The sequence below is a fragment of the Mustela putorius genome, unplaced genomic scaffold (genome assembly GCF_011764305.1).
Source record: "Mustela putorius furo isolate JIRA1106 unplaced genomic scaffold, ASM1176430v1.1 tig00000765_pilon_pilon_pilon, whole genome shotgun sequence".
Classification (NCBI taxonomy): Eukaryota; Metazoa; Chordata; class Mammalia; order Carnivora; family Mustelidae; genus Mustela; species Mustela putorius.
In genome coordinates, this window is record NW_025421470.1 from 10,642,357 (window position 1) to 10,786,535 (window position 144,179).

General features: G+C 42.4%; 2 protein-coding genes across 2 annotated transcripts; both read right to left on the reverse strand.

Annotated features, from left to right (window-relative positions):
* Window positions 1-31,329: 31,329 nt before the first annotated feature.
* On the reverse strand, window positions 31,330-98,083 carry MRPS6 (mitochondrial ribosomal protein S6). Its single transcript, XM_045084553.1, is given in 5 exon segments — window positions 31,330-31,602; window positions 47,223-47,362; window positions 97,215-97,275; window positions 97,277-97,656; window positions 97,829-98,083. Coding segments are annotated over 5 exon segments (1,026 nt in total). The 3' UTR covers window positions 31,330-31,412.
* SLC5A3 (solute carrier family 5 member 3) lies at window positions 63,599-97,346 on the reverse strand. Its single transcript, XM_004757529.3, has 2 exons — window positions 97,215-97,346; window positions 63,599-75,189 (listed from the first exon to the last, which is right to left on the reverse strand). Exon 2 carries the CDS (start codon window positions 74,849-74,851, stop codon window positions 72,695-72,697), a length of 2,157 nt encoding a protein of 718 aa, XP_004757586.1. The 5' UTR covers window positions 74,852-75,189; window positions 97,215-97,346; the 3' UTR covers window positions 63,599-72,694.
* Window positions 98,084-144,179: the final 46,096 nt, after the last annotated feature.

Here is a 144,179-nt window from a genome sequence, read left to right on the forward strand (position 1 = left end):
CATCCCTGCCACGCATGGGTACATGATACCCACTCAGGGGTTCTGGAATCATTCTGGGATGAGAGATAGAAACATTTAAATGCTTTCTAAAAAGAACTTCCTATCATTGAAATGTTGAAAAACATGCTAAAGTACAGAAACAAGAATAATGAGCCTTCAAATACTTCTCCAGCTCAGTTATCATGGCCAAACTTAAATTCGTTAAAAAAAACAAAATAAATTTTTTTTTTTAATCTAAACACGCATCAGTTTTGCTCTTAAAGGCAAGAAACCTGGGAAGATTTTCATGACCCCCTGAGGTTTGTGACCTGCTGGTTCTTTGGTTCACTGACCTTGTTCAATCCTCTCTTTATACAAGGGAATGCTATGCTTCTCCATTCTCTCTGGCTCTCTCTCATGCTTGCAGCAAATTAAGTGAACTCTGTCTATCATTTCAGCAACGGTGACATACAATCCCAGTGTTAAAGGACGGAATTTTCCAGTGTAAGAAGCAGCAGAAAACGAACAGAGGATACGTTGCCATGAGCAAAGGCTCCTCAACACAGTATCTCCAACTATGCTACAAAGCAGCCCAGCGTTTGGATGAAAAGTGGGGGAAAAAAATCTGACAATGGAGTGATTGTTCTCCCTCCACAAGCAATGCTACTATTTCTAACCCCTCGATGGGCTGTGCTGGCACCAGATGCACATCGTCTAGGTCTTCCTCCCAGTGGCGGGCAAGCCTAAAGGCAAAGGGGAAAGGTCCCGTTGTTTTCCAAGAGACTAAGAGCCACACACCAGGGCTGCAGCCACCAGAACCTTTCTTCACGGAGCAAGGGAAGGAAGATCAGAGCAGTCACTCACCTTGTCTCATTTGTTCACGAAGAACCCAAAGCCAGCGGCGTAGATCGGCTTCTTGCTTTTTGTCCAACTACTTGCCTACTACTCTAGAAAAACAACCAAGGTCTGCCAAGAATCTGCAATCTCCTAAATCTTAAAATAATGACTAGCCTATCCAGAGTTTCCATCCAAGGCATTGTTGGTTCCTATACAAGAAAACCCTCTGGGGTGAGAGTCAGGAGGCCAAGAAAGGCATGTGGTTATTTTTGCCACACTTTGGAAAGAATGGGAAGTCTATTTTTGACACCAGCTGTTCAGCTTTCAAATAACTTCAACCCGTAAAACACATCTCATTTAAAAACTGATTATCAATCTTACTTAACTTTATGCCTTTTCGGTTTTGTACTATTTCAGGTGCGTGCACACACGCGCACGTGAGCGTGCCCAACCACACATGTTCTCATACCTACATTCTATTTCCTGGCCATGTGTGAGCTAAATAAAGTTTTGACATAGGTTCAAGAGTCAAGGCCCCCATTTTCATATGACAACCTCCATCTTTAAAAAAATAATAATAATAAACAACAGTGATCAGGTAGAGAGTTGGTGGCTTGGTTCAGAGGACAGTGCTTCTAAGACTGACCACAGTGTTCAGAGCAATGAGCCATTAAAGAAGGAACTAATCGTTTAAGAGATCGAGGAGGGATATGGAATGGAGAGGGGCAAGGGGCAAGAAAAGGAATCACACAGTAGTTGTTGACTGTTGCCGCAGACGGGCAAGTCATTACCGGTCAACCCTGAGCTGAAGGCAGAGATGGGACACCATGTTCCCTGAGGGCTCGTGAACTCTAATAAGGTCGGCAATGTCACTGAGCCCCAACCACGGCATTTGCTCACAGAAGCGGAAATGGCTTCTCCACGCGGGGGCCCCTTCCTTGAAGGAAAAGCCAAGAATACACGTTCCATTGGTTTAAGGAGAAAAATGTATGTATTTCATATAGTCATGAAAGCGTTTGCAGTCCAGAGTTGAGCCAGTCTTTTAGTTACATAACAGAGCCACGCCGTGTGACCAAAATGATTCCTAACATGAAAGCATGACGTTGTTTTTGCTCTTACCTCATTTCAAAGGCAAAGAAAATTGCTGTTCTTTGAAGCCTGTGATTCGTATTGTTCATCTAAAGTGAAAAAAAATTACAAACAGAAGGCAGCTTCCCCTGCCTTCCTCACCTCCGCATCATCAGACGCCCACTCCTGGCAACTCCTGGAGTACTTGGTGGACGGTCCCTGTCTTCCTCCAGCCTCTGAGACAGGCGCCCCTCCTCCTCGGGGCCACCTGGCCCCCCCACTGCAGCGCCCCCCCACCCCCAGGACGTGACCTAGGAGCTTAATCAGTGCTGTTCACCGACTGAATGCATTTGGGGATTATAAGATTTTACTCCTATCTATCAAATTAACCTCTTTTTATGCAAATAGAAGAGATGGAAGTGGAAGAAATTAAGTCACAGTTTTAAGGTTAGCATCAAACTTTACTCCATACGGCGGGAGTAATGCAAATATTAAACCAAAAGGAAACCGAGCTGAAACGCTGCAGGGAGACCAAGTGTGCCGGGGGGCTGGGACTGCCCGTCTCTGGACTGCCATTCCCACGCCCAGGAAACCCCTCCGTCCTGGGCAAACCTTGGCAGGCGATCACCCTGCAGGCCCTCAGTGACTCTCAGAGACTGAAATCGAAATGTCCACTCAGTTGGAAATCAGCAAGATTGGAGAGGACTTAGCATAAATGTTTGACACACCCTGACCCTCCTCTCTGTGAGGCTCTATCTCAGCCCCATTGACTTCTTTCACTGCACTCAAAACCACGTGATGACTTCTCTGGTTATTTATTGATCCTGTGTTCTCCCTACTCAGTGTGAGTGAGTTCCACGTGGTCAGGGAAATCATGGAGCTGGATTCCCACCGTAGGTCTAGAACATTCCCCAGCAAACAGAGGACGTTCAAGAAACACGTCTTAGGTGCAGAACTCTCTCCCAGATCATGGAATCTGACAGAATCATTGTATTCTACCAATTCCAAGATGCAGTTTTTCACAACGTAAACAGCTCTAGAATCCAGATTTATCCCAGTCAGCCGTGCCTTAGCCGTTGGTCTAAGTGGTGGGGGTTATGACAACACTGCCTTTGCCTGTCTGTGTAGCCACTTGGCTTCTCACACAGTCCCCACTTCGGTTGTGAGGCATGTGCATCTGTTAGTTCAACCCGAGAGCTTAACTGCCATTTAGAAATGTTCTCAAAAAAAAAAAAAAAAAAAAATTCCACCATGATTCAGCATTGAAATGACAAGCTATTTTGTACTCAGAAAGGCACAGAAGCCAAACAGTAGGATGTAAATGTGGTATTAGTAACGAATATTTGTCACAGAGGAATGATCATTAAGTCCATGTTTTCTTGCAAAGGAACAACCAAGTGCCTCAGAAACCTCCGAAAGGGAGAGACCAACAAGGACAGACAAGCTGTGTTACTTTCTGTCATCGAGATAGCTGTTTCATTGCTCAATTTCTCAGAAGACATGAAAATTAATTTCAAGAAACTCTGCTGTGATTGTTTCCTAGGTCAGTCAGGACTGTTGTTAAAGGCACCCCTCAGTCTACTGACAGTGTTTTTCCCTTCTTATATAAAATAATGGTGGGTCTTACATCCAAGGGTATCTTAGACTTGACTTAATGAAGTAAGGTAATAGCCTTTTCCAGTCTTTTATTCAGGTCTGGAACAGCCCTGCCAGGGACCATCAAGGAGACTGCCGGTACATGACAGGGCCAGGAAAGTGTAGCCGCTCATTAGGTTTGTGCAACTCTTCCAGAACCATCTGGTGATTGTTCTCACCGGCCCTTACTACTAGCTGGGCATGTGGAGGGCTCTCTGGTTCTAACACCGACTTTGATTTCCGGGTACCCATCAATGTCCCAAGGGTGCCTCTCTCATGCAGAGTGCCCTCCTGCGCCTGCCCACTTCTGCTTCTCACCCCGGACTCCTTGCTAAGCTTGAATGATGCCCATTGACAGAATCTCGTTATAGCCTCAGCATTGCACCTACCAAGTCCTGACCTGCAGGGCCTGAGAAATCTCAAACACTAATTGCAATGTGTACCTTGAGGACAGTTATCGACCATCTTTGGTGACAGCAAGCTGAATAATTCTGAGAAAAGATTTAATTGTGTTCCCTCTATGAGATGGAAACAAGAGATGCTCAGGAACAGTGCAGGTACTACAACACCAGACAAAACTTGATCAGTGATCCAACCAGAAAAGTACCGTTAGAGGAGTTATCAGAGACAGTCCAATTCATAATTATGAACAGTGATCATTCGTTGGGTTAAACATTTTTCTAAAAGCCTCTAGAGTCTCTCAATATATTGTTATATGTTTGTCCTTAAGTAGTTTGTTCATTCATTTATCCTCTTTTATTAAAGACTTAATTTATTTGAGAGATGGAGGGAGAGCACAGAGGGAGAGTGAGAGGGAGAAGCAGACTCCCTGCTGAGCAGAGAACCCAAAGTGGGGCTCGATCCCAGGACCCTAAGATCATGACCCGAGCCAAAGGCAGATGCTTAACTGACTGAGCCACCCAGGCACCCACCCTCATTTATTCTTCTATTAACCAGACAAGTGAGTGCCTGCCATATGTCAGTCCACTCCTCTAGGCACAGGACATAGAAGAACAAACAAAAAAGACAATTTCTATATAATATATAGCATAGAATGAGTTTTTAACCTGGGGTCCACAGACCCTCTCCCCAGGTGGTGTGTGAACTTGGGAGAGGAAAAAAACAAAACATTGTCTCCACTAACCTCTCACCCCTGGAAAAGACTGATTTGTCTGTCATTATCATTTCATTTTTTCCAAAAAGTTCATATAAATGGAATTATGCAGTATATAGAATTTCCAAGATTGACATGTCTTACATGGCATAACCCTTTGGGATTCATCCAAGTTGTTATGTGTATCAATAGTTCATCCCTTTTATTGCTAAACAGCTATATTCCACTGTAGGGATGCACCCCTGTTTACTTACACATTCTGCTCCCAAAAGACATTTGGATTGTCTCTAGATATTGATGAGTAGCAACAGAGCTGTTCTAAACATTCAGGTAGATTTTTGTGGAACCTAAGTTTTCAGTTCACTTATGAAAATACCCAGCAGTAGGACTGCTGGATCCTAGGCAAGTCTTTGTTTGGCTTTATAAGAAACCACCAAGTGGTTTTCCAGAGGGACTGTGCCATTTGGCATTCCCACTGGGAATGTATGAATTCCAATTGCTCTGCATTGTCTTGAGTGCTCAGTATGATCAGTATTTTTTTTTATTTTCAGTATCCTGTTCTGCCATTCTGGGCATGTAGTTATATCTCATCAGGGTTTAACTTATATTGCTTTTAATGGTCATTGATTTTGAACAGTTCTTCATGTGCTTATGTATTCTAGATATTTGCCAATATTTTGTTGAGAATTTTTGCAACTGTGCTCCTGGCGGGTATTGTTCTGTACTCTGCTTTTGTTGTACCATCTTTGTTTGGCTTCAGTATCAGGCTAATGCTGCCCTTATTATTTGAGAAGTGTTCCTCTTATATGAGAAGTGTTACCTCCCCTTCTACGTTCTGGAAAAGACTGTGCAGAATTTGTTGTATTTTTTCTGTAACTATTTGGTAGAATTTGCTAGTGTGAACCAGCACTCCCAGTATTTTGTAGAACCTGCTAGAATGATCTGAGCCTGGAGATTTCAGAAAATAGGTTTCTAACTACAAATTCCTTTTTAAAAACAGTGATAGGGCTACTCAACTTACCTATATTTAATCTCAGGGGAATTTGGGTAGTTTGTGTTTTTTTCAGAATTCATCCATTTTATCTCAATTGTTGACTTTATGAACAGAGTTTGTAGTGATAACCCATTTCTTATCTTTGATATTGGTTATTTGTGTTCTCTCCTTCCTAGAATTCTCATTTGAGATTTATCAATTTCATTAATCTTCTCAAAGAACCAAGTTTTGCTTTCACTGCTTTTCTCTGTTGGTTTTGAAATTGTTTTCAATTTGATTAGTTTGTGTTCTTATTTCTATTATTCCTTTTCTTTTGCTTGTTTTGGGATTATTTTGCCCTTCTTTTTCTAATTTCTTAAGATAGCATCTTGGATTATTGGTTTGATAGCTTTCCCATTCCAAATATGAGCATTTTAATTGTGTAAATTTTCCTTTAAGCTCTGCTTTACCTGCATCCCTAGGAATTCCTTTTTGACTCATGGATCATTTAGGTACTGTTTAATTTCCAAGGGTCTGGAATTTTTCCTGTTATTATCCTGTTATTGACTTCCAGTCTAATTCCATTATAGTCAGAGAACATACTTTGCATGATTTCAATTCTCTAAATTTGTTAAAACATTTTTATTATGACACAGGATATGATTTATCTGGTGACAGTTCCATGTATACTTGAGAAGAACATGTACTGTGCTGTTTGGGGGTGTAGTATTTTATAGGTGTCAGTTCAAACCAGTAATTTATAGTATATGTCCTTTTTAGCTTTCTATCCCCTAGTTCTACTTATGACCAAGAGAGGACTATTGAGGTATCTAGCTATTATTGTGGATTTGTCTATCTCTTCTTTTGGTTGTTAGTTTTTGCTTCGTGTATTTCCAAGCTCTTTTATTTGGTAAACAAATTTAGGATTATGCATCTTCTTGATAAATTACTCCTTTTATCATTATGTATTGCCCTTTTTATTCTTTGTTCTAAAGTCTTTATCTGATACTACTGCAGCCACTACAGCTTTCTTTCGGTTAGTGATATGCACTTTCCATCTTTTGTGTTTATATTACATAGATCATTATATTTGAAGTGAGTTTTTCTTATAGACAATATAATTGAGTCATTTTAAAAATCTGTTCTGGCAACCTGTGCTTTAATTAGTGTGTTTAGTCCATTTACATTTAATGTAATTACTTATATCTTTGGATTTAAGTCTACCATTTTATTATTTGTTTTCTGCTTGTCTATTTTTAGTTTCTAGCTTTCCCCTTTCCTTGTAGTTTCTTTTCTCTTTTAGTTTAAACATTTTTTTTTAGTTTCTATTTTATCTATTGCATCTTTACTGTGTATCTCTTTGTGTAATGTTTAAGTTGTTCTAGGGATTAAAATAGACATATTTAACTTTTCATAGTCTATATAGAATTGGTACCATTTCAAGCGATATATTAACACTACATACATTCCCTTACCCTCCCTCCTTCTTGCTGGGTTGTCACATTTGTCACATCAACATACACTAAAAATCCCACTAAACAATGTTACAATTTTTGTTTTTAACCAAACTATATCTTTAAAAACTTAAAAGATGAAGAGTATTACATTTACCCAGGTATTCAACATTTCTGTTGTTTTTTCTTAATTCTTCTGGTCTCAGCTTGCCTTCTGGTGTCATTTACCATCTGTCTGAAGAAATTCCTTTAGTAATACAGCTGGTGATACCAAAGTCTCTTAGTTTCCCTTCACCTGAGAATGTCTTTATTCCATCTTCATTCATGAAGAGAATTTCTATGGGATATAGAATTATGAGTTGACAGTTCTTTTAAAATGTTCTTCAAAAATATTTCATTTCTTTCTGGAGAAATCTGTGGCTATTTATATTACACTCACCTGTAAGTTAATGTGTAATTTTTCTCTGGGTGCTTTAAGGAGGGTGCCTGGGTGGCTTAGTCAGTTAAGCAGCTGCCTTTGGCTCCGGTCATGAACCCAGAGTCCTAGTTTCAAGTCCCACATCACGCTCCCAGCTCGGTGGAGAGTCTGCCTCTCCCTCCCAACTCATGCTTACTCTCTCTCACAAAAATAAAGAAATAAATAAAAATCTTTAAATTTATTTTTTCTTTAGTTTTCAGCAGTTTGTGTCTGGGCATGGATTTCTTTGGTTTATCTTGTTTGGAGCTTCCTAGACTTCTTGAGTCTGTAGGTTTATGTCTTTCTCCAAATTTGGCAAGTTTCCAGCCATTGTATCTTCAAACATTTTCTGTACACACATCTTTTATTTCTAGGACTCCCATGAAAAGATACATTTTGGTGTTTTCTGCTAATGAGCCTATCCAGTGAGAGTTTTATTTTAGTTATAGTGTTTTTCCATTCTAAAGTCTCCTTTCAGCTCTTCTTTATATCTTACATTTCTTTTTTGAGACTTTTTGTCTTTATTCATGTTATAGTATTTTAGAATAGCTGCTTTAAATTCCGTGTCATCTAAGCATTGGCTTCTGTTGACTGTCTTTTCCCATGCAAACTGAGATTCCTCCCAATTCTTCATATGTGCTGAGTAATTTTTAACTGTATCCTGGATATTTGATGATTATGTTACAAGATTAAAGGACTCTAGACTATGACCAAATCCTGTAGAGAGTGTTGATTTTTTTTTTTTTTTAAACAAAGAATCTTCCAGGTTCAATTCAGGTCACAAGTTCCAACCAGTCTTCTATGGGCTGTAGTTCTAATATATGTTCTGTTTTCCATGACTTCAGATCTGTCCCTGGGTGCATAATTAGGTGGCAGTCAAAAACCTGGGCAATGATATTATTTGTATTTCAGTTCTCAAAAACAATAGTATGCTATTTAGGGTCAGTCTATTCTTGTGAATCTCAAGAGTGAGCCCAGAAGTTCATTAATAACTTCATGAGGTTGCTTCCTCTAGCTCTTCCCTCTCTCTGGTACTTTCCAGTTTCCAAGGGCTCAACTTTTTGGTCCTCTGGCCAGAGATCTGGGGCTTTACTTAGCCTGCTCTTCTATGCACTTTCCCTAACTGTATCTGCATCCAGGGATAAATGGTGGGAAGACAAAGAAAAAGAAGCTCTGGGGGTTTACTCCCCATCCTCTTGGGGCCACAACTCCTCTGATCAGAGGGAAGACCTTCCTCCTTCAGTTTTAGGCTTCTGAGGGCTCTCATGCTCCTGAGTCCACAGGATTGCTTAGAAGGCTGAGGCAAAAGAGAATAGAGAACAAACAAAACTCTACAGGAGATTTCTCCACTCCTTCTAAATATTAGGAGACCTCCTTTCTGCTCACTGTAGTGCTTCTCCTGGGGTTCTCTCTATTGGCACCAGTGCCTACTTTTGGGATTTGGGCTGTACTGAATCCAGGCTGGATGGTTTTAGAATGGGAAAATGATATCTTGCAACTAGTTCAGGGGTACTTCAGATTCTGTCTTCACCATGCTACCAACTCCTAGAGCAGCATGTGCTTGGAGGCAGGATGGGTTGTGCTTATTGCATCTCGCCCTGAGGCAGAACTCAATGTGTTTTATTTTATACATTAAAAAAAAAGATTCTAAGATACAATTCATAGGCTTCATTAGCTTCCAAAGACATCCATGGCACAGAAAGGACCTTTAGACAAGAAGGAGGGACAGACACTTGCAAATCAGCATATACATGCTCAGCAGGAACAGCTAGGATCTACGAAAGCCTTGACAGAACACCTAGGCTAGTTTGAAATCAGGGATGGCTTCCCAGTGGTCAAGAGAGGAAGAGTATTCTCAGCAGATGGAAAGTCATCCTCATGAGCCAGAAAAGAGCCAGTGTGGAAAGTGTAGGTCATAGCAAATGTTCAGAGTAGCTAAGACATGAACTTCTCTTGCTCTTGAGACCATGCACAGAAGAGAATCAATTGTTTTATTGATAGCATTGATGAATTACTAAATTCAATGAAATCCTAAGTCCACTGGAAGCTGTCATCCTGATGATATCCATTGTGGAATCCAATTCCAGATCTTGATCTCAGTTCTATACATAGACTCTGTATGTAGGCATTTAACATTTGAATAAGGAACCCATTCATTTTGTATGCTTGGCAACAAACTCTGTTGTGGATACATATACCATTGGATAGCTATTTTAAATTGCTATTTTGGAGATCAAAAATTCAATGAGAGACTGAAAGCAAAATATAAAAATGAAGACAGCAAAAGAGTAAAATAGCCAAATGAATAAAAATTTAATTCCAGCTTTTCATTATTATAAACTAGAAAGACCACAAATAACATACATAATCAGTATAATGCATATCTCGGTGCTTTTTGAAAAATTCAAATTTGTCAGAGCTTGGGGCAGAGTGTGGAACTAAATATAATGAAACAGAGAAAGTGTGCTAAGAAAGAAAAAAAGAACTGAATTCCCAAGGCAGGTAAATCCAGAACATAGTAACAGATTCAAATCCCCACAAACACATGTAGGCCAGTTGCAAGAAATCCAGTGGCTCTGACACAGAGATTGTGAATTGAATCTGCCCTAAGGCACTGAACTCATTTCTTTACCAAGCAATAGAAGAATATTTTGGAAGGGGAAAAAAAGAAGGACCATTTATTTTCACTACTGAGAGTTACTTACACAAAATATTACTGGCTAAGTATAAAAAAAAAAGACAATAAAGAGCTAGTTCACTTATTTATCTTAAAAGAGCATATGACACCATCCCATTCAACATAACTTGCTTGAAAGTCAAAATGATTGCAGAACAAATTAGGGGACTTCCACTCAGCCTCTCAACTAACCTTTCTACCAACAACAAAGCCTGCACCAAGGTAGTGTGTTACAGACTAAACTGTGTTCCCCCAATTCATCTGTTGAACCCTTAATCTTCAATACCTCGGAATGTGACTAAATTTGAAGATAAGACCTTAAAAAGTTAACTGAGGTTAAATGAGGTCATTAGGGTGGGCCCTGATCCAGTCTGATGTGTGTCCTTAGAAGAAGAGAAAATTTGGACATACAGAAAGACACCAGGAATGTGTACACACAAGGGAAAGACCACGTGGGGACACAGCAAAGAGATGGCTACCTGCAAGCCAAGGAGAGAGGCCTCAAAAGAAACCAAACCTAATGACATCTTGTTCTTGGAATTCCTGCTTCCAGAATGGAGACAAAAATTTCTGTTGTTCCAGCTTCCCAGCATGTGGTCCTCTATTATAGCAGCCTGAACTGACTGAGGGCGGAAGGTAAATGGAACTCCCAGGCTCGTGAGGAAGCTGACCTAGGGACAAATGATAACAATACCCAGGACCCACGTCAGGGTGATGAAAGCAAGCGGGTGGGCCCATAAACAGGGCACAAAGGGAAAAAAGAAGTGATTCCAGTAAATACCCAATTCGGTCAAAGAATAAACTCAACTTCAAAAACTATCAGCACTGGTACTTCCTCTAGACGCTAGAATCATCCCGGGATCTGGCAGACTGAACGCCATCTGGGATCAGCCTGGAAATCTGAAACTGACTCCTGACTGAGGTAGTCTCCCCATCAAGAGGTTTGGAATCCTATTACTTTAGAGATGTAAACCAGCCCCAAGCAAACCAGCATAAAAAGTTTAGCGTGCTAACAGTATACATCCATTCCTCCCTCCCGAACTTTCTCATGATGGTGCCCAGGTTTATCTGAATGACCAATGAACTGGATTGATCTCAGGGCATAGCTCAAAAACTCAGTGAAATGAAAATCATAAAGAAAACAGAAGAGGTAGGGAGTACATATTCAAGAATACTGCATACTGGGCAAATATTGGCTATTGAATATTGAGAAAAATGACATGGAGATGAAAACTTGAAAAACAAGTAGAATACTCCTTACTCCTTAAAGAATAATTTGGGGACCAGAAATAAACTCAAATACCAAGCAGGATTAATAACAACAATTTGAAAAGCAAAAAAAGAATCATGCCTAGACGTAATCTGGTGAATTCCCAAATGCCAGCTATCAGGGAATGAAAACAAATTATTTACACAGGGAAGAGAATTCTAATATCACCAGATTCCTCACTGGGAGCACCTGGAACACTGAGGCAGTATAGCCAGGCTTAAGGCTTTTGAGAGGTAAGGTCTCTGATCCAAGATCCCCCTGACTGGTCAATACCATGCATTTAAAAAAAAAAATGAAAAAGAAAAAAGAAGATCAAGACATCAGACATCTCAATAAATAGGACTCGATTAAATTCCTCCACTAAATGACACACAATCTGAAATAGAGTTTTAAAGAACTATTTGTTCCATGCTATTTATGAAAAACAGCCAAGTGAAATGACAAAGAAAGCTTGGAAAGAAAGAGATGGAAAAATATATCAGGCAAGAATAAACAAAATGAGAGTGGGGGCAGGGCCAAGATCAGACAAAGTGGAATTTAAGACCAATAGCTTTAAATAGCATGAAGGAGATTAGGAGAAGGCTCCACCTTAATGGACCCCACCCCAAAGCCACCCCCAAAGCTCCACCTCCTCACACCACCACCTTGGGGATGAGGCTTCCACATCTGCATTTGGGTGTTGGCGAGGAGGGAAGCAAACATTCAGTCCATAACAATTAGGCCACAAAAGAAACAGTAAAAGTATAGACATCCTGGTCAACATGGAAGAGTGAACGATGAGGAAAGATGCCCTGCTCTGAACAAACGGAAATATTGAATAAAATACAACAGAAATTTGTTGCGCAGCTGAGCTCAAAAGCCAACAGACCGGGAAAAAAAACGTGGCACAGAACACTCGGGTTATTGCTAAAGTGTCTATACCAGTGCAAAGCCTGGCAGTGTACGACAAGAACAAATCCTTTGAACAGGCTGGGGACATCGGGACCAGGACTGGGGTCCGTACAGGCAGAGGAGCGCAGGTCGCTGCGCCAGGAGAGGCTGGCACTGGCATGAACCCAGGACCTGCCAGGAGCAACTTGGCTCCTGAAACCGAACTAGAAAAACTCTACCCAGGGACCCGGGAAGCTTGCTTCCGACCCAGACCAAGCCACAGAGGGGAAAAGAATTACCATGCATAAGGGAATGACCGAACTAATACATTACAAAGTTTCCTCTTATCCATGAATTCAGAGTTGCCCCCACAGTTAATACTGATTACTGATCGGGCCACGGGTGCAAAATGACTGAACCTTTTCTCCCACTGCCGACTACGCGTACTATGAAGAACCACAGACAACTGGACATGTCTATACAGTCTGCTTCTTCACCTGAAGAAATAGGTGTTGGGACACACAAAACCACACTGCAGTGGGTTCTTTCCACCCTGAACCCCAACTGACTCTGCCAGGCTGAGGTCAAAGGCATCACACATTTTAGAAACTGCAAGAAGGTCAGAGACAGAATGACTCGAGGCTTCAGAAAGGATCACATTTCTTTGACCCTCAGTTTCCTTGTCTGAAAATGGGAATGATAATAACTATTTTGGGAAGATTATCATGACAATCAAATGAGAGATGCAGGATGGTAACTATAATTTAAAAAATGGGCATTATTATGGTTATTATTATTACTATTATTACATGTTTAGATATTATTACTATTACTACATATTTAGATATAAAGCCTTCCTTGGTGTGAAGTTAAAAAATGGCCTTAATGATTTATTTTTATTTTTGGTTGCTAGAATTCCTCTCTACTGCCGAATAATATTCCAGTATCCCACCGTATGGCTATTATCACGTTACTTATCCAGTCATCGGTTGAATGACATTTGGGTTGTTTCTATGTTTTGACTATTAGGAATAGCGCTACAATGGACCGTCACATGTAAGTTTTGTGTGGACAAACATTCTTCAGTTTTCCTGGGTTTACATACATATAAAGGATTGGGAATCCTGGGTCCCATATAACTCTATGTCTAAATTTTTGAAGAACGGCCAGACAGACGCACCATTTCACATCCTCACCAGCAGCATATGAAGGTTCTGATTTCCCTATTGGTAGGATGCTTTTCAGAGCAACTGAGGGGCCACTGAAAACAGAAAATTGGGATATTCGGCATCGCCACCTCTTTCTTGGAGAGCAACACACATTGTTAAAAATTCACTTCCCTTTCATTGGTACAAACCGAGACAGAACAATAGGGTTTGATCAGTCTTTCTCCTAATTTGTGGGGATTTCCAGCACAGCAAACACCTCCCCCTCTGTTCTCTCCAGGAAGGAAACAACAGAGGCAGAAGCATCTCATTCAAGTACCTACTCGGTCCAACATACTAGAAAACACAGTTGGAGAACCTGGTGAAAAATGGGGAGAAATGTGGATTCAAACCCATGACTTTAGAACATGTGAAAAGCTTCACGTGAAATACAACCATAGCTTTCACAGGCCTATTTGAGCAATTAAGAAACCTCCTTGGTTCCAAAGAGAGAGATTTTCCTTGTCCTGTTTCCAGGCTGAAGAGAGCAGAGACCAGAGTGACAAAGAAATAAGCCGAGGGGCCCCGGGGGGTGTAACTGAATGCTGTCCCCAAGTGCCTAGAGTTCCGTGATCTTTTCAAATGGTCTGAACAGAAAGATGGAAGGACAAAATAAATACCATGCTCAAACTTCTCACCGGAAGCCCAAACCATCGTGCTGGGCAGCAGTGGCATTCCCGGAGAGAACCATCCCCCACGGCCGAAATGGACTTCAGGTATGATGCGTAGGGTTGGCCATCTTACTCTTACTCCACATACGTTGCACAGAAGGGTTCATTCAGAGAGTTCCTTCAAGTGTAAAATGTAATTTTGTTGGTCACAGGCAAAAAAAGTCATCATGGTACAGAATGACTAAGAGGATGCTACATCCTTTTTTCCACGATCAACTACACGAGGGGGGAAAAAAAACACAACGGAATATTCTTTTATGTGTTGCTTCCCCTATGTAATTCAAAGCACAAGGCGGTAGGGTAATAAAATTAAATATGCCATAATGGAAAAAAACAGTTCCACTATAAATAAGCTTTATGACTCCATCTGAGAAAGAAAACAGGGAGCTGGATGGTGTGCGACTCTTCCCTTTCAAAACCAAACCACAATCAAAAGCAAAACAGGTTCAAAAACACAAGAGAGATCTATCTGGGATTTGCAGCTGTGACAGAGACCCACGGAGTGAGAACCGCGCCACACAAGTGTGCCCGAGTGTGGTGCTGGGTTTTATTTGGGAGATGCCTCTGAGGCATCTCTGAGTTGGGGGACACCCCCGAGCTGGGACAAACAGCGTGAGGTGGCATTTGAGCCTTGAACAGAAGCACAAGAGCAGCCCCAGGGTAGGGGGTGGGGAGTGAGTTTAAGAATCTGCAGACTGCCGTCCGAGATTGACACAGCCCTGCACGTCCAAAGGCTCCCGGGGCTGGGTATTGCTCTCTGTGGTTTGGGAAGGCATCCTCAACCTTCCCCAACAGCAGACCCTTTTGAGACAGAAGGGGATACTTTCCGAGAAAGGCCTTGAAGGCGGTGTCAACACCAGACAGGCTTGGCATCTGAGGTTTACCTGTGTCTCTGCTCTTAGGTCAGGGTAGCCACCGACCTCAGGCTGACACTGCCCATGTGTCACCCAATTAATTTTTATGACGATTGGACCTCCAATGGCCAATACCTCCCCCTTTGTGCTTCTTACTCCCAAAACGGTCTAAACCATTGGCTCCTCTGGTCACCCACTAGGCATCGCTGCTTAGGTAGCACTGCTGCCACAGAGTCTGTCACCATGAGAAAGGGGTTCCACGTTCCCACCCGTGACTCCTTTGGCTCCCAGCCACTCTCTGCCTTTACTCCTGTGCTCTGGGGAGTTTCAGCCACCTTCTCCCATGACGGTGTCAGGGCCTAGGCTTCCCCCTGACTCCCTCTGCCTCTGAACTCTTGCTCTCCAGTGTGACAGGTGCATCCATCAGAGTCCTAAACATTCTGTCACTCGGAATCCCCTCCTTTCCATTCTGGCCACACTGGCTTCACCCACAGCTCTCAGCAAAACCAAAACCAAAACCCAAACCAAACAAACAAAAACTAAAAAACCACAAACAAAAAGCAAAACAAAACAAAACAAAAAAACCCAACACCTCCTTAAGGTTAGGAAAAAATTCCATTACCTTTTGCTCACCAAGGGGCTGGTTACTCATGGATTACACGAGAATTAATGAATCCTTCTCTTTCAAAGAATGACCAAAAATCCTCTATCCAGAGGAGAATCAATGTCATGCTCTTTCAAGCTATTGTCCTCATGTTACCTCATCTCCTTCCCGTCAAAGCACAATTTCCAATAAGTCAAACTCATGATGACTCACATACAAATATATACCTGTGTCGAAAATGTATTTCACTTATGAGCAAACCAGTACGATAGCAAAGATGTTTCCAAGAGCATTTGCAGAACCTACGACCTTTAAACACAAAACAGAATGGTAGAATCACTGCTCAGTGAGGTACAAAACTGATTAACGCCTTACATGGGAATAAAACCATAACCCTTGTGGTTATTTTTCTAAGGGACAGAAATCGACAAGTTAACATGTAACTCTACTGTGTCTGGGCTTATCAACCAGTAAACGGTGAAGTCAAATGCAAGTATATTCTCCTGAAGAATTAAATAATCCTTGGGTGAGCATGTCAAACAGTGTCTCAGTATGACATTGAGAGGACATGCCCTTTGCCTTATTTCTAAGTTTTGGATACTTTTTCTTAACAATCCCTAAAGAGAGAAAATTCTAAACTAGTTATCTCAAAATCTCCACACATATTCCCTCCTGAACTTAAGAAAAGAAAGAAAAAAAGAAAACCATAAGGGCATCACTTACACTCCATTGGGCTCTTGATGACCAAAGAATGATTGCCACCTGGTAGGATCTCAGACAGTATGACTCAGCGATACGAACGGTATTTTGGCAGGTGGCCCTCCCATCACACAGATGGCCACCAGCTCTCCCAAGACCAGTCCTGGCCAAGAATACAGACACTTCGAGTTCCAGGATAGCTCATTCAGGAATGGATTAGGTGTTTGTACCTTCATCGAGACATCACAGGATTGGAACTTCAAGGAACCTTCTGGAAAGTCTCCCTGGATCTTCTAGAACAGATGGTATTTCTTCTATTCAGTCCTCCCAGCACTGAGCAAGCCCACCATCAGCCCATGCCAAGCTATCATCAGCCTCCCTGGCAAGGATCCCTTCTTCAAGCTCTCTTAATCAATTTAAGGCCATTTCTTCTATTCTCTGTGAAAATGGTTTGCAATTGATCAGTGTTTTCATCTAGAACCTCTTGATTAAAGCCAATTTTTAAACCCTAATTTCTTTTAGGCTTAATAATCCAAATGGCTATCATCTTTTTCATTCTATTATTATTTCATTCTATTATCATCTATTTCATTCTATTATTATTTTTCATTCTATTACTTCGCTGAGCCCTCTTGGGTCTCTCCTAAGACTAGGAAGAGCATGACAAAGGCCCTGGGGATGATTTCACAAACCAGGTCTGCTGTCTTCCACACCATTGGAGCTCTCTCTACTCAAAAGCCTGGCCTTACTCACACCTTTGCTATGATGACCCATTAGGCTGTCTCCTCTGTTGTTTTGCAAACTCCCTCCTTCCTCCCTCTCTCCTTTTCTCTTTCCTTCTTTCCCTCTTCCCTCCCTCTCTCATTCTTTCCTTCTCTGTCTTTTTCCTTCTTTTTTCTTCCCAATACTTCAATTTTTCCAATACTTTAGCTTTAAGGCTTTTTTCTTTTTTTAATTGAGTACCATTAACATACAGTGTTATATTAGTTTCAGATACTGCTCAGTCTCTCTTATTGGTCTTAGAAATATTTCTACTATGTTCTTCAGCACATGGCCATTGTTGTTTTGTTTTTAATTAGCCATTACAGTTAACAAAAAGAAGAAAATAAAAGTTACCCATTATTGCACTCCTCAGAGACAGCGTCTGCTCAGAAGTTGGTGTTTCACATCTCAGGGTTTCTTTCTGATGTATGTATTTTTAAGAAGCAACCAGACTGCACTGTACTGTTCTTCAGCTCCAGGACCGGGGTCCCACCCTGTCCCCTGCTCAGGGCCGCCTCCCCCGTCAGGCTGCTGGGTCATTGCATTAAACCGTCCCCATTGCTACAACCCAATTCAATGCAAGGCAGCTCCTGGTCTCAGAAGCAGTCCTAGCAGCAGCTCAGATCGGTTTAGGTAGCAAAATAAAATGAACCCACCAACACTGATGCATTTAACCAGAGAAAGCAGTAGGTAGGTAGAACACACTGGAAAGCCCTTGGGAGGTGCTCAGAAGGAAGGCAAAGCCGATGTTCATTCAAATCAAAACCTCTCCTTTTTTCCGTCTTCTGAGTCTACCCAGGTTTCCACTAGGGACCTTCTCCAGGGTGCCCTGGGGCCCCTACAACGGCCTTACCAGGCTGCCTCCATCAGGGCCCTAGCATAATCACGGGCACACCAGTGCAGCTAAAGCAGGCCTTGTGATGATAAGTGAGTTTGCTTAGTGTCTAACCCAGTCCCTGGCAATGACCCTTCTCAACTGGTGCCTACCTAATGATATTTTTGTTTCAAGATTATGCTAACATACAATCACTGATTTTCTGATGTATTTTATCAACTCCCACTGATACTACTAATCGGACCCATCTGATTTCTTTTTACTGTTTTATAAAACTAGTTCTCTTTTTTTGATGCATGTTCTGTTTTATTTTCATATTAAGTTTATTATCTAAAATGCCATTAGGCATGTTTAAATTTCATTTTACTCCCATCGATAGGTCATAAATATTTTCTCACACTCTTCCACGTGGATTTTTACAGGAGGCATAGTAAATCCATTCACAATTTATTTCAGTGATCTCCTATTATAGAACTTTTAGGTGGTTTTCAACGTTTTGGTTTTAATAAAGAACAATCTGGTGAACATCCCAGTACTGTATGCAGAGCTCTGCACATCACCATGACTCAAGGTGAAGGCCCAGAAGTAGAACTTGAGTCACAGGACACGCATGCGTTTTTTTGACTTTTGCTACTTATAGTCAACTCGGCCTTGGTAATTCATGTTTTATACCTGCAGGTGTTTTGCTGTCCTTTTCCTTACTGGTCTTTATCCAGTTTTTCACCCATCCATTCTCCACCTGGGATGTCTTGAAGGGCTGTTGGAACGGGCTCTCTTGGAAGGAGAGGTTTCACCGCCCAGGGCAACTCTCTAATCCAAGATACACGGCTTCAGCTTGACGGATTCCTCTTCGTTCATCCCATCCAGCATCCAACCTGCTGCAATGGGTCAGGCACCATTCCAGGCAGAGTAAGTGCAGTGGGGAACAATCCGGCCCGGGAAGCAAGGGGCAAAGCAGGGGTGCGGGCCTGGTAGATAATAAATTGCTCTGTGTGTGTCTGGCCAATGCGAAGATTCCATGAAGTGTTCAGGAAGACAGCACTGCCAGCACCCAAGGGGTGAGAGCCAGAGGTGGGGAGGCGCTAGGGTGGGAGAGAAGATGGGGGGTGGTGAGAGGACCAGATAGAGTTAGGTTGCCCGGGCCATTAGGGCCTTGGCCTTCACTCTGAGTGAAACAGAAGCCTTCACAAGGTTTACACAGATAACTGCTATGCTCAAGCTGCTAGGTTGAAGTCACACCAGAGGGTGCCAGGACCAAATCAGGGAGCCCCGTGAGGAGAGATGGGTGGGTTGAAAAGTGTCCCCCAAAATCACATCCCCCACAGAACCTTAGAATGTGACCTTAATTGGCAATAGAGTCTTTGCAGATTGAAGCAGCTAGGGATGTGGAGGTGAAATCATCCTGGACGTATGGTGGACTCGAGATCAAAATCTGTAAGGCCAACAAGTGGAGAGAAGACAGAGAGACACAGGCAGAAGCCATGTGAAGACAGATGCAGTGACCGGAACAACATGGCCACAAGCAAAGGAAATGTCAGAAGCCACTTGAAGCTGGAGGAACAAGGAAGGATCCCACTCAAGAGCCGTGGGAAGGAATGCAGGCCTGTGGACACCTTGATTTCATACTTCTGGCCTCCAAAACTGGGAGAGAGTAAATTTGTTGTTTGAAATGTCCTCATCCATCATACTTTGTTAGGACAGCCCCAGGAAACTCACCCAGGAGGTTCTTGTTGTGCTCTAGATGTTGTGGTTGGGGCCCCAGTGGTAAACAGTGCAGGAGATGAGAATCTGATAGATTTCAGGTACGTTCCGAAGCTCAGAAAATGGGACCTGCTGAGGGGACAGAACTGGGATGTGAAGGGAAGCGAGGAGTCCAGGGTGATTCTAGGATCTGGGGCTTGAGGCAGTGGAAGGTGAGAGACTCAGAAGATTGGGCCTAGGGGTTGGGGAGCGAAGCAGGAGCTCAGTGTTGATGCGTGAAGCCTGAGGTGCCTGTCAGCTTCCAAAGATGGGGTGTAGGCCACTGGAAATACCAGTGTGGTGCCCAGGACAGAGATCCATGTGGCAGACACAAACTAGGGGTATACATATATATGCAAAACCAGAACAGGGGATGTGACAGGAGACACAGAGAAGGTGGGGCCTGGAGCACCCCAACACTAAGAGTCTGGGAAATGAGAAGGAACCATCCCAGAAGCCCACGGAGGACACTGGTGGGATGAGCAGAGCCATAATGCCCTAAAAACTGAGTGAAATGCCATTTCTAGCAACTGTGGCTGGGCTAGTAGGAGAGTGAAGTGAGCACCAAGTGGGCTTGGGCTTGGAGACCTTGACCTGAGATATGAGCAAGCCCAAGGAGGTGTGTGGGGAATGCACCTCAGAACAAGGGTTCTTTTGTTTCTTTCACCACTACGTTCATGAAAGAGACTAGAGGAGAGGAAATGATGACCACAGATAATTCCTGAAAAGTTTTTCTCTGCAAGAAATCATAGCCTATGTCTTGGCTGATGGGAATGCCCAGAAGACAGGGGAAGTTTGGTGAGGCAGGAGGAAGGGGGTAGATTTGCTGGAGTGATGCCCCCAGCAGGTGTGAGGGGACAGGTGCCCAGGCCCAGGGGAGACCTGACCCCTCCAGCATCATGGGCAGCGCATCCAGGAGGCAAGGTAGGATGCAGTTACATGAAGGAGAACAGGAGGTGCGGTCGGTCTGAGCATTTGTGGAACTTTTTTCTGATTGCCTTCATTTTTTTGGTAAAAAAGGGAGCAAGATCATGTATCAGCTGAGAGTGAAATGGGAGCAAAGATGTACTAGAAGACTGAGGAGAAAGGAAGGAAGGAAATATCTACCTGGGAAAGATGGGAGTCAACACACCAGAGAAGTCTTGCTGTGCCCACAAGCACCAAAGGCCCACGTGTGGTCTCTTGAAGAGACCAGTCAATAGAAACTTGTTCTTCTGGTGAAACACACACAGGCCAGAACAATGAAAATGGTTCCCTACTTCACATGGTTCACAAAAATTAACTTGAAATGCAACAAAGACTTAAACATAAGACCTGATATGATAAAACTCCTTGAAAAAAATATAGGGAATTAACATCGATCTTGGTCATGGCAATCAATTTTGGGGACATGATACCAAAAGCATAAACAACAAAAGGAAAAAGGTCAACAAATGGAACATCACACTCAAAAGCTTCTGCCCAGGAAAAGAAACAATTAAAAAAAGACAACCTATAGAAAGGGACAAAATTTTTGCAAACCCATATACCAGATAAGGGGTTAATATCCAGTATCTATAAAGAGCTCAGTCAACTCAACAAAACAAGTGATTTGATTTAAAAATGGGCAAAAGAACTAAATAGACTTTTCTCCAACAAGGACATGAAAATGGCCAACAGGTACATGCAAACATGCTCAACTTCGCTCATCAGCAGGGAACTGCCAATCAAAACCACAATGGGATATCATCTCACACTTGTTAGAGCGGCTATCACCAAGAAGAGACAACAGGAGCCAGCAAGGAAATGGCGAAAAGAAAATCTTTATACACCGTTCATGGGAATTGGTCCAACCACGAAGGAAAACAACATGGAGGTTGCTCAAAAAAATAAAAATAGATCTACTATACAATCCTGCAATTCCAAGGGTGATCCCAGTTGCACAGTCAAAAAATGGAATAGACTGAGCAAAATGGAGATTGGGTTGCTGAGGGTGAGCAATGACCCAGAAATCCCAGCCTTCTTGTGGTGACTCTCACAATGAGAATGAAGGGCCTCACTGTATTAGTCCCGAAGTTCTCGAGGGAAGATAGCAGAGCCTGATTCTGTGTGTGTGACAGGTGTGCATGTGTAGTGAACGTCAAGTGGGGGAAAGCAAAAATGAGAGGGGGTATCTCCAGAAGCACACAGAATCTGGGCCCCCCTCTTCACTCCTGACAGTGGCAGGGTGAGACCAGAGTGGTGGTCTTAGACCTTCACGAACCACGCTTGTATAGAAAGCATTGCCTTCCTGTTTCCTCAGGTTAGAAAAAGATGACAATCCAGGAAGGAAATTAGCAAAGTATATATAGAGACAATTAATGGGCAAAAAAGCCCAAATGACCATCACCATAAAAATAAACTCACGCCTGGGGGCCCTGGGTGGCTCAGTCGGTTGGGCATCTGCCTTCAGCTCAGGTTTAGGATCCCAGGGTCCTGGGGTCGAGTCCTGTATCAGGTTTCCTGCTCAGCAGGGCATCTGCTTCTCCCTCTCCCTCTACCCCTCCTTCCAGCTCATGTCCTGTCTCTCTCTCACACAAATAAAATCTTTTTAAAAAAGATAAGCTCATGCCTATTAATAATAGAGAAAACACAAGTTTAAATAAGAGGTAGCTCTTGACACTCATTAGACTGGCAAAGTTTGTTCTTTTAATTTTTTAACATAATACCACATACTGGGAGGTGTTTGAAACAGGAAACCTCAAATCTTGCCGTTGGGTATGTAAGTAGGTATGATGACTTTGAGAGAAATCTGACAGTAACCAATAAAAGTGAAAATGAAAATACCCAATGAGCCAGCAATTCAATGTTTAGTGAAATACCCATATACCCCACGAGTAATCTGCCAGTGGCCAGAGTGATGGAGTCACATGCGGCATCTTATGGAACAAGGGGATCCACGATCTAGATCCAGATCTCAAAACGATAGTGTTTAATGGAAATAAAAATGGTGCTGAAGAGCTGCAGCTTCCATACCATGAATCCATTTAGTTTGTTGAAGTCCACGAAGCGGTATTATAAATTGTTAACTCCATATATATGTAGCGGGACGTACATATAAATGGGACAAATGATGCACACTGACTTCAGAATGATGGTCACCTCTTGGAAGAAGAGATACATGAAAGGATTTCAACCATATCTAATATTTTATTTCTTTAAGAGATCTGAAATAGAGCAAAAATACAGTATCAGTTCAAGCTAAGTGGTAAGTTCCTCACATCTGTTCTAGTATCTTCTGTACTTTTATGTATGTTTAAATATTTTTTTTTAAAGGAGAATGTTTCTATGCATGTTTTAAGAAAGCAAGCAGAGTATGAAGAGTGCTGTCAGGTGAGCACAATCACTGTTAGGGCATCACATTCGCCCAGAATAGAGACGGAACCCAAAACCATTTAATTATGATTAGGAGGGATGAGGGATTAATTTCCTTAATATTTGACTGAACCACATTAAATATCTTATGCCATATTATTATATTTTGATCTGGTAAGAGGTATATGGAAGAAACATAAGCCTTCAAAGCACTAGTTAAAACTATTAACTATCAAATCAGTACCCTAAAAATTTCTTGTGATTTTGCCTTGTGACCAAACGTTTGCTCTTGTTTTAAAGGCAATTAAAATGTATTGGATTTGGAGAATGCTGTGAAAATCACTAAGCTATCATGGAGCCGTGCCATGCTAGACTACTTCCCGAATTACCCCTTTCCATGGCCTTAACTAAACCCCATAGGAATCTGCTCGCTCCTAAAGCTGGGATGTAAATGGAGTGTTGTGTCCAGGCTCTTGTCTTCTTACAGTCTTGGCTCTTTCTGGCCACATCACCAAACCCCTCTGCTGAGATACTTTCTAAAAGAAGGGTTCATGTAGACAGAAAGCTCTCTAGTGGACGGGACTGTGGAGAATGAAAATATGGCAGACGAGAAGGGGAGGCAGGATGGCGGAAGACAGCCAGTCAAGCAAAGTCAAGAATGATGCTGGGAATAAAAGTGCTTTATTGCAGATAAAAGAGAATTATAGAAATATGCCAAAGGAGTCCTCAGCAGAAAAACAAAGGATGAACCCCAGGGTCTCATTACTGGAGAGACTGTGTCCTATAAAGGTGGGGCTGCAAACACTCTAGAGAATACGGACCCACTGCTCCTAGGAGAAACGCAGGGCTGGGTTCCTGCAAGCCTCTGATCACCTCTAGGACGCCCCATCAACACACAGTCTTGCTTCACGCGTGTTTCTTTTTAAAGATACCTATTATATATTGATTTGTTAACACCGAACAAGGCTGACAGCACGGTAACTCGTGCCTCAACGAAACTAATCTAACACTCATATTTTCTCCTTAAGGCACATCACAGCCTTCTCGTGCTTAGGAACACCAGACAGCCCTTCAGTGCTATGCTTGGGCCATTTTAAACACTGGGACCACCAACGAAGAGCACACAGAGGCAAACAACAAGACACTAGACAATATGATGGCACACATGACAATAGATCGCAAAACAAACAAACAAACAAACAAAATACTTGTTCTTGATAGGAGAGCTGAAACAAGGCAGACGTCACCTTATACAACCCCAGCTGGGAAAGGATCCACGGAGGCTCACGTGTTTGCCTCCCCACCCAGGAATGACTGTGAAAATACCATATTGATTCGGGGGGCTTACAAATGAGTTTTTGCAAGTAGGCAATTTAGAAATACAGAATCTTTGAATAATGGGAACTGACAGATAACAGAGCCAGACATCTAACAAAAGAAGAGCAGGGGTGTCTGGGGGACTCAGTCGGTTAAGTATCTGCCTTCAGCTCAGGTCATGAGCTCGGGGTCCTGGGATGGAGCCCCAAGTTGGGCTCCCTGTTCTGGGGAGAGCCTGCTTCTCCCTCTCCCTCTGCCTCCTCCCCTTGTGCCTGTGTGCTCTCTCTCAAATAAATAAAATCTTTAAAACAAAACTAAACAAAACCAAAAAAACCAGCAGTTTCTAGTACTCCATAAAAGAGGTACTTACATTTGGGGATTCTTTGGACAAAGAACGTTACATTCAAGTCATTTAGCTCAATAGGAGCTTTATGGAAACAATGGTCTCCCACTTACTGGGAATGGGGAGCTTTATGGAAACAATGGTCTCCCACTTACTGGGAATGGAGAGGTCCAGTCCATTTTGCATATTCTGTGCTTCTGCCATTGTCCGCTCAACAATGCATCCTTATCTTTTCCAGTCACAATGGAATCGTCTCCGGCAAATCTTCATCCGATTTCCTTCCCCAGAGAAGGCAGAGCTCAGCTTGTTCTGAGGGGAAAGGGTGCCGATAGAACACGCAGACGCCAATTTGGCAGCACTAGACGTCACCAGCAATAACCCCGAAGTCCCCAGCACTGTGGAGACACGGTCTGGTTTCAGGCATCTTTTGCTGATTGCCCTGCTGGGTTTGGGGGATCTGGGAAGGCGCAAGGTTATTTAGGAACTGCTGCTGTCACTATACTTAGGGGTTGACTTTTGGGGATCGTGGTGCGCCCCTCCAAAAACAAGACTTAGCCACTATCCGGGGAATTCTTGGCCACCACACTGTGTCTTCCTCCTGTGGAATCACAGAGTGTCTCGGGCCAGTATTTGGTTTTAACTCCATGTGCCTTAACACTGGGTTTCCAGAGTAAAAATTATGTTGACAATTCGAGCCCAGCAAATGCTTGCGCTGGCCCCCGGGGTCTCTTTGCTGTTTTCTCATGATCAGGTACGGCACCTGTTCTGTTTAGAGTAACAGCCCCACGGAACTCACTGGCAGGCCATGGAAACAACAGCTAGACTAAAAGAAGTGTGCAAAGAATAAGCCTCTGAGAAAGAATTTTAACCCCTCCCTGTCTCCCTGCCAGGTTCCCAAATCACTGATAACCCGTCAGTAAACCAGGCAGTGGGACCTGATCTAGGGCCTTGTAGGCTTGGAAGGCTCTTTAAATCCCACTGGTTCACTGGCCACATTTTCCATTGGAAGGCCGATGCCCCAGCCTGAGGAAGAGCCGAGCAAGACCCTGTGGCTGGAGGACGGCAACGCAGGGCCACTGAGCAGGTCTCTGACCCAGAGTTCTAGGTCCGTCACACCACATTCTTTTCTAGGTGACCAAGGATCCCATAAATTGCTCTGCGAACTTCCCACCACCGACACCATCCTGGCCTGCTCCCAGGAACAGAAGACAGGGCACTCGAGGTCAACCTCAGGTGCATCACCTCCCCCACCTCCCCCCCCCCCGCCCAGCCCTCCCAACGAGAAGTGGGCACAGCCCAGACCACAAAAAGGAGCGTGAGTTCTACTTTCAAGATGCTTCCACACGCAGCATTTCCGAGCACACCCGGTTCAGCCAGGGGTCACTGGGCACGCACTGTCTCGGCAGCCCACTGTCCGTCGGCTGGTGGGCATCTGGAAACGGCATTCAACCACCCCCCTTTCCTGTCCTTCTCCACGGTGAATTCGTATCATCCTTTCTTTCTGACAAATACGCAGGCCGGGTAGAGAGTTGGTCCGTCAGGATGCCAGGTGCTCCAAAAACCCACGGCATGGCTTCGCCGCCTCTCATCGCCTGCCACCCACGCTCCCACACACGTTCCCATGCCTGTTCACACACTCTCTCTGCTGGAAAACTCCCCCCACCCTGTTCCAAGTGCTCACGAATCCAGTTCTGTTTCCACAACACTTAGTTTGAATCCTAATTATTATTTCTATCATAGCCTGTTTTCAGATAGCGGAGTATTTCCACCTCCCCTATCTACGAGGGCCCCAAGGTCAGGGTCACTGCCCATTCATCTTTGCATCCTGCCCCAGGGCACCACTTGCCATGTGTGTGCTTTATAAACATACCCCTGGAGTATGGAGGGGAAAAAAAAAAAGTTCTGCGGGAAATTACAGGGCAGAGGAAAATACGTGCGGAAAGAGTCCTGGTCTCCAGGGTCCGCGAACATTTTTATTCTGTCATTCTCATGACTTCTCTTTGAAGACCTGAGATTAAAAACACTCCCAGGAAGTCCCAGATACGCGCTCTCCCCTCCTTCCATGATAAAGCCCAGGTCCTCGGACCAGGTGCGCGATAGGAAGGGCCCAGGCAGGACCTTCCTTGGAAGCAGCTCCTGGGAGAACGGCCTACGAGGCGCCCACCCAAGGAAGGATGCTGAGCCCAAAATGGGCTTTCAAATCGTCAATCCAGCTCCTCCCTTTATAGCCTTGGACAAGCCGCTTATTTTCTCTAAGCCGCAGGTGCCCCATCTGCAGAATGGGTATAATACTCACGGCGTTGTAAAGAAAGTAAAGGAATACTGTTCACATCGAGCTCTTGCTGAAAAGTATCCGCCAGCGGTGTTGGGGCAGACAATGACCTTCCTGGACTCGACCAGAAGGAGGGGGGCCCGGCTCATGCTTTCAATCCTTCCTCGATCAAGAGTTTCACCTCCATCGACACACATGTGGTCTTTCAGCAAAGACCCTGAGAGGCTCACCTGGGCCTCCTGGGCCTTTCCTTATTGACATTCCCTGGTACGGGACGTAGGCATCTCCCATTCAGACGCCTGCTGAATGCTTCCACGACTTAGCGTCTCCAAGAAGCAGCCTCCGAGACACACCTGAGACTGGCTTCTCGGGGCCGCGACTTCCATCGCACTCTCCACCTCCCCTCTTGAGCCCACCCCATGCGAGCAACAAAGCACTTCCAGAAGCTCGCTCCTGTCCACAGTGAGCCACAAGTAGTCAAGGTAACAAATCCGAGGAAGAAGTGTCTTTTCGAGGAAAGGAGCCCAAAGGGAATGCTCTGGAATTCTTGCTTCACCCTTGGCACCTGGCCTCCTGGGCTTCTACGGCTCAGTGCACTTGGGCAGACTCCGACTCTCTGGCTTTAGCCCTGGGGGGTCTTGTCTCCCAGTTCTGCCCGGATTCTTCGTCAGGGCCCCACCCCTCTCTCCAGCTCCGGCTTTCAGGGCCCCCGCGTGCGCAGGGCAGGCTCACCCTCCAGGCTTCAGCTCACTGGCACTTCCTCTGCAGGACTCCCCTCCCTGGGCACCACAAGCACTTGCCTGCCTTCTCCCCTACTAGCCCACGAGACAGGGGCTCGCTCTGCTTCCAGCACCTCACCCCAAGACGCCCGCTGCAGGCGCTGACCAGCAGAACGGTGCTGCAGGCCACTGGCAGCCAGGAGCCGCCGAAACTCTGGCCTCGGACAGCAAATTCGCAGCCTGAAAAAGACCTCCACACCTGCCCTGATCCAAGACCAGCTGTTGTGCAAGGGGGGTAGGCGGGGTGGGGGGGCGCAACTAAGTGGCTGAGGATCCAGCTGTGAATCAGCAGCTCGGAGGGAGGGACCGTGGCTTCGCGTTGTAGCTTCCAAGGCAGGCAAGCGGCACACTGCAAGACTGCCCTACTTAGCCAGCCTCCTTCCTAGCGCTCCCTAAACTGTGCCACAGGATGCTGAACGCCAGCATGACCTGGAATGCTCAAGAACATCCATCGACTTCCCAGGGACTAGCAAGTGCAGGAAGAGAATGTGCCAGCACCACACTCGGGCCATGAGGACACCTGCTCCTAGCTGAGAGGTAAGAACTCGCCCCGGACATCCAGGGGCCTCGTGCAGCCTGAGAGGACAAGGACAAGCTCACCGTTACTGTAGGGAAAGGACCAGGGTCCCCACTTCAGGATCCCAGCTGTCATTTGGCAGTTGCGGGGTCAAGGCCAAATCACTCTGTTTCCTCATCTGAACACGAGCGATGACACAGTGCTTCCTCACAAGGTACCTGAAAGGGCTAGAGAAGGTCCTGGAAACATGTGCGGCACAGGACACGGCACGCAGACAGCACAACCGCAGCCTTAAGGAGATGGGAAACGTACCTCAGGTAGCGCCTGAGTCCAAGTGCACTGGACCCGGCCGGGACAAGTTCACTCTCCTAGGCCCTGGCTGCAAACCCACGCTTTCAGGAAATTCCTAATGAAGCCGGAAATAGCCTATTTTCCCAGATAACCTCCACTTCATCCCTTTTATTTCCAGCCTACAGTTTTTAATGACCCTCTTTACCGAACGACTGCTCTTCAAAGAGAGTTTATTTTATAGTATTTTGCCTCTGGAGGAAGTTGAACCCCCGTGCTCTCTGGGCTCTTAAGAAAAAGAATGCAATCGGGCCATCTGCACCGACGTGGATGGCCCCGGGGATATGGGGCAAAGTGAAGCAACTCAGACAGAGAAAGACAATTACCGTGCGATGTCCCATCTCTGTGTAATCTAGAAAGCAAAACAAAACAGAAACAGACTCATAAACACAGAGACCAAAGCAGTGGTTGTCAGACAGGAGGAGGAGGATGGGCACGGGACGGGCAATGTAGGAGATGAAATACAACCCCGGGTCTGCACTCGGTCAGTCACAGCAATGTCACGGTGCTGCGGAGGGAAGAGAGTCACTCACTAACACTGCGAGAACCGAGGATGGTGACAGCGGGTAACTAGACCTATCAGAGTGATCATTCTGTACATTTGTAATGTACAAAAATATCAGAACCCTCTGCTGTATGCCGGAAACTAATGTTACATTACAGGTCAGTTATATGACAATTAAAAATAAACAAAAAAGAATTCAGGAGCGTGACAAGGCAGAGATGGGCAGCTCGACAGAGGGAGGAAGCCCGAGGTTAGTCAGGAGCCGGGCTCCTCCCGGTGCTTGGGGCCCCTGTCTCGCACATCTGTGTCTCAGTCTTGTCGTGGTTTAAAAGAGGCAGAGACCAAACCAGATCTCTGGGCCCCTCCCTGCTCTAACATGATCTAACTGTATGAATTACCATAACTGGAGGTTCTGCTTAACAGTCGGCAGCTGCCCCAACGATGTGTGTAGCAGCTCTGTCACTGGGCTGCCGAGGGACACCCTGGGCGCAGCACCTCTTCTGGAAGGCGGAGAGGCTCGTCAACTTCTTCCATTTCACCGGCTCGGAGGAGCCCGAAGAGGGGATGCCACTGACCGTGCCAGGAGAAAGCCTCCTCACATGCCTCAGAAGCCATCTGGCTGCCAGAGAGGCTGGGTCCTCAGCCTGGGGCAGAGCCCACAGGTGGACGTCTTTTAAAGGAGAATTTTTTTTTAAGGCCGGTAGCACTTACAGATTCTAAGACTGCTGTGTAAATCAAGGCTCACAGAACAGATTATCTGGAACTGACCAGGAATGAAATTTCAGTCAGTTTCTCGATCAGTTCTCTGGCAGGCCGAGGGAAGAGCTCGCCAGCCGCAGTCTCTTCTATTAACTCTCCAAGCTCTTCAAACCCGCCTCAGTGCGATGCAGTCCCCTGAAAAGTCAGGATGCAGACGGATGCTGGCTTCTCTTCCCTGCAGCTTTGGGGAGCAGAGCACACCCTGTCTCCGGCTTAGGTATTACACCAAGGTTACCAGAAAATACGGAATACCCAGGTCCATTTGAATTTCAAATAAACACATCGTTTTTTGCTCTATGTTCCATGCAATATTTGGAGCATACTTATGGGAAAAATAAATGCCTCGTTGTTTATCTGAAATTCCAATTTAACTGGGCACCCTGCATTTCTATTTGCTAAATATGGTAACCTTAATTACACCCATTTCAAGCAAAGACTAGTTGGTTCTTAGTCTCCAAAGTATAACAACATCCCCAAACCAACCTCTCGCCCTGCCAAAACAACAACAACAAAAAACCCCTCAAAACAAAACTTGTCTTTTTACTTCCAGGACATGTTTTTAAAAAGTACGTCCATAAGTATCTAATAAAAAAAACAAAAACAAAAAAAGGAGATGTACCTTCTTGTAAGTTTCCCTATTTAAGAGCTCAGGCTGCCTGTGGCCACAGGTTCTGGCACCAGCAGAACTGGCTTCCAACCCGTCAGGGCAGGGGCAGGGGGTGGGGGAAGTAAGAGCAGGAATCAAAGGTGGCTACTTTCTCAAAGAAGCCCACTGGGGCAGAGGGACAGGGGAGGAGGCAGGTGCTGGGGCAGGAGAATGAGAGGAAGTGGCTCCAGTGCTCTGGCCACGGAACATCTGTGTCCCTCTACAGGGACCACCATCCACCCGTGACAAGTTAACTGTGAGATGCAAGAGAAAGTTACTGCTCTTACAAAAGGCCTCATAGTTGGGAGAGAGACCTGTCCCTGCCCCCCACCCCCGCCACCAGACTTCTCCCTGGTCTCTACATCTGGGCTGGGTGCCCAGGGTTAGCTTGTGGGGTGGACACGAGCTGCAGGTCCACGAGCAGTTTGCTGCTGGGGTAGGTGAAGACACAAAGCACCTCCCTGAGGTTTTTTTGAAATTATGTTTATTATTCTGGTCAAAAGTTACTCATATAATGCAGTGGTCTTAAATTTTTATTCTGTAGGGTTATACAGTCTGAACGGACTAGCTTGCAATCTGAGGCCGTTTTTATAAGCTTTGCTCTGCAAAATGGTGGCAGCATTGTGAGAGGGCAAAGCCCTCCTCGATAAAGAAATTACACTTAACGAAAGTAAATCAAGAATAGTGTCCTGCACCTCAGATGACAAAGTGGCTCTAAGCAAGCCATTCCCCCAACTTCACACTGTAAGGGCGTTCGAGAGCTAGAAATTCCTTGGAAAAATCAACTGGCACCCATGACACTCAGATAAGCATCAAGTTTGTAAATTTTTAATCCATGGCACTCAAAAGTGAGAGAATTAAATACAAAGCTAAGATGTGGTAAATCTTCTCACTTCCTCTTCTTTGTGGAATACAGTTTTTCTTCAAGTGGGACAGGGACAATCCCCTCACACTCTTTCACTTCCTGGGTCAGAGGGTGTTTTACAACATTCGGTCTAATCACATCAATGTCTCGGGACAAATGTTCCATTATGCTCTGGACAGCTGTGGCTGGTGCGTAAAAGTCCACCAAGAAATACCTGCAACAAAACAGAGGCCTGTGAGTTCCTGCGCGCTGCAGTGCAACACCCCCGCTGCTGGGTCAGTGCTTGTCCTCTACTGCTCGCCAGATAAAACCAGCTCCGTGCAAACACATGCATGCCCCCGTCGAAACAGAAACGACCAGCTGACCGGCTGACCAGAAGTGCTTGCCCAGCTTCCCTCTTCCCTATGTCCGGTCCCCTTCCAATCCTGGGAGAATCTGAATCCGAACAAACTCCACGGTACCTGGAAGTGTGTGACATTAGAGTGCGGAGAACAGAAGGGACAGTAAGGTTATGTGTCTAAGGAACAAGAGTGCTCCAGCCAACCAGGCTGAATTTCTCAAACCATTTTTGAGAAAACATTAGGTTAGTCTTCTCGTTTCCTAAAGGATTTTGCAAGTAACTTAATGCACCTGAGAGGCACAGAACCTACCAACAGCCACATTTCACAAACAAGGGAAAAGGTTCTGAAAGGCCTGGGATTGGTCTAAGACTGTCCTGCGCGTTCGAGAGCTGACAACAGAAGCAAAGTCACGGGAATCCTGGGTAAGGCGAAGAACCGAGCATTCCTCCACTCGCACGCAGCAGACTGATCTAGAAGGCCGTCTCATCCAGCCCACCGTTCTCACCACATGGACAACTTCATCGGCTCGGTTGGATGGTGTCAGAAAGGAAGAAACAGCCTTCCTCCCTGGCCGCGCCCGCCTCTCAATTCTAAAGTCGAAGCCTTCCTTGCACTGTTGGGCTCGAACCACAGGGCTGCGAAAGGGCAGTTTTCGGTGCTGTAGTTCAGAATTCTGCAACGTTCCAGCTGGCTGCGGGGACCTCTGACATCGCGTACTTTGCTCTAGCCACACTCTCCTCCCCAAGCATGTTCCCTTCCTAGGTCTTTGCACTCACTGTTCCTTCTGCCGGAAATGTTCTTCACCCGAGTTCCACAGAGCTCAGGCCTCACTTCCATCACGTCTGTGTCCGAACGGCCCTTTGTCAGAGAGGTCCTCTCTGATCACATCTCCTGAAGCAGCCCCCCTGGCCTGCCCGTCCAGCCGCCTTACTCCCTCCGCCCGACTCAGTGCCTCACTGCGTCCCACGGCGCTCAGCACCAGGCTGCAGGACACAGCTGTTCACTGGCTGTCTCATCCACTAACACGTAACTGCCCTAGGACGGACTGTGCTGCCCCATGCCTGCACCCTGAACAGAGGCTAACACACACCAGGTCCCCAGTAAACCCCGACAGGGGTACTGTTAGCATGGAAGGTGGGAAGCAGAAGAGACCAAAGTGAAAATGGACAGATTCGACAAGGGACTTAGGAGAAATGGGATGACATTTTGTATAATTCCGTAACAAAGAGAGTTCAAAACATATAAAACCACTTCCCAGGTGAACATTCACCCTTAGCTGAGCCTAGTGGGAAATTTATTCAAGTAAACAATTATTACAACTGAAAGGACAGAGAACCATACACCGTACAAAAACACTAATCCAAAGAAAGCTCGAGTGGCTACAGTAATACCAATGCAGATTGCAGATCAAAGAAAATTACCAGGAATAAAAACACAATATTTAATGATCAGCTCACCAAGACACAACAACCCTAAACGTGCAAGTAGCGGACAACAGAGCTTCATCATACAGGAAGTAAAAACAAACAGAACTGAAAAGAGAAATAAACAAGTCCATAATTATGGTTGGAGACTTCATATTTCTCAGTAATCGATAAAAGCAGTATACCGAAAATCAGCCAGGATATCGAAAAAGTGGGCAGCACCATCCACCAATCAGATCTCACATTTATAAAACCCTCCAAACAAGGAGAGCAGGAGGCGCACTGTTCACTGTGGCAAACAGAACAGTTACCAAAGTCAACCATAATCTGGGCCACAAAATGAGTCTCCATAAATCAAAAGGGATTCGAATCTCACAGAAGACACTTGGGGAAATCCCCAAATACTCGGAAACTACACATAAATCTAAACAGCCTACGGGTCAAAGAAAACAAAAGGGAACGTCAACTGAATGAAAACGAAAACAACAAATCAAAGTTTGGGGAATGCCACTAAAGCAGGAAATTTATAGCACTAAACACCTATGTAAGAAAGGAAAAGCCTCAAAACTTCCACCTTAAGAAACTACAAGAAAGAACAGAGCCCCTGGGGGCTCAGTCCTTAAAGCCTCTGCCTTCAGCTGAGGTCATGATCCCAAGGTCCTGGGATCTGAGCCCAGAGCCCTGCATCAGGCTCCCTGCTCAGTGGGAAGCCTGATTCTCCCTCTCCCACTCCCCCCACCCATGTTCCCTTTCTTGCTGTCTCTGTCACATAAATAAATAAAATCTTAAAAAAAAAAAAAAGAACAAATCACAAACACAAATAAGACCAAGGCGGCGGGGGGGGGGCGGGGGAATGAAGATCAGAGCAGAAATCTCTGAAGCGGAAAACAGAAAAACAAATAGAGACCATCAATGAAACCAAACACTAGTTCACTAAAACCAGTAAAACTGATCCACCTCTAGTCAGACCAATCAGTAGAAAAGGGTAAGAGACAAATTACTAATATTCAGGAAAGACAGAGGTGAAATGGATACAAATTTTACAGATAATAAAAGAATGGAAAAGACTATTATAAACAAATTTTGCAGTAAATTGGACAACTTAAATTCCTTGAAAAATGTAAACTACCAAAACTTCTTCCAAAAAGTAGGTAACTTGAATAGCCCTGTATCTATTAAAGAAATCAAATGTGTAATTATTTTTTTATTTTTTATTTTATTTTTTTAAAAGATTTTATTTATTTGTCAGAGACAGAGGGAGAGAGAGCGAGCGAGCACAGGCAGACAAAGAGGCAGGCAGAGGCAGAGGGAGAAGCAGGCTCCCTGCCGAGCAAGGAGCCCGATGTAGGACTCGATCCCAGGACCCTGGGATCATGACCTGATCCGAAGGCAGCTGCTCCTTTCCACAGAGGCGCCTGGGTGGCTCAGTGGGTTAAGTCTCTGCCTTTGGTCATGATCCCAGGGTCCTGGGATCGAGTCCCACAGCATCATGGAATCATTGGGCTCTCTGCTCAGCAGGGAGCCTGCTTCCCCCCCTCTCTTTGCCTGCTGCTCTGACTACTTGTGCTCTCTCTCTGTCAAATAAATAAATAAAATCTTTAAAAGAAAAAACAACAACAACAACAAAAAACTTTCCATAAAGAAAACCAAAGCCCTAAATGGCTTCACCAGTGAATTCTGCCAAACGTTTGAGGAAAAACACACCAATTTTTATATAAATTGGTCCAGAAAACAGGACAACACTTCCCAATTTGTTCTATGAGGCCAGCATTACCCTGATGCCAAAATCAGACAAAGACATTACAAGAAAAGAAAAGATCTGATCAATAGCTCTCACAAACATAAATGGAAAAAAAAAGAAATTAGCAAACGGACTACTGAAATATATGCAAAGAATAATACATCATGGTCAAGCAGAGTTTATCATAGAAAACAAGACTGGTTTAACACCTGAAATCAATCCATGTAAATTACCATATTAACAAACTAAAGAAGAAAAACCTTAATATGGGTATTAAGGAGGGCACATATTATGATGAGCACTGGGTGTTATACACAACTAATGAATCACTGAACATTACATCAGAAACTAATGACGTACTATATGCTGGCTAACAGAACATAATACAAAGAAAAGAAAACTCTATCATGTGATCATTCCAATAGAAGCCAAAAAAAAAAAAAAAAAAAAAAACAAACTTTAACAAAATTCCACATCCAATTCCTGATAAACTCTCAGCAAAGTAGGGATACAGGGGAACTTCTTCAACCTTTTGTTACAAAGGATATCTTCGCAAAACATGTAACTAACATCATACCAACTGGTCAAAGTCCTAATGCTTTTCCAAGACTGAGGATAAACAACGGTGTCTACTCTCATCATTTCTAGTCCACATTTTACTGGAGGCTTTTGCCAGTGCAATAAGGCAAGTAAAAAGTAAAGGCATCCAGATTGATAAGGAAGTAGCTAAAATGATCTGTATTTACAAATGAAATGACTGTGTATATAGAAGAGCCTAAGAAATTTACAAAAAAGATCCTAGAAATAATATGTGAGTTAGCAAGGTTGCAGTCTACACAAATCAACTGCATTTCCTACATACTAGCAACAAATAATCACACCTTGAAATTAAATATGAAATACTTAAGGATAAATCTGACAAAAGGTGTGCAAGACCTGTACACTAAAAACCATAAAACATTACTAAAAGAAATTAAAGAAAAATGACATAAATGGAGATACACCTTGTTCATGGGTAGGAAGATTCAAATTTATTTAGATGCCAGTTCTCCAAAATTGATCTATAAATTCCCAGGGATCCCAATCAAAATCCTAAGACATTTTTGTTAGAAATTGATGAACTGATTCTAAGCTACACAGGGAAATTCAAAGGACCTACAACAACCAAAACAACTTTGATATCAAGAATAAAGTTGAAGGATTAACACTACCTGATTTTAAGACTTTATAAGGAAAGTTATGGTAATCAAGGCAGTATGGTATTTGTATAAAGATACACAAACAGCTCAACAGAACAGAGTCCAGAAATAGATCCATACATATATGCACAAAATACATACATGCACAACTGATTTTTGACAAAGGCGTAAGGGCAACTCAAAGAGAAAGAGGGCAGTCTTTTCAACAAATGGTGCTGAATAATTCCATATCTGTATGCAAAAAAAATGAACTTTGATCCATACTTGTATCATATACAAAAATTGACTCAAACTTTAACACGGGTCTAAATATAAAATATAAAGCTGTAAAACTAGAAAAAAAACACAGGAGAAAACTTTTATGACCTTCAGTTAAGCAAAGAAACTTTAGGCAGCACTAAAAGCAAAATCCATAAACAAAAATTCAATAAACTAGACTTCATCAAAACTAAACACTGTTCTCTGAAAGATATTATTAAGATAATAAAAAGACAAGCCACAGACTGGGATTTGCAAATCACATGCCCGATAAAGGACTTGTTTCTAGAATATAAAAAACTAAAAATTTACTTTAAAAATCCCCAATTTTTAAAAAATGCGCATAAAATTTGAACAGGCATTTCACCAAAGATATATTATGGCAAAGAAGCACCTGCCAAAGATGCTTAATACATTAGAGACACTCAAATTAAAACCACAAGGAGATACCTACTAGAACAGCTAAAATCAAAAAACGACTGACCTTACCAAGTGTTAGTGAGGATACAGAGCAACTGGCATTCTCATAGGCTGCTAGTGGGAATGCAGAATGATACAATTGTTTCAGTATTTTCTTAAAAGTTCATACACTTGCTGTTGTGATCAAGCCCTTCTACTCCTAGGTATTCATCCAAGAAAATTAAAGCATTAGTCCCCACAACTTGTATGTGAATGTTCACTATGGCTCTACTTACAACCCCAAACTGGAAATGACACATATATTCATCAACACGTCAACTGGGGTCACCTGGGAGGTTCAGTGGGTTAAGGCTCTCCCTTTGGCTCATGTCATAATCTCAGGGTCCTGGGGATCTAGTCCCAAATCAGGCTCTTTGCTCAGCAGGGAGCCTGCTTTCCCCACTCTCTCTGCCTGCCTCTCTGCCTACCTGTGATCTCTGTCTGTCAAATAAATAAATAAAGTCTTTAAAAGAAACCAAACATGTCAACTGATAAACTGTGCTATGTCCATACAACGGCATACTACTCAGCCATAAAAAGGAATAAGCTACCGATACAAATGAATCTCCTAATACTTTTGCTGGTGCAAAGAAACCGGTATAAAAAAGGGCACATGCTATCTGATTTTATTTCAGTAAGATTTTATGAAATATAAACTAATCTACAAGGAAAGCAAGCAGACCTCTGGTAGTTAGAGACGGGAACAAGTGGAGGGAATCGTCACAGGACACAGGACGGAAATTACAGGGTGACCAAATTATTTATTATCTTGATTGTGGTGACTTCACAGTGATATGTATGTGTGTGTCAAGCCTTATTAAAGTATACGCTTCATGTGCAGTTTATTGTGTCATTAATTATATCTATATAAATCAAAGCTGTTGATTTAATAATGGCGCATAAAAAGCTGAATGGGCAGGACTTGGTGAATGATTTGATTTGGGTAATGGTGGTGAGAAAACAACCACAGATAACAAAGACTCCCAGATTTTCTCAAGAAAATAAATAAAAATAGCATAAACTGGGGTGCCTGGGTGGCTCAGTCGGTTAAGCATCCAACTCTCGGTTTGAGCTCAGGTCATGATCTCAGGGTCGTGGGAACAAGGGGAGTCCGCATGAGGACTCTCTCTCTCCCTCAGCCTTCTGCCCCTTCCCTGCCCACACTCTCTCTAAAATAAATAAATTAATCTTATTTTCAAAATAGTGTAGGGGTGCCTAGGTGTCTCAGCTGGCTAAGCAATTGTCTTCGGCTTAGGTCACGGTCCCAGAGACCCGGAATCGAGCCCCACGCTGGGCTCCCTCCTCAGTGGGGAGTCTGCTTCTCCCTCTGCCTCTGCCCCTCCCCCTGCTCCTTCTCGCTCTCTCTCTCAAATAAATAAAATCTTTTTTTTAAAAAAATGGTATGAACTCTTCCCCATCATCAGGCAAACTTCTTGAGGAAGTAACTCGTAACGTTTGCTCACTGATGAGATTACCATTTGGGCTTACTCTGAAAATTATACACCAAATGGCCAAATTTTCCAAAACACAATTCCACTTGTTTATTTCTACTCCATATGAAAGGGACTAGGTTTGCAATCACCCAACTTAAGAACTGCTCATTTGTTCAACATTTAATTACTGATTACTTACCTTTAGTAAGGCTCTGCAAAAGAACCTAAAAAGTCAGTGTGATCAATCTTAAATTTCTCTTTGCCAGTCCGCAGCCCCCCATCTACCGGCCAGCCTGCAGTAACTATGGCCGCCTGGTGGCCAGGGCAGGGAACTCTCGCACTCAGCACAGCCCTGGCATTTCTTTCTTCGATTTTATTCATTTGTTCTTTCATTTCGTATTCATCAAAGCGTCCCTCCAAACTACCACCGACAAGTTATGACCTCCACCCCTGTTCACCAACATTCCCACCATAGCTGACTCTATAGCTCCTTCCTCTTCCCATGCCCTTTGTCTAGGTTCCCTAAAATACTCTTCCTCTTTTATTACACTAAAGCCCAGCACCAACGGCCTGAGGCAGTGCACTGGTGAAATGCCACGTGTTACAACGAGGTAATATGCAGGCAAGTGCTTAGCAAGGGCCTGACATGCCCTGGACACTCAATAACCCGGGCAATCACCACTGTCAGTCCTGGGAAGTACCCGCCTCCTTCCAGAAAGTCCGCAGGGGGCTCCTGCTCTCCAGTTAAGTCTGCCCCAGCAGTCAAGTCTTCAAGTTATTTGATACCCTACCTGGGGTTCAGCAATCATTGTTTTCTCCCATTTTCCATTCAACTGTACCAGAGGCATTTTTGTGAGCTAGCGTCAATGTCTAAACATGTTTTTAAGAGAAAGAGTGGGTGTGCAGTTGCCAACCACCACTCGACTGCCCACAAATCAAGTCTCACGCAGTCTTCCTGAACAACAATGTCCACACACGAGCACTCACCAAGTCATCCTAAGAAAGACCCCCAAAGCTTTTGGATACCATTTCGTGATAAGGGTAAAAAGACTACCCAAGGATGGAAGCTGGAGGCCAGCTACTATCAGAAACCTCTTATTTCTGGGGTGCCTGGGTGGCTCAGTGGATTAAGCCTCTGCCTTCGGCTCAGGTCATGATCCCAGGGTCCTGGGATTGAGTCCCATTTCGGGCTCGCTGCTCAGCGGGGAGCCTGCTTCTCTCTCTCTCTCTCTGCCTACTTGTGATCTCTGTCTGTCAAATAAATAAATAATTAAAAATCTTAAAGAAAAAAAAGAAGAAACTTCTTATTTCAGGAATTAAAAGGAAAGTGTCTTACATAGAGAGAGTTTTCTAGTTTTCAGAGTGCTTTCACATCTTTTAAACAGCTTCTGAGGAAGACGACGAACAGGAAGTAGATGCTCCACTCCGTGTGGCAATTCAGAAAATGGAAGAGGAGGAAATGGTGCTGCATGCGGTTTCGGTCCAGGAGCCCTCTCCTAGCAACACTACTGCTCTAGTAGTTTTTAAAGTGGTCCTCCCACACATGGCCTCCTTTGAGTTTTATAACGATTAAGTCATTAGCTCAAGGTCACTCAGCTACTAAGTGGCAGCAGCCTGGATTCTAACAAAGCAGGTCTTTTCACTCCAGGAAAGTAGCCACACACAGCTTTGGGACCAGTGGGTTACAGAATCGCAGAATATAAGTGGCAGAGAGGACCAGAGACAATGCGGTCCAACCCGACTGTGCTTAGAAGGGAACGGGGGAACAGATCTGCTCCAGGACACAGGATAAAAAGCAGACCCGACAGTTCCCCACTCTGTCAATCACATCTCTTGGTACCTGCAGCCTCTAGAGGCTTCTCAAGGATAAGAAATCCTACCCAGAAAAAGGCCTAAACATCCTAAGATTAGGCTATAACTGGGCTTCTAGAAGATCCCTGTTACTACAAAAATGTTTCCGGCCTTTACCTTCTACGCAGTGTGCCTTCCCTCCCCCAGGCATGATACTCCCGCTAGCAACCAAACCTAAACAAGAGCAAGGCCAAAATGCAGATGGGTTTGTGCCCACAACTACAGCAGTGACAGTCATTTCATGCTTATCACCCCGCTGATCTGTGCCTAGGGCTCGTGTGGGCAAAAACTGCTTCTACTCCCATGCTCCTTTTTATACTGTGGAAATTTCCACAAAAATGAACCACCAGCAAAATAGAGAAGAGGGCAAGTAGCTTCAGAGATGGGCAGATCTTACTGTATTCACCACTCCTGGTTGAAAGCTGAAGCTCTTAGCCTCCAGCTAAGCCCCATCCAGAGCATGAAGTGGTCTGTCCCCACCACGGGGGAGCCAAGCAGAAATCGAGGACAAACTCAATCTCCGCCTGGCTTAGTGGCCCAAGCACACAGGTCAACAGCCCATGATGGCTTTCCCATACAGAAAAGGCCATGACTGATTCCTGGGCGTTGCCAATATATATACATTTATATATGTGTATATTTTGTTTTCAGGTAAGCAGACAAACTTAACTGGCCCGTGAACACCTATTACAGGCAGACCTCAAAAAGAGGCTAAAAAGGAGGTATGTATGGCCCTGACCTCCCAAAACATTTAGTCCCACTGGAGAGAGTGGTCACAGGCCTACTGTGCTGTCAGACCAGGGTCCCACTATTTATACAAGTCCCCCAGTCCTGTAGGAGGCTCTGGAAATGACAGTAATGGACATCTGACTCCCGACTGCTGGGCTTTTCTAACTACAGAAGGATGACCCGAGGAATGACGGTGACCTGACCGCATATAGAGCGCAGCCCTGCCTTTTTCCATTTTGGCATCTGAAGAAAGTGAGCCTACAAACAATCTGTTTAGAGTAGTGGGTTCGGCAGTTTCTGATGCCTGCAAGGATCCCCATCCTGTGACCACACAGGTCCACAACTATTAAGTTGAAAAAAATGACCGTGAATTCCCCTGACCCCTACTCTTTACATCCTGAGGGCTACCACGGAGAAGCCATTCTGAAACCCACACGAGCGGCTGTTCAGGGAAGGGAGCAAAAGAGGAATGTCTCAGTGTCCAGGGGAATCCGAGAGCCCTCTGCCCCACCGTCAGCCTGGCCCTAAGAGGGGAGGATCAAGAGGATTCAAGAACCACAATTAAATACCCACCTTTACTTCTACCCTAACCAAGCTAGGCAGAACCAAAACCAAGACTAAACTCACAACACATGCGGACTCTTTCTTATTTCTTACCTCCATCCTCACAATTTAGAGAATAGTTGAGAATTTTGACTACAATTGCATGTGCCTTGACATACCTCAAAGCTGGCTTTCTGAAAAAGGAAAAAAGTTCTCCAAACAGTTTTCCATTCTCTAATCAACAATTAAATCAGTGCGTGGACAAATCATTCTGGAAAGCCCCGTTTAGCCATCTACGGTCTAATCAGATCATTCGATCGGCTGCTCCGTGGCACTGTGAAGTGGTCCTGCACAACGGGCCGCCCAGGCTGATGTCAGTATCACCCTTGCCTTAAACACAAAGCCCGGCAGTGTTTACATTGAAAGGTGTGGTTTCCCATGTGTGGTTCTAATTATAGAATCACACTTCATCTACGAGGTAGAAATCAGCTTTACCCAAGCCTCTCTTTCGCCTACAGAAAAGCACTTAACATTTACGCACACCAACTCCGCCGAACTGGAAGTAGAGAGATGGCAGCTAGGGTCAAGCAGACAAAGTACAAACAGAGGTTCCATGCACTGATGCAACCCCCAGCGCAGAGTCTCGTGTTCTAAAGGTGGAGGGAACGGTTTCCCAGCTAGAACCTGCCCACGTGGTGTTCGAGGTGCTAACTGACCCTCCTTTTTATTTCTTAAGACACTGAACATTCCCAGTCTCTCCGACACCGTGACTGAAACCCCAGGGATCGAAGAAGACCCTGAGAATGGCCCCCCAGGACAGACGGTCCAATCCCGGAAAATGACGCCGCCAAGAACGCTGCATGCACAGCACGGGCTTGCCGAGGGCGCCGCAGCTCTGCCTGGCCTTTCACTCCTCCTCTCTGGGGTCCCAGGCCCAGTCTCTCTCAGTCACCTTCTGCCTAAGCTGTCAACACCCACCCCCCTGGCTGGCCCCAGGTTGTTGAGGGAAGATATGTGTCTCCGTGCAGTGTTCCTACACTTAAAGGTCATTATTTGTTTTTTATTTCACTTTTGTCTTAACCCTGTTATTTACAAGTTTGGCGTAAAAGCGCCTGCCTGAATTTGAGTGATAGCCTTTGTTTCTGTTTCTCTCAGACACAGTCACACACTCACAGCCTCCCCTTCCCCCTAGCAGACAAGTGGAAATTTCCACTGAAGCGCTCAGTGGCTCACGGGGGTTGGGGGGTGGAGGAGGGGGATGGGAGGGATTTGACGCCATGAAGCATCTTCCAGCATCTTCCAGCCTTTCGGAGGGGAGGAAACAGATCCGTCTGAATGCCAGTTTCCAGACCGTATCAGTTAAACCTTGCTGGCTTCAGACTTCACTGAGACAGTGAATTCTTCACCTTAAAACCAAGGAACCATCTGCATGGAAAAGCCCTATTTCTTTTTATATCTATTGGGTCTCATACATTTTTAAAACCACTAAACCTACTGGAGAACTCTTACAAATCTCGAGACGCTGCCACTAAAAAGGAACCCTGCCAAGGCCACAACAGCTCTGCCTTGAAACCCAGCTGTGGAGCACCTTTGCACACAGGAACGGGGTCAGGAGGCTGGCCTGGGCCTACTGCTGGCAGGAAAGCACGAGAACATGGAAACGTCAGCTAACAGGAAAACTACAGAGAAGCCTCAATCCCCTCTAGAGTGGGTGCCAGAAGCTCTCTTGGAGTAAAGCTGCAGACACGTTTGGGGAGCGAGTCAGTAAAATTCCATGATTCACCACAGAGCCGGTTATTTTTACTGTTCTGCTTACCCGTAAATAGAAGGGCATCTTATATGTAGGCCAGCAGATCTTATAAGCACCTATTCACGTTTCAAAACAGACGAGAATGGAGAAAGGGGCAAAACAGGCAAGAAAAACCTCCTTCAGCACGTAAGAGTTCCTTTACCCACGGCTTCTGCACCAAGTTCCATCTCCACGCAGTAAAATCGGACCTGCTAGGAACGGCCAAAGCCCGTCGGGGGCATCCTTTTCCAAACAAGCACAAGCCCAGCACGGAACTATGGACCACAGTGCGTACTACGGCTGTCTCTCTACCAGAAAGCCCGCTGAGTCTCAGCCCAGCCCCATCTAGTGGAGAGAGAGCCTTACGCTAGTCAGGGCAGCCCTGAAGTCGGACACCGGAGCACTTCGGCAGCCGGCGCCTCACACCATGACTCAGAAAATGCCTGTCCCTCTTTAGCCAGCCCACCACTGCTCCCCTCTGCACGTGTCACATCGTCACCTTCCAGACTCTGAGGTCTACAGTAAGCATCTTCCACGCCAACCCTCCCTTGCTCCGAGTTGATAAAGGTGAGCATCTGAAGGTACCAAGTAGGGAAAACCAACGGGTCCCCAGGAGACCAAAGCAAATCCAGAGCTGAGAATGAATCTCAGAATGTGTAAGACCCACCCCCCACTTGCCTCCCCGCAACCTGCGTCAGGCTCCAATCATTTCCAGATACTGCCTAGAGACAACAGGTGTTTTAGTAAGGCCAAATCCTCCATCTAGAATTTGGTCCAGAAGACCCAAACCTCCCAACCACCCCAACGTGCCCAAAGAGCAAAGGGGACATCTGGTTAACTCCTTCCTGGTCTAATTCACATCACCTGGGGCACAACTTAACTAATATGTGGAACACCACACGCATACTTGATTTTTTGGCATATACTGGTCAGAGACCTGATACAGCAATAAACACCTCCTCCCCTGGGGAGACCCCCCCCATAACCCTGAGGCAGCAGTATCTCTCCTACCTACGCACTTTTCTACCCACCCGGGCAAGGATGGAGGACGACAGAGGCAATCCCCCAACAACACGGGAAGTAACGTGGCGGAGACGGGCTGTCAGCCAGGCCGGGTGGTCACTGCTGTGCCAGGCCCCAGACCGGGTATCTCTTTGGCCAGTGCCTAGGTCAGCAATGTGCAAGCATGTCCCTGACTCAACGGAAAACCACTTGTGACCAGGAACCACACCGGATCCCAAGAACCATCCAGAGACCTAGGAATACCACCAGGATAGACATTTCCTCCCATAAAATGTAAGAACAACAAACACATAATACCAACAGTACCACGGGTGATGTGCATTCTCGGAGGACATCTAGGCTCACTCGTTAGCTAAAAAAAAAAAACTGGCTCTCAAATACCAACCCCAGGACTCAAACCAGTGCCTCACCGAAATTATAGATATATGTCAGGTCTCCAGGGATGTTCCAAGAGTTAAAAACTTTGGAATGCTAAATTTACAACAAACAAGTATGCTGTTTCTTCTTAATCACTTCGAAAAATTGAGCCTTTCCAGCACTCAGCACAGAATCCTGGCATATAATCCACTTAATACATGTTTGTGACCCCTGATGTGGCTGTGTGCAAGGGACACACAGACCTTACCAAATGCACAAAAAACCTGGTACAAACATCACTGCAGGGAGTGACGTGAGGGGAGGGCTGGCTGAAGTCAGGAGAGAGTAAGGAGAGAGTATCAGACTACCCTTAAGCTCCACACTACAGACATCTGACACACCACTCAAGTTTAAATTTTTACCCCCCGGTAACTCCAAAATACATTAGCCTCTCATCTCCTCTTTAATCCAAAGTCACTGTGAAGAACAGTAATGAGTGTTATAAAAATAAAAGGTAACAGTCAAAGTTGATAAATGAAAGCAACTTACTGAAGGGCTTCTCACAATTACTACACTCACATACGCTGCGCATCTCCGGAAGGGATCAGACTCTCCAAAGGATCCCACACCTAATTGCTTACGCTCGCTCGCTCACGCTCTCTCTCTCTCTCTCTCTCTCTCTCACACACACACACACACACACACACCCCATTTTTTGGTAGAGTGTATCTGTCTAACTAGTATTTCAGAGACCACACTTTGGAAAATGCTACCTTAAACAAATACATACCAGACACTGATTAATACCAGAAAACCAAGCTTACATCATGAACCTCCCCAACTAGGAGGGAGGTCCTGTGTCTATATACAATACACATATATATTACCCTTTATGAATGTTACTCCTCCTTTGCTGAGGAGTGTGAGAGTAAAAGGGCCAGAGATAAAATTGTTAAATGTGAATGAACAAAGTGACAGCAAGAGTCCTTGGTGGGGCACATGCCCCTTGTCAGGAATCCAGAACGTGGGGCTTAGTGTTTCAGCAGTTCGGGCTTAGTTCTGGGGGGTGGGGGGGGGGTTCTTCCAGGATCTGAATTTATTCCATCCACTAAAGAAAAACAGCACCACCCAACCCAGCACTGTACACAGAGGCCTGACAACTAATGAGTCAACACAGCAGTTCTCAAAGTGTGGTCCTCAGACAGCAGCAGCAGCACTAAGCACTAAGTGCACTTGCAAGAAGTGCAAATTCTGGAATGCTGGTCACACCAACCCTCAACAAATTCTCCTTGGAAAAGGGACAGAAGAAAGCACTCCTAGTGCACATCCCTGAAAGCACATGAATGAGGGAAGGGGCTTCTCCTCCTGTTCCGTGCTTTCTAACCAAGAACCTGGCTAATAATCCTTAGCTAAATTTTACATGCTCCTCTCTGAACAAAAAGGCAAAAGGATTCATGGCTTTGCTGTTAAAATGAAACCCTTTTGTGGTTAAGTTAAAAAAAAACACATTACACACGCCATCTCCATCCTCTTTCTACCAGTCGTGGAAGAGGAACGGCCACTGTGCATTTCAAGTTGCCTAGCAACGGCGCAGGCGCTCTCTTCAGAGGTGTTCTCAAGCAGCTGAACGCTAGCACAGAGCAAGGTGAAGCAATCAGAAGAGGTCTGCGGTATGCGCCACACGCTGACAGAGGCTCAACCGCAGCGTGAGGCGGGCCCGCACGCAGGCCTCTCCCGCAGCCGCACCGGCACAGACCCCCAGCTCTGCGGGGACAAGAGCGGCACTAGCCCTCCAGCACATGGAGCAATGATCTCACTGGATCCCCACGACAAGGATGGGAGAATGACCACCTGAGTTCAGTATCCAAGGGAACAGGAATCAGAGAAGCTGAAGACTTGGTGAAGGCCACACAGCTGGCAAGCACCAGTGTGAGAACGGAGTCTTCAGCTCCTGGACTTTCCCACCACTAAGCACTGATTTCCATCTTCTCTATCAGTACTTCTGGGAAACTCAACAGTATCAGAAGGTTTCTCCTCCAAACCAGAAATTATGTGTGTAAAAATAACATCATGAGGAGTCAGAGAAGCTTCAGATCAACTCAACAAGCAAACTGGTATCAAAGAATTTCTACCAGGACCGTTACTGCTACAGAGTCAAATCTTCGACATGTTTGAGGAAGGTGCTATACACTTTTGGGAGAAAAAAATTTCGAAACAGAGAATTGTGATTATTGTTCGGCATACATAAAACCATTTCTCTACTGCGGGTCAGGTGCTGATTAAACGCATTACTCCCAGTACCTCGTGCTTGTCACCTGCAACCCGCATTATTGACAAAGGATGCACCGAGTGTGTGGACAGCACATTGTCACTGAGGCACTGTAAAGGCAAAGCTGAAGAAATGTCAGGAGGAAACAGTGCATAGGTTGACAAGAAAAGTTTCCCACCATCAAAAGCTTATACACCTGTTGCTCCTCGCATGACCTGTTTCTGTACTCTGGTTATGGTTTATTATGGACCAGCTATACTGGCACCCATTTAAATCACAACACCTCTAGAGTACGAACCCACAGGCCACCTGGTGCAACAGAGATCTCCTGAGAAATTATCATCATTTCCAACAAGAACGAAACAGCATTGTTAACAGCTGACCAAAGCCATTTGTTGAGATTCATGAAGACACTTACCCTCCTCTACTGTGCTGCTGGCTGTGGGCGGAAATCTTATAAGGCAGCGCTCGGTCACCCAGATTTTCCAAGTTTCTCACTATCGCCCCTCTGTCCATCAGGGCTTCTAGCGTACGTTTCAAAGCAGCAGCAGTCTCTGGCTGTTTTTTTGTTTTCATTTTTAAAGAGAAGAAAAAAACGTATCAGAATCAATATATGAACTAGAATGATTAAGTCTGGTCAGTTCCAATCATAACAGCTCTATTGGCAGGGAAAAAAGCAACAGAAACTGTCTAGCTATCTTAAAATTTAAAGAGAGAGACATTTAGTGTAAGGATACGAGATAGCTCACAGATACGAAGGAAAATCTGAAGAACCAGGCCTCGGAGAGTTCTGGAACCAGGGCAGCTGCAGGGATCTGGGAAGCAGGAACTAAGAAATGGCTTCTTCAGAGCACCTTGGCCAGGATGAATCCACGCCAATCATTGTCAGTCCTTGTATCCCATGACTCAAAATCCAAATTCCAGGGGAAGAACATCCCATCCTCTTGGCAGGACGCTTTGACCGGCCATCCCACCAGAACCAGAGCCAGTGGGAAAAGGGGTTGTCCCCAAAGAAAAACAGGGAGATTATAACCAAACATGGAAAAGGATGAGTAAGACCCACTCTCTGCTCTCTTGGAGCTTACAATCTAATAAAGGAATTAACACAAAAAGCCACCGCAAAGAGAGCTTGTGAAAGGCGGCACATTCGGTTGGGAAAATGAATGCACTAAAGCAAAGCTTATTCGGGAGAAACCCTGAAAAGTGACACTGGGAGATGCGAAGAACCAACAGAACAGGCTCTGAGTACAGGAGCAAAGGCAAGAAAGTGTGAGTGTAACTAGGATGAGTCCCGCCGGCTGATGATCGGGACGCAGGAGGGCTGAGAGGGAGAAGCCAGCGCGCGAGCACGGAAATCCTGATGCCCGTTAAAAACACCAAAATCCAAACAGTATAAAACCCCCACCACCCAGAGATCAAAGACTTGTAACACTCGGGTGAACTTCTTTCCAGATCTCTCTCTTTACGTACGTATATACAGAAGAACTCTGAAAGCAAAGACACTTTACAGGATGCAGCTGAGAAGACGCGGCTATGGCAATGGGGGAGCGAGACAGAGACGTGGCAGAGGAGGAGCCCCAAAATACGGAGGCTGGGGATGGTATTGTTACTAACAGCTAGAGGGAAACCTGCGGCCGCTCGCTGGGCACAATACAAAGATGGATTGATGTGCTGAGTCTGAGTTGCCCTCAGCTCCTCCAAGCTGACCTCTCAAGATGTAAACCTTAAGCTCGAAACACCAGGGCGGGTTAGAATCACCCATTTCAGCTCATCTGCATGGGAGGGCTCCTGGAGCCCCAGGAGTAGGGGACATCGTGGAGGGAGGGTACAGGGGGAGAAGGGAGCAGCAGACCCTTGGGGAACACAACCGTGTGGCCTGCCAAGGGAACCCGAAGTCAGAGAAGCAAACAGACAAGGTAGTCCAACAGTCTGGGAAAATCAGGCCCGCCTTGTGACAGACTCCAGAATGACAGGGTAGAGGATGACAAGGAAGCAAAGGCCACGGTGTGGTGGCTGCGCCGTCACACGGAATGGGGCCAAGAGCCAGACGGCAAGTTTCTGTGGTGTCGTGTGACAGCAGTGAAGGGCAAGAGAAAGCACAGGAGGCTGAGTGTGAGCCGCATGTCCGAGGGGGCAGAGAACAGGAGCAAGTTCGTAGTTACAGGGGAACGAAGCAGTCAGGGCGATAGAACGGAAGAGGTTTTAAGGAAGAACAACGGCAGAGCTGATGCACCGCGCACCTGCTGTGAGCCCGCGCGGGCTAGTGTGTTACTGTGACATACTGAATCTTCACCGAAATAAAGGAAAAAAAAAAAAAAAGAGCAAAGACAGTTTACCAATGTGGAAGTTGGGGTCTCAGAGAGATGCCATGACTCTGAGAGGACACGGCAGCTGGTAAGCGGAAGAGCCTGGTGCAAGGGAAGGAACACCCGCGAAAGAAATTGGGGGACGGGCAGAGGATGCCAGAGGGGCGCCTCGTCAAGGAAAAGGGATGCTTCTCCTCAAAGACATAATTGAAGGGATCCAGGTAGAGAGATCACAAAGTACAGGAGTGAACTTAAGACTACTTTCCAGGGGCTCATTTCAGATCAAGTGAAAAGAATAATGGAGAATCATTTTAAGTGTGCACTCCGGCAACCAAAGGAAATCCACCATTCCTGTACATTTTCATTCGACAAATTCTGCTAAAATGCTATGAATGCACAAAGTACTAGTTTAAGGTTGAGAAATTAAATTTTTACTTTCATCTCATACTGCAGCCCACCAGGAATTTTTTTAGATTCCTACTAAAAATTATATTTATGTATTTAACCAGCTTTATGATAAAACAAATTTCCTACCAACAATAAAAACAGGGGCCCAAATCACTTCACATTAACACTAAACAGGTAGCAAGTCTATGGCAATTTCTCCTCACAATTGTACACAAACGTGTTTTTATACAGTTCTAATCAACAGGGAGACTAAATTCTCACATTTCATTAGTTAGGCATTTCCACATTTCTGCGGAAGCCCCGTTAGTAACAGCAGGGTAATGTTTCATTTCATTAACAATGCCACTTCTTGACCTGGTGCTGCACCTATTAACTTATGACTAGGCAGACAAATAGTCTTCCCAAATAAAGATGTGAGTTAAGTTTTTTAAAAAAACAACAACAACAAAAAGCCCCAAACTTTGATGGCTTACAGTCTTCTGATTATCTACCCAAATCGTAAATTTTAATTTCAGCTTTGCTTGACTAAAAAAAGAATGTATCTCAATAACTCGTCTTGTTTCAATCTCAACTGAAGTGCTTAGAGTATGAAACATGGAGCAACCCCTCTGAAGAACTTCTGAAATAAGAAATTTTCTTCTGTCCTCAAACAGGGTAAAGCTACCTAACAAGAATATAACTCTAGGGAAATATCAAAATACATTTTGTTTGACTTTAGTATGTCAAGGTCAAATTGCAGACTGAGGCAACGGTCACATTCGTTTCATGGTAATTTCACAGAACCCAAAAGTTTTAAAAGAAAGATGGAGGAACAAAAATATTTCTTGTTGAGGCATCGGAGTGGCTCAGTCGTCTAAGTGTCTGCCTTCGACTGGGGTCATGATCTCAGGGTCCTGGGAGGCTCTTCTTGGGCTCTCTGCTCAGCAGGGGGTCTGCTTCTCCCTCTCTCCCTCTGCCCCCACCTTGCTTGTGCGCCTGTACATGCACACTCTCTCCCTCTCTTTCTCTCTGATAAATAAAATCTTTAACAACAACAAAACAACAAATTTCTTTTTTATTAGAGGAGTTCAACTCGTCCCTCCTACCTTACCTCATCATTCTACAGCAGGGGTCTAGCATACAAGGGCTCCGGAGCCATCTGCCTCATTACCTGTTTGTGCAAGTAAAGTTTTATTGGAACACAGCCAGCCCATGCACGGGCATAGTGCCCATGGCTGCTTTCGTGCCACAGGTAGATCTGAAATTACATCAGAAACTGTATGTCCTGCAAAGACTAAGTTATTTACTAACTGTCCAACCTCTGCTCTCCATTGCAGTAGACTGGGGGATACAGGCAAGGCCTCAATCCACTAACCCTAAAATGTATCACAAATAAAAACCATGAGCCTGGGCCATTGAGGTATGCAGACAGAGAATGCCCCCTGGGATGGTCCTCAGGTGGACACACATGGCACCAATCTAAGGGAACACCACCAGCCCGGATGTTCCGGACATCGCGGGTCTCACAGAAGTGACTACAGATTCACCACTCCAACCACCAAGCTCACCTCCTCACCAACCCAAGATGCCAACTGCACCTTTCCTCATCCAGTGAAACCTACAGCTCTATTAAAATAAAATTCTTAGGCTTCAAAACCAAACCAAACCAAACCAAAAGTTCTCCTCAATCCAACCCAGCACAATGTTCGATTTGTAAGAACATATGGTCTACAGGAAAGGAAATGATCTTGCTGCCATAATTCTCATTCACAAGGTCTCTGAACCATTTCATTCCAACTATTCTAAGAAAGGTTGTATGTGCTTCTCATAGGCTTCTCCCAACCCATCTGAAAGCAGCTCCTTAAGACTTTCCTCCAATCCACCATATGGCAATGAAACACAATTTTGGCAAAGCACAGACTGAGGGGCTAAAAACGTTCACTTGAAAAAAACTATGGAAAAGAAACAATGAATGAATGTGAATGGGAACTAGGAAAACTGGATTCCAGTCCCGGCTCATTCACAAATGAGTTACAACCTTGCATGACTTGTTAAAATTTATCCATTTTTAAACCTGTGCCTCAGTTTTCTCCTGTGAAAATCAGCAGGTCCCAACAAATTTTCTGCCTCTACAAGCTTCACACAAACAACATTTATACTGTAATTCTCAAAATATCCCAGGGGCATACAAAGTTTGAAAGTCATCTCCCTCTCTTTTCTTCTGTGCCCCTCATCCTGATATCCTCCTCACCCCAACTGCCCTGCCTCCCCCAGGGAGTCTGTCATTCCTGTTTCTTCCTACACAGCACTTGTGGCAACCTGTAAATACCCTTTCATTGCTAGAAAGAAGCTGCAAGAGAGCAAGGACTTTTGCCCATCATGGACTCCTCTGTACTCTCAAAGTCTAAAGCACTTCACGTTGTCAGGGGGCAGGCACTAGAAAATGGTGGTTAAATAAGCAAATGAATGTATCAATTCCATCCTCTGCTTGCTTACTCTTTTTTCCTGGAGGAACCCTAACTAAGTTTCCTCCAATCTCTACTACAATTTGAAGCTGCTTTTCATATATACAAGGTAGCTCATTGTCCCTTAGTAACTGCAATATTCAAGCAAGCAAAATGGCAATACTAGTTTCTATTTATTTCATATAGTGCCAAAATGCTGTTAATACTAATATTGTAATTTAAAAGAACCCAGAATTCATCTAATAGGAGTGAAACTAAATATTCATGTATTTTAGATAACAAGGCCTAGTATATATACAAATATAAATATTAAACTTAGTTCTAATTATCTGCTGTTAAGATAAAGTACTGTCCAAAAAATTTACAATAAACAATACTTTAAAAAAATCACACTGGAGGGGCGCCTGGGTAGCTCAGTGGGTTAAAGCCTCTGCCTTCGGCTCAGGTCATGATCCCAGGGTCCTGGGATCGAGCCCCGCATTGGGCTCTCAGCTCAGCGGGGAACATGCTTTCCCCTCTCTCTCTGCCTGCCTCTCTGCCTGCCTCTCTGCCTGCTTGTGATCTCTCTCTCTCTCTGTCAAATAAATAAATAAAATCTTTTAAAAAAAAATTCACATTGGACAAAATGACCAGTTTTGGTCTTATTATTATGAATTACTAAAACTACTGATATTCAGGCTGCAAATACAACTCAGGGAAAATCCAAAACTTCATATATTTGCATGGCTACTCTGAAAAAAACATAGGTATGTCATACACTGATCAGACCCTAAGGTTTAGACAGGAACCAAAGGGTAAACACTATAGAGAAACAGTGTGTAAACCACACATTTCTGAAAATTCCAGCCACGTGAACGAGATGGGCTGCCGTGTGAAGCAGCGAGCCTCCCCCCGTCACTGGATACAGGAGGACCACCGAGTCAGTCTTTGCATTGGGTGGGAAGCTGGACTGGCTCACTTCTAAAGCCCCTGCCAAGATTAAATTCCAGCACTATTCTGGCACCAGCCCTGATTCTGCAGGACATTCCGAAGTGAAAATGGGTTTTTAAAAAGCTACAAGCGCAGAAGTGAGGAACACGCCGACGACTAGTAAGGCCTGGTGCTGTGCCTGGACTCGCATCAAGGTACGAGCTCTTTTACCCGCTACCGCTTTTGTAACGGTGTCCTGCGGGCGTCCCTGGAAGGCCAGGCAGCTCAGGCTATATTTTGAAAACCTCTAGAGAGTCTAATGGACAAAGTTTCTATGATAAAGACGAGAGCAAACAGGAAAAATAAAAAGAAGGACATCTCTACTTGCAGCAAAATAAAATCCCCCTTCAGTAAGGTTACTTAAGCAAAGAAGTTAAGGGAGTACTAGGAATACCACCGGTCCACAGCCAGTAAGTTTTCTCTCATTAAATGAAGATTAAAGAAGAGAGGCCTGTCAACAAAATCCTCTTGTAAATTAGGCTCCCTGGCCCTCGGATGTACTCGGCTTTCACCACAACACCCTCAGAGGCCAGCACACCCTCACAGTGTGCAGAATGCACACCGACCCGCAGGCAGTGCCCACCGACCCATCGCCGTCCTCACGTACAACACGGTGTGCAGCTGCCAGGAGCGGAGGATTTACGGAAGGCGGAGCCAGGTCAGAAAACCATCAAAACCTGGGAAAATGTATATGTGAAAGCCTCTCTCGTTCTCCGCTGCATCTTAATTCTGGGATTTATCTCCTCAAAAGAAATTTCCTTGAAATTCTGTATTGAGATGCTGACAGCGATGGAAAAAGAAAATCTGTGAGCACCTTTCAACAGCAGAACAGGCTTTAAGGGAAGTTCTGTCACTAACAGACCTGGACGAACCATCTATCTTAAAATGTGTAAAGTGTCAGCCCGGCCTCACAACATCTGCAAAGGCCAACCCTGAAAATGGTTCCAGGGGAACTGTTTTTCAGAATATTTTTATGTTCAGAGAACCCCGTTTTTGCCCCACAATTTGAATCAACAGTTGCAACACTCCAGGTAATTAGGATTAAAAATTACTAAGCACAGAAGCTATTCTAAAAATCAGTGTAGATTCAGTAAGGACAAATCTAGAACACTAAAAAAAAAAAAAAAAAAAAAAAGTAAAGCTACATAAATGCATGTTCAAACATGACTACACATTGTGTACTGTTATACACTGCATAACTTAGGGGTTAAGTGACCAGAATAGTACATTTTATAGGCTTTTTCCAGGGTCAAAGATAGACAATGCTTCTAGAAAGTAGAACTGCACCGCTCTACTACTCTGCCCGTGAATCATATTTACAAGACAATTTATAACAAACACGGACTAACTACTGAACAAAGACTTAACAGGCTTTCAAAAATGGGGAAGGATGGGAAACGAGACGAGGACCAACAACCATATAGTGAAAGTAACAAAAGTAAAATGCACTGAAAAACTTCTTTTTATAAGCAACTGTCATGTCCTCTGCATAAAGTACCTCAAATTCTAAAAATAATTTTAAATTAGAAACTACATTCACAGTTCAGACATATCACACGACCATTTAACAAGGTTACAGAGCCCTAAAAGTGGCTAAAATGTAGAGCAAGTGAAAAGCACCTATGAATATGGTATTTAATTTACATGATCATCTTTGTGAGGCCACCTAGCAATCTTCACCAAGGAACAATTTTTAAAATAATCTTAACAACACAAATCAGTTGTAAAGAGGAAGCATACTCCTTATGTCTGGAAAAGGAAGGAGAAAAAACCGAATGTGCATACCACATTCTGTGGGTGTCAGAAACACAGGTTGAACCTGATGAAACTGCCAGTTGGGGGGATCAATTATAGTTATGGACACTGACCATTTCTTAAGGCTCTACCTAATTTTTTTAAAATCTGGAAACCATCCTCTCAAAGGCCTCTTCCAGCCAGGTACTTCTGGGTTGCCCACAGTGAAATCCACCTCCCAAAGGGCAGAGACACAGGGATGTGAAAGGCAAAAATCCCAGCCCTTTAAAAGTTTGCGATGCGGACATGAAGACAGACACATGTAGGCAAACTAATTAAAAAGGAAGTTAAACACAGACAACACCGAAGCAAAACCCATCAAAGTTCCAAGAACTCCAAGGGAGCAGCTACTTGTGACTGGTGGGCTGGAGAGGACAGCAGCCTGACCCCAACAACAGAACGCCTCTTCTAGAAGCAGAAGGAGGGTCAGTCAGAGCTCTCTCAAAGCAGGTCTGGACGAACAGTGGGACAGAGGAATGGGAAGATGCAGGGGGCATTTCTATTTGGGGCAGAATCAACATGGGCACTGTGCTGGTACTCACACAAGCCATCGCTTTTTTTCCAAGGCAAGTTTTTTCCTTAGTACATTCAGTTTCCTCAAACCTTCACCTACACTACTGGTAAAAATGTAAACTTTCTGGAGGGCAAATGGCAGGATATATGAGTTTCAAATGTGTATCCCTTCAATCCCACAGCCACTTCTAAGAATTTACTCAGAAAACTACCATATCCCTGCACAAGAACTTAGCTATGAAAATCTCTCCATAAAGTTATTAGGACAGTGAACAGAAATGTAGTTGTCCATTAATAAAAGACTGGTTCACTGAATTATTTTCACTGAATCAATCAGTATGATACAAACATTTAGTAAAAGGATGTTGATTCCTACATAAAACATAAAAATATTTTAACAAAACTAAAAACCGGCATGTAAGGTTAATCCATGTGTACTTACGTATACATATATGGAGAAAAGGTCTGGATGAATATACAGCTAAATGTTAAACTCTTTTCCCCTAGCAGTGAAGATAAGAGGACTATTCTGTTTTTTCCTTTTTTATACTTTGCTTTATTATCTGGTTTTTTTTTTACAATGAGCAATAAAAGGTGTTTTAGAAACAAACTTCTGTTGGGAAAAATTCATTTTGTTTTGTTTTGATTTTAAAAGTATTTCTTCCGAGGGAAAAAATAAAACAAGACCAAAATAGAGAGGGGAAACAAACCGTAAGAGACTCTTGATGACAGGATACAAACTGAGGGTTGCTAGAGGAGAGATGGTGGGGGATGGGGTAACTGGGTGCTGGACATTAAGGAGGGCATGCGAGGATATGAACATTGGGTATCATATAAGAATGATGAATCACTGACCTCTACCTGTGAACTTAATAATGCATTATATGCTAATTAACTGAATTTAAAAAACAAACAAACAAATGGATTTCCTCCCCTAAATCTATGCCAACTGTTTGCTATCTTACTATGGATGCCAAAATTTGCTAATACTGTGTTGAAGAAATAAACCTATGCCTCATCTGGAACTCATTTGCTGACTCCACATCCACAGATTCTTAATGATGTAATAAACCAGAGAGTTATCATTGGGTCGCTCAGTGGTTAACTGAAGAGCCTTGCAAGCTATACTTTCAGCACCACGAGCTGTTACACTGGCTGCTTCATTTCTTGGTAATCAAAGAAATACCAGAAATCTCTAAGTCAGGGGCCTCAGCATCACTGGGTCTAGAATCAGAGTTAACCAAGGAGATGTGACAGGACAAGGCTGAGTCTGGCCCTGAGAACACAGCTGCCAATGAAATGAAGGGGATGAGGAACATCAGGGGAACCTGACCGTATTCTACAGCCACGTAGCTCTGACTGAGATTCTTGAGACATGGGAAATCAGGCATAAAAATGTATTCTTTGGGGTGCCTGGGTGGCTCAGTGGGTTAGGGCCTGTGCCTTCGGCTCAGGTCATGATCCCAGGGTCCTGGGATCGAGCCCCGCATTGGGCTCTCTGCTCCACAGGGAGCCTGCTTCCTCCTGCTTCTCTGCCTAGTTGTGATTTCTCTCTGTCAAATAAATTTAAAAAAAAAATTAATCTTTGGGGAATGTGATGAAAATAAAAAGAACCCCGGGAAGAATGGAAGAAAAAAAAAATCGGAGGAGCAAAACTCTTGAGTTCAGCACAGATTAATGAGTGCCAGTAACAAAGCACAAATAAGAAAACAGAGAGTCACACGTCATGGCACTGCTGAATCCGCCAATGTGAAGGTACCAGGATGACAAGTAAAGTAACTTCAGCTGCAAAATGCAGCAGGCATCCACGGGACACCTGCAGCGAGCCCACAGGGAGACACTGATATAAGCCTTGGTATCAAAAAGTTAGAGATGAATAAATTTAAATATATTTAAATATATAATAAATTTAAGTAGTATATATATTATAATTATATGTAAATATATTTAACTCGCAAGGCAAGAAGAAAGTCATGACTACCTGAGATCTAATTTCATATGAATTTACGAGCTGTCAGTTTCTTATGGGCCTAGGTTAACCACAATTCTGTGTAGTTCAACTACAATACAGTTTTGTTCCTTAAATATAATCCACTTATTTCCTAGGTCTGAAGTCAAAAAGTATCAATCACATGTTATTTAGGGCCAAATTTGGAGGCTTAACTGCATACAATCAACTACCCCTTTCACGATTTGGGTAAACCGAAGGAAAAGGGCAGCGTCACCAAGGCATTCCTCTGCCGCATGCTGGAAATCACCTGAGGAACTTCAAAAATTATAGAGGCCTATGTCTCACCGCAGACACTTCGATTCAAGTGGCCTGGGAATTTAAGAATCCTGGGCACTAGCCCTCCAGGCGCAGACAAAGGTAAGAACCACATTCTAGTACAAAGCTGGCTGGCTTCTCATTATCTCAAAAATGAGTAATTTGGCTGAACTCTAGTTTAGAAAGGTTTTCCGGCGATGATCTCCTACAACTCTAATCAACATAAAAGCTCCGCTTCTTCCACAGTAATAATGGAGCTCTCCCTGAACGTGAAATGGAGAAATGACAAGCCCAACAGGCGACTACTTGTGGTTAATACTACTTCAACAGCTGGCACCTGCCAAAATGAAGATATCCATACTCGCGGTTCTTCAGAGCTTCCGAAACCCACACCCTTTTACTGGGAGATTTCCGCTTCTATCTTCCCCATCCCCCCTCCAGATGCACCTACAGATGAATAAAAGATGGGAAACAGGAAGATTGGCAGGAGTCCTGGTTACTATGGCAGCCAGTAAATGAAATGCCAAAGCTCCTGAAACTGATAGTGAGAGCAGGAACCAGGTATACGGCATCGAGCTACCTGTCTTGATTGCGCTCCTTCATGCGCAGTCCTGTTCCCTGCCTTCGCCTCCCGGCGGCCTCTTGAGAAAGGAGGAGGAGGGCAGCACCACAATGGCCTGGGCACTCGGGGAGGGAAGAACCGGCAGAAGATTTAGTGAGCGGAGAGAAAAGGGTTGTAAAAAAATCATATTTATATCCCATGAATCTACTAAACATCAGTGCACAGTTTTAGCAAAAATGTGTTCGTTGACTGGGTTAAAAGAAACGTTTTTTAAAATATGTACTGGTCGACTCAGAAATTGGGCTTGGCAGGAGTCAGATTTGCACACCCTACGGAACAACAGACCAACAGCGTGTCCACCAACCAGGCCTCTGCGGCGATGCTTAATTCAAGTGGTGAGAGGAAGGCTCTTGAGGGATCCTGCAGGGAGGAGCAGGGTATAAAAGCACAGTGGAATCAAAGGAACAGAAACATCCTTCAAGATGCAGCCGCCTCCTAGAAGTGTGCATTTCCTCTGCGAGCCCATGTGTCATCCCTCTCACTCCACACACATCTTGCAAGTGTAATTATGTAGGAGGGTGTCCCCTTCCTTAACTAAACTTCTTCAAGGCTGCATCCTACTCATCTTTACTAGATGCTGGAGATGCAAAGAACCTGGCACGCAGAACGTGTTCAATAAAGGTGTGACGAACACGTAAGTCAAAGAATAAATGGAAAGATGAGGGGTGAAAGTCGCTAACTGCACTTATTTCACTGAAAAGGAAGAAAAGGTTAAGTAAGCCTTTAAGTCGTAAAATTCAGGGGGAAGTAAGATCTTCAGCTGCAAAGAGGAAAACAGCACCATTTTGTTTTCAAAAGACAGAAATGCATTAATAAAGCTAAAGCACATCCTGTGGGTTAAAAACAGGTGCACAGTCAAGGAACGAGGAATAACCAGGTGAGAGATGGAAACGAACAATGACACAGCCAGGCTCATAAAGGTGCCTCCAAACTTCTCAAGATTCTTGGATGTAATCAAGAATCAGTGGACATTCTACTGCTAGAGTGTACAGTGAATATTATACATCCAAACTCAGACTTCGAAAAGCTTTGAAAATTTCTGGAAACTGAGTCAGCAAGTCATGCTGTCTCTATACACTATGTAGCCACAACAGGGATTATACAGAGTCTGCCAGAGGATGTAACAATGACATTTCTTATTACAGCTGGAAGGAGACTGAAGGCAAGGAAATGGTAGAGGAAATGGTAGCCTCATTTTGTTGTGTTTGCTTCCCACCCCTACAGCCTAATAACCTCAGTGGAGTACCGGATTAAACCCTGGAGTACCGGATTAAACGTGGAGGCCACATATAGAAAGGGATATCAACGGCCTCGAAGTTGTCCAGAAAAAAATAAAGACTGACAGGTAAAGAGTCTGAAGCCCGGTCCTGTGCTGTACACCCAAGAGAATGGAGAAGATGAAGCCCGATTTTGAGACTTAAGGGTATATGTATCTTGAATATTTATTTGCAAGTATTCCAAGTGAAGAAAAAATAACACTTCAGAGGCAGGACTTGAATTATCAAATTAAAGAGGCAAACTGGAGATAGGAAACCTCTTTAAATTCAGAACTTTCTGAAAGCAAAATGCACATTCTGGGAGAGGGGACAGATCAAGTTCTAGTGTCTGTGGGTGGTGGTTACACAGGTGTTTGCTTCACACGTACAGCTGATCCCCATCATTTGTGGAACACAGATATGCCAGTTCACCTACTAGCTCAAGTTTGTTTGTCACCCCCAGATCAACACTCCCACCACTTTCACAGTCATTTGAGGACATGCGTGTGTGGAGACTGGTGGAAAATCTGCCACCCAATGCACACATTCCCAGCTGAGGTCCAACAACTGAGGCTTTGCCTTGTTTCAGACCTCCCATGGTAAAGCAGGTGCCTTTTCTGTGGCCTATGTAGTGCCATGTTTTTCACAATTTTGTGCTTTTTATTGGTGCTACTTACAATGCCCCTGAGCTAGGCGGCTGCCTTCGGCTCAGGTCATGATCCCAGGGTCCTGAGATCAAGCCCTGCATCGGGCTCCAAGATCAGCGAGGAGTCTGTTTCTCCCTCTGTCTCTGTCTACTGCGCTCTACTTGTGCTCTCTGTCAATTAAATAAATAAAATTTTTTTAAAAAGCCCCTGGGTGAGGTGAAATGCTGACTTAGTGTCCCTAAGTGCAAGAAGGATATGTGTTGTGCCTTATGGAAAAAATGTATTAGATAAGCTTCATTCAGGGCATAAGTTAGGATGTTATTATAGGCTTTGAGCTCAACGATTACAAATCAAAAATACATATTAAACATGAGGCCTTTATGAGAAACACTTAAAATGACATTATGTATCGATCAGTTAATTAAATGTGGTGACCAGCCATTGGCTCACAGGAACCTAACCATGTACTTCCTCAAGGGGCAGGGACTCAGTATTGACTAATTCAGTGTCAGAGGCAACTTTACAAAATGTAACTACTGCAAGTAACAGTAACTAGCTATGTTCACTAAGCTGTTACACCTGTTCATATATGCTCAATTTCACACACACACACACAAAATGTTTAGATGTTAATGTTAAATGTTTATGCATTATACACAAGAATCAAATAAGCAATCTCTCAGGCCCCTGCAAAATGTAATCATTAGCTTTGCACTTACAGAGATAAGCAGAATTTTAAGATTCCAACTGTGCTTCTTATCTGGTTGTCAACATGTCCTTTTTGGGAAGGGAGGAAATGGGCTATGAGGCTCTGAAATTTCAACTTTCAAATGCTAAGTGAGGAGGACCACGACTTCCCAGGATGTTGGAAGATTCAACACAAGCATTTAATGATGCTCCCTCCTGAAAACCTACTAGAACTATAGTAAAGGGTTTTTTTTTTTTTAAAGGTATAGTTCTGCAAGAACGAGGAAAACAGCAATTCAATTTTAAGAGAAAGCAAGCGGATGGAAGAGAGCAGCAATGTGGAAAACGAAATCAACCACACTTACACTGGAGAATTCCTGGAAAGATCCGAGAACGGGCAACAATGGGCACACCTCTGAAATTGGGGGTGAAGAGAGAGACTAAAATAAGGTTTGTCAAAAGTATAAGAAAATTGGATCCTTAGGTGCATGTTTGGAAGTCTACTACTGTCTGGAGTAGACAAAACAGAAACCTGTGGACCAGAAGACACACGCACAGATGGAAGTGGGGGTTCCACACCAAGAAGAGATTGAGAAAAAAAAATGCATGCTGAATGAGATGAGACCCTGGTGCTCTTTCCCCACTTAGCTCCCAGAATAATGGCCCAAGGTCTTTTATCCTTCAGGCAAAACCTCAAATATTTTTGGGGGAATCTAATCCATTCAAAAACTACCTCAGGAGCATCCAACAGATGGCAGGCCACAAGGCCAAACAACAAAGCTGACGAGCTCCGCCCACATGGTGGGTAGTGGTAGTCCGTCCTGCTTGATACAAGCCCATGACCAAAGATGAGCATACATTTGAGAAAAGCCTTTTCCATGAGAACTCAGCACGGGAAAAGCTGGAGTAAACAAACAGCAGAGGAGGAGAAAACAGCATCTTCAGAGAGAAGTCCACGAAACAAGCATCCACGAAACAAGAGACGATAAAAGAGAAAGATTCAGGGAACAAAGGAGCACTGAAAAATTAAGCAACTGAGAAAATGACAGCAGGGTCGGAAGATAAAGTTTAGGAACACCCTTAGAAAGAGCAAAAAGACAAAGACAATTAGGAAAATTCAATAACAAAAGACTGTAAGAAATTAAGTGGACCCATACACGTGGTCCAAGAGTTGAACAAAACAGGTTCCAGAAAGGAGAGAACAGGGAGAATCATCATCCTGGAAATGAGACACAGGACTGTCGGACCGGGAGAGCCTACTGCAGGCCAGGGCAATGAATGGAAAACTTTCAAGGCATATAATAATGAAACTTCAGAGCACTGAGACTAGAAGCTAGGGGGAAAAAATGGTCTTATGCTTACAAATCTCTAAAGAAAAATATTCAGCACAACTTCTAAAGATATTTATTGACATGCAAAAACTTTAATTCTAAGGACTTATAGAATTGAAAAAAAATGAGTTAATGTGTCAATATTACTTGATTTCTTGCAGTTGGAAAAGGGAGATAAATAGAATGGGGGTAAGCTAAAAAGAATCCTCTAGTGCTCATTTGGAACTGGGAGGTATCAGTAGGTATGTATGAATTTCCCACCTCGATATACTGAAAAGAGCCAGGAAGAATGACCATGTTTACGCTTGTAAGAATGAGCACACCCAGACCTTGGTTTCTAAATCCCATTCTCTACTAAATGCCTGATCCTGATGGGGGCAAGGAAAGCACAAGGTAACCATGAAAACACCTGTATGGGGCAAGAAGTAAGTGTGTGTGATGGAAATGTGTCATGAGGACACAGAAACTGGCCTGCAGAGAGTCACAGGCTACATCTGGAGACATCTGAACAAAATAATGACAGTAATGTATTATAACCCAGTAAACAGGTTCATACTGATAAATAAATGGGGAAAGAGGGAAACTCTTCATTTTAGTATAGCATAACCAAACAAAAACAAAAAAAAATTAACTGTTTTGCATCATCATAGTGATAACTTCGCTCAGGCAAGAACTACATCTGGATGCTGAAATCAGGGGTTCAAGCTCGATGAGGAATAAGTTATTTACATAATCTCCAATTATCTCCCCACAAATTACTTACTGGCAAAAGGAAAATCAGTAACTTGACAGTAGAGAAACCTGGCAGACACCATCTTAATCAAGTGTCAGGGTTAGTGTCAATAATAATGGGACAATACATCACACACCTCCCGCTGTGAAGTTCTGAGGGCATAGTACTGCTTATGCCGTATACCTGCCAAAAATGCACAGAGTGAATCTCATCATAAGGAAACATCAGATCGGGTGGGGGCGTTCTCAAAATGGGCTCTAAACTTCAGTAATGTCAATACCATGAAAGAAAAAAAAAAACTGAGGAACTGTGGCTAATTGAAGGGGAGAGACAGAAAAGCTTCTAAACTTAAAAAAAAAAAAAAATGTTATGAAAGGACATTATTGGAATAGCAACACTTGAATCAAGACTTCCGATTAAAATATTGTATCACTGTTACTTTCCAGATTTTGATAATTATATTGTGATTTTATGAGTGACTTGTCTGTCTCTATCTTAAATATACTTTAAGTACTTAAGAGGTAGAGGGGAACTGTGTCTGCAACTTGACACTCAAATGGTTCAGAAAAGTGTGTATGATTAAGAGAGAATGACAAAGCGAATGTGGCAAAATGTGAACTACCGGCGAATCTGGATGAAAATGATTCTGGAATTCTTCATACTATGCCCCATAGTTTTCATGTAATCTGAAATTACTTCCAAACAGAAGCAGTAAGAGAAAAGGCAGTGAAGGACCACCTCTTCAACTCCAGCACAGAACCCTGTACATTTTTGAGGGCAGACGTGTTCACACTGAAAATACTCAAGTCACAGAAATGTAAATTTTTCATTTTATTCAAAGTTGGTACAGAAGTGCTAATAACATTTCCATAAAATAATTACTATACTTCAGTTACAGGACAAGATACCACAGAAAGGAATATACTTTGCAAGAAATGTAGGTTCATCTGAAGTTTCCAAATACTTTTGAAGGCTAATGCAGCAGCTGGCAAAATAACACACAGTACACAAAGAACAGTGTATTTTACAGAGTCAGTAATGAAAACTGACAGCTCCTTAGCAGATTTGCTTCATTATTTTTCCATTTTTTTCAACAATAACACTTTTAAAAAAACACATTAAACCAAGATCATATATGTCTACAATTTAAAAAATCAGTTGTATACAGTAGGTTAGAATAATAGTCAAGTTAGAATTGTCATGTTATGGTTAACAATCCTAAATCTACAATTTCAATTGTATTCCTTTCGATACGGAAATAACCTGGTTAATACCAAATTCTACTTTCTGCTTGCAACTAAAACATTGTACAATGTGAAGATGGACCCTATCAATAAAACCTTAAAAACAAAACAAAAAAAAAAAAAAACCTGTGGACAATAAAGGGTACACTGGAAATCAGTTTACAATTCCAAAAACTCACCAATAACTCAACAGCTTCATTTATAATCACATTTGGTCTACAATGCATAATTGACGAAATGATACATGTACACGATACACACCCCCAGTGCACAGACTGGTCTCTAACAGAAAATATGAACAAAAGCATAATAGGGAGGACACTGGGAAAAACAATTTTCAACGAAGACATCTTTTCAAAATGCAATACTTACATATCAAAAGTACTAGATAAAAGCAGCAGTACTCTGCTGACGTTTGGCTTAAAAATAAAGGAATGAAGCGATTTCACAGGATATTAGAAAAGGAATTGGTTTTCTTCTTGAAGAAGACTACTAACTTTTGCACAGCAACTATTTTTGATATCCACCTTATCAAAAAAAAAAAAAAAAAAGCACTGAGAAGCATAACGTAGTTCATATGTGATTGCCAACATAGGTCTGGGCAACAGAAAATGGGATGTCCAAGCAAAGAATGGGTAGATCCCTGCTGTATCTCTGAACTCTGTTGGCAATCTATAAACCAAAGCAGTATTGGTGGGGAAAAGCAGGGAACAGATTCCATATCATCATCTGACACTAATGTAATATGTCATTATTAACAAAAATAAAGCTTTTGCATTTTAACAACGCCACAGAAAAGTCCATGAGCAAAAGACCTGTTGATCTGTTTTTGCCACTCAAAAGTTAGAGATCTCAAAGTGAAATTAGAAAATTCTAATTATACATATTTACACTGCTAGGACGACTTTCACCTAGACTAATTAAAGCAACTTTCCATGGAATTATAAATGAAAGATATTCTGCCAAAGGGATCTTCAAAAGCAGTAAGTTCTTACAAAGGATTTTAAATTTAAAAACAATACTTAAAGGTACAGACACATACTATATAGGACTAACAGGTTGTTAACTGCTTTGCCTTATCACACATTGCTAAGCCAAAGACCTTCCTCAAACCTTTCTCCTTTTTTCCTGCATTTCTGGCACTCCTCTGCCCTCATTCCCCCCAAACCTGAGGTTTTACATTCTAAAATACTGAGGGAACACACCTGTCTTTTGCTAGAGGAGCAATCTCTCCCGAAAGGTGTTCCGGTTAACCCTTCTAAAACATGTGACATTAGTCTACACCAGCTTTAATCTTCAGCCATGTATTACCAAAAGTGACTAACTCTTTCCTTAAGAAGATAAATACACAAAATAGAGGAGAGTGGGAACAAATATAGTCACTTCTCTCCCATTCACAGAGAGTCACAGCTTTTGACCTATGGGTCATTCTTGATAAACTGGGACTATTCAGGTAAAGAAAGCAAGGGGTAAGACCAGGGCAATACGGAGTGCGAGAAAACACATTTTCTTCTGCACGCACATTCTGATTTCACGTAATCTAACCATGAAGCAGGGAATGGGACAGGTACAAGAATCCTTCGGACTCTCATAACTGCTGTGACAAGCAAAGTAGCTCCTTTGGCAGATGTGTGTCAGATTTAGGTTGATGCTAGGAACACTCGGATCGAATTCTGCTCTACTGAAATGAAGTGCAGTAAAGCACATGAAAAAATAAAGATACATTCACCTCTTACAAACCTACACAACGATTAAAGACAAGTAGTATTTGCCCTGTTAAAATGTGAAATTTCTCCATGTTTTCAGGGAACTACTCATAGCAGGTAAAATCTAAAGATTTAAGATAAAATAATAATAACACCAATGGCTCTACAGCTTAAAGCAAAAGTTGGTCAAACTCTTCACCCACCACAAGCCTAGAAGTCTGTCCCTGTTTTAGTTCCAGATTATAAGAAAGAACCCATAGACCCCATCTTTGCTAGTAACCCCGAAATACAATTGCAACATTCTTGATATTTGTTTTCTCTCCCTCTACCAAAGTAGCACAAACTTACTCAGATTATTATATTTTAAATCACTTATCATTTACGACCACAACTCAGGATACCTCATTGTCTAGGGCTTTCAATACTGTGGTCCTCCACAACTCCCGAGACAAACACCTGGTGGGCTGTACAACTGGCACTTGCGGGATACTGAGAAATACTGTTAGTCTTGTGCTTTCTACATGTGGAGATACACACCTGCATGAACATGATTTGTGCTTTCTATGGACTTTTACTTTAAGCTTTCACCTATCATGGAATGTGAAACTGCTGTCACATGTATGTTCTCAGATATGCCTATCAAACCTACACTGGAAAAACAATAGTTAAAATATATTCAGAGAATTAATAAGTAACCTTATAGTTTCAATTAAGGATATAAAACAAATATAGATGAATAAATAACATTTAAACTGTAACAGGAATTAGAGCTACCTGGTTTCCTTGAACCTAAACAAAGGCTGCATATAAAGTATGTAAATATAAATGTATTTTTCTGTATTTCCTCAACTAGTTGTAACAAAATTTAAAAAGAGGAATTGTAACAAATAAGTATATTCTATCAAGAAAGGGAAATGTGTAAACTAGCAGAGTCAATATTGGCAACCAGAAGGCACTAATCAAAACACTAAATTTCAGAAGCTGATTATACGAAATACCCTATATATTGGCCTTCGCCAGCTTGGGATTTCAATAAGAGCAATGAGCTTAATTTCAGTTTCCAACTATTATAACCAAAAAATGAGTTATTAAGGAACATTCATTCCACTTACAGAAGTCTAAGCTACAATGATATATTGAAAAATTATCCAGACTAGTTTATCCAAAGGCAATTTTTTAAAAAAAGTAAACGTTCCTTCCTCCAGCAGTACAAGGTGAATTTACCAAGATAAAGATAAGTCTCCAATAAGGTCGTGATTATCTACTGTCGATTTGTGCTGTTGCGGAAATCACTGAAATAATGGATTTTCCTTATTGACAGAGTTCACAGACTGTAAACTATCTTAAACTTGGGACAGGGGTCGGAGAGGATGGAGTGGCTTCATTATCATGGGCAACAACTGTGATACAGTGCTTTTCTGAGAGCAAAGCCACTGCTCCTACACTAGGAAAAATCTGAGACCACTGTGCTTTTGTCCTGACTTACTCTTCATTTGCTTATGTATTCTAGCATCCCTCTCTTCAAACATAGTGCGAATCCAGGTTAACCAAACCACACTGGAAAGTCATTACATAAAGTAAGGTTATTGGTTTAAAATCAAAAGCTTCAGATTATGGTCCTCCCCTAAAAAGTAAAGTATATGAAATAAGTAACAATGCGGACATATCAAACCTTTTTTATTTCTGAGAAAGACAATATATCCATGGTTAAGGCTGTTAGTTACTGGAACAACTCAAAACAAAAAAACTAAATCCAATCTGTTATAAAGGATCTGAGATGGAAAACAGAAACATAAATTATATCAATTTTCACAACATTCCTTTAAAGGTGAATCAGTAGTTTAAAGCCTTATTCCCAGCACTGGAAAGAAGTTTAAATAAACACATTTATAGGACTCCGTGAATAACGGTGTGGGTCTCAGCGCTGCCAAAGCCTGTAAGTAGTTTGTATCTTAGCTAAATTCAATTCTAAGAGTAAAAGAAGTTGAATACCTAGTCTTCCAACAGAGGGTAAAAGTTTGATAAAAAGCATTCCAATTAAGAGAAATGACTTAATGGAGGAAAAGGGGTCTGCAGCCCTGAGTTAAGCCAACCAAGTCTAACCAAGTGTAGTAATCAAAGCTTCTTATATAATCCAGCTTCCTACCTAACGAGCACAAAAGGGCTTCTCTATACGCCAACTGAGTAGTTCCAATTTTTTACCCTTAAGCACTGCGAGAACAAGGCTTTCTGGCCATCGAGACAAACTCCACTCCTCTCTGTATTGAAATAACACCCTTTCAAAGGGACTGGTATGAATTTTAACTATTGCTGCCTCCCTCATTTTTGAAGAAAGGAATTTTCAGAATACAATAATGATGCATTACCAGGGCTTTTAGGATTAGTGAACACTAGTGAACATGAGTCTGAGAAAATCATTCTTAAGAATTTAACAGTTTAAGCTAATAGAAATTCAGTATATTTAAACACAACTATAGTTAATGAATCATTATTTGGATCCAAGTCTTCAAAACTGGGGCAAAGCAGCACTTTTGCACATTATCGCAATAAGCCTGAACGTGAATTAAGCTGAGAAAAGATCAAAATAGGAATCTGAGTAGTGTTAAAAGAAAGAACAGATGAAGAATCACAGCAAGGTGAGGAAGACAAACGGGGGAAAGACCAGTCTCTCGAAATGGTAGGTGGGTACACCACGAAGAGGAATCTACCCTATTTGTGGTCTGCTCAAGCTAAGGTCAACATCAAGATGTCTTAATGCAACTCAACACTTCGTTAATGAGAAATCTTACGAATACGAGCCTAAAAGCATTTTTTCTACTAAAGTATCACTATCAAGTATTGGCCTTTTAATTTCAAATATGTTTTAAAAACTCCTATATCACAATAGTTAACATCAAACCAGGGTTTAAAGGCTGGATCTTGTTACTGGTATCCTAATCTACATGGGGAAAGGTTTAAACTAGCCAAGATGCTTCAAGTTCTAGAATTCACTGAATAGAATTCTAGGCCTGCACATTTTAAGCTCATGTTTGTCCTTTGCCTAACTTGTTAAGTTTGTATCACCCAGGTATTTTTCAGCACCTCATTTAATAGGGTTGTTTTTTGTTTTTTACTTCTTCGGAAAACTCTGTCCTGAAAAGTCTCTGTGGTCACATAACGTAACAGGAATGGTCTACACATATCTCTCAACCCAATACAGGGGAATGGCAGTGAGGCGGTCACTACTCCATACCCATATGGTCCCTTCTAACCATCACACCGCAGATGAAAACGACACAGCAGAGTAAAAACCGTAAGGAGAGTAAGTAAGCCAAATACTGCCCAGTGGGAACACTGAAGGGTCTAACCTTTTAACAGCCAATGATATCGCCAGTCTGGAGGATGGTAAAGAATGAGAATAACCCATAAGCTGCACTAAATGATATTTGAAGAGGAAGGGGAAGATCCACGCACCTTGTAAGTACAGGGAAGAAAAAGCAATGGGCTGAGAAATGGAGACACTGAGACGAGACTTTTCAGTACCCCCACTCCCAATCGGCCTCGGGTTAAAGAACTGAATGACAGCCTCCCAATCAATTCTTAAAATGTGAAGTTTCCCATGTAGGTCCCTGCGAATTACCTGACATGCTAAGAACTATGGCCCTGGCCAGGCTCTTTGTGCAAAAAGACAACGGATGCTCTGAGCCAAGTGAAGAGGAAGCCTTGCAAGAGGAGATCTGCGGAATGTAGGTCACAGGACACAGGACTGCCCTACTGCTTGCTGCCTCCCTAACCTAAAGAGAAGAGTGATTACCTCACCAGGAAAAGAATGGCCCTGGAAAAAGACTGACCCAGCTATTTCCAAACCCACTTACTACCTTGGGGCAAAGAACATAATATTTTTGGACCCAATAATTCTTCTGCATGCCAGACTACTAAGCTCTGCTCATCAAATCTCAAGACTGAGACTGCATGAAAGGACAAAACTCTAAGGAATGGGGATACTACTAAGAGCAGATCAGAGAGTATTTTTTCTCTACCTTTGAAGACCAATGTCCTCACTTCATTTTGACTCTGAGTAACTATTTTAGTCAATTTCATGCTTATTCAATTCTGAACCTTAGCTTGAGCCAGTATAAAAATATATACATATTAATGTCTACAGATGAAATGTCATCATTTAGGACCCATTTAGTGTAAAGTATGAACATTTTGCTAGCTTAACACAGACCAGGTATCACTCCATGAACAATCATTCTAACGAAACAAACTGAACAATGGTCCCTGAATGAAGCTGCAACCAGCAATTCACATACTTATTCAAGCACATTATCTACTACTGGAGAGCAATAATAAGGGCAAGCTTCAGGGACTTCAGTCTCAACAGAATGATGTTTATACTGCCAAGAATAAACATCCTAATGGATATGCTAATAGTCATTCCTTATTTACAGACATTAGTACTCTAAACTTGACCTACTGCTATATATACACAAACAGACACAAGATGATGTAGTTCATGTATCGTACTAAGACAGCAGCAAAGAGAAGGTTGGGGGGATCCTAATACTTCAAACTATTAGGGCTTAACATTAAATAAAGGGGGCGGGGAGACTCACATAAACACCACCTAGTAATTTATGCTCTAAGAAGGGATAAGAAGGCTGCCCAGCCAGTGTGTCAATCCTCTTTGCTGAGTTACACAGCAATATGTTCAAAGTCAAAGAAAATTTTAATTCCTGCGACTTAATACCAATTTAAAAAATCTAAGGTCCTATTATTTTCCCAAATACCAAAGTGTTGTCTCAAAGGGAAAAATAGTTCCTCTGAGAAGAGGACAGACCAGGAGTCCAGCTTTGGCTACATGGTTTTTCTGTTCTTCCCAATAGACTTTTTGTAATCTTGGACATGTCAGAGCCACAGCCTCCTCCATACAAGAAAAGGATGGTCCCTATTTATTTGGCCCCCAGCTTATAAACTGTAAGAATGAAATTGAGAAAAAAAAAAAAAAAAAAACTCTACAAGGCACTCTAAGCTCTCAGAAATCATGCTATTCATACATGAATTATTTTTTCATCTACAGACTCAGTCCATCAGAAAGCCTCCTGGAGACGGGAAGACATTATGCTACCTGATAAATTTCTAAAATCAACTTTGGACTAAACAAGTCCATCATAATGAAACTCGTTTATAGAATACAAAAAATTTAAAGTCATTAGGACTGAGTTTTGATTCAAAATCTACAAAAGTATCTAAAAAAGTAATACTTTTCTCTAAAGAATACGAGCTTAATAAAATCATGCAATTTAAAAAGTATCAGATTACAGGAAAGTCAAAGAAAGTAGATACACAATTGGTTTCCTTCATAGGTCATGGAGGAAAAAGGACCATGTTGAGAGCACAGACACAGAATTTCGTAATCTGTAGAGCTTTTCTCTAACATCTTTTGTATCCTGTCCTCAAAGAAGGGGAATCAGCCTGTGAAAAAGATTCCCATCCATGAAGGCTGCAAGGGAGTGCCATGCCACGTGAAGACAGAGGGTCCTATAAGTACACAGGTCATAGCATATCCTCCACAAGACATAATACTACATCCAGAAGTTCTTATTCGTGACACCTCTTTAACATGCTATCCACGCTACAGAAAGACTACACTGACAATCTACCAATGGCAAAGCATGCACTCAGTTTTCTGTTACTGATGCCGAGTTTGCACTGGAACCTCCTCATGCTCTAAGTCAAGGTAACTTTTTAAAAATGTTGAGGCTGTGTACAGATGGCAAGTCTTTCAAAGAAAAAAAAAAAGTAAATTAGGGGGAAAAAAAAAACTTATCAAGGATACAATATGATCTCAGAATTATATTTTCCCTCCAAAAGCTCAGCTTCACTATATCATGATCCAATCAAGCAGGGCAACCCAGCACAAACACAGTGACAGTTTTCTTCAAATTTCTGGACATATCTTCCAACTGAATCCACTTGGGAAAGTGTGTGGCTAAGAAAAAAATGTTACCAAATGACAAGAACAAAGAACAAAGCTGGAGAAGTAGGGGAGTATGAATAGTCAGTCGCCTGTTGAGCGTAAGTTGCTCAAACACTGCTTGAGGACTGCTAATTCCCAAACTATATAAACATCTTTAACTTGGTCCATAAATTTGGGGATCATCAGCAATGTTTACTTCATTTTCTCCCCTTATCATCTGACAATACAATCATGACATATCTTTTTATCAAGACAGAGTTGGTGGTCATTTGAGTACGGTTCACTTAAACTTCGGTCGAAGTAGAAAAAGAAAAAAAAACAAAACAGGAACTAGAACAAACTTTTTACCAACATTCCAAATGCTGGTGGTACAAAAACAGCTACAGGCAAACATTCTTCCTCCTTTCTTCTGGCAATCAAAATCCACAGGCTCCTGCTAGCAAAATGAACCTGGCAAACAAACTAACCTGTCCTGATACAAGGACCCCCCCCCCCAAGCACATCAGTTAGGTTTTCAGTACACAACTGATTACACAATGTCCACGAATTAGTTTTAAATGGTAGTAGGGATTACAGAGACAGAGAAAAAACTCTGAAATGAGCAAGTCTACTTCAGGATAAGAAGGCCTACCAAGATTTGGCAGTGCAGAAAGTATACCTTATTCATAATAACCTTAGCATCTATTCTGCTCTATGTGTTCTAGGAGAATAATTGGTCTCTCCTTACTTTGGTATGGAAAATTTTAAACCACATTTGCACAATTCAGTCTGTCAAACAAGTTTCACTTCATTTAGGTTGAAAATTTACTTTCATCCATCTCTGGGAAAATAAAGTCTTGCAAATAGATGATTTTCTGCTAAGTAAAATTTGGCTAAAACCTATAGCGTAAACAATGCCTGAGAGATGCAACAGTTACATAAGTTTTGTTTTTGTTTTGTTTTTTTGTTTTTCCAAAGACCAGTATTTTCTTAAGTTAGTGTCTCATCATATCCTTAAAAAGTTCATAAGGAGAAATAAACAAACATGAAAATTCCAAGTGAACACACAGCAAAAAGTCCGATATTTAGTATTAGTTTAACTTGTGGAGGCTCTTCCAACATTTGTAAACAAACAGCCTCCTCCTCCATCAGGTCTCTGAGACTCCTCTTGCTGAGGCTCTTACTTTTAAAGCCACAGAACCAATCTATGAACTTCCAGTACCGGCCTGCATCCTCCGTCTCCTTCTTTCTCTCTTTCTCACCCATAAGAGCTGCTTGCCCATTGGAATAAGCATCTACTGGCGTTTCTGCCTCTGAATGTCCTAACGAAGCCACTGGATTGCCCTCTTCTCTGCAGGTCACCAAGAGATTAACATCTTCCGGCTGAAGGCCCTTGATGCTGTCTTCGGACTTCCCATTGGGAATGATGTGGTTGACGGCCTCACTGTTCTCCCTGCACCTCAGAATGCTCTTCTCTTGCATTTTGTACGGCTCATCTTTTGGGGAGCAGCTTTCCTTCACCACCAAGCTCTTCTTAGACCAAAAGGTGGTGGTACGAATCTGTTCCTTTGTGGGCGGTGGTGTGAGGAGGCTAACAATGACAGTAATGAGTCCTGTGACCCAGAACAGGGCGGTGGCCACGTACATGTAATGGATGTCTTTGATGAAGCCTGGCCTGTTATCAGGTTGGTCACATTCGGGGGCACGGTATGCAAAGGCCAGTGTCAAACGGACCGCTCCAAGAACAAAGCCAGCCATTCCACCATAGAAAGCCCCTTGCTCGTTGCAGCGCTTCCAGAAGATTGCCAGAAGGAACAGGGCCGCAACTGGGGGTGTCAGGTAGTCCGCCACCTCCTGGATGTAAAGGTACATCTGGCCTCCTTGCATCTCCACGATGATGGGCACCCACGCGATGCTGATCACCACCATAAAAGCCACAAATATCCTCCCCACAATCATTAGTTCCCGGGAGCTCGCACTCCTGCGCATGAGTTTGTACACATCGAGGGTGAATATGGTACTGGCACTGTTAAAGATAGAGTCCAAGTCGCTCATCAGAGCGGCAATCATCACCGCCATCATTAGGCCGCGGAGTCCCACGGGAACCAGCTTCATCACCAGGCGTGGGTAAGCAATGTTAGAGCACCCAGCTCGACTTCCACACACTTGCATGCAGTGCTCTGGGTTGATGCAAGCTATATCATCGGCAAACAGTATTCTGGATATCATTCCTGGGACAACTATGATAAACATGGGCAGAAGCTTCAGGAAGCCAGCCATAAGCGTAGAGCCTTTGGCATGAGCAATGTTTTTAGCCGCTAAGACTCTCTGCACGATGACTTGGTCAGCGCACCAGTACCACACGGAAGCCGGGGTCTGCCCAAGCACGAATCCAGGCCAGGGAACGTCTTCATCTGTCGGATTCCGTAACATTTTCAGTGCGTCTTTCTTAGGGTGGACATTACAAGAATTTGTGTTGGAAAGGTTGTATGTCAACAAGATGGAAGTAACATTGGGTGAGGCCAACATGTACCTTCTCTTAACTTCCTCAAACCCGCCAATCTCCATCATGCTAATAATCATAAGCGTGAGCGCCCCAACGATCATAAGCAGAGCCTGTAGCGTGTCTGTGTAGATCACTGCAACAAGGCCTCCGGTGACAGTCAGCAAAGCAGTCATGCCAATGAGCAGGATGACAGACACATAGAGGTTCCAACCCAAAGACTCCTGGATAAAGAGGGCACCCGAATACAGATCCACTGAGAGCTTGGTGAAGATATAGAGAATCAGAGACAAGGCTGCAAAATAGACCTGAATCCTATGGCCACCAAATCGCTTGGACAAGTATTCAGGCATGGTGTATACCCCTGACCGGATGTAAATCGGGATGAAAACCCATCCCAGAAGTTGCAAAAGCAGCAAGGCATTGAACTCCCATGCGCCCACTGCAAATCCGCTTGCAGCTCCAGATCCTGCCAGCCCAATGAAGTGCTCACTGCCAATATTGCTCACAAACAGAGAGGCACCAATCGCTACCCAGGTCATAGAGCGCCCCGCCAGGAAGTATCCACTCACGGTGCTTCTATTAGATTTCCACATGGCAAAAAAACCAATGCACATGACCAGGATAAAATACAGGGCCACTATGGCAATGTCTGCTGTCTCCAGTACAGCCCTCATTTTGGTACCTTTGTGAATCAAAGTGTCCAATAACAGAAGTGTCCAGCTTTTTATTTACTCATTAGTAACCCCAGCCAAGTCTGTAAACCATACGTGAACTGGACTACACAGAGCAACACAGCAGGTCAAAGTCTTTGTCCTTTGGTTTGCTGTCTTGATGGTGGTGGTTGTGATAAACTTTGAAGGAGACAGTTTAAATTTTCCTCCGCTTCTTAATTGGGATTGAGAACTTAGCTCGTACTCTTAATCCACTCTCCACAAGACCATCAGCATTTACTCAGGTGCTGGAGGAGAAATTCTGAGTTGCAGCTAAGTTAGTGAAGCCTACTGTACCAACCCTGCAAGGCAGCAAAGACAAAAGACAAAGATTGAATTAGAGGAGGGTCTCACCAAGTGATGAGGAAACTTTCAGTCTAGCAAAAACGGCGCAATAAGACATTCTTTATAAAAAGAAAAAAAAATTGTAATATACTTCAGTTCCACAGGAAAGAGCAATCTAAACTAGCACATCGAGTACTTAAAGTCATGAGAATACTTATCGTTTTGAACTAAGAACAAAAATGCGTTGACCTCATAACTAAGTGACCTAACTTCTCTAGCAACTAAGAACTGGCTACCATGACACTGCCCTTTCTTTCTTGCTGTGGTCGGCGGCTCAGATTGGAACAGACACCAAAATCTTAAAGCACCTTAAGGGAAAAGGGTGGGGAAAAAAACACTAATTATTCAAAAGGGCACCATAATGGATATTCAAATGCTATGAATCTGAATAATGCACTTTACAGCCGGTTGCGGTCCTGGATGGAATCGGCTCAGTTCAGTGTTATCGCCTACCCCCAAACACAAAATCAAGTATCACTTAGTCTATGCAAATTTATTAATATAAAATTTTCCTCAATTCCGACTACAAATGTGTATGTGGTAGTTATCATACAGTAACATAGAAACTGAAATGACTCCTGCCCTAAAGGAAAACAAAACATGCCACAGACAAAAAACAAAACAAAAACAAAAAACTAGGAAATTCTAGTTTTATAAAACCCTAAAATGTTTTTATTTCTTCTAGCTAGAGGAAGACCTCAGAAGATTTTTGAAAAATGTTCAAGGTAATTCCCTTCCCTTCCTTTTCATCAGGCAATAATTCCAAGAGAATCTCTGAGAGGATCTCTGAGAGGATAAAGGCACAATGACACGAAGTTTGATTTTGTTGCGCAGTTCTTCCTTTGAGTCATGCTTTCTTATTAAAGGGTCTAGAAAGCAAGGACAGTAAGGAGGAGAACAAAATTTCTGAAAGACCGAAAAATAATGTATTGTATCTTCCAAACCTCAATGAAACAAACATTTATCAACCATGAGATAACAAGTTATCTTTAATTAGGTCAGTCAGACATTTTTCAGTCCTGGATTAAGGGGAAAAAAATCATTCTGCAAAACAGACATTTAAAATCCATCTAAAATCAAGTTTGTGAATCTGATGGTTTTTCTCCTGAAAAAGAGACAAATTCTAAATCTACAAAGTTAATTATAATTGTTGCTGACAGATCAATACGAAGAACATCTTGTTATTCATCCTAATGCCTGCCACACATCGACTTCGAATGTGAGTTTTCCTTCTGTGATAAAGCTACCTCAAAGTGAAATGTTTTCCTATACCTGACAAAGTAGATGCTTTTCAATGAATCTACATATTTTCCTTTAAAAATCAGAACCAAGCTTAAGACCTATTAATGATACTAAAGCCACTGCTTTCCAAAACTGTTCAAAATAGACCACGGTATTAAAAAAAAACTTAAAACACACACCTCTCACTGACCAGGAAAGGAGCTGGAAAGAATGGCTAAAGATAAACGTTCTACTGAATTAGGTTATTAGGTCTAATTCATAATGCTGCCTAGATGGAAATGTCTTAAACCCATCTTTAGGCCTTTTTTAAGCATACAGCCCTATAATAATTATACTAAGAAAACGAATTACTATCCTTCCTCCTGAGAACCTGGGTCAATAATGACTGACATGAATAAAACCCCCACACATAAAAGCATCAAATATACTAACAGTTGGGATTTGTATCACTTCAGACTTGCCAAATCTTGAAAGCTGGTCATATTTCTGTGACCACTTTCCTCATGCCAAAAACTTTCTAAAGAAACACGTGGACATTATCTAGGATCATCTCAATTTTTAATAAAATGTAATCAGATGACTAATAAACATTAACTACTTAAACGTGCCTTTAATGGTTCAGTATAAGCGGCAGGTCCTTGATTACAAAGAAAACAGCGGATGGCAGTCGTGAAATCCTGCCTTGGACAAAGCTCCCTGAAATTCATCGTCGAAGCCACTTGTTCCAACTCACACAGAAAAGCCCAACTCCCCGAGAGGAGAGTTCAGGTGCTGCTTTTCTCCGCGGCAGCAGCTCACCGACCCTGTCTGTGTTTCCCTCAAGAAGGGGCAGCAAAACCCTCTGTGTTTCTCCTGGAAGGGGAGGAGGGGAAGGGCCCCACTGCAGCAGCCCCCACCAGTGGCTTGTGTGTTCAGAGAACCAAGTGCTTAGAAACCGAGCAAGCACCTTCTTCCTCCACCACTGGTAAGCACTGCTAACATCAGGAACATTGTTCTTGTCAAATACGATCGATGCAAGTCAAATCTCTTAGCCATATTCTATCCCGTCACAAACCAAATCCACACTGGTCTAACCCCTAACTTCTCTAGAACAGCAGGTAAGATAGAGAGAAAAAGACATTGTGCCCTCACTCCCTGGACTAGCAGGCGGTGGCCAAACACAAGCTCAAGGCTGACTTTTCTCAATTCCGTCTGCCTATGCTTCTCTGACCGTTCGGAAGCCATTGCTGGCAGTCCCCATGTTACTGGATACCATACCAGTCTGTGGGCAGGTTTAAGATTTTCCAATTTAAACAAAAAACATCCAGAGACCAGCACCTGGTAAAGACTGGAAAAAGAAAAACAAAACCAAAAATAGGTCAATTTAGTTTAGAGAAAGAGAGACTATATTACAATGCAGCTAAATTTCACATTCTAGTCATAAACAGATTGCCACAGCCTCCAACTTTACTTTGTTAGGAAATAAAGTATGCATTCCTTAAAAACGATTCCAAATAAAATATAAAATGTGAGTTCTGCATAATTTTTTCTTTCCTTTAAATAAGTATTTCTAGAACAAAAATACAATGAACACTAACCAGAAGTCCTTTATTTTCAGGAAAAACATACATGGAAAAATTTTTTCATCAGCTAAAATGAAACTTTTTAATTTATGTTTTTACATTACTAGGACTAAGCTGCTACACAAGTCAGGTAAATCCTGTTAAGGGAGAAATATGAGACAAGTAATAAAATAGGTACAGGAATGATAAAATATACGGGTTGGTTCCCTGGTAGTACATTTTTAAGAAAACAAGTATTTCCATAATAAGAGTATTATGTGTGGAATATATAAAGTGGTCCCCTAGTGGTGATGGACAGTATAATCAATTTTTTTGCCAAATCAAAAAACACAAGGGCATTCACTGTGAAACAGAGCAGAAGTCCCCCCCCCCCGCCACCAAAAGGAGAGGGCTTTCTTCTCAGAGAGCGTTCTCTTGACAGTTTTGCACAAAATTAGAATAACATTTTGGTACTGTTTCATGTAGCTGGATAAATTAAATTACAACTGAAGAATTAATCTGAATAGAAAAGTATACCTAAGAATTTGCTGTGTTTGAACTAGAAAGAGGGAAATAGGTAACACCAAATTAAATCAGCTATTAACCCCCTTTAGGTAATATAATCAAAATATAATTAGTTATAATAACCAAATCCAACATCTCTTTTCTATTATCTAGGGTGACCATATAATTTATCTTCCAAACTAGGAAATTATTCTGGGACAATCTGTAAAATCCAGGACATATATGGTCACTCCAGAAAGTCACCGTCATAAAAATCCAACCGAGAACAAGAAACACAATCCGTAAAGCCATCAGTCTTCCAAGTCACAACAAATTCAGTGAGGCAAGGAGACTAACAAAGGGCAGAAAAGTGACATGAAAAGTAACCAAACAATAATCTTTTTGGCTTTGGAGTCACTTTAAAAACCACATACTCCACGGACAATCTGAACGGTAGGCTTGCCAGGTCTTGCTTCTATTCTGATCCAGTGAAAAATGCTCACTGTACCAGCTAGTAAGAATTAAAGAATCGTGAAACATGCAGACACCTGAGAAAACGCACATGTATGGATGGCATGATCAAGAAAGCAGACAAGCTCTGAAGGGCCAGAACCCAAGCTGTTACTTCCTAAATGCAGGATCTAAGCAAGTAACAATCTATGAGCCCCCACTGTCTCATCTGTAAAATGAAATCATCATCTGGCTACTACTGGCTTAGTAAGGAACAAATGACATACAAAAAACACCTAAAATTGTCCAGGGCAACAAGCAGGTACTCAACAAAATGCTGCTTTACCTTCTACAACTTGTACAGACTAAAAGTTATAAGACCAGCTCCTTTAAAATTAATTTGTCAACTATATGCCAGACATATTAGGTTCCTTACCAAAGTTATTTAGAGATAAAGTATTAAATATTCAAATACTTTTAAAGAGGCTCTCAACCACCTCAGGAACAATTAGCTCCTACTGACGTCACTTCGAGTTAAATTTAAAAAAAAAAAACAAAACCCTAAATTTATACAAAATTCTACTTATGGACTTTTCATACACATTTTCACTTTTGTCATCTTGATTCAAGGTTCAGTAAAGCAAATTCCACTATCAGAGTAGACTGATGGTGCATGGTAGAGAGTACACATGTATATATACATACAAGACCTTCCTCAACCCATTGTTACTCTAAAAACGTAAAAATGGATATTGGTAGCAGTTTATCAGTGACACTTAAAAGTGAAATGAGGGTTTCTAATACAACTCATATGAATTTCAGCCACTTTTAAATTATAAATGGAGCTAAAGTAACACTGTATACAACAGTCCCTGAAACATAGAAGGAGCTTGCCCTTAATCCTTTTCAGCTAAACATTTCTATTAAATCTACAACCTCAGCTATTCAAATTTTTGAAAGTATGTAAGCGATGCATGAAACCCTGGTTGAACTCAGAGGGCATTTAAACCATATTCCGGGGGTCTCTAGCCCCCGTATTTTCACAAGGGTGGGAAGCAAGGCAGAGTGGGCACAGATCTGAGCCTCCCTCCCTCAACCCTCTACCAACCAGACCAGCTCTACTTTCAGCCAAGTACTGAGGAGAGAAGGGGTTTAGGAGGATGGTTTTCCATGTAAGTAAACCATGTCTTCAAATACAATGTTATTCACCTAGGAAAAATCATGAACTACCAGATTTATCGTTTCATCCACATACACACATTCCCTGAGATAATCCATTTTAACCCGCTTCTGTAGTTACAAAGTTCTGTGGTTGGTTTGTTTTTTTAAGTCTCAGAGAATGAAAACCTTTTGGGTATCGGGACAACTTTCAAACTACCACTGGTTTCAACTTCCACGTGGATTACACCAGATCATGCACATGGAACAAACTCCAGTAACGTTTCTGAGAAATGAAGATATGAGCAGAGCAGAGAGAGCGGCCGTGCCTAAGTCTGCTCACAGGGGCCTGGTTGTCAAAGATAAGTGAATTATAAATAATGGAAATAAAAAAGACCTGACACTTCATAACCTAAGTCCTAACACCTTACAGACACTGTACCTAGAGTGCTGTGTACACTACTGTTCTCCTCACAGCAATCATGGGATAAGTCCAATTACTACGGTCATTTTATAGATGAGAAAAAAGAAACCAATGAAGCAGTATAACTTGCCCCAAGACAGTTATTTGTATTTACATCAGGATCTACACTCGCATCTATGGGTCTAAATGGTTTCTGCCCTTGTAATCGCTAGACAACACTACCTCCAATGACAGGAACACACCTTTACTAATAGAAAAAAAACAAAATAGAATACAATAATCCGTCAATTAATAAAAGATCATTTGGTATCATCCACATTTAAAAATTGGTGCTTGTAGAGAAAATACCTGAGATGTATACATAACAAACGCTTACAAAATAGACTACAACAGCACATAGGACAAAATTCAACTGAAGTACTTATGTATGAGCACATATAAATGGATGTATGTTAGGAGAAACTGAAGAGAATCAAAACAAAAAGAAGTCCCAGGCACAGGATTCTTAGGTAAGTAAACAAATAGAGCAGAAAAACCTTGAAGAGTCAGCTCTAAGACCAGGGCTTATCCTGGTTCTCACCATCCAAACCCAAGGCTTGTGCCTTCATTCTCTGATGAGTCAGTTCTTTCACCAGAGAATGAACAATTAAATCTAGTGCCTTCTACACCTGACTTTGTTACCACAGGCTAAATGAATCCACCCAAGCCAGTCTTCCTTCACTTGCTAACTCCTCCATCCTTAAGATACTATGTTACAAGAATCAGCAATGTATGATCTTCAGATCAAAGAGTTCTTACAGCAAAATCTATGGACCATGGTTCTTATTGTTTGTGACCACCTACCATTGCTTGGGAGTGTGAATAACTTGGCTCATATCCCTTCAACCTGTCTCACTCTCAGTCTTCCCCATCTCAAGGAAAGGCAACTCTGTCCTCACTATTGCTCAATGCCTAGCATATCGGTAATATCAGTCATCCTTGACCGCTTGCTCATGGTTTCTCTTAAGCCACACACAACCCGTCAGTCTGCTGGATCTACCTCAAAAAATCTACCTGGAATCGGACCACTTGTCATTTCAACCACTAGAACTCTGGTCCCAATCACCATCCCATCCCATCTAGTTAACCGACTGCCCTCACCTCTTAACCTGTCTGCAAACTTTGGCCCTTGGCCCACTGCAGGGCACTTACCAATCCAGGAAGCAGTCGCCCTTTTATTTATTCACAATGCACCAAACACACCTCTGGGCCTCGACATTTGCTGTTCCTAATGCAAGGTACACTGAGCACTCCCAGATTTTCACAGAACTGGCTCTTCTCTCATGTACAGTTTTGCTCAAAAGTAACTCCCCGTACCATCTCAGTCCTTCATCCTGCTTTATTTTTTTTTTAATTTATTTTAAAAAGTAATCTCTACACCCTACATGGGGCTTGAACTCACAACCCCAAGATCAAGAGTTGGATGCTCTATCAACTGAGTCAGCTAGGAGCCCCATTCTGCTTTATTTTTTCCCCATAGCACTCAATACCTTCTAACCTACTACAGGACTTATTTATGTTTATTCTTCCCTCACTACCAGAATATAACCTCCATAAAGGCAGAGACTCTTGTCTGCGCTGTTCAGTGATATGATCTGTGTCTCAAACAGTGTGGCACACAGTGTAGGCAAATGTTTGTTAAATAAAATGTTAATGATAAAGTACCCAACTAAGAGTGTTAAGCTTTCAATATCCTACACAATCCTCAAGAGCGGGGTTTTGTTTTTTGTTTTTGTTTTTTTAAAGCAATAAATGATCCGGAGTAAAAGGCCAAAGGGGAGTACAGCATTTCCTCCCCCTACCAAAGTGATCAGCTATCGCAAACGGTTTGGAGGGGGTGTGTGTGGAATGACAAGGCAAAGCAAACTAGGCAAGAAGCCCTTTGTTCAGATAAAAATCTCGATAGGCCAAGACGTAGTGAAAATTTGTTACTTGGAGCCACTATCTCATCTGACCCACCCACCGTTAGAGTGACCTACTGACTTCACTGCACTAACTCCCTATCAGAGCATGCTCTAGATATTACCCCTGCAATTATCCACACCCCTCCCAGCGTGCCAGGATAGCCAAGCACTTCTTGTATTATAGTTGTTTCCATATAAATGGCAGGTCAGGGTGGGCAAGTAGCCCATTCTATACAAGCCCAGCCCTCTTGATGATCTCAGCTTATGAAGACTCTCTTCCTCCTCCTCCTCTCCATTACACCTGAAGTATTAGATGTTTCCACAAAACTGATCAAGTTACTTTAAGAACTACCATTTACCAACACTAGTGCAGGGCACCATTTCCACACTACATGAACTAGCTCATGCAACTTCCGCAAAAACTTCAAGAGGTAAGCCTGATAATTATTCCCAATTTATCCATCAGAAAACTGAGGACATATCAGATAATCATTAAGAAGTCCAGAAACATCCTCTGTGAAGATGAAGAATGTATTCTTTAAAAAAAATACTCCCCAGGGAGATACACATAAAAAAGGAGGAATGAACACAAGTCCAAAAAAAAAACCTCATTGATAAAGCAGTAATAACATGATTAGAAAAATCACTCTTTGCAGTCCCTAATGGATTAACAAAGTTTAACCTTATCTCTAATTATGAGAAAGCAACTACACAAATCCTAGGCAATGATTACAATGGATGCGAGCATCCTTCGGTGAAAGGCTGATGGGGAACTTGAAAATGGATGGATGAGGCTGCGGGTACCTGCACCCACCAAGAATGAATCTTCTCTAAAAGACAGACGTGCAACCTGATAGCACACTACACCCAGAATACCTATGTGCTCTTGCAAAACAAGATCTGAGAACGACTCAAATTTCTACCTGCTAGTTGACAGAAAATACCTGGGTTAGACGAACATACAAAACACTAGGGAATGATCAACCAAATTTGGAAAGGAAGAAAGAGTGGGGAATCAGTTACAGTAGAGACTCAAGGGGCCATCGAGTAAATGGAACTTGTGGACCTTGTCTAGATTCAGATTCAAGCAAACCAACTGGGGAGAAACTTCTAAGACAATTTAGGGATTTGAGCATGGAGATGTTACGGAATTCATGTGGTGTCACAGAGGCACCATGGCTGGGTTTTGTTTTTCTTATCTTCTGTTTTGTTTAACTTACCTTTATCTTTTGGTTACATACTAACTATTCACAGATAAAATTTTTTATCTGCACACTTTGCTTTAAAGACCTCCAGGAATAACTGATTCAAAATCATCAACAGATGCTAAAGACAATTGAAGACTGAAGAAAAGTATACTCAGCCTCAACTTTGTCACTCTATAAATCACTGATTACAAAAGGAAAAAAGGCACTTTACAATAATCTGGTAGATCTCACCTGAACCAAATGACTGCTTAACATCAATAGCGAGACAAACTGATGTGCCTCCTGATACAATACACGGACATCTCTATCTAATAATTATGGCAACCGTGTTTAACCTATCTTTATTCACAAGAAAATCAAGCAAACAAATCCAAATTGAGGGATTCTGCAGACTACTGGGCCTGGACTCTTCAAAGTGCTACTATCATTAATCATAAAGACCAGAGAATTGTTCTAGATCAAGGAGACTGAACAACTACATGCATGATCCTTGACTGATTTCTGGATTATGAAGCTGAAGATTATTAATGGAGTAACAGGATAAATTTGAACATGTATGTATTGAACATTTTATAATAGCACTGTATCAATATCAGAACTGGGTAATGGTTATGTTGTGGTTAGGAAGAAAACCACCCTTAATCCTAAAAAAGACATGTCAAGATGTCTGCATCTCTCAAACAGTGCAGATTACAAAAACAAAAACAAAAAAGAGCAAATACAGCAAAGTCTACCAATCGGTGATCTAGGTGAAAAGCACAAAGGTGTTAACTGACTGGTCTTATAACTTTTCTAAAGAAAGTACAAAATACTCCAGGAAGAACATCAAAGGCAGGAGTGGAAGTGGGGATGAAGCAAGCTTGGTAAACGTCAACTGTTTGTTGAAGCTGGGTGACAGGCACAATATGTAGATTCATTAAACTATTTCCTTTTACCTGTGCCCAAGTCTGCTCCAAATTCTCACTTCTAGAAAATGGGAAAAACAGGTATCTCAAGGCAACAACTAGATTACTAAATAAAAAAGCCCTGTGGGAAAAAAAATGAAGCATTCAACAATTGTTATGCATTGCCAATTCTTTCAGGGAAGGCTCAAAGATGACCTACAAAACAAAAGCCAGCTGAACTGCATTCAAGCTAACCTAACTCCAAGGTCTCTGCACTTGTCTTCTGCTCTTCTGCCCCAAGTTCATGGCAATGGCCTCCCTTTAAGTCTTGGCCTCACCTAATCACTCTAACAAAAATGAAATTTGCTACATTTGTCTCTCATGACATCTTCTCCAGCATTTTTTAGTTTGTCTCCCTTACTAGAATGGAAGCTCCGGGAAAACTGGAACTTTGTCTTAGAGTTTACCACTACATTCCCCTCAAACATGGTAATGCTGGTGGTATCTGGAGGCACTCAAAATAGATGCAAAATACTTCCCTCAATCTAAAGGGCCTTTAACTCTACTATACCATTATGCTGGACACTCTTTACAGATAGAGTGATGAAAAGTAGAGCTGCTAGGTGGAGACTGTCCTTGGAATGCTGGCCCAGCCATTTACTGAGTTGTGTGACACTGGACACCTTTCTGCTTCAGATTTTTCGCTTGTAAAATGGAGATCACGCTACTTAATCCTTAAAGTGGCTGAGTATTCAAGGGGAAAATACATACACACACACCCTGCTTCAACTACCCACTAAGCATTAGAGTATACCTTCCAACCATGTCAATTTTGTGGTTCACCTTCATGTTTTCTATACTCCTCCTACTTGGTTCCAGTCTTATGTTCCTGGAGAAATCATTCCTAGAAGAACAGATGCCAAAAAGTTTCTTGTTTTTCCATGTGACTGGGGCCAGAAATTGTAAACACAAGACTTTTTGTAGACCAGATTCTAATTCTCCCAGGAGGCCAAGTCATAAATAGAAGATCCTGAAAGTGGGATGTTTCCTCAGATATATTTGGTTGGAAAGTTTTTAAACTTTCTGATTTTCCTCAATGTTTAGAGAATGGAAGATTTTTAAGAAGTAAAAAATAAGACCAAACAGGATAACTTGACCAGTATTCAGAAAGACTGGTAGAAATATGGCCTAAACTAAACATAAAAAATAAACATAAAACTGAGGTATGACGTTACAGATTATGAATGCAACGAGATTCTCATCTCGCATTTCAACAAAAGGACAAATAGACTGGCCTAAAAATACAGAGGAACAGAATCATAATTGCTTTCCATGAATGTAAGATAGGAAGATCCTGACGTTACAGGTTCCAATTATTTCATCCAAATCAGATAAAATATTTAATGTAGAAAATTTTGTTAGGACTCTTTCTACGCCTCAACTTTCTTCTGGATTTGCAAAAGCTCCTGGCCCTCAGGCCACACCTGATAATGCTTTCCTGAGACCAACAGTGCTACTACGGACTCAAGATCCTCACTGGTGGAAACTTGGTATCTCAGGTTTTTAGAATAGTATGCTTCACCCAACTGCTTTCTCATTTAATTGCTAACAAAACAGAAGGCAAACAGTACGCCAGTAAGAATGAAAACCAGAACAACATACTCCTGGGTCATATATTTACTTAATAGATTCAACCTAATTTTTTTTTAAAGGACACTTAAATACATCTTTTCTATATGTAACATCTGGCTGGCAAAGACCCTACCCTCAAATTTAGCTTTTCATTCAGCAAGAGAAGCTCACCTTGTGTTTGAATCTAACCTGGAACTGAATATTTTATATTCCTAATTTATCCATCTAACCAAAGCGAAGACTGCACATGGGTTTCCACACAAGTACCTTCCCAGTTCCTGAAATCCAAGTGCAGCCAAGGTCTTGAACACACGTTCCCATACTGGACTACATTCACAACAATCGGACTATGATAACTGCACTTGGGTTTCTTCACTTGACAAAATTCAAGCATTTTAACAGTAAGGGTAGCTGTCCACAAGAATGTTATAAAAACTAAAATCTAAACAAAGACAATACCAGCATTTCTTGATTCTGGAGCAGAAGCAAGCAAATACCAGTTTACAAGCACTGAGGGCTTCGGGTTAAGGTTTAAGGTTTTGTTAAGTCTGAACTTTCACTTGCAATTCCATTTTTAAGCTCTCACCCACACCAGCCACTCCTGAAGTGTTCCCAAAGCGGGTAGGGATTCCCTTAAGTAGGATACAGGAATCATAGTAAAGATGCTGGGGGGGGGGAGGGGGCACAATCAATTATAACTTGGACCTGAAAGGCAGGAAAGAACTGAGCCTAAGTTTGTTTTTCTCATTGCAGTTGCTGTTACATATATCAAGTGAGAATGGGGACATGAGAAAGAAAAAAAGAAAAGTCAATCAAGGCAACAGCTTGGTTTCCACTATGGAAACACGAAGCCTAGTCAAAAATAAAAATATTCTATCACCCCCTTGTTCAACACTCTGACTCGAGGAACACCTACTTTTTTTTCATGGTAACACTATGTTCTTCAAGGATCATGGGTCATATAAGATAATGTGAACTTCAAAAAATGTCATTTTCTGTGGGGCGCCTGGGTGGCTCAGTGGGTTAAGCCCCTGCCTTCAGCTCAGGTCATGATCTCGGGATCCTGGGATCAAACCTCCCATAGGGTCTCTGCTCAGCAGGGAGCCTGCTTCCTCCTCTCTCTCTGCTTGCCTCTCTGCCTACTTGTGATCTGTCAAATGAATAAATAAAATTTTTTTTTAAAATTTCATTTTCTAGACAAGCAATCTGCTCAGAACAGTATTTCAAACCCCTAAGAGGTTAGTACAACGGGTATGAACCAAATTGCACTAATGCATGCTTAAAGTAAGCACTCACTCAGACATCAAAAAAAAAAAAAAAAGTGGACTACGAATACCAATTTTTGATAGGTTATACTAAGTCATGCTTCAGTCCTTGCACTATTCTCTGAGTCTGTACATACACTTTAGCCAATATGGACATATGTTATCCAATAGTCCATAAATAGAAACCAGTATTACTTTTAAGAATGGAACATGTTTGCCATTTACTAATTAACTATCAGTCCTATTGTAAATCAATGACCAATTAACAACAAAGTGGGTTTTATCAACATGTGAGCAGCAATTTCTGAAACCTAAATGCTAAAGGAGTCCAAAAGCAGTCACGGACATCTTTAAAAAATGTCTAAAGCCAATTATCTGCATCAGAAATTATAAGATGATAGCATATCTGACCAACAGATATATTTTACTTGGTCCATGATGTTTAAGTATTTTTGAGTTAGTTGCCATCATTTTAAAAATCAATTTCCTGAAAAATCTGAATTTCAGGCTACAAAGCAGGAGAGTGAAGGACAAGCTGGTGAACCAGGCCCCCAGTCCCAGGGAGCAGACTGGGCTGGCCAGCACCAGCGCCACCAGCACACGTGTGCTCCCCTCCAACTCGCCCCTGGCCCACCCACCCCCTCACAGTAAAGGAATTAAAACACTCCAAACTGTGACAAGGTATAATCAAAACTGAGGACAACCCTTCATACTTACCCAGTTTTTAGAACACAGTAGTTAAAAGAATTCAACACACATCCTGGCTATTTCTCAAGCAACTTTGTTAAATCACTTTTATTAACTCATGAATACATTTACAATTCACATTGCCATCTCCCAAACAGAATGAAAAGGACTTAAGTTACCAGCATTACTACTCCTCTTGGTCACATTCTTGTTTCTTCCTTTATACACTCAAACACACACATCTCAAGTCTGCTCCAAGGGATGCCCAACACCTTATACCATCCCCAAGCCCATCATGCAACTTCAGGTGAAATAAAATCAGCAGGTATCAAGTCACAAATTAAGCCTGAAATAAAGTTGGATTTAGAAGACTGGCAAGGCAACATTTAAAAAAAAAAAAAGTATATTCTCTTGCAGAAGGTCTTATCTTGGACTTGTTAGATCATAAGTATTTCTGGCTTACAAAACAATTACTAAAAAAATTAAGCGTATTAATGAAATATATACACTCCAGCAACATGTGCCATAAAACACTGTTTTAATTCCTTCATAAAAATAAAATGTAAAATGAATGGAACAAGTTCTTAAAACCACCAATTAAAATAAAATATGTAGTTTTATAATACACTGCTGTATTAAATGAAAAGTAGACTAACTGAAAATACTATATAGTGGCAGAAATCAATAGGCTACCAACTATCTGCTACAACTGTTTTTCCTACTGAAGAGAGGTCCTCCTTACAGCTTTAGCAATTTGCCCATTAGCAATCAAACATTTGCTAAATAAAATACTAACTATTAAATACTAACTATATACTATACAATACTAAATACTAACTACACTTGCCTCGAATCACCTTACTAATTAACAGCCTATCTTAAGTAATTCTTCTCTTTAGATTTTCCCTATTCTTTACTTTTCCCGATTTCTCACCTAAAACATACATTAAGTCTTACTGAAGTACTAGTTATAATCAAGTTGGATGGGAGAGAGAAACACAAAGACCAGACGCAAACAGTTTAGCTCTTGATGAGGAGTCCCAGTGCACAGCGCCTGGCAAAGGCCAGCAGCTGTTACTAAATGATAGACATCAGTCTAACAAAGAGGTTGTTCTAAGCTGGTGGAGCCCACGGGAACCCTCATACACACACTCTACATCTTCCAGATGCAAAAGTTTGCCTTGCTTCATTAGCACGCAAGCTATTATGTAGTATGACTCATGTTCACGGCGTCAGATACTTACTGAGCAACTACTCTACTCCAGGCTTGACTAACCCTCAGATTCTGATAAAACTTACACACAAAAAAATTTACCTTTTGTAGTCTCTTCATCATTAAGGTGGTAATAATGGAAAACTAGGCAATTAAAGTTCCATAACTTGCCCGATATCACAAAGCTACTTCAGTGACACACTGAACACCTATTACATCCAAGGTCATGTTACCACTTTATCTTCAGACTCTCCATCTTAGAGATCACTCCCATTTTACAGTGAGGAAATGAAGATCCAAAACAGTTAAGATCCCTAGGAGGCAGGTGCCAGGAAGCAAAACCAGTCGATCTGTCTCTAGCTCTTTCTAGTTTCCCAGTGCCAGTTCTTTGGTTTATTCCGACATAACATAACCAGTATCTTCATTTGAGGATCTTACGTTCTTCTATTCATTTAGAAAACAAAAATCAGAGTACTTACTAAAGAAGCTTTCATAACCAAAACAATCATACCCAAAAATAACAAGCAAAAAAAATGGATTAAAGCTAAAGTAGGAAATCAAAATATCATACATACGTACCTTAAACATTTTATTTAAGTTTAACCCATAAATGTACATGTATTTGCCAATCTTAACATGGGGTGAAAGCACCTGGAGAATGAGACCGATGAGGAGGAGCTCCTTGCTGATTGAAGTTCCTTCTGCTTGAGCTAAACCACACCTATAGATGCATCATCTACAAATTTTCCATTTTCAGTTTCATTAAAGTGGAAAGCTTTCAGAAATCCTTGTAAAGCAGTCTACATACAAAATCCTTTGGGACTAGGCTCTTCTTCCTCCCAAACTTTTAGATATTGCAGCCATGTCTAATTCTACAAGCATTATTTTAGTAACTCACCTTTATCAAGTCTTTCCAAAGAATCCAACTTGGTTTTCAGGGGGAAAAAAAAAAGGTCTATGCACTCATTTCATCAGTTCACGTGATATTTAAAATTATTTACATATTACCTGCCATGAAATATTCTTGGAAACCAGCAAAACTGCAGATAAACATACACCTTGCCCAGTGCAAGCCAAGTGTACAGACTTGAAAACAACTTACTAACACGAGAGGTCAGCATGCTATCACCCACAACGTTTCAGAGATGAGAGCAGGAATCCTGCTAAGGTAGCTAAGTGAACATGGACATGTGCAATGCAGAGCAGAGGACAGAAATGAAACAGGCTGAACCCTCAAGAATTTGTCATCTGGCAAAGGAGATGAACATTCACCGATTAACTACAATAAGAAAGTGATCCATGTGATAAGACACAGGAAAACACCATGCAAATCCAAAGGAAAGGTTATAGTCTATACTGCTAACAGTGTAGGGCCTCAATATATATATATTTTTTAATGTACGAAATGAGATAAAATGGACTTCAGGCAAGTATTCACGTGGACCATGGGTAATTTCGAGAGGAAGGGCATTCTAAGAAAAGCAGTATGACACAGGCACCGAAGAAAATGAAAGGTAATGGTATTTATGGGGATTTGCAACAGGTTGTTTACTTGATATACAGAAAGGAGAATGAAAGAAACAGAGAGATGAAGTTTAAAAAAAAGAGGGGGGTCCCATCAGAGGTGGCCTTTTATGCCAGACTTCAGTTTGAAGGTCATTGTAAAAACCAAGGGTGCTGGTATTTGGCAACAGTGCTGACACACTGAACTGTTACGGAAGGGTATTAAAGTAATCAGAAAGCCACCACTACACAATGCTTTGTATTATTTCCTTGCTAAAAATGAATCTCAAATGAAATCTCAATTGTCTTAAAGTGTCTCCACAACAGCTATTTTTTGCACTCCAAGAAGCGCATTCAAGACAGGCATTAACCATCCTCTCTCGGCTCTGCGTTAAATAGACCGGCTAAGAAACTGCAAGAATCAAACTAGAAATATTAGTGCTTCAACTAGAGCAGAGAAGACTACGTGGGATTGGGATTACAGGAATATAAGGAGTTGAATTTGTTCAGCCACAGGTGACGGAAGACAGAGAAGTCATGAACCGTTAAGACAAGTTTTAGGGCAGGCAACTCAATTTTGAACTATACTGAGTTTGCAGTGCCAAGGGAACATCCAGGAGGTTATGACCAGCACACAAGAGAGTACAAAATGCCAGGGTTCTTAGCTTGTTACGAAAAAAAAAAAAAAGAAAGAAAGAAACAAAGAAAAGGCAAATCATCCATACGAAGGTGAAAGGTATAGAAATACAAGGAAGGAAAGGAAGGAATCAAAGCAGAAATGTCAGAAAATAGCACCATAAGAAGCTTCGAGAAATACTGAACCTATGAAATTATTTGTATATTCCTAATCGAGGGTCAGCAAATTCTTCTGTAAAGGACAAGAGGAAAAATATAAACAAATGAACAGGGTTATGTTCCAATACGCCTACATTTATGGACTCTGAAACTTGAATCTCCTAAGAGTTTTCATGTCATAAATTATCCTTTTGAATTTTTTTCTCCTACAACTTAAAACTGAAAAATCCTTGCTTAGCTCACGAGCCATAAAATACAGGTGGCAGGTTTAAATCGGCCTGTGAGCCACCATTTGCCAGCTCCTCCTCTGACAGAACAACGAAGATAAGAGAACTGGATTAACTGTCCTCTTCTAAACTTCTGAGGGTAGTTTTTCCTTTAAATATATTAATAACTTACCAGATGTTCATTAAATTTGAATGATTTCCTTCAATTTGACTAATTCCTTAAATTTGATTCCGCTGAGAGATAACTACATGTGTTGACAATAATCCCTGTTGGTTAAGAATACTGTCTTCCACTAAAAAGAGGTAATCTTTATCTTGAACAGAAAAATTACACTTGTACTACAACACAGCAAAGGCGCTAGACGAAAATTATTACCTTAGAGTCTGTCCCTCACTGCTTTCAAGCTATTTCTTTTTCAAGTGATTTTGTAATCTAAAGGTAAGAAGATTCGACAGCAGTCTGCACATAAATTCCTAGATTTTAAAAAACTTATAAACATCAGTAATGAATGTATGAGTCATGAATAACAATTAAGGGGGAAAAAATCAGTGCAGAATGTCAACTTCCAACAAGCAGTCTTAATAAATACAAACCACGTCTGGTGAGGAAGGACTCCTTACCCCCAAGCCACTCCTTGTACCTTAGCTGTAGCTCAGGGGCAGGAACAGGACTCCTTCTTCAATCACTTGCTGCGGCAATGAGCTGTAACCCAAGAAAACTGTAATACCAAATGAGAGTATAACATTGCCCACAAGGCTCAAGTCTTTCATTACTGGATAACTATTTTAAGTTGTCTGGTTTCAAGCAGACAAAACACAAAGGGTGATTATTATTAAGCTGTTCAAAGAGGGCCCATTAGAAGGAAAAAAACTAACTTAGCCACCTGACAGCTAGGACAAAGACATTTCCTTTTGGACTTTGGTCTGCTACCATCTGAGAGCAGAAATGTTACTATTTCCTCGTTACCAAATGTTGCCACCAAGCGAAGCTACAATGACCTGTGTTTGGCTAGTCCCATACTTGAGTTTATCTACATCTCCAAAAGTTATCTAAAACTGTAAACATTTTATATGCATTTCTTTCACAAGATCCTACCTGGGATACAACTCTAGAGCAAATACAAAACTTCTGCCAGTCTTTCTAATCAGAAAGGCTTGACTAAAGAAAAACCAAAGACTCTTACCGCAGAGTCAGAAAACCTACGGCTTTCCATGTATCAAGAACTGGAATATTACTACCACTTGTATTTCTCAATTTAACAATAAAATAAATAAATAAACTCAGATTACAACATAAAACGCTTCACCCACAAAGAACTACTTCAATGAGTGATTTTTTAAAATTTAAAATATAATCTGCTTTTCAATGAAATTTAAAATAAGGAATATTAAACATAAAGTAACTGGTGAACTCTGTTTTAAAGAAAAAGAACTCAAGATCTCCAAAATACCTATCTGCTTTTTTACTCCTCTTAGGAAAATACATAGAAGATACATAATGCTATTTTATCAAACACATAAGGATTCATTTAGCAGTTAAACTAGTTATTATTGAAACCATTAATCTTTAATTCCTCATGTAAAAATTCCTGAGTAGCAACTGAGAAAACTTCAGGAAAAATATGTGTCCAGGGCTTTCAGAACTCTAAATATGCCAACTCTGGGTAAACATACTGAGACATGATAATTAAAATGCTCCTAAACTTAAAAAGTTCCTAAACTAAGTAACCACAGAATATAAATGTTCTGCACAGATCTTTTTTTTTTTCCTTAAACCTCAAAATTCCTCTTCCTGAACCCATCCTAAGAGTAAAAATTTTATACAGTTTATACATCTTTTCCTAGGCTTCTCTACACAGTACGGGGCTTTATCATTCATGTATCGGCAGTTCTGTCTTCTACCTGAAATTAAATGCCAATATTTAAAGTCTAATTTCAAGGTGAAATGAAGGGACATCAGCCACTTCCTCAGCCTCTCCAGAGAAGGGTCCTCAGAAAGCAGCATCAGACCTTACCCACCACCAATGCATAACCTCTCTTCTTCACTTGAACATTCCCACTGCAAGAGGACAAGGCAGAGGTGAACAGAGAACTCTCCGCAAAGGCAGTTCATTTCTTTTTCAGTTGTTAGAGAACTCCTCTGATGTTATCTTGATATAGGTGTAACATGACTCAAATCTTTTTATTCTAGGGACCCTTCTATAAATGTGGTCTAAGACTGGTCGAAGCAACAACCTTTTCAAATGGCTTTAATCATCACCTCTGAAGGCCTGGTTTCACAACATTACCCATTACATGACCACGTCCAGTTGCAGAATTTAGCCACACTTTTACCTACTTTTCATACTACGAGTTAGGGAGAAACAAAAATGAGACAACTTTTTTCATAGTAAAAATTAGGGAGAAACAAAACTGAGACAACATTCCAGCTAAAGGGCACCTGCAAATCACCTCCCAAAATTTCTTCTTGGGAGGATTGGTAACTATATTCAGAAATGCAGAAACCTGGATATGTGACAAAAGCAGACTCATTTAACTCCCAGTTGCAAACTGAGAAAAACAGCACTGGAAATTCTAAGTGACTGATCAACACAAAATTGTACGGTTCAAGGAGGACTCATTCTGTATATTATACCTTGAAACCTTTCAAGGGGAACCCCCACAGCTAACTGTGCTACAACGCAAGGGGTCTCCCATACAAGACATGCTGAGAGCCTTAACAGAGTTTCTGCATTTTCAATTTAAAAATTCTTGTATGCTCATTTTTAAGGAGCCCAGCTAGGGGTGGAAAGAAGTAAAATAGGGGAGGAGGGAGTAACGCAATCCAAAGAGACCAGGAATGCTCTTCAGGCTTCTAGAGCACTACAAAAAAGAAACAGAAAGGAAGACACCTCAGGGAATCGAAACAAAAAATGCTGGGAAAACTACATCAGTCTCAACTTCCACGCTTGCTCTAAGAGTCGTCAATATAAGCCCGTTTCCTCAATCCCAAGACACAGCAGTGAGTAGATGGGGGTTAAACCATCCCGTTAAAGGGGATGTACACTTCAGGATCTAAAAATATGAAAAACATGCCACTCGCAACTGAGGCGTCACTACATGCCTCCAGCAGACGAAACAAACTGCCACAGACTAGAACTGGGGTTCTCCAGGCCTGCCAAAGGTGTGGGAGCTCACAAGTAGCATTTCAGCATCACATAAACCTAATGTGAACATTTTCATTCATCCCCCCACCCCCCACCAAGTATTGGTCTTATTTTAGAACCCCATTTTCCTAAGTCGAAATCAAAATCATTCAAAACCAGGAAATGTCTGTTATACAGTTACAGCCTACTCCAAATCTAGTTTTAATGAACAGAAGAAAAAAAAAAAAGAGAGAGAGAGGTTTTTGTTGTTGTTTAATCTGACTTTATTCAGGTCAAGAACTCTTCAGACACAACTTCACGGTTGTTACACTGTCCTATCCGCACCCACGGAGGCCTCCTCCAAGGAGTTGTTCACCTTGATTTTCTGTTAATGGGTTGCCCCCCCCCCCCCACCTCAGAGACTTCAGGGAAAGTATTCAATTATCATTTTCACCACTGCACTATGGGTCTTACCTGAACTAAAGAAATGTTTGCACCACATACAGGAGCACACAAAAAAAAAGGATACAAAGAAATACAAGTAACATGTAAAGCAAATACATTTAAACTACTCTGCTTGGAGCCCCCTTAACTAACAGATGTACCTGGCAGCTACACTAAAACCAAAGAGTGTGGAGTTTTCATTTTAAAGGCTTATGGAATAAACAAATATTATGCCTGTACTCTGACTAATGCTACCCATTTGGTCCCTAAAACAAGGTAAGATAAATTTCAATAACCACATTTTCCAGGCTCTATGGTATATTGCCTAAAAAGCACCGGTTAAAGGGAGGGCTTAACCAATGCCTACATAATTTAAAATGTTTCCTTTTTAAAATTAGGCTTCCCGTTTTTCCTTGTTTCTATTCTCCTTAAGCAGTAACATCTCAGCGTGGAGGGAGAAGGGCCAGGAAAGGGGAATATTCCAGAGGCTAAACAATACAATCTTATCTTTTCCCAAATTCTGGGAGAACAAGCTTGGGGACACAATGGCACGCCTGACCAACCTCTCTAGACCTCGTCACGAGGGACTGGTGTCCTCTCCGGCTTTTGGGTGTGCGGTGACTAACCATCTCCTAACGCCCCGTGACCCCCGGCTCTTCTATAGAAGTTGGACCGTGAAGCCAGGCCTAAATTTAAGCTCAACCAAACTTCAGTGAATAGCTACTCCTCCGAGTGGACCCAAAGCATGATTCTAGCGCTGTCGAAAGTTCTGCTTGCAAAGTTCAGACATGGTAGAGCTTTTATTCATTATCGTATCTGGGCGAAGGGGGGGGGGGTGAGGTGGAGGGGGGCACACACCACACTCTACGTTACCGAATTCACGGGAAGGATGGGGATTTCGGCGAAGGCTTGTGGAGTACCTGACCCAGCACAGAGGACGAAGAGCTGCCTCCGGGCCGCGGGGCCCTGTCCTCGGCCACACCATCACTTGCAACGAAGGGGCTGCAGGCTCGCTTAGCATCCCTCCAAACCTGAAATCCCCTACCTCAAGATCAATCAAAAGCGGGGGGGGGGGGGGGGGGGGGGGGGGGGGCGGGGGGGGGAGAAAAGTTTCTTCCGGAAGGCGCAAAAAAGGCCACAACTCGGATGAATGAAACTGGGCTAAGGGCACCCGGAGCAGGATTTTCGCTGAAGTCAGAAAAAGAGAAGTCAAAGATTTTTTTAACGGGAGATCGGTCGGAAGCGCCCGTGGTCCAGAAAACTGCACAAACCACGCTGTGGAGAACGTTTTATTGAGCGCGGACGGCTCCGGGGCGGCCGGCGGGCGCTAGTGTGGAGGCGGAGCGGGCGGCGGCGGCGGCGGGGCCGGCGACGAGGCAGCTTGGCGACGGCGGGCGCGGGGCCGGGCGCTCGCGCGTGTCCTCCCGCGGACCTTCCAGGGTCTCCCGCGGCCGCCCCGCCCCCCGCCCGCCCCGCCGGCCGGCCGCGTGCGAGGCACACCCTCCCGCGGCCGCGCTCCCGCGCGGGCACACCCCCGCCTCCCGCGCGCACGCGGCCTCGCCGCGCCGGCCGGCCCACGCGCGCCCCCTCAGCGCGGACGCCCGCCGCCCGCCCCCGCGGCCCCGGCCCCCCCCACGCCACCCCGGCCGCACGGGGAGGGCGGGGGGCGACGGCCTAGCGGCAGGGGGTGAGGGGCGCCCGCGCGGGAAGGCGGGCTCTGGGGGGAAGGTCACTTACCCGCTGCATGGCTTTCAGGATCAAAGCCAGCTCGTAGCGGGGCATGCCCGGTCGCACCGCGCGCGGCTCCGGAGCGAGCCGGCTCCCGGGACGCAGGAGGGGCGGGGACCGCGAGGGCCGGACGGACAGCTGGGCCGGAAGGCTCCCGGGCGGCGAAAGCACGCTCCGGCCGAGCGAGCCCGGGCTTTAAGGCTCTGGCAGCTGCGCAGACGGCCCGCCACGCCCCCCTCAGCGCGCCCCGCCTCCTGCGCGCCCCGCCCAGCTCCCTCCTCAAGGCGGCCGCGCCGCGCCCCCTCGACAGTCCTTCTCCCCCAGGCGCGCCACCCCCGCCGGGACCCCTGGCCCCACAGCCGCTGCGCGGGGGCGGCGCCGGGGGTTCCGCCAGGAGGGGCCAGCGCGGGCCGCACTCCGCCTCCGACCCTGCCGCCAACGTTCCAGCTACCTACGGTTCTCGAACCAGCTGGAACTTTCCATGCCTCCGTCTCATCCTGGGCGGCGGGCGAGCGTGCGCCCTCGTGTGCGCGTGCGCTAAACAGTGCGGTCTTGTCCGTGCACGCGCCCCTCGCCCGCGACTTGTCGGCGCGGGGGACCTTCTAAGGCGGCCACGCTCTTACGGGTGGGGTCTCAGCCGGACCTGGGCTTTCCCCGCCCATGGTTGCGCAGGGGAGTTCCAGAACGTTCCTGCTAAGGACTGCGCTTCCGCGCGCAGGGGATGCCCGGCGCAGCCTGCCCCTTCGCGCCCCCTGCCCACAGCCGTCCTCGCGTGGCTGCAGGCACCGGATTCCCGGGGTCCCCTTCCCTGGCGAGGTGGGCGCAAGGCGCCCGCTGTGGCCCACCGCTCCCGCTGTGGCCCACCGCGCTGGCCCCATCCTTCGCCGGCTGCCTGACCTTGGCAGGCTTCTGCAGAAGGGGGATGTGAAGGGCACCTACTTCCCAGGGCCGCGATGCCTTTGAGTGAGCTGATGCACGTAAACCGCTGAGAACGATGCCTGCACATAGGCGCGACACAAGCATCTGTTGTATGAGCCCGGCCTGCCCCACGTGTAGTTGCCAAGGGCAGGCTAATACTTTGGCTCAAACGGATATTCTTTAAATGTTTGCTCAGATTTCATTTAGAGGACCAGCTGAGAACTTGGAAAGCCGTTTAGTAACCGTCTGGGAGCATGAGCGTGCCCTGGAGGAGGAGAGGCTTGTGGTACATTCATTCCCTTTACCCCCGCAAACAGGCACACAGGGCTCACCTTTCCCTCCAGCCAATAACGACTTTTCCCAGCAGGCAGGCGTAGTACCAAATGCATTTTCTCCAGCTCCACTCCTTAGAGACTCCTGCAACTTAGAGCCCCCTGCAATTGTCGCCCCTGCATAGTATGCTTGTCCCATTAAAAGGGCCTGTGGGTGAAATGTTTGTCTTTAAAGTGCTTTAATGCTAATGGATAAAACAGCGCTTACTGTGTATCTGGCCCAACGCTAAGGCTCTTATACGCCTCTCCTAAAATTCGTACTCTGTGAGGCACATACTATTATGAACCACAACTTCAGGGATTCACGCAAAGTTTATGTAACTAGGCCCAGGTCAAACAGTAATAGAGATAAAATTTGGATCCAAACTATAGGAAGGCTGAGCCCATGCTTAGTCCAGCTTCTGGTTCTCTCCCACCACACAGATTAAAGTGTCAATAGTATTATTCGGTTGATGTACCATGTAGCCCATATAAACTGAGAATAGAGGCCCGGTGCCACCTTATCCGGAGACCTTGGTATTTCTCAGATCTTACCTCCCATCCCCCATCAAAGATAAAGATGATTTTTGAACATGTCTATTCTGTGATACTTGGGTTTTAACATTTTCTATTCTTGGACTTCTGAAATGTTTTCCAGGACGATTCCGTACTTCAACAGTCCCTCCTGTTATCAACAACATGTCCCAGTTTGGGAATGAGAAAACATGGACCCCCAAAGTAATATGCCAAGGCAAAGACTAGGGCAATACCACCAGTTGACTTTAACTTTTAGCATTTCCTCTTGAAAGCGCCATAATTTTTCCCTAATGGCCAGGGATGAGTGAAGGGCCTAGTTTGCTGACAATTAGTATGAGGAAATTAGTCTCATTGCATTGTGCCTCAACACCGTATGCCCAGCTCTCCCAATCTGGTGGCTGCCCCGGGGGCTCACTCCATTTCTTCTGAAAGGGAGAGAAAGGGCATCTACCCTTTCTCCCCCTTCAACTTTTTTTTTTTTTTTAAGCACAGGATGATCATTTAAAAATGACAACATCACAAGGAATGCTGATTCCGATTTAATGTCCTTCTATTATAACTACAAATTAAAATGCGCCGGAAAGATATTTTGAATTTTATACTATGTATTTAAGTAGACATTTAGAATTATAAATATTACTGTAATATTTGATGTATTAAAATTATTCTGGTATTTAGGAATAAGCTTAACCCAGAAGACAAAAGATCAGTGCACTAAAAACTGTAAAACAATATAAAGCAGTCACAGATGAAAAGATATCTGTGGTCATGGATTAGAAGAAGCAATGTTAAAATGCCCAGACTACCCAAAATGATTTACAGATTCAGTGCAATCCCTATCAAAATCCCAATGTCAATCTCTAAAGAAATAGAAAAAAAATCTTAAAATTCATATGGAACCACAAAAAAATAATGAAAGCAATTTTCTGCAAGAAGAATGAAGCAGGAGGCAATATACATTCTAATTTCAACCCGTATTACAAAGCTATAGCAATTAAAACAGTAGGGTACTGACACTAAAAAAGACATATAGACCCAGTGGAACAGAATAGAAAACCCAGAAATAAACACACATATATGGTCAACCAATGGTCATCTGATATTTGACAAGGGCCTAAGAATACACAATGGGAAAAAAGGTAGTCATTTTAATATATGGTGTTGGGAAAACTGGATATCCACATGCGAAAGAATGAAATTATACCCTTTTCTTACACCAAAACCAACTCAAAATTGGGTGGCTCAGTTGGTTAAGGGTCTGACTCTTGATCTCAGCTGAGGTTATGGTCTCAGGGTCGTAATAAGGAGCCCTGCACCAGGTTCTGTCCTCAGCAGGGACCCTGCTTGAGATCCTCTCTCTTCCTCTCCCTCTGCCCATCCTCATGCTCCTGCGCTCTCTCTCTAAAATAAATAAATATTTTTAAAAAATTAACTCAAGGGTGCCTGAGTGGCTCAGTAGGTTAAGCCTCTGCCTTCGGGCTCAGGTCATGGTCTCAGGGTCCTGGGATTGAGCCCCGCATCGGGCTCTCTGCTCAGCAGGGAGCCTGCTTCCCCCTCTGCCTCTGCCTGCCTCTCTGCCTACTTGTGATCTCTCTCTCTCTGTCAAATAAATAAATAAAATCTTTTTAAAAAATTTAAAAATTAACTCAAAATAAACTAAAGACCTAAACATAAGACCTGAAATATAAAACTCCTTGAATAAAACACAGGGGAAAAAAATCTTCTTGATGTTGGCCTTGGTAATGATTTCTTGGCTATGACACTAAGAGCACAGGTGACAAATGCAAAAATAGACAAATGGGATTGCGTCAAACTGAAAAGCTTTTGCACAGCAAGGGAAATAATGAATAAAATGAAGAGGCAATCTATAGAATGGGAGAAATTATTTACAAACTGTATGTCTGATAAGGGGTTGATTTACAGAATATATAAAGGAACTCATACAATTTGATTTTTAAAAACAGCAAGAAGGGGTGCCTGGGTGGCTCAGTGGGTTAAAGCCTCTGCCTTCGGCTCAGGTCATGATCTCAGGGTCCTGGGATCGAACCCCACATCAGGCTCTCTACTCAGCAGGGAGCCTGCTTCCCCCCACCCTGCCTGCCTCTCTGCCTACTTGTGATCTCTCTCTCTGTCAAATAAATAAATTAAAATATTTAAAAAATAATAAAAAATTAAAACAGCAACAAACACAAAGAATTACATGATTTAAAAATAAGCCCAAAAAATAGACTTTTCTATAAAGAAGGCATATAGAGGACCACGAGGTGCATGAAAAGGTGCTCAATGTCACTAATCATCTGGGAAATGCAAATCAAAAGTACAATGAGGAGACACCTGGGTGACTCAGTTGGTTAAGGGACTGCCTTCAGCTCAGGTCATGTCCTCAGGGCCTTGGGATTGAGCCTCACATGGGGAGTCTTTTTCTCCCTCTCCCTCTACCCCACCACCTTGCTCATTCTTTCTCTCTTTCTCAAATAAATAAATGAATAAAATTTTTAAAAAATTTTAAAACTACAATGAGATAGCACATCACACCTGTTAGAATGGTGTCGACAGTTAGCAGGTGTTAGGAGGCATGTGGAAAAAAGAAAATCTTTGTCCCTGTGGGGATATAAGTTGATGCAGTCACTGTCAAAAACAGTATGGAGACTCCTGAAGAATTTAAAAATAGAACTACCAGATGATCCAGCAATCCCTTTTATGATCCTATATCTAAAGGAATGGAAATCAGATATTAAAGAGCTATCTGCACTCCCATGTTCATTGCAACATTATTCACAACAGCCAAGACATGAGAGTAATCTCAATGTCCACGGGCAGATAAGGAAAATGGGATGCTCTACAATACTACAGACTTAAAAAAGAAGGCGATCTTGCCATCTGAGATAATGTCGGAGAAACTGGAGGACAAACACGACACAAAAGGACAAATACTACATATCACTTACATGAGACATCTGAAATCCTCAAAACCATAAAAGCAGAGAGTAGAATGGCTGTTGGCAGGATCTGGGAGAAGGCACCGTGGGGTTGTATTAGTGAAAGAGTCCAAAACTTTAGTTATACAAGAAAAAAGAATATTCTGTAACCTAGGGTCTCCAAAACATTTAATGTGGTATATATTGAAGATTTAATTAACCAGAAATCTTGAAGATTTGGTTAACCGGAGATCTTGACTCATTTTCAAGTAAGGTTTTATGAGAGGCAACAGAAAAGAAAAAATAAGTTGAAATCCAGTCCTATTTCAAAAAAGTAACATCACTGTATGCCTTGGGCCACCTTAATCATCTTTACCTTCTTATTTTATATCACTGTATAATAAGGCTTTACCTTGAGCCCACAGAAGATTGTTAATTTTGAAAGATATGTCACAGACAGGCCTTGTGTGTCTAAAGACAACTCAAAAAAGTGAAGAAATGGGAATGTTTTCAATCAAGCCAAGTCAGATTTTCAGCTGTCAATCAACACTCTCCTCAGCCCGTCATCTTCCCCCTGCGGAAAGTATGGCGTCATTTCTTGGCCTGACTGCTCAGCCCATGGCCCCAACCCAAGTCACAACATTTCAGATTCACTCTGTTTTTCAACGTTTTACCACTGAACCTGCTGGTGTTTCTAAACCCCCTTGCTCATGCTGTCACCCACCTTTTCAGAGACTCAGTGGGTCATCTCACAGCTCTGTTGGCTGTGTGCCTTGCCAAATGAAACACAGTGTACAAAATACATACATTATTAGGTCAGGCATTTGGGGAGCTCTTTTAATCCACTAATTTCCAAATCATTTTTCTCATTTTGATCGAGTATGTTTTCTTGGAGGAGAGGGAGCTCAAATTTGGGTTCCACTTTATAAGAAAAAAAAAAAAGAAAAGAAAGGAAAGCAAAGTTTGCCTAAATGAAATGTTTCCTTACTTTCACCTCTGCCTACCCTCCCCTGCAATCAATCAATCAATCAATCAATAAATAAATAAATAAATAAATATGGCATGTTTGTGGGAAATGTTCTCTTCACCATAGTACTTTTTCAGGAAAAAAATGCTAAATATAATTTTTAACTTTAACTTTGGGGGGCACCGGGTGGCCCCATGGGTTAAGCCTCTGCCTTCGGCTCAGGTCATGATCTCAGGGTCCTGGGATCGAGCCCCACATGGGGCTCTCTGCTCAGCAGGGAGCCTGCTTCCCCCCTCTCTCTCTGCCTGCCTCTCTGCCTACCGTGATCTCTGTCTGTCAAATAAATAAATAAATAAATCTTTAAAAAACAAGCAAACAAACACACAATTATTTAAAAAAAAAAAAAAAAAAGACCAACAACAAAATCCTCCCTACACCTTCACTTATCAAAGGACTTAGCTTTCCTCCTGACATTGTTAGAATGTGTCCGGGTACCTGGGTGGCTCAGTCAGTTAAGCATCTGCCCTTGGCTCAGATCATGATCCCGAGGTCCTAGGATCGAGTCCCGCATCAGCCCCTGCTCAGCAGGGAGCCTGCTTCTCCCCCTCTCTCTCTTCCTGCTGCCCCCACCCCTGTGCTTGTGCTCTCTCTCTGTCTGTCAGATGAATAAATAAAATCTTTAAAAAAAAAGAAAAGAAAGTGTCTCCAGCAGCCTATGGTGGGACACTCATGTTAAATGTCAGTAATGTTGGAGGTAACAACTTTATGGTCTTCCTCCACAAGTGCAAAATCCAGAACACACATGGAAGGATTTTAGATTTAGTCAAAGGAACGAGGCCATGGTCTGGAGAGGGTGCAGGAGGATGAAGCAGTGTCTGAAGGGGTCTTCAGGGGGCAAGGCACAAAACAAAAGTCAGTAGGAATGCCTGGCAAAATAAACTAAGTGGCCCTCACTCAGGGCCCTGTGAGGTACAAAAGCCAGGCCTGCTCCACACAGAGCAGCTTTCACGCTGCGCAGAATGTGACAGGCCTAAATGGATTCAGAGGGGGCTGGGGCACCGGCGGGGGCAAGCTCAGAGGGCATGGCGTGGGGGCTGACGGAGGTTGAAGGAAGGAGTGTCAAGAGGTAGAATCCGTAGGATCTGGTGACTGACTGAATATTTGAGGGGAAGTTAGTGGGGCAAGTGTCAACAGCGGATCCCAGGTTTCTCTTCAATAAACATTCCGGACCGATTTGCCTTTGTTCTGGTCATATCCCTGTGTGGCATCTCTTCAGCTCCTAATTCAAAAAGCTTATATGACAATTCAATGTATTAGTGTTTTTTTCTCTCCAGATATCTTATCTTTGCAAATCTTCATAGCAAGATGATGATCTTCTGAAGAACTGAGGTGATCTCTTTTATGTCTCCAAAGAGTCTCCCTCTTCAGGGTTTCCACCAAAGGGAAGAAAGTGGTAGGCATAAAAACGCCTGCACCCACAACTCAAATGATCTGGCCACCCTAAGACTGTTGGAGGTTAGGGGTCATGACATCACCAGTCCACACTTCCTGGTAAGAAGGTCAATATGCCAGTATCATTTCCAAGTCCACACCCTCTGTGGGGATCATCTCACCTGTGTTGTTAGGGCTCTGTCGATTCATGTTGGGGAGAATGCCCTCATTACAACAAGAAGGAGTTGCATAGACTTGGTACAAAGAGCAAAGCCCGTAGGCACTAGACTACATCCAGTGGTTAGGCAGCCCCCCATTGCCTCAAGGTCAAATCGGAATTGTGCCCTTTATCTAAACTTCATTGGATTTTCCTTTTACAAAGGCACATGACAGGCAGGTAAAGAGCATGTAGGAGGGAGGCAGAGGGGATTCCAAAGGAGCCCATATTCAGGGAGAAAGTGATCTTTTGCAACAGAGAACCTCGTAGGAAGTCAAACCCCCAAATGCAGCCATGAGGAAGATCTTAGACTTGAGAATGTATCACCAATGAAGATATAATGCTTTAGTATTAGATAATATCTATTTTTTTTTTCAAATTGCCCATGGTTTTTAAAAAATCAACTTCCTGGCAACAAGAGCAGCAGCTGTTTGTTCTGCCAAAAAGAAAAAAAAAAAATCCTCACGTGCAATTAAAATTACAAGATAATTGAGAGCTATCAGGTGATACCTCCTACAATAAATCATGAACTTTCAGCCTCCAGTTACTGAGACCTTAGGAGAATAGAATATGCAGGAAATATCTCAGGATTTAGCTCCCAAATTGAATAAAGAAATCCACAACTGACCTTAATACTAAACACATAGTTACTAAGAAAATTTTAAATAACCATGTTAATCAACTGCTCTCCTGTATTATTGCAAATGGAACAAGTCACTTAAGCCATGAAAGAATCATTACATACAGTGCTATCATTAAACGACTCCTAATAAGGAATTCCCAAGGGGTTAACCTTGGCAATGATCAGTTATTTACAAGTCCTTTTTTTTTTTCTTTCTCCAAAGTGTTCAGAATCCAGAAGGCAGGGCCTTTGGGAGCAAGGACAACACTTTATCTTCCATCAATAATAAGGGTGGTTGACATTAGAGACAGCCAGGTTGGCAAACCTCCTCCTGCTGTTAATGATTCAGTGATTAAGACATGACCAAGTTCCTGCATTCGGGAAGGAGGGCCGTGGTCGGCCAGTGAGGAAGGGCAGCTTCAGGCCTGGGAATCAGTGCTGTTAGACTTGACTCCAGCTGGAAGCTGTGGCAAGTCCTGGGTAAGTGTCACAGGCAACACGCAAGCACCAGGAACCCTTTCTCTGACCACCTCACCTCCACTCACCACGGTGCTGCGAGGTACCTTTCACACTGCGGCCATAGGATGTTTCAGAAACCCATATCTTTTTTTTTTTTTTAATTTTCAGTGTAACAGTATTCATTGTTTTTGCACCACACCCAGTGCTCCACGCAATCCATGCTCTCCCCAATACCCACCACCTGGTTCCCCCAACCTCCCACCCACCGCTCCTTCAAAACCCTCAGGTTGTTTTTCAGGGCCCATAGTCTCTCATGGTTCACCTCCCCTTCCAATTTCCCTCAACTCCCTTCTCCTCTCCATCTCCCCATGTCCTCCATGCTATTTGTTATGCTCCACAAATAAGTGAAACCATGTGATAATTGACTCTCTCTGCTTGACTGATTTTACTCAGCATAATCTCTTCCAGTCCCATCCATGTTGCTACAAAAGTTGGGAATTCATCCTTTCTGATGGAGGCATAATACTCCATAGTGTATATGGACCACATCTTCCTTATCCATTCGTCCATTGAAGGGCATCTTGGTTCTTTCCACAGTTTGGTGACCATAGCCATTGCTGCTTTAAACATTGGGGTACAGATGGCCCTTCTTTTCACTACATCTGTATCTTTGGGGTAAATACCCAGTAGTGCAATTGCAGGGTGATAGGGAAGCTCTATTTTTAATTTCTTAAGGAATGTCCATACAGCTATATGTAGAAGAATGAAACTCGACCATTCTCTTACACTGTACACAAAGAAAAACTCGAAATGGGTAAAAGACCTCAACGTGAGACAGGAATCCATCAGAATCCAAGAGGAGAACATAGGCGGTAACCTCTTCTATATCAGCCACAGCAACTTCTTTCAAGATATGTCTCCAAAGGCAAAGGAAACAAAAGTGAAAATGAACTTTTGGGAGTTCATCAAGATCAAAAGCTTCTGCACAGCAAAGGAAACAGTCAAGAAAACAAAGAGGCAACCCATGGAATGGGAGAAGATATTTGCAAATGACAGTACAGACAAAAGGCTGATATCCAGGATCTATAAAGAACTCCTCAAACTCAACATACATAAAACAAATAATCATATAAAAAATGGGCAGAAGATATGAACAGACACTTCTCCAACGAAGACATATGAATGGCTATCAGACACATGAATAAACATTCATCATCACTAGCCATCAGGGAAATACAAATCAAAACCACAATGAGATATCACCTCACACCAGTCAGAATGGCTAAAATCAACAAGTCAGGAAATGACAGATGCTGGCAAGGATGCGGAGAAAGGGGAACCCTCCTACACTGTTGGTGGGAATGCAAGCTGGTGCAGCCACTCTGGAAAACAGCATGGAGGTTCCTCAAAATGTTGAAAATAGAACTGCCCTATGTCCCAGCAATTGCACTACTGGGTATTTACCCTAAAGATACAAACGTAGTGATCCAAAGGGGCACATGCACCCGAATGTTTATAGCAGCAATGTCTACAATAGCCGAACTATGGAAAGAACCTAGATGACCATCAACAGATGAATGGATAAAGAAGATGTGGTATATATACACAATGGAATACTATGCAGCCATCAAAAGAAATGAAATCTTGCCATTTGCGACAACATGGATGGAACTAGAGCGTATCATGCTTAGCGAAATAAGTCAAGCAGAGAAAGACAACTATCATATGATCTCCCTGATATGAGGAAGTGGTGATGCAAGATGGGGGCTTAAGTGGGTAGAAGAAGAATCAATGAAACAAGATGGAATTGGGAGGGAGACAAACCATAAGTGACTCTTAATCTCACAAAACAAACTGAGGGTTGCTGGGGGGAGGGGGGTTGGGAGAAGGGGGTGGGATTATGGACATTGGGGAGGGTATGTGCTTTGGTGAGTGCTGTGAAGTGTGTAAACCTGGTGATTCACAGACCTGTGCCCCTGGGGATAAAAATATATGTTTATAAAAAATTTAAAAAAAAAAGAATGGCCAAATTTAGCAAGACAGGAAACAACATGTGTTGGAGAGGATGTGGAGAAAGGGGAACCCTCTTCCACTGTTGGTGGGAATGCAAGTTGGTGCAGCCACTTTGGAAAACACACATCTGATTCAGTTTCTCCCCAGCTTAAATAATTCAATGGCTCCCCTTTACCATTAGGGTACATTCCTAACTCCCCAACAGGGGTCTATAAGGCCCTTCCTTGAGTGTGCCCCCCATGCCCACCCCATCCCTCTTCCCCCTCCTCAGTGTTACCCCATGCTGTTTGAGGTCCCTGAGCTCCGCATGCATTTCCTCTCCTGCCATTTCCACTCTGCCTGGAAATACCACTCCCTTGCCCTAGCCTACTTTTATTTGGCCCCCATATATTTTTTTAAATTATGAGATGTTTCATGGGATTGCATGAAACACACATGGAGAATTACAAAGATTATTTTATAAGGGATGCCCGTGTTGCTCCGTCAGTTAAGTGTCTGACTTTTGATCTCAGCTCGGGTCTTGATATCAGGGTCATGAGTTCCAGTTCATGCTGGACATGGAGCTGACTTTAAAAAAAAAAAAAAAAAAAGAATTATTTCTCAAGCTTCACAGAAGCCCACATCCAGAATCTTCTTCCGTGCCTCTCTAGAAGCACAACCCCTCACCTCCCCCACTTTTCCTTGGCTTCCTTTCTGGCTTTACCATCTTTGGATGCATTCCCCAAACAGCAGTCTGTTTCTGCCCACTTCCTGAATGTCCTGTGAGTGCCTTGCCTTTCCTCCCCTCAAAATGTATTTAAGAGATTCATCCAAGTCCTAGAGTGTAGTTGTTGCTCACTTATTTTCATCACTGAAACTATTCTACTGTACAGCTAAACCACTGTCTATCTGTTCTGCTAGGAGGGCATGATGGTTTCCTTTGTGGGTAGCTATTTCAGAGAACAGCGGTGGGAACATCTTACACACACAACCAATGCATATATGTGCCCATACAAAGAGTTGCATGCTCTTTCCTAGGGTATGCAAACCCAGACCGGAACTGTTCTACATGATGCCAAACTGTTCCTCAAAGTGCTGGTACCAGTAGGCATTTCTCCAATGGTATATGTCAGTTTGCTTCCCTCTGTTCATGTCTCAGTTTTGATGACTGCCAGGCAGAAAGCCTACCCTGAATTTGAAAGTCTGGGTCAGGTGCACCTCCTCTGGACTCTTTCAGCCCCTATGCTTACTCCATAATCCTGTGAACCATCTCTTGTTGCGTGCACAGGACAGAAATGCAAAGATACTGCTCCGATCCCTTGCTTCTGGCCCTCTGGGTCCATTGCTTTATTAATACTGAGGTCACGTGGCCCCCAGGCTGCTCCCCATCAAGGATGGAGCACAGTAAAGTGAAGAACAAATTCAGGTTCATTTCTATTACCCCAGGACTCCTCTGATGGGTGACTTGGGCTCAAGGACTTCCCAGTGATTGACCAAACCTTTCTTGGAATTGTCCTGCGGTGTGAGACTCTCTCTCCCCTCCCCATCTTCAGGATAGATGTCAGACCTGTGATGCACTCCTCTCCCCACCTTCCCTGCTTCCCTCCTTTTGTTCTTTATGGATATTTCCTCCAAGAAATCTCTTCCATATCTGATCTTGTCTTGGTGTCTGCTTCTTAGAGAGCCAGAACTAACAAAGTGTCACCTCTTCTTTACTTTGTGACCTTAGCAATGAATACAAAAATTATCAGAAAATAAACCCTTGTGCCCCCAGCGCCAAACAGTGGGATAGATATATGATAGACTGGTGTCATCTTGAAGGCAGAAGAAAACTGCTTGCCCCAACTCTGATACCCCACTTCTTTCCATAGGCCTAGCCACAGGCTCCACTTCCTACTTAAAAAATGACCAAAGAGGGGGCCTATAGTAAGTGGCCTCTAAGAGGGTCTTCTATGATCCCTACCTGTTGGCATTGCACTTTATATAATTCCCTGTCCTCCAGTGTGAACCAGATTTAAAGACCTCTAAGGAATTGAATATAGCAGAAGTGATAGGATATAACTTCTGAATTGACATTATAAAAAGATGGGGCTTCCATTTTGTAGTCTCAGTGGTAGAGTGAAGACACGGGGTTGAGAATCAGAAGATCTAAGTAATCGTTGTCTTGAGGGTCCTCACCAAGTCATTTTAATTTCCTTATGTTTTAGGTTCTTTATCTATTAAATGGGTTAGGCAATTCTTAATGACTATGATTGCTTTGTGTAAGAAATAAAATCCTAATAAAATTAACAAGTGTTGGTCTACGTATCTTTTTTGTATCAATGCATTTAATGCTCACAGCAGTCCTGGGGTGAATCCTCTTATTATCCTCATTTCATACAATGGAATACTACTCAACAATACAAAGTCAACTATAGATATGCTCAGCAACACGGATGAACATTTATTATGCTAAGTGAAAGAAGTCAGATCCCCCCACCACACACACACTCAAAAACATACTGAATGATCCCATCCCATAAAATTCTAGAAAATTCAAACTATAGTGACACAAATCAGTGGTTGCTTGAGGTAGAAGTGAAGAAGAGGAATTATAAAGGAATGTGTGTAAACACTTAGAGATGATGGCTATCTTTATTATCTTGATCAGAGCAATAATTTCATGGTCGCATACAATGTCAAAACTTAACAAATTATGTACTTGAAGTATGTGCAATTTATTAGGTATCAATTATAGCCTAACAAAGCTGTAAAAAATATAAGTCACATCATTATTATACTCAGAAAAATCATTTCCAGTCATTGTTCTATTGTTCTAATATACCTCTACTCACATCTTTTCCTCTTTTCCCTTCCCCAAATTCCTGAATAAGAGGTCAAACCACACTCACCTCTGGTATTCATATCAATTAAGAAAAAAAATGTCCATGTGGAAAGAATTTTAAGTTCTGCAGGAGATGCAAAGATGGATAAGAAATAGTCCATGTCTTTAAGAAGTTATAATCTACATAGGCAGAGATGATATGTTTATTTTTTAATTTTTTATAGAAGTATGTTTAAAACTAAATCATCTAACAAGATTTAAGTATCAATTCTAAGAAATAGAAAGTATATAAAAGGAGAGAGATTAGCTCTCTAACAAAGAGTACAAGCAAAAATTTCCAAAGCCACATGACTTTGGGCTGGGATGGCTTGGGAATGTTTCATGTAGGATGTGGGATTTGAGTTGGAATGTGAAGAATGGATAACATTTAGATAGACGGGAGCAGAAAAGAGGATAAACATAAGATGTTTTGGTGGGGTCAGGGGATGGTGACATTGAGTGTACAAGTTTGACAGAAGGAAAGGTGTCTGTAGAAGACTTACAGAAACTTAACTCTATAAAAGTGGGACCAGAGTTCGAGGGCCTTGAGGACCAGGTAGAGAGTCTAAACTCTTGGCCTTTATTTCATTTCAACAATAAGAATGTAGGGAAGCTTTCACTGTTGGAATCATTCAGCAAAGAGTATTTGAGCATATACGAGGAATGTAGAAAGGAGATGACTTTGCTGAATGGACAAATCCCTCCCAGTCCTGAGACACTGGTCACAGAATGATGAGCTTTGAAAGCATCATGAGAGGTAGGACTGGAAATTTGTCCCATAGTATCTTGGGCTCTTCTTGGAGGTGGTGCCTGACTTCCATGCTACAATCAACAGAGAGAGATTTTCCACTATTTTACCATGTGAAGCCAGCAAATGGAAAATAATCCCATGTGCAACCATCAGACTCTCTCTCATGCTTTTGAGTCCTGAGTGAATGACTCAGTGACATGAGGAACAGCGAGAGGTCATTCATCATGCTCACCAGACCCTTCCTTCTTGATGGCTATGGTTATGCTTCCTGCTAACCAGCCCTTGAGAATACTCTTGGTTCCTGGCCAGTACTCTAGACTCTGGTCAATTCTGAGATTCCCCCAAATATCATTCCAATTAATTTCATTTTTGCCTAAGATTTTAGAGTCTGTTTATATTGCTTGAAGCCAATAACCTGGACTGATGTAGAACTTGTTAGATCTTAGTGCTTCAGTTCCCTGCATAAACCTATTGGCCTTGGTTCAGCCCCCTTGGATCCATATGGAACAGGTTTGTCCCCTCTTCCACATGAACTCTTCCTATGTCTGAAGAAGGTTTCTGACTTAATCTAACCCTTTCTTTCCCTAGGCTAAGTGCCCCCTTGTTTCTCTGGGCACTTGTCGTCTCATGTGGGTGAGATTACTTTACCAACCTGGACGGTTTTTCCAAGGGCGCTCAGCTGTTCACATTCAGACCTTGGTGACTCGATAAACATTGGTTGAATGGTTACAATACCTCTTGTAAGAAACAGTCATTCATTTTTGTTTTTCCATGCAAAGGCTATGTCACAGTTAGGGTCCTCAGCTACTGAAATACAAATCAAAACAACAGTGACTTAAATAAGATGGTATATTACATGGGAAGTTCCAAATGTAGGTAGGTCTGGGGATCCAGGCACTTTCCAACTTGTTGCTATCCATTTGTATCCATTTATAACATATGGCTTCCATCTTGTGTTCTAGCATGGCCATTCCTGCTTCTAGAATCATGTTCACATGCCAGGAGAAAGGGAGAAGAGTAGTCTTACAGCATTCCTTTTAAGAAGTGTTACAGAAGTTTTACCCATCACCTCTACCTATTTTCCATGAGTTGGAACTTAATCCTATAGCTTTGCCTTTCCTTCCAAGAAGGACTGGGAAATATAGGTTCAGCTGGGAGAGGATGGTGAACTACTAGTTTCAACTATAGACCATATAACACAATTTGGGTATCTTCCCAAGAAACACTCCAATATGATGATGTTACACAAGTCACAAGTAGTTTATTAGCTCTAACTTTCTTATATTCAATGTTGAATATTTTGCAAGTGATGATCAGGCTAGAGTTACATTAAGAATTGAGTTTTAGGTAAATTCAATGTCATGGATTTACCAGGGCATATGCCTTGGACTAGCCCCTCTACTTAATCCCAAGAAGTCAGGTCTACAACCAAAAAGCTCTTCTGAGACAACCAAGCAGCTAATACCTTTGAAAAAAAAAATCTACAAGTTTGTTCCACACAATGAGTTTAGTATATCTCATACATATTAGATAGTATTCTTTTGATTACAAATAATAGAAACTGACTCTAGTCTGTTTATACGGGAGGGATGAATTATTAGAAGTGTGCCAGATGCATCCCAGGTCTCAAGGCAATGCATAGCTGACTAGGCCTTTGGAACAGACTAAAAACCAGGATGCTTTCCAACTTTTGTTCCTGCCCTGCCCATCAGCTTAATTCTTCTTTCTCCAAAAGGACCCTTTCTCTCTGTTCTCTGGTCTACGCAGTAGACAGTGGCTATTCCTGCCTTTTTGGTCTACATAGAATCCCTCTAGCCACCCAAACATAGTCTGAGTCTCTCCCTCAATTGGCACATTTATTAGCCTTGGTTAGGTTAGCAGTCCACATTGGCCAATCAGCAAAGACTAAAGACTAGGTCAAATCATATCATTATGAAAGTGAGCAGCTACCTCTGAGCCCTGCAGATCTGGGGGGTTGCAGGTAAAGAGAAATAGCGTGCAGCAAAGGAGATTCTAAACAGGCATCTCAGTAGGCATATCCTCCACCCATGCATACATAGAGGGTTGTCATAAGCAGAAGAAAGTTTAAAATGTGTCTATGAGGCTTATGAAACTCAGAATAGAAACAGGATGTAGTGAATTTGGGGGAGAAACTATGTCTTATGTGCAGAGGATCACCTATAGTTACTTGTTTTATTACTCAAGTTGTTAACGTTGTCATGCTTTAAAAATACCTTATTCTCTTAGAGCAATTTTAAGTTCACAGCAAAAGTGAGCAGAAGGTACTGAGATTTCCAATAAGCCCAACTCCTGGCCCCACATTTGCATGGCTTCCACCACTATCCACATCACATGCCATAGTACACTTGTTACCATTGATAAAATCGCATTGACACATCATCACCCAAAGTCCATAGTCTACATAGACATAGCTCACTCCTGATGTTGTTAGTTCTGTGGGTTTGGACAAATGTATAATGACATGTATCTACTATTAAGTACCATACAGAGTATTCTCCCTTCCCTAAAAACCCTCTGTGCTCCACTTATTCATCCTTCCCTACTCCTTAACCCCTGTCAATCATTGGTCTTTTTAGAGTCTCCATGAATTTGCCTTTTCCAGAATGTCATATAACTGGAAAAATACAATAGGTAGTTTTTGTAGATACAACACAAAAAGCACAATCCATGAAAGAAAGAACAACCTGATTTAAAAATAGGCCAAGGACCTTTTCACAACACGTTTGCCACCAGAACACAAGTGTTGTAAAAACCATCACTACACCTAAACCAAAATGAGAAAGGAAAAGACTCATGTCAATATCTTCATCACTGGTTATGTCGATTCAGGAAAGTCCACCACTACTGGTCATGTGATCTACAAATGTGGTGAGATTGACAAAGGAACTCTCAAAAAGTTTGAGAAGGAGGCTGCTGAAGTGGGAAAGGTCTCCTTCAAGTATGCCTGAGTCTTGGATAAACTGAAAGTTGAACATGAACATAGTATTACCATTGTTATTTCCCTTAGGAAATTTGAGACCAGCAAGTATTATGTGACCATCATATTGAGACTTTATCAAAAACATGATTACAGGCACTTCTTAGGCTGACTGTGCTGTCCCAATTGTTGCTGCTGGTGTTGGTGACTTTGAAGCAGGTTATCTCCAAGAATGGGCAGACCCATGAGCATGCCCTTCTGGCTTACACACTGGATGTGAAACAACTAATTGTTGATGTTAACAAAATGCATTCCACTAAGCCATCCTATAGCCAGAAGAGATATGGGAAATCATTAAGGAAGTCAGCACCTACATTTAGAAAATTGGCTACAACCCTACAATTATGCCAGTTGCTGGTTGAATGGTGAAAACATGCTGGAGCCAAGTGCTAATGTGCCTTGGTTTGAGGAATGGAAAGCCACCCATAAAGATGGCAAGGCCAGTGGAATCACATGGCTTGAAGCTCTGCATGGCATTCTGCCATCAACTCATCCAACTGACAAGCCCTTGTGTCTGCCCCTCCAGAACGTTTGAAAAATGGGTGGTATTGGTACTGCCCCTGTGGGCCTAGTGGAGAGTGGCATTCTTAAACCTGGCATGGTGGTCACCTTTTCTCCAGTCAATGTTACAACTGAAGTCAAGTGTGTTGAAATGTCCCCAGGAGAAGCAAGCCTTCAATGTCAAGAACATATCTGTCAAAGATGGTCAGCATGGCAATGTGGCTCATGACTCCTTAAATGACATACCCATGGAAGCAGCTGGTTTCATGGCTCAAGTTATTATCCTGAACCATCTAAACCACAGAGCGGTCGCTATGCACCTTGCTGGATAGTCACACAGCTCACATTGCTTGCAAGTTTGCTGAGCTGAAGGAGATTGATTGTGGTTCGTTAAAAAGCTGGAAGATGACCTCACATTCTTGAAATCTGGTGATGCCACCATCACTAATATGGTTCCTGGCAAGTTTACGTGTGTTGAGAGCTTCTTTGACTATGCTCCTTGGGGGCTGTTCTGCAGTTCATGACATGAGATAGACAGTTCCTGTGGGTGTCATCAAAGGAGTGGACAACAAGGCAACTGGAGCTGGCAAGGTCACCAAGTCTGCCCAGAAAGCTCAGAGGGCTAAATGAATATTATTCCCAATACCTGTCATCCTAGGCTTAATCAGTGGCAGAAGAACATCAGAAGTGTGTCAATTGGCCATTTAAGTTTAATAGTAAAAGACTGGCTAGTGATAACAGTGCATCATAAAAACTTCAGAAGGAGAGGAGAATGTTTTGTGGACTATGTGTGTGTGTGTGTGTGTGTGTTTTAAGTTATTAGTTTTTTTAAATGAGTACTTTTTAATGGAAACAAGTTAACCAAAATTCTGTCACCGAGTTTTGAGACCCATTAAATTAAAAGTTTAATGAGAAAACTGTGTATTCTTTTGGCCAACACTGTAACCTCATATAGTACTATTCAGGTAATTAAGAGTTGCCCATAATCAGGGTGCCTGGGTGGCTCAGTCAATTAAGTGTCTGCCTTCAACTCAGGTCATGATCCCACAGTCCTGGGATTGAGCCCCTCCATCATGTTCCCTGCTCAGTGGGGAGCCTGTTTCTCCCTCTGCCTCTGCCTACTGCTCTGCTTACTTGTGCTCTCTCTCTCTCTTTCTCTCTCTCTGTCAAGTAAATTAAAAAAAAAAAAAAAGAGTTGCCCATAACCTATTTCTGGTATTATCTTATGCTGAAACTCAGAATTTGGGCCAACAGTTTTTTTCCTGGTGGGAATTTTTTGTAGGTGTTTTTTTTTTTTTTTCGCCTTGCCTAAGGGAAAGAAATCAACTGTTTAAGTACATAGTAAAAAGCTATGGGGATGCCTTGGTGCCTCAGTCAGTTTAGCATCTGCCTTTGGCTCAGGTCATGATTCCAGGGTCCTGAGATTGAGCCCCACACCAGGCTCACTGCTCAGCAAGGAGTCTGTTTCTCCCTCTCCCTCTACCTGCTGCTTCACTTGCTTGTACTCCTTCTCTGTTGAATAAATAAATAAATATCTTTATAAAAAACTGTGGGGAAAGGAGATCTGTTGGTGCAGCACATCATAGCTTAGAACAGATAGGCGAAGAGTTTACACCATAAGATAGATTATAAAAAGGTTAAATTCTGTAATACTAAAGTCAATGTGTTGCATATAAAATTTTGTATTCTATCAATATTGAGTAAATTTATTGATACCAAGAAAAATGTGCTAAAGAGTTTGACAGACAGATGCCTGGGTGGTTCAGTGGGTTAAGCCACTGCCTTCGGCTCAGGTCATGATCTCAGGGTCCTGGGATCGAGTTCCACGTTGGGCTCTCTGCTCAGTGGGGAGCCTGCTTCTCTCTCTCTCTTTCTCTCTGCCTGCCTCTCTGCCTACTTGTAATCTCTCTCTGTCAAATAAATAAATAAAATCTTTAAAAAAAAAGAGTTTGACCGATACTTCGCCAAAGAAGATATATACTTGTCTAAGCATATGAAATATTCTCCACATCTTGCATCATGTAAATGCAAATTAAAACAACAATGAGATATTGCTAAACACTTATTAGAATGGTCAAAATCCAGAACACTGACAACATCAAGTGTTGGTGAGGATGTGGAGCAATAAGAACTCACTTAACACTGATGCGAATGCAAAATGGTACAGCCACTTTGATAGACAGTTTGGCAATTTCTTATAAAACTGAACGTACTCTTACCATATAATCTGGCAATCATGCTCCTTGGTAGTTACCCAGCATGCAGATGTTAATGACAGCTTTACTCATAATGGCCAAAACTTGGAAGCAATCAAGATGTTCTTCAGTGGGGAGTATATAAAGAAACTATAGTCTATCCAAAAACTGGAATATTATACAGCAATGAAAAATGAGCCCTCAAATCATGAATAGAACTTGAAGGAAAATTAAATGCATATTGCTAAGTAAAAGAGGCCAACCTGAAAAGTTGCAATACTTTAAAACCTGGCTTCTTCCAAAGACTTCATGTTTAATTCACGAGTCTTGCCCTTATTTGTGTCTAGTAATTTTTATGTAAAAATAAGATTAATCACTTTCATTTTTTTGTCTGATTCATGTTAAACTGAAAAAGTTTAAATAGCAAGTCCTATTAAGTAATTAGCCCTATTTAGGAAATTATTATTTAATTCTCTAAAACATTTTAAGTTTTAATTTAAAGTATTTAAAATTAAAATGCACATTTAAAGTTAAAATACAGGGGCACCTGGGTGACTCAGTCTGTTAAAGCCTCTGCCTTTGGCTCAGGTCATGATCCCAGAGTTCTGGGATCGAGCCCCGCATCGGGCTCTCTGCTCAGCAGGGAGACTGCTTCCGCCCGCTTCTCTGCCTGCCTCTCTGCCTACTTGTGATCTCTGCCTGTAAAACAAATAAATAAAATCTTTAAAATAAATAATAAATAAATAAATAAAGTTAAAATACATGTTTCTCTAAAATACTTCAAACATCCAGTGTGGCAAACTTACAAAACGGACAAGTGAAATTTTTCTAAGCCTTTCAGCAATTGTTAAAATTTCACAAACCCAGCAAATGAGCTTTCTTAAGATTCATGGTAGATGTACCAAATGTTTTCTAGTGTTAATTCTCCCCTCTTTGCCTTTAATTAAAACCCCTGAGCTTTAGCTGGGCATCCATCTGCCCAACAATAGACTACATTATGCAACCATCTGTGGCCAGGTGGCCAAGTTAGCATCGATGGGATGTGAGTAGATAGGATGTACACTACAACCAGATAATCACCTTTAAGACACTTGCAGTGGACCCACTTCTTTCCCACTTCCCTTGGATGTGGTGGTGAGCCAGCTTCAACCATGTTGATGAAGGCACCAAAGGCCATGGCAGACACAAAGGAGAGAAGGAATCCATTCCTCACATAGCAAAGCTGCTTGGCTACAGCTCTGAGCCACTCACTACTAGACTTCTATCATCTTTGAGGGGTTGTACTTGGGGGTTAAACTGTACCCTAATAACACAACATTCAATGACTTCCTTCAAAATGATTATATCTTCTTAAACATTTCCAATTGAACTGCAAGTCCAATATGCCAGGTTCTCTAATATGTTAGATTTTCTTTAATGTGTCAAGTTCTCTATTTTTATTTATTTGGGGGGGCAGAGGGAAAGAGGAAGGCTTAAGCAGGCTCCATGCCCTGTGTGAAGCCCGAAGTGGGGCTCAATCTCATAACCCTGAGATCATGACCTGAGCTGAAATCGAGTTGGATGCTTAACCGACTGAGCCACCCAGCACCCCTGTTTCAAGTTCTTTAAATAATATACAGATTATAAGGATGATATAACACTTGCTCCTGAAGTTACCATGAAAGGAATGCTCTATTTCATGGGATATAAGATGCCTTCAATTATAAGATATAACATGATTTTTATGATACCACTATTCATAATTGTTTGATGTCATTGATTAGATTACAGAATGCCTTCCAAATTCCAAGATGTTAAAATTGAGAAAATATAGCGATATTCTGATTTTGAGTGAGCTCACCATCTATAATGATCTGCACATTTTCCTGGGGTTGCAAAGTCACTTACCCAGCCAAGAGGAGGTGATTTATTGTCTTAGACCATCTGAGTCTAGTAGTGGAGGATTCAGGATTTTAAAGTAGTTAAAGATTCAAGTTCTCAGTAGGGAAGTGAAGATGGCACCTGGTTGTGGGTGTTGGTATGTCCAGAATGCTTCTACCTGAACAACTGTGAATACCAGTTGGAATATTAGAGTTGGAATCTGTCTGCCCTGTCAAGAGGGAGCTCTGTGTCCATACATTTCACCTGGAATCTAGTTTCCTAACATGGTCTCATGTGTTCTCTGGGTGGCTTTCAAGTTTTTTCTTTAACCTATTTTAATTGAAGCTTCTTTCAACTTCTTATCACCTGATGTGAGTAGGCATACCCCCTAGGTACATCGAGGCTCACACCCATTCATACACAGCAGACTGCAGCCAATCTCTTTGCTGTAAGATTAGGGTTCATTGAATGCTGTCTGTAACTCTCTCTCTCTCTCTCTCTCTCTCTATATATATATATATATATATATACTAAGATTTTATTTATTTGACAGAGAGACACAGTGAGAGAGGGAACACAAGGAGGGGGTGTGGGAGAGGGAGAAGCAGGCTTACTGCTGAGCAGGGAACCCCATGCGGGGCTCCATCCCAGGATCCCAGGATCATGACCTGAACCGAAGGCAGACGCTTAACGACTGAGCCACCCAGTTGCCCTATAGTTTATATTTTTGCCTATCTCATTGACTATCATTCTGTAATTATTGCAGTGAAAAGGCGAAAACGGGGATCTGTTGTCGGATTCCAGACTATATCCTAGAATCCAGGGACAGGATGTGCCACCGGGGCTCCTGAGGACCTAGATGTGACGTTTTTCGTTTCTCTGGGACTACATGGATCTGTCTTTGCTCTGCTCATTTAATGTCTGATCCTGCATCCCCCTTCCCTCTGCCCCATCTTATCTCTCAGAGACAAGTGTTCTCTGCTTCCCTGTGCCCACCATGGAAGAGGGTAGCCCACAGCATAGAATGCCCTGAGGACAAACATGCTGAGTTCAAGAGACCAGCAACAGTGATCCTCATCTCTCATTTGAAATCCACCTTGAATTCAAGAGAGTGCTGCCATGAAATACAAACGCTTAGTCCTCAGGAATGGACTGTCTTAGGGAGCCACAGACAGGGCAGATCTCACCAAAGGTGGCTGCCTGGGGCAAAGTAGATCTCGATGGTTAAGGCTATGGAGCCCAAGCGAGACCACCTGGATCCAAACCCAGATCCTGCTGCTTAATGGCTAGATGACCCTGACCAAGTAACTGAATTCTGAGAGCCTTAGTGTCCCCATCTGTAATATAACCCTACCTAAGGTACAGGGTCATAGCAAGGATTATATGGTGCCCATGGAAAGTATCGGGAATCATGCATGCCACGTGGGAAATGTTCAATAATTGTTTGCTGTGCATTGTTATAGAGACAGACAAGTAAACAGATGCAGATTGCATGAATTTGCTCTCTACCTTAGGTGCTAGAATCATTGCTTTCATCTCTTTATTTGTTTGTTTATCTAAATCCACTGGTCTGGTTCCCATCTTCCAAACCTGGCAAGTCATTCCAACCTCATTCATGATTTGCTTCGGGACTGCTCCTTCTCCATCCAGACCAAAAGGATGCACCCAAAGGCAGAGGATTCCATCTCCTCAACACAACCGTGAGTTCACCGATTCACTCCCCATGGAGTGATCACGAAAGGTGCCGAGCACTGGGGACACAACGATGAGCAAAAAGCACAGCCCTTTCTGCCTCTTGAAGAAAAACTTCAAAGCATCTTCAAAAGCAAGGTTTGGTGATTGAAAGCACATGGAGGATGAGGGTGAGGAACGGGTCAACCACGCCTCTGGGCTCTTGTTCTATGTCACCAGGTAGATATTGATGACACGTAGGGAGGCAGCCTGGGAGGGAAAAATCACAATTTCTGTTTGGAGCAAAAGCCAGACTGTAGGAGTGAGAGTGTGGCGTTGGACATCCAGCTGCCGATGTCCCAGCCCAGCATAGCGCTCACCACTGTTGTCACATCCGGCAAGTCCCTTTATCGGGTTATCTTGTCTGAAAAGGAGGAAAGCAATAGCTCTAGGTCACCAAGCTGTTGCGAAGATAAAACACGTTTATATAGGCGTGTCTCATTTTATTGTGCTTCCCTTTATTATGCTCTGCAGATACTGCGTTTCTTAGAAATTGAGGGTTGGTAACAACCCGATGTTGAGCAAGTCTGCCGGCACCATTTTTTCCCAACAGCATTCACCCACTTCCTGTCTCTGTGTCACATTTCGGTCATCTAACAATATTTCAGACTTTTTCATTGTATTCATTATGGTGACGTGATGAGTGATTACAGTTCGCCGGAAGCTCAGGTGATGGTTAACGTTCTTTAGCCATCCAGCACTTTTCATTGAGGCATATGCATTGTTTTTTTAAGACATAATGCTCCTGCATGCTTCATAGACCTCTGTGTCGTAGAAACATGACCCTTGGAAGCAGTGGAAAACCAGACAATGCCTTGACTTGCCTTATTGCAATATTCACTTTCCTGGGATGGTCTGGAACAGAAACTACACTATCTACGAGGTGTGCCTGTACCTGCAAAGTGTCTAAAGCCATACCTGGCCCGGTGAGTGTCAGCCTTCAGCACACGATAGGATTGAGGTGCCTTTGAGACAGCAGCAGAAGGCAAGCGCCCCATGGCAGGGCGTTGGTCAAATTGCTACTGGATCCCAGCCTGACACAGGGAGGGTGCTCAAGGACTATTAGTTAGTAGGATAAGGTAAGGATTTTGTCTAGAGGGTGTGCTGGGAATATCAACCTGTGAGTCCCTGTGGGGTCAGGACCTGAAGCCCTCGGCTGGTATGAGTCCCTAGGGAGGAAGAGTCAAGGGAGAAAGGGCTTGACCTGGAGGCCTTGAGGAGCTTCAGACTTGGGCCCATGGATTCCACTGAGACATGGGCATCTTCCATTTTTTGCCCCCCATCCCTTAGCCCTTGGTAACCCTTCAGCATCATTCCCCCAGGGGGCCTGAAACATACACATGGAGGGAGAATTTGAAGACAGCTTGAACCTTAGGATAGGGATGTTGGCCTGAAACATACACATGGAGGGAGAATTTGAAGACAGCTTGAACTTAGGATAGGGATGTTGGCCTGAAACACACATGGAGGGAGAATTTGAAGACAGCTTGAACCTTAGGATAGGGATGTTGGCCTTTCCATCCTAGCATAGGTTGGAAAAAGGTGGGCTTCTCCACGCCTGCATCTACAGCTGTGCAAAACAGCAGTATTACAACCCCATTGGGGCTTTTCTCCTTAATCATTCATCCTGTGGAGGGTCAACTGTACCCGACGCTGGCTGGCCTGCTCCTGCAGCCAAAGCCCTGTTTCACTCTGCCAGTCCATACTCCCTCCCTTTCCTCCCCCTGCTCTTGTTGGAACACCTCTCGGGTGCCAGAGACTGGCCCCAGAGCTCTGGCAGGAAGGAAGGTCACCCCGCCATGGCTTGTAGGCCTCCCTGGGCCAGCTATCTGGCAGGTTTCCCCCTATCTTTGATGGTGTTACTTCCCTGTGGCCTAGAACTTCACTCTTGGCGGGCCAGGACAGGGCACTCAGCCAGAGGGACCAAGAGGAGGCCCCACCCTCTTGAGCCTACTTCAAGGCCTCCGTGACTAGGTCAAGGACAGGCTGTGGGAATGGGCCTCAAGAACTTTATGGTAGCTTCCCCTACTCACTTTGTGCTAAGCTTTAAAGCCGTATTTAATAGTTTTTGCACATTGTAAATGCCAACACCCCAGGACAGGGCCCTGCCTGCCCCACCCCAGGAAGAGGGTCTGGTTCCTGGTGGAAGCTCTGGTCTGCCTCTGCGACCTTCCCCAGATCAGTAGACAGAGCCCAGGCCACAGAGGACAGAGGAGACCAGAGGGAGAACCAGGATAGCCTCATCCTTGAAAGCCTGAGAAAAGAAGGGAGCTGTCAAATTTGGTTTCAGTGTTCTAAAAGTTATTTTTTATTATGTGCATTTTTTCCATTGTAAAATCAATATAATCTTATTACAGAAAATTTGGGAAAGAGGGGGAAAAAAATGCCCTCAATCCCACAATCCAAACACAGCCACTGTTGACATTTTAGAGGTTTGTTTCTAAACTTCCTATGTGTGTTTTTATTTACATAGTTCTAATCACACTGTATATATCATTTTGTATTCTATTTTTTCCTTGGTATCTAATCAGTAGCATTTCCATGTTCTTAACCGACCTTTGTAACTAATATTAAAAACTGTCGCATTATATTCTACCCAAGGAAATGCGGTGGTCCCCTGAATCACCCCCTTTTAGATATTTCCAGGTCACACTTTTTCACTCTTTGTCCTTATAACTAATTCTAAGACAAACATCTTTATGTATCGGATTTTTCTGCATTTAGGGACCTTTGGTTGGCATCCCAAAGAAGGGGGTCTTGAATCATGTGTGGTTCCTCGGGTCTACTGCTGTTGTTTTTCCAAAGGGCACACCAGCAATGCAGAACAGGCCTCAGGTTAGAATCAGAACGACGAGAACTGAGGTCCAAACAGCCCAGGATCCTCTGCTCTCAGTACCCAAGAAACCGGAACAAAACTTCCCTAGGGGCAAGAGTGAGAGGTCCAAGGCTCTAGGAAGAGGAACTGGGAATGAGTGGAAATGCCTGATGTATGTGAAAATCTGTGCCAAACAATGTGAGTAATGAGGAGACGTGTAATTGCCTGCATGTGGGTGTTGTGTACCCAGGCCTCCCCCGAGCTGCACCGCCCCGCACAGCTGATTGCTCCAGGGCCATATAGCAGTGAATTACAGGGGAAGGAGAGACAGGTGAAGGCCAAGATCCCAGGGGCAGAACATTTAAAGGCGAAGCTCTAATTACCTGGCAGGTGGCATGGAAAGTTACTGAAAGAAGGAAACCGCCCCGCCCCGATGGTTCCTGGAGGCCACTTTGCCCTGCACCTTACTTAGGGCATCATGTAAAAGGGATTTCCATCACCCGCTTCCTGCTTGGTTCCAGGCTGCCTGCCTCACCCCGTTCCTCCCACCTCATGCCATTTGGATTTTATCCTTCCGACTTGCAGTTTTACTGGTGTTTTTTCATATTTCAGGTGCGTTCAGGGACAGAGTCCTTGTACATCTGATACTGGTTCCTTCAAACCATAATTCTGGCTCTACCACCACCCACTAGCAAGCTTTGTTTGGGCACCTCTCTGTTTTCACATGCCTTTGGGGCCACGAAAGCCTCCACCCTGGAGGGCTCCCTCCCTGCACTCTCTCCTCCTACTGTGGGGTTCCATGCACTACCCAGACCCTGCTGACATCTGTTATCTTCTTCCCTGCTGGGCTTCAGACGCCCATTCCAGCCTGGAATTCCAAAGGCAGCTCAGAGCCAGCAGTCCAGTATCTCCCCTTTGGGTCAAAGCTGCTCCAGTCCCTCGTCCAGTGAGTGGTACCAAGAACACCTAGGTCTTGTGTCAGAAATGCAGCCCTCCTAGGTTTGCCCTTACTTCTTTCCTCCCACAATCAGTCGCCAGGCTGCTCTCAAACACATCCTTTCCTTCGGAACCCCCTCTCTCCAGGGTCCTCCCACATTCACTCCCACAATCACTACTCACTGACCTGAGTCTTTCTTCTTTTGCTCTGTGTCTCCCAGAGTGCTCCTTCTCAAGTGTTCATCTAATCAGTCTCTTCCCTATTTCAAACTCTAACGGGTTCCTGGAACAAGGGATACTACAGGGTAACATTCCAGATTCATTCATTCATTTACTCATTCAGCACATACTTACCAAGGTCTACCATCTGACAGGCACTGGGCTAGCAAAAGGTATACACTGAGAAAGAGAACAGACACAGTGATATAATATTCAATGAAATTCAAGGTTGTCTGTGAATGGCTCTTCCATGCATGTCCAGTCTAATCTCTCAATGCATCCCTGCCTTGTACCATTTAGCCCTACCCATGACCTTGCAGGTCCCCAAATGCACGACACCTCCCTGCCTTGGAGGAGTTGCTTCCCAGACTTATATAAGCTTCCCCATTTCTTTGGATAATTACATTCTTCCTAACTCAGCTCCTCTTGAAAGCTTTCGCTAAACACCTCCCCCTCCAACCCCTCTGGATTGACATGTGCTTCCTCTATGCCCCAGCACCTGTGTTTACCCCTGTAATTGTATTTACAACACAGTGTGGTGACATAATTTACTGACCTGTATTCTCTTTCTCACACACACACATGCTCCTTAAGATAAGAATAATTTTTATTACCCGTGCCTAACAATGTATGGTACATAGTCAGCATTTGGCAAATGAACTATATAAAAATGACACGTAATATTTGTTGTAGAGTTAGTATCATATTTAATGCATTTATTTATATAATTCATAATAACTGCAAGTAACTATCTTGGTCACTTTGGATGCAACATTTAAGAAACAGTTGAGAGAGTAGCATTAAATTAATCTGTTCTGTCTACTAAACAAATTTTTATTGAGTGCCTATTATGTGCCAGTCATCATATTAGCACCAGGGATATGGCAGTGAAAAGTTAAACAAAATCCCTCTCCTCGCGGAGCTTGTCTTCTGGTGGAGTGAGGTAGACTATAAATACATAAGCAATTAGAAATCTCAGAAAGTGATAAATATCATGAAGAAAACACGAGAATAATGGAGAAGAGCATTCATGAAGGAAACAGGGGGCCCTCCATGTTAGGGTGGCTGTTTTGGGAGGACTCTCTTGATCTCAACTTCCTCATGTAGGAGCTGGGAATCATAAAAGCAGCTCCAGTGTCAGGATACTTGGAAGATCACATGAGAAAATATGGATACAACATTGACATTTCATAAAAATTATCCTTCTTGCAGGGTGTTAAGCCAAGGAGAGGGATGATCTAAGTTATACCCTGAGAGGAGCCAGTAGAGAACGGATTGCAGGGTTGGGAAGGGTAGCAGGGGGATCACCCGCGAGGCTGTTGCATGGAAAGATGAAGTCTTCTGACTTCATGCTTCTGGAAGCAGATCCTGCCACATGTCCCTGTGTTTTACTGACACTCTCAAGGCAAGTTTACATAACCATCTGCTGGACATGAAAAGCATGTTTGTGCCTGATGGAATGTATAAGAACATGCCATCTTTCCTGCAGTTCACAGGAATCACACACGTGTCCTGAACCAAGTTCTTCCATGACTGTCACATTCTGCTGAGTGGGATGATGTTTCTCTCTTTCTACTGTTCCTTGCCTACTCCTTGGGATTTCCATCCGTATGTCTGTTTGATTCCTTAGTATTTCACCAGCATTTCTCCTACAGTTTCCCAGAGTTCCTAGAAGCTGTTTGGCCATTGTTATATTTTTAAGAAATGTAAAGATTTGATGAACTGAATAAGAACACATACAATTCTGAGATTACATCATTAGAAGTACACACAGTTCTTATAAATATGTTGTCTGTTAATGGTGAAGGGTTTGAATGTTAACAGGGTGAGATTCTCTTGCTATCATCACATCGTTGTCTACTCAGCAGCATGTAAACTCCAAACAGGTCTATCTCAGGAAACACAATAATATGCATGTTTGTTGACGGAGAAAGGAAAGAAGGAAGGAACTAACTCTTGAGACTCAGTGGAAGTAGGAAAGAAACGTCTAGGAAATTCTTCTGGTGAAGCTGCTCTACACCATCTCCATGGAGATCTTGGGTGGCTTGGCTCCAAATTCTCGGCTTGGTCCTCTCTCTATTCCTCTCTCCCACACTCCCTTCCTTCCTTCCTTCCTTCCTTCTTTCTTCTTTTTTGTTTGTTTTGGTTATACAAAATCATACCTGTAGGCCCTCTCAATGACACCTAGTCCTCTCCCTAGAGATAACCACTGTTTTTAGATTGGTACGGATCCTTCTGAAACTATTTCCTTACATGTCTATGCATATACGACTGTATATGGAAAAATACATGGTATTGTTTTGTTTTGATATAAATGTATCACATTGTGCATATCTTCCTGTGATTGGTTTAGTTTTCTCAAAGATAATGATATGTCTTCAAAAACTCCCCAGTGCCACTACATATAAATCTACTTTAGTTTTTATAACTGCTACTCAATATCTCAACATGCCATAATTTGCATGTGTCTTGGTGTATTTAATCATTCTGGTTTTTTGTAATTAATCAGTTGGTTTTATAAAAACTCAGTATCCAGTAGAGAAAATCCTTCTATGTTACTGTTCTTCTCAAGAGTGCTTTGTTAGAAGAACAAACATGGTTAAAATAGCCATCCTACCCAAAGAAATCTACAGATTTAATGCAATCCCTATGAAAATACCACAGCATTTTTCACAGAACTGGAACAAACGATCCTAAAATTTGCACATGCTGCAAAAGACCCTAAATAGCCAAAGGAATCTTGAAAAAGAAAAACAAAGCTGGAGGTATCACAATTCCAGATTTCAGTTTATATTACAAAGTTGTTATAATCAAAACAATATTATGCTGACACAAAAATAGACACATAGGTCAATGGAACATAATAGGAAACCCAGAAGTAAATCCAAGATTATATGGTCAATTAATCTATGACAAAGTAGGCAAGAATATGCAATGGGAAAAAGATAGTCTCTTCAACAAATGTGTTGGGGAAACTGGCCAGCTACTGGTGAAAACTGAAACTGGACCACTTTATTACACCACACAGAAACTCAAAATGGATTAAAGACCTAGAAGAGAGACCTAAAACCATAAAAATCCCAGAAAAGAACACAGGCAGTAATGTCTCTGACATCACCTATGACATTTTTCTAGATATGTCTCCTGAGGCAAGGGAAACAAAAGCAAATATAAATTACTAGACTATATCAAAATAAAGAGCTCTGCACAACAAAGGAAATGACCAACAAAACTAAAAGACAATCTACTGAATGTGAGAAGATATTTGCAAATGACATATCTGATAATGGGTTGGTATCCAAAATAGGTAAGGAACTTATACAACTCAACACCAAAAAAAAAAAAAATCAATTAAAAAATGGTCAGAAGATGTGAATAGACATTTTTCCAAAGAAGATATACAGATGGCCAAGAAATACCTTAAAAGATGCTCAACATCACTCAGCATCAGGGAAATGCAAATCAAAACTACAATGAGATATCACTTCACACTTGTCAGAATGACCAAAATCAAAACACAAGGAACAACAAGTGTTGGTGAGAATGTGTAGAAAAAAAGGGGGCACCTGGGTAGCTCAGTCGTTAAGCGTCTGCCTTTGGCTCAGATCATGATCCCAGGATCCTGGGATGGCGCCCCGCAGGGGGTGGGGGTGGGGCCGCTGCTCAGCAGGGAAGCTTCTTCTCTCTCTCCCCTCCCCCTGCTTGTGTTCCTTCTCTTGCTGTGTCTCTCTCTGTCAAATAAATAAAATCTAAAAAAAAAAAAAAAAAAAAGAATGTGGAGAAAAAGGAACCCTTGTATACTATTGGTAGGAATGAAATCTGGTGCAGCCTCTGTGGAAGATGGTATGATGTTTCCTCAAAAGATTAAAAACACGACTACCCCATGATCCAGTAATCACACCACTGGGTATTTACCCAAAGAATATGAAGACACTAATTCGAAAGGATATATGCACCCCTAGTTTATTGCAACATTATTTACCATAGCCAGATTATGGAAGCTGCCCAAGGGTCTATTGATAGATGAATGGATAAAGAAGATGTGGTATATACATATACAACAGAATATTATTCAGTCATAGAAAATGAAATCTTGCCATTTGCCACAACATGGATGGATCTAGAGAGTATAATGATTAAGTTAAAAAAAAAAAAAGGTAGAGAAGGAGAAATACCATATGATTTCACTCATAGATGGAATTTAGGAGACAAAACAAATGAGAAAAGGAAAGAAAAGAGACAAACCAAAAAACAGACTCTTACCTATAGAAAACAAACTGGTGATTACGAGAGGGGAGGTAGGTGGGGAGACGGGTGAAAGAGGTAAAGGGGATTTAAGAGTACACTTATCTTGATGAGCACTGAGTAATGCACAGAATTGTTGAATCACTGTATGGTACACCTGAAACTAGCATAACACTGTTAACTACACTGAAGCTAAAATTTTTAAAAATTTAATTTAAAAAGAGTGCATTGCTATTCTTGGTCCTTTGCCTTTCTGTGTTTATAGTTTTTTTTTTTTTTTAATAGGTTCTTTTGGATATTTTACATATACTGTAAATACCATCTATGAGTAATGAGAGCGTTATATTATTCTTTCCAATTAATTTATCTTTTATTTCCATGTCTTGCTTTTCTTCATTGGCTAGGAGCTCTAGTACCATGTTGAATAGGAATAAAACTGGACATTTTTGTCTTATTCCCACTTTCAAAGGGAAATCTTTCAACATTTCACCAATAAATATAATACTTGCCATCGCTTTTTTTTTTCCTACATAAATTTCACCAGATTGAAGAGGTTCTCTTCCATTCCCAATTTTCTAAGAATATTTTTGCATGGATGGTAACATTTTATTAAGTTTTCATTTTAATTCCAGTATAATTACCATTAGCGTTATATTAGTTCCAGGTGTACAATACAGTGATTCAGTACTTCTGTACATTACTTAGTGCTCATCATGACAAGTGTATTCTTTAAAAGGATGACAAAATTTACCTAAAGATTTTTTTGCATCTCTGGGATAATCATAGTTTTATTTGTTCATGTGGTAGTTTACATTGATTTATTTTCAAATGTTTTTGGAGCTAATTTAATTTGGTCATGAAATTATCTTCTGCATAATGCTGAATTTGGTTGGCCAGTGTTTGGAATTTTTGCCTCTGGGTTCTGATTGGCTTGAATTTTCCTTCCCTGAAATGTCCTCGTCAGGTTTTGGCATTAAGGTTATGTTTTCCTCATTTAATAAGTTTGGAATTATTTTTCCTTTTTCTATTTTCTGAGACCATTTGTGTGAGATTGGTGTTCTCTAAATGTTTATGTGAATTCATCATCAAAGACTTCAGGGACTAGGGTTTTCCTAGAGAGGAAGTTTTAAATAATAATTCAATTTCTCTAATAGTTATTCAGGTAATATGTTTTTCTTGAGTCTCCATTTTGATATGTGGAACTTTTCTAGAAATTTCCTGTGTCAGGCTCCCTGCTCAGTGGGGGTCTGCTTCTCCCTTTCCTAATGACCCTTCCTGTGCTTGTTCTCTCTCTCTCTCTCTCAAGTAAATAAATAAAAACTTTAAAAGTCCCCCTTTTTTGATGCCTATGGGATCTGCAGTGATGAATTTCTGACTCTGTGGTCTACTTTAAATATAATCAAGCCTGGATGTTTACTGTCACACAAACACCATTTCCTCTGTTGTTTCTCTCATCTGGAAAGCCAGACTTCCCTTCTCTTTCTTTTCAAATGATGCTCAGGCATTAAGTCTCCTCACAAGTTTCACAGTCTCCATGAAGAATTTGATGAGTGTCTCATCCTGCACTAATTTCTTTCTTCTCTGGACATCTATATATTTTTATCTCTAATCTCTAATTTATATCTCCAATTTGTTCCTAATCATTACACTTTTTCTGTCTTATTGTTTTGTGCCCTCTAATCAAACTGTCTATTCTGAAGGTCAGAACAAAGACATTTTCAAATTTCCTATAGCACTCAGATGGTGATAATCATACAAAAGGGTTGTTTAAAAAAAATATTGAGAGACTAATCCTATAGTCCTATAAACTCAGTACTAAAGAAATGTCATGAAAAGAATTTAAGAAAAACTTTTAGTGATAAAATAGTAAGATAAGATACTAAGGATAGGAAAAATAAAAGCACAACTGAAACTGTTCATATGCCAACTCTTGAATAATAAGAAAAGAGCATCACTCTTCCACACCTGTGGCTCCACTGTCATATCTATTGTCATAAAAATTAGTCTGAACTTAGTACACTTGCATAGTAAAAGTTAAACAATGAAGTTACAGTTCACTTAAAAATGTAGAGGAGCAAATAAGCAAAATAAAACTAAATAGGAAAGAAAACTACTTCGAACTGGAACTAAGAAAAGCCCCAACCTTTTATTACAAATTCTGATTAATATTATCCAGATATGGTACAATGTGGATTAAATGGAAAGACAACTCCAGGAGTCACTACACAATTCCATAGTGCATTACCCTAGTGCAGTGGAACAGCTAAAGTTGTTTGGAGAGCCATCAGAGAATAAAGAACATGAAGGCATTGGGAATACTGCAGAGAACATGGGAGAACTTTATAAGAAGTTCTAGTTTTCATCCTTGTCTTAGTCTGTTCAGGCTCCTATGACAAAAATACCATAGATTGGGTGGCTTATCAACAATAGCATGTTAGATCTGACATGCCTATTGGACATCAAAGTGGAGGTGTCAAACTGGTGAGTGGAGTTTTGAGGTCAGGATTAGAGATACAAATTTGAGAATTATCTGGAAAAGATGATGTGAAGACTGGGCTGATGAGATCACCTAAGGTATGAGGTAAATGAAAAAAGAAGAGAGTCCATCTTGGGGCACTCCAATATGTAGGAATCAAGAAGAAGAGCGGAATCAAGCAAAAGAGAATGAGAAGGAGTCTCCTAGAGATAAGAGAACACTGAGATTATGAGTTGTCATAGAAGCCACAGAAGGAAAGTAGCTTTAAGAAACCAATAGGGTAGTTATACCATTTAATTTAAAAATTGTTTAAAGGGGGCACCTGGGTGGCTCAGTGGGTTAAGCCTCTGCCTTCAGCTCAGGTCATGATCCCAGGGGCCTGGGATCAAGCCCCGCGTCTCTGCTTGGCAGGGAGCCTGCTTCCCCCCCCCCCCTCTCTCTGCCTGCCTCTCTGCCTACTTGTAATCTCTGTCAAATAAATAAATAAAATCTTAAAAAAAAAAAAAACTTGGGAAACATGAGACAATGCATGTAGCACAACCATCATACTTGGCACTTAGCACTCAACAAGTAATAATTGTATTATTTCCATTGTCATCATCAACAACAAAATCCAGACGTAGAGCATTCAAGAAGAGAGAGTAAGAGTAAAGTAAATTTCTCAGGTTGTGGAGATAATAGAAAGGAAGGGGAGTTATAAATGCTATTCTATTCTTGATGTTGATAAATGAGGTTAAAATAGGCTTGTTGAAAATTTAAGAATATCTAATGGAATGAATTTTTTTCTTCCATCTCTTTTTTTAAAAATTACTTTTTTGTTTTTAAATTGAGATACAACTTAAAAACCATAAAGTTCATCTTTTTAAAGCATACAATGTATTTTATTTTAGTTTATTCATAAAGTCATGCAACCATCACAACAAAAGATCCTACATATCCATTACCAATCATGCTCCATTTTCCCTTCCCCCCCCACCCTAAACCCTGGCAACCACAATGTACATAGAAATGTACTTTCTGTCTCTACAGATTTGCCTATTCTAAATATTTCATACTAATGGAATCAATTTGTGACTTTTGATATCTGACTTCTTTCATTTAGCATGATTTTTTTTTAAGATTCATCCACACTGTATCATAAGTCAGTACTTCGCTCCTTTCAACAGCAGAATAATATTCCATTATATGGATATACCACATTTTGTTTATCAGTGCATCCTTTGATAGATATTTGGATTGTTTTCACTTTCTGGATACTGTGAATAATGTTGCTATGAACATTCACATACAAGGTTTGGTGAGGACATATGTTATCATTTCTTACATATGTGCCTGGGAGAGAAATTTCTGGGTCATACAGATATTCTGTGTTTAACTTTTTGAGGAACTATCAAACTCTTTTCAATAATTTTATAGTTCAATCAGTAATGTACAAAGTGTCAGTTTTTCCACATCCCTGTCAACATTTCCTGCTGTCTGTCTTAGGTTATAGCCATGCTAATGGATGTAAAGTAGTATTTCATTGTGGTTTTGATTTGCATTCCCCTAATGACTAATGATATTGAGCATATTTTCATGTGCTTGTTAGCCATCTGCATTTCTTCATTGGAGGAACATCTATTCACTTCTTTGCCTATTTGTAAATTGGATTATTTGTCTTTTGATTGTTGAATTGTGATGGTTCTTTATATTTTCTGGATACTGTATCTTTATTAAATAAATGAGCTGCAAATATTTTCTCCCATTCTGTGACTCTTCATTTTCTTGATAGTGTACAGATCATCCCCAACTTACAAATGTTTGACTTCGTAAAGATGGTATGAAAGAAAGATGCATCCAATAAAAACCATAATTCAGATTTCTGATTTTGATCTTTTCCTGGGCTAGCACTATGCTTTATGATATTTTCTCATAACTGTGTTTTACCCTAAGAGTTTTATAGTTTTTAGTTCTTAGATTTATGTCTTTGATCCATTATGAGTTAAATTTTAAATGTGGTGTGAGATGGGGGGTCCACTTTCCTTTTTCACTCATGTGGGTATCCAGCTGTTCCAGCACCATTTGTTGAAAAGAGTACTTTTCCCCACTGGATTGTCTTCACAGACTTGTTGAAAATAAATGTATGTCCATAAATGTATGGGTTTATCCTGGGATTCTCAATTCGATTCCATTGTTTACGACTATCCTTATGCGAGCACCACACAGTCTTGATTACACAGCTTAGGCTGGAAACTGGGAAATGAGAATTCTCAAATTTTTACTTTCTTAAAAATTGTTTTGGCTATTACTGATCCCTTGCATGTCTACATATGAATTTTAGTATCAACTTGTCAATTTTCTGCAAAGAGTAGCAGTTGGAATTTTGATAGGGATTGTGTAGAACCTGAAAATCAATTGAGGCAGTATTGCCTTTCTCTGATCCACAGCACAGGATGTCTTCCCATTTGTGTAGGTCTTCTTTAGTTTCTTCCACCAGTGTAATAGAGTTTCAGCATGCAAGCCTAGTGCTTTTTTTGTTAAATTTATTCCTAAGTATTTTATGGATGCTGTTATATGTGGAATTATTTTTTTTTAAGTTTTTGTTTATTTATTTGAAACAGAGAGCAAGAGAGAGAGAGAGAGTACATGCACAAGTCGGGGGATGGAAAGGGACCACCAGACTCCCCACTGAGCAGGGAGCCCAACATAGGCTATCCCACGTCCCTGAGATCATGACCTGAGCAGAAGGCAGACACTTAACTGACCAAGCCACCCAAGCGTCCTTGTAATTATTTGTTTAATTTCATTTTCAGGTTGCTCATTGCTAGTGTATAGAAATATAACTGATATTTTTAATACTGATCTTTTCTTTTTTTGTGAGTTCCTTAAGATTTTACATGTACAAGACTTTTTTCCCCACTTAGTATGTTAGTCAAGGTTCCCATTAGTTTTGTCTTTCTTAAACATATATAATATAGATGACTTATTTATATAATAAGGTCAGTTTCTGTGTCTCCTCAGAGACTGTTTCTAGTGACTTCTTTTTTTCTGGTGTGTGGGACCTACTTTCTCATTTCTTTGCATGTCTCAATTTTTTGTTGAAAACTGGAAATTTAGAATACTATAATGTAGCAACTCTGGAAATCAGATCTCATCCCAGGTTTGTGGTTTGTTTTGTGTTTGTTTGTTTGTTTATTAGCTTTTCTGCAATAATTCTGTAAAATGTATATTCTTTATTGTATGAGGCCACTGAAGTCTCTTATCCGTTACCTTAGGGGTCAGTTAATGATTCAGCAGAGATGATTCCTTAGATGATTGGAACCAATAAGGCTCCCAGTCATTGCCAAGAAGTTCTGTGTATGTTTAGGAGACACATTCAACATTTAGCCAAACACCTTAGAGCTCCATTTTAGCCAGTGGGGAGAGCCAGAGACTTCTCAGGTCTTTCCCAAACTCACATACAGCCCTTCGCAACAACACAGTCCTACACATATGCATGGTCTTCTACATTCCCAGGGAAATGTTGGAGATTTTCAAAGCCTCCTATGGACATCCATTCTGCAGCTTTTCCTTTAAGTCTTTTGGCTAGCCTATTGTTTGTCCTGACTGTTATCAGCCACCGCATGCAGCCATGATGTTCAATAATTGCCTCTGATTCTTTTCAACACACACCCCTGGGGAAAAGGCTGTTTGTGCTAGATGAGCTCTGATTCGGATCAAATAAAGACAGCCTCACAAATGGGGTCTTCTAAGGAATCATCAGACAGGTCAAATAATGACAATTCTCTAAGAATGGAGCTTTGAAGGGGCTCCAACCCCTTTCTGCACTCCCCCCTCCCCCAGTGGCTCCCAGGCTGCTGGTTTTCACTGGGACTGTCTGCAGACTTTTGGATTTCCAGGCTGTTGCAGTACTGGGGAGAAGATATGGGAACATGGCAAGTTAAAATGACACAAAGCTCGTTGTTCTTACCAAGATTCAGATGTTTTTCTTGAATAAGTGCTCACCAGACTGCTCCAAGGCTTTGGTTAATTTCCAGAGTTCTGAAAAAGTCAATTCTGAGAGTATTTGCCAGAGTTCTTGCTGCTTTTATGGAAGAGAGAATTTTTGGAGGTCTTCCATCATTTTTGCTAATGTCCTGGAATATAATTTTGATGGAGATTTTCAAACCTCTAGAAGTGTGTCAGCTACATGTGATTATTGAACCCTTGAAATGTGGCTAGTGCAAATTGAGATGTGCTATCCATATAAAATACATACTGGAACTTAGTACAACAAAAATGTTTTTAATATTTTCATCATAATTTTTACCCTGAATATATACTGACATAATAATATTTTGATTAGCTTGAATTAAATAACACCTATTATTAAAATTAATTTCACTTTACTATTTTTAATCGGAATTCTAAGATGGTCCCCAATGATGTCTTGGCTTCCGTGGCTGCTAGGAAATTTGAAATTACGTGTGTGGCTCTCATTATATTTCTATTGGACAGTGTTTGTCTAGAAGGGAAAAAAGTACAAAAAAAAAACCAATCTCGTAAAATAAGGCAAATAAACCAAAAATAAGAAGGAAAGAATAAGAAAGAATAACAAATAGAAAACATAAAACATGGTTCCCAATTACTGGGAGCCTGGGTGTCTCAGTCGTCTGCCTTGGGCTCAGGTCATGATCCCATGCCCCTTGTCCCCCTCAAGCTCCCTGCTCAGTGGGGAATCTGCTTCTCCCTCTCCCTCTGCCCCTCCTCCTGCTCATGCTCTTTCTCTCAAATAAAATGAATAAAATCTTAAAATACGTATATAAAAAACAGGATTGAATGGAATGAGACTAAACCCATTTGTTTGTTAGATTCTGTCTAACAGAGTACTCTGCAGATATTAGGAAGATGCAACATTGTCCCTGGGAGTGTTAATCTGGGATGGAGTTCTGAAGGCTGGAGCTTTACTGGGAAAGGCCCTCAGGTACACCTGTGCAGGAGTGAAAGCAGTAAGAGGGGACAGAAGTAGTGAAACTGAGATGTGTTTGGAACAGTGGTCCCTGCTAACCTCACATGAGACTCTGGAGGTGGGAAGGCTTTTCAGAGGAAAGGCTGAGCCTCTGTTCCCTGCAGTGATGTCCCCCTGGATGTGAGCTTCCCCCGGGAGAAGATGAAGGGCAAAGGGCAAAGCTAACGGAAGGACTTAGCTGGGATCTGTCACCAGCCAACTTCCCGACAGCCAGGGAAATGAGTGCCTCAGCTCTGAAGCAGGATCTGGGGAGTGTACTGTTCCGACCACTGGAGAAGTTGTCTGCTGTACATTAACTGGGGAAAAAAAAAAAAACCATGGGTTATAGACAATATGTTAAACATTAAAATACATGTTAGGGTAGGAAAGGTACACATCGAACCATTGTGAGAGACTCTCCTGGCGAAGATGAAAGGAGGAAGGGTTGGTGGTGGCTGGAGTGGGGACAATAGGTACTTTGAGGTCTTCATTTTTTTTTACAATGATTATGTATTACCAGGGGATGGGGGGGGGATAGACATATGAAAATTGATAAGAGATTTCTAGTAGGGGCACGTCTTTGGTGATCAACTGTGGTATAGGATTCAAATCTCTGAATTAGAATTGCTTTCTCATCGTTACCTCCCACATTTTCCAAGATTCTACAAATAGACAACAACCTCAGGTAGTTCTGACATTAAAGAGAAGACTCCCACCTTCATTGAATTCCTACTGGGCCAGATGGCATCTGCCTCATTGTATAAACTTCATCTTTTTTTAGGCCACATGTCTGCTTATTTCATCTGGCTGAATTATTCCAGTCACTTTTTTAGTACCAAAAAAAGAAAAAAGCAGCAGACATAAATTCAGGTCCTTGCATCACAAGGATGCTGTGTTTTCTCCAAATTTGGTTTTCTCAATCACCTAAGCAAAGATAGTGGTTAGGGCCTCTTTTCATCCTGAAAGAACACGGAGAGTTTTCCAGGCAAGGGAAAGCATGGCACCTTCCACCCCTACATGGGTGGGGAATTATTTTAATTGTCCTATAAGCCGAAGTAACAGCTAGTGAACGATCGATGTAATAACAGGCATCTCCCAGTCAGAACGGACACAGGCCCTTGGGAGGTTGGGAAGTGTCCAGCTGGTGATTGGTTGGCAACATCATGAAAGCAGTTCCCTGTTTTAACAGACTGAGGAGCACCTGCTAAATGGCAGCTCTGGCCACAGGTGCACATGCAGACACACGGAGGGAAGGCAGGTCTCAGGGCTTACTAGGTGAATGAATGCTCTGGAACATGTCAGGGGGAGATGAAAGCACACGGCAAAGTCATTCAACTATGACTCGCCCACTTCCTTCCCATGATCCAACCTGAGTCACCAGCATCTGTAGGTTTATCACCACACTTTGCTTCGGCAAAGATAGAGGTGAGCAAATAAAGGACGAACAGTCCCCCTTCTTCTTGATCGAAAGTCCGTGTGTGTGCTGCCGTCTCCAAAGCACCAGGAGTGGGAGGCAGGAAGAGGAGGGTGGGTTTTTTATTACACTTTAGAATGCCACCGGACTTGTGGTAAATTGAAACATTGTTTTAAGGAATTGTAGGTATTTCCAGGCAGGAGAAATATGAGATCAGTTTGATCATGGTAATGTTGACTTTAATTTTAACTAGTGTTCCTTGGGCAGAAATCTAAAACCACTGTGGACAAATGGATGTTCTAAAACACCTAACCGTGGGCAGAGAACTAAAGGTTTAGGACGTGATGTTGCTCTTTATTTCAATAGAAATAAAGAGCTGCAAAACTGCCTCTTTGCATCTCATCTGATCTTGGCTATTAGACCCCTTTAGAGGCTAAATCAGGCCATGAGCATCTCTGAGGCCCAGATCTCTTCACCATGCCCAACCTCCCCCTGGATATCATGCTCCTCTCTGAATAACAACCTTCTCATCAGGTATCATCCTTCCGACCAGGTACCCTCCTCCCTGAGTACTAACCTCCTCCCTGGGTACCACCCGCCTCTCTGGATGCTAATCTCCGCACTGGGTGGGAGGAGGTGAAATGGCATCCTCCATTTTACAGAGGACAACAGGAGGACTCAGCAACGGAAATGACTACATTCAACTTGAAGAGGACAGGCATGTCCCTGGACCCCATACTGCTCACACATTTCAGAACCATAGGATGTGGATTGCAGCCACTTTGGAGAACAGTGTGGAGATTCCTCAAGAAATTAAAAATAGAGCTTCCCTATGACCCTGCAATTGCACTACTGGGTATTTACCCCAAAGATACAGATGTAGTGAAAAGAAGGGATTCTTGGGATGCCTAGTTTGGAAAGAGCTCAAGGAAGATGTTGCTCAACTGTTTCCCTACCTAACTTCCAGGTGGGGTGAAAAGGTAAAGAGATGAGGTAGGTCAAGCCTGTATTGATGTGCCTGGCACAACAAATGATTGATGTTATTATGAATCCAATATAGAAGATGCTCTGGGCAGAAAGTCTCATCAAAGCCCTGCATAGCACTTTTTGTGCCAAGGTGATTTTAGCTAGTGGTTCCACCCCTCCCCTGGTGTTAAGCCTGGGGGCCTGTCCAAATACCTTCCTTTGCAAGGTTGTGCACCACACCTCCCATGGAGCCTCTACAAACTCATGCCCATACCACATGCTGGGATCACATTCCAGAGCTATTACAACCACATGACAGGGAGAGGACTTGTACAACCATATGCAAAGAGGGATCCCAGGCCAACATCTAGTCAAGCCTGACATCATAACCGGTCATGGCCAAAGAACCATCTCTGAGCTCCAGGATTAACATTTAGGATGGGTCTACCCCACAGATAATTATATAAGACTCTCCTGGACCACCGAAGGGTTACAAACGATAGCCAGGATCTTGAGTTCCCAAGAGTCTCAGTACAGCCAGCAGACCAGGATTTATACAGGTATAAACTCATCAGTTCCAATGATGCGCTAGACACAACACAGGCTCACATGGAAGGTGTGTGTTTGGAAGTTTATATGCTATGCAAGTATCACTATGTGGGTATTATAAAATGGAAAGAAATGAGAGAAGTATTTTAGTAAGCTGATGAACCATTTTTTAAAGATCCATGATCTGAACAAGTGTGAAGATTGTGGGGGATAAACCAGGTGACTCCAAAATTCCAGATCCTCTTTCAAGTGTCAAAACTTGTTTCTCCAAGATCACATCTGGAAAACAACCACCTCTTTGTTTTCCAGCTTAACCTCAGAAGGCTTCTGGAATCTAGAAGGATCAGGGTTGGCAGTGCCCCTGGCATATTTTCCTTAGGTGAATAAAACAAAGGAAAAAAACTACAAAACAGCCCCCTGCCCCCACAGCATCCCCAGATAAAACCCAGAAACAGATCCAGCAGGTTTTCCCTCCCCTTCCCTCATCCCCTTTCTTTGAGTGTTTTATCAACTACTGCAGCGGGCTGTATCTGGCCTACTGGTGTTTTTCTACTTATAGGAGTAAGAAAATTTCATTAACTGAAGAATAATATGGTTGACTGCCCCAACGGGAAAGGCATTCGGCATGCTGCGTTCTTGTTTCCTGTGTCCCTCTCAGGACATGAGGTCTAGACTTGCTGGCTCCTGCTCCCCAGGTTGTCCAGGCCTCTGGGGTTGTGACTCCCACTCACAGAGAAAGTACAGTGCGTGCTAATGGGGAGCACAGGGGCAGAGGGAAGAGAAAAGAGGATGGGGGCAATTAGGTAGGTGAACTATTTCCCTTTCAAGAAAAGAAAATAAGGGGAAAAAAATACAGGCACAAATCTGTCTTAGAGCTCATGTTGAAGACTCTGGAAATATAATCAGGGTCTGGAACCATCCAGAAAGGACTCAGGAATTGCACCCACCAATGAGGTGGGGGTTAATGACTTTAGCCTCCTTATTTGTTTGTTTTAAGAGGATCAGTTCTCATGCTTCACTGGTGTAAAAATGGTGCAATCACATGAGAAAACTTATAAAGTTAAACACACAGTTACTTTATGCCCCAGTAATTCCATTCCTAGGTATATTTACCCAAGATAAATAAAATATATGTCCACATGAAGACTTACATAAGAATGTTCCTAGCAGCTTTATTCAGAATAGCCCCAAACAACAAACCACCTAAATGTATCAAGAGGTGAGTGGATAAACAAATTGTGGTATATCCAGAAAATGGAATTACTTCAGTTCCCTAGTGTCAGTATAACAAATTACTGCAAATGTGGTGATTTAAAACAATACAAATTATCCTTTCACAGTTCTGGGGGCAGAAGTCTGAAATCAGTTCTTCTGGGTTAAGTCAAGCTGTAGGCAGGGTTGGATCCTCCTGAATGCTCCAGGAGAGAATCTGTGCCTTTGCCTTTTCCAGCTTCTGGTGGCCTCCTGTATCCCTTAGCTTATAGTCCCTTCAAAGTGCACCACCTTGATCTGTGTCTCTGTGGTCATAGTGCCTTCTCCTCTCCGGGAGTTAATTCTCCCTCTTGTCCCTTTGCCTGTGATTATGTTTAGGACCCACTTGGATCACCAAAGCTAATCTTCCCATCTCAAGATCCCTAACTTAATCACACCTGCAAAGTCTCTTCTGCAACATAAAATAAGATTCATGGGTTTGGGGATTAACACCTAGATATGGTTGAGACCATTACTAGGTCTATCACAGGACCATACCACCTAGAAATAAAGAGGGATGAGTTGCTGATACACATGACAATGATGGATCTTGAAAACTGTTTGTTGAGTGAAAGAAAGAAGAAAAAGGAGGAGGAGGAGGAGAAAAAAAGAGAAAGAAAGAGAAAAAGAGAGAGAGGAAAGAAAGAAAGAAAGAAAGAAAGAAAGAAAGAAAGAAAGAAAGAAAGAAAGAAAAATGGAAAAGAAAAAAAGAGAACATCTGTATGATTCCATTTTATGAAGTTCCAGAACAGGTAAAAACTCATCCATGTTGATAGAAACCAGAACAATGGTCACCAGAAAGCAAGGGGATTTACTAGAAATAGACACAGAATTTTCTGGGTGATGAAAATGTTCTCTATCTTGACTGGAAGGTTGATTACATGTAGGTATGCACTAAACTGTATGCTTCAGAGTTCTGCATTTAACTGTATATAAGTTGTACCTCAATAGAAAAGAATATTGAGGTAAAATACACAGCAACAAGGCAGGGGGAGCACATTTCCCTTCCTCATTATCACCAGGCCAAGCTCCCTCGTGATGAATTTTCTGATATACGTGAGGTTCAGTGGGGTAGAGTCCAGATCCGACAGCCAAGAAAGAATTCTTGACACATCTTTGGTGCAAAATGGTGGTTTATTAAAGCATGGGGACAGGGCAGGAAGAGTCACTGCCCCGGGGTGGTGAGGAGTGGTCCATTACATACTTGCAAGTTGGGAGGGGGTCAGGGATGGCCTAAGTCTCTAAAGAATTTTGGAAGCAAGTTTTCCAGGACCTTGAGGGGCTAGCTGTTCTCAGGAAATGGTCATTTATTACCGTCTAATAAAACCTTAGTGATATGACCCTTCAGATGTTTATTGGTGGGCCATATACTTGAGGATGATCACCAGCATGTATCTTGGAGGGTTTAGAGATAAAGGAAGTTTCCAAAGGAACTTTCATATGTTAAAGTAGACTTACAGGATCCTGGTTGGGGGTAGGGGTCGGTCAGGCTAGGATTGCTTTTTGCCCTTAGCAAAGTATTAAGGTGGAGGCAGGCAGTTGAGTCCCTAGAGGAATGTCACTTTGCCTGTTTCAAGGACTTGTCGGTGGGTTCTAGATAGTAAGGAAATTTAATACCTTTTCTTCTGCCTCTGTTTCCCACATCACTGGCATGAAAAGAGCTGGGACACAGAGGAGGGAAGTCAGCTGTCCTGTAGTCCCTTCTAAGCATTGATGGGGCCCAAAACCATTAGTTGACTTTGGAAAAATTTATAAGACAAGACACCCAATGGAAGACCCTGAATCTATTGAACACTTCCCTCTTTTCACAGGAAGTGAGAAAGTAACCATATTTTTTACACACCAACTGTTTTCACTTTTTGCACTCCCTACCAGAATTTGTACATATTTCTCTACATCCTTTACACTGTTGTTATGGAAGAGGGGTCATTTACCTTCTGCCTTTTTCATTCGACATCATACAAGAACATGCTCCCATTTGCAAGAGAGTCTTCATAAACATCCCTTTTGACCATTGGATGATAATATTTCACTGAGTTGCTTGATTTTTTCACCAAATAATCCACTTAGCCTTTTCTTCCTTATTAGACTTTTAGGCTGTTTCATTTTTCTATCTTGTGGAAAAATAATAGAACACTGTTTGCCTTTGTTCTTTTTTAAAATTATTTAAGAAGTGAATATTGAGAGAAGAAATCAAGAAGAGGATAAAGGAACAGCAAAGAAACCACTAGCCCAGAATTCAGAGCTCAAGAAGTCTCTGGAATTCTCTGGTCTAAAATCTTAGTTCTACAGAAGAAGAAACCAAGCAAGTCCAGGGCAGAGGAAAGGCCAATATCACACTGAGTCTCAGAGCTGAGACTCAAACTCAGAGCTTCCAACCTCATGCAGCACTCTCCAGTTCAAACAAAAGAATCACAAGCTACCCTCCGTCTTGCCTACACAGCAAGCACTGACAGGGATGAATTTCTCCTGTTGAAACTTGTTGTAAAATTGCCTCCTGGGTCAACTGTGAGAGAAGTAACAAACAAAAAAAGAACAGTTGGTCAAAGCCCATAATGTTAGCATGAGGTAAAGTTTCAGTTACCTTTTAACTCAGCAATAAAGGAAAAATACAACTGAAAAATTGAGAGAAGATACGTTTTTTTGCATTTGTGTTCTTGGGAGATTCTCTGGGCACATGGCAGTTAAAATGAAAGATCGTTGCCTCTCACTTACTGTACTAATAGCAGGAAACCCTGCCATGATCATACGAAATAGACTAATGCAAAAATAATTTGCAAATGTTTTGCATAATTCCCTGGCAGCAGATTCACCTTCTTAATTATGTTTATTATAAAACTTGTTTCTAGAATATTCATCAATTGGAACATAGAGAGTGGCTTGATCATGCTAGGAGAAAGAGGAAGAAAGGGAAAATGGCTATTCACAATGTGCCTATCTTGGTGCCAGGCAATAAACTAGACTTTACATATTCTCACTTGTGGATTTTTATCCCCAGGAAATGGGAATCTGAGGCTTGGCTGGATTAAGTAACTTTCCCAAGGTCACCCAATTAGGCCAAAGTTAAGATTCCATTCCAGCATTGTCTAAAGTGGAAACCCATGTGTTTTCAACTCTACCCAGAAAACCAGATCAAATTTTATTCAACGAATATATATTTATGTGCCATCTATTTTTCAAATCCTGTTTGCTAGGTAACAAGGGTATAAAAAATAAGAGAAAAAGAGAAACATCCCTTATGGGTAGTACACAATTCTAGCAGATAGAATCAGTCATGCACAGTAGGTCACACATAAATGTTTGATAAAGGAAGGAATTAAGTCTCTTAGAGAGGTTTGTGAGGCAGCTCACATCCTTACGTCAATGATAGATGGTTTAAATGCCAATTGGCATGGTTACATTCTTGATTGTTTCCTAAAGAATGTGAATTTCATGCAAAAATATTCAGTCCTACTCTAATTCTGAAACAAAAAGTATTTTGATTCCCATTTTCCAATGGGGCTGCAAAAAAAGGATTAAAAAGGTGAGTTCCCTGAAACCCAGACCCGCTTGTTGCGTTCCACCTGTTTGCCTAAAATGAATTATAATAATGTATGGGTAATAATTTATCTAAATAATGTAATTAAGTTCATGGTTTCTGAATGGGGATTTTTTTATCATAAGTAACAGAAAACCCATAACACCAACCAAAAACATTTGACAATAGGAAAAGGTTATTATCTCTCATTTAGAAAAATATCTAGAGAGAACACAACCTCAGGCTGACTAAATTGGCCTCTTCATGATGTCATCAAGGACCCAAATTTCTTACTTCTTTCCCCTCCTTTATTTCAACATGTTAGACTGATAGCCCTCATGGTTGTAGC

Bases quoted from the DNA above. Each gene is read 5' to 3' on its own strand.
- SLC5A3 (XM_004757529.3), bottom strand. From the start codon at position 74,851: ATGAGGGCTGTACTGGAGACAGCAGACATTGCCATAGTGGCCCTGTAT.